Source organism: Bombyx mandarina, chromosome 20 (genome assembly GCF_030267445.1).
Source record: "Bombyx mandarina strain Sakado chromosome 20, ASM3026744v2".
NCBI classification, from domain to species: domain Eukaryota; kingdom Metazoa; phylum Arthropoda; class Insecta; order Lepidoptera; family Bombycidae; genus Bombyx; species Bombyx mandarina.
In genome coordinates this window covers 4,077,574-4,204,924 of record NC_143226.1, presented here as the reverse complement: position 1 = coordinate 4,204,924, position 127,351 = coordinate 4,077,574, and the positions used below count along the sequence as shown (strand labels likewise).

The following is a 127,351-nucleotide window of genomic DNA, read 5'->3' as shown; positions in this document are numbered from 1 at the left end:
AGAAAAAAAAAACATTACATAAATTATAAAAAGACGAGCGAAAAATAAAACCAAGAAAGATACAAGCTATGAGAGTATAATAATTGACTATGCCAAAAATTGACCAGTGCCAAATATTACAACAAATGATGTTTAAAAGACAGTTCTCAATTTACAGCTTTAGCATACATTCATTCAAGTGGACAACCAAAATTTTTTCACATCCTCAAACAATGTTGTTGTTTCCATGTTAAACTAATTTGTTTGAAACATTTTACCAGCAGAATGTGGACAATTTGCAATTTATTGTAACTCATATTTTATGCTGGCCAAAACAACAATTTCACAATGTTCCTGTACTTTTATGACCTTGTTCACTATAAGAGCAGATCTGATGAAGTGACCAACATTTCCGGAATGTTGGTCTAATAAACCATAACCATTTCTAAACTTCCAGGAGATTGAACATATGTTTCATGTGATTGGAGGCAAAACAGGACATATTCTGTAAGTGGACACCTTTTCTGGGCAATCTTTATAGAAAACAATGTCTTTTTGGTACAAGATCTATGTCTGAATTGCATGTTAGTAAAAATAACAACTGCAATACTGTAAATTCAGCAGTAATTTAATGGCCCATGGGAAAACCATGTGATTGTTCAATGTGGAAAGCAAAGGATACTCGAAAATGAAACTAAGCTGTCACACAGCAAGCTAACCCCACTCAAAACTATCATGTACAATGATTTACAACATTTGCAATACAATTTTGCTCCCAGTGAGCACAAAGTTATTATATTAACCCGGCGGACATGAGGCAGGGTATCTCATACCCTGGTAAAATTTTAAAGTTGTGTATTTTATAAAATTTTCGTCTGACAACACTAGCGCGCTCAGTAGCTGGAGGCAGAGGCGTGCGGGAGGGGATAGTGGCGTGATCGCAGTGTGGCACGGGACACCGGCGGGATATACCAGAATATGTTTGAGAGAATTAATTTGGTCTTTACTGATATATTTATTCCTAAAACTGTAACATTAAAAAACAAAACGGTGTTCAGCGAGTGGGCCACCACCGGAGTGTACAAAAGTAGAAAAAAGTTGTATGATCTGTACTCTGAAAAAGTTTATAATAATGATGAAACATTTCATCAATATGTCAGGAACTATTCCAAACTATTTAGAAAAGTTTGTTTAGCGGCAAAATCTTTACATTTAAGTTATTTAATCAAAAATGCCCCTGACAAGATAAAGATGACTTGGAACATCATTGGTAGAGAAAGTGGAAAAGTCAGAAATAGCCATCATGAATTCTCATTAAAAATAGACGATAAATTGGTAACTAGTCATGAAGATGTGGCTAACGCTTTTGAAAAGTTTTTCTCTGACATTCCAGTTTCAACTACCACTTCTCTAAATTCACCCCCCACAGCAGCTGAAATATTATTGCATAACCATGTCAACAAATGTAATAAAAAATTTAAATTTAAGAAAATTAATTCAAGCAATATAATAAAAAGTTTTAATAGCCTTAATGTAAAAAATACAGTTGACTTGTGGGGAATATCAGTAAAGGTTTTGAAGTCTGTAATAGACATTATTGCTTCTCATAATGATTTTATTAAGTGTGGTGTATTTCCTGACTTAATGAAACACAGTAAAGTGATTCCTCTTTTTAAATCTGGTAGTACTGATGACCCCTCTAACTATAGACCTATTTCAGTACTCCCTACGTTGAGTAAAATCTTTGAAAAAATTATTTTGACACAACTTTTAGAACATTTTAATTCAAATAACCTGCTTCATAATAAACAATTCGGGTTTAAAAGGGGTCGCTCGCTCTACAACTGATGCAGGTGCTTATCTAATCAAAAATATCTTTCAATCTTGGGAGGAATCGCATGATTGTCTTGGAATTTTCTGTGACTTATCCAAAGCATTTGACTGTGTTGAACATGAAACATTGGTGAGGAAACTACATCACTATGGTATTAGGGATGGTGCATTGGAACTTATTACTTCCTATTTATCAGGAAGGATACAAACAGTAGATGTGAAAGGAAATAGATCTTCAGGCACCACGTTGAAAATGGGTGTACCTCAGGGTTCCATTTTGGGTCCTTTTTTATTTCTAATATATATAAACGATTTGCCTAGTTTTATTGAGTCCCGACACGAGGTCGTATTATTCGCAGATGATACATCTTTATTATTTAAAATTAAATGACAATTATTACAAGTCTATGACGAAGTGAATGATGCGATTTCGTGTGTGGTTCATTGGTTCCGTATCAATAACCTATTATTGAATAGTAAGAAAACGAAGTGTATAATTTTTAAAATGTATTAAATCATCTTTAAATGTGAGACAAGTAGATAGTAATATAATTGTTTCTGAGGAATCATTGGAGCTTGTTGAGTCAACCGTATTTCTTGGTATAACAGTGGACTCCAAACTGCAGCGGGGACCTCATATTCATAAATTGGCGAATAAGCTTAGCTCTGCAGCATACGCAGTAAAAAAAATTAGAATGTTAACAAATGCGGACACGGCTCGTTTAGTTTACTTTAGTTACTTCCACAGTGTCATGTCCTATGGCATTTTGCTATGGGGCAATGCGGCCGATGTAGAAATGATATTTATTCTGCAGAAAAGAGCTATACGTGCTATTTATAACATGCACTCAAGGGAATCCCTGAGGGAAAAATTGAAAGAAATTAAAGTTCTCACTATGCCATCCCAGTACATCTTTGAAAATTTTATGTATGTTCGTAAACATATTGAGGAGTTTCCTAAAATGTCGGACATACATAATAGAAATACTAGAAACAAACACAAGCTTGTTGTGCCGATGAGTAGGTTACATAAGATAGGAAATTCATTCGGGTGTTTGTCTGTGCGCCTGTACAACAAAATCCCACAAGATGTTCAGAACCTACATATACATAGGTTTAAGAAAAGTATTAAAGAACATCTGTGCAATAAAGCTTACTATAAAGTCAATGATTATCTAGAAGATTGCACAAAGTGGGAATGAGTTGCTCGCTCCGGGCATTTCAATATTGTAATAATTGTTATGTTATAATTACTTATTGTAAAAATGAATATTTAAAAAAAACTAATATTTAAAATAAAAATAAAATCTAATATTTCAAAAAAAAAAAAGACATGCCCGCTGAGTTTCTTGCCAATTCTTCTCAGGACGAAGGCTAATTCTTGTGAATTGGCGGTAGTTCTTTTGACGTTCAACAAGTATGTACTTTCATTTATGTTGAATAAAACTTTTTTGATTTTGATTTTTGATTTTTATTCGTGTGCAAACCTGTTTCGGGTATGTTATACCCTTTGTTTTTTTCGGGTAGAGGGCCGAACCTCCTACGAGGTCCCCGCGCAAAAGGGGCGCGCGGGGTATGTGAGACTCAACGATCTGCATGGTGTTGTGAGCAGACCGCGGGCCCAAAATCCTTGGGTATGTTATACCCTTTTTTTTCTTTTTTTCGGGTAGATGGCCGAACCTCCTACGAGGTCCCCGCGCAAAAGGGGCGCGCGGGGTATGTGAGACTCAACGGTCTGCATGGTGTTGTGAGCAGACCGCGGGCCCAAGGATTTCAGGACCCACCCACTAAACGACTCCCCTGCACTCTTACACCCGACGTCCGATCCCCTCCGAGGTCAGAACCCGGATGAGGTAGGGGGGCTACCGCGGTCAACACTACAACCAGACGGCGCGGCTCACCCCAAGGACGCCCAGCCGACGGAGCCTTCGAGGCGAATCGAAGGCTCTGAAACGTCGGCCGTCTCGGTACGGCAGCCCGTCGGGCCGCCCGGACGGTGCCGCTGGTGTCCCGGAATACCCCGCTGGACCAGAACCAGCCTGCCGGGTCGGGACGCGATACACCGTCGACCGGTCGCTCTATTCACTCCACGGCAGCGCGCTAGAGTGCTGGTAACGCGCCGCGCGGCCTCACCCCCTCAGGTCGCCCCTTGACCTTCACCGGGGGGAGGCCGCTACCTACAGGGGGGTATGTTATACCCTTCCTCATTGTTGACGTATTTTTTTTATGTAATTTTTCCGATTATTAATTTCAACTGTTTTATTGGTATTTTTATGTTATCCATTGTTTTTTTTTTATGATTTACTGTATCGGTTGTCTTTCGTTCCTTTAGTTGAGTTTTTTTTATTATTTTCAGTTTTTGATCAAAATGGATATTGATATTGATTCGTAGACGGATTGGGATGGCAAAAGGTGCCATGTCTCAGCTGGACAAAATATGGAAGGACAAAAATATCTCTATGAACACCAAGAGCAACCTAGTCCGCACACTAGTGTTTTCAATATTCATATACGGAGCAGAGACATGGACTATAAAGAAAGCTGACCGCAATCGGATTGATGCCTTCGAAATGTGGTGCTGGAGGAGGATGTTGGATATTCCCTGGACCGCACGCCGCACCAATTTATCCATCCTAGCTCAGTTGAAGATCCGGACTAGACTCTCCACCATTTGCATGCGAAGGATTCTTGAATACTTTGGCCACATCGCAAGGAAAGACAGTGACAACTTAGAGAAATTGATGGTCACTGGAAAGGTCGAGGGCAAGCGACTTAGAGGCAGGAACCCGACCCGTTGGACGGACCAGATTCGTGCAGCCCTGGATACCACAGTGCACGATGCTCTGCACTCAGCTGCAGATAGGAACAGCTGGCGGTGCACTATAAAAAACAATCTGTTTCAAGGCCATGACCACGACCCTCAGTAATGAGGAAACCGACGCAAGGAGGAGGAGGAGGATATTGAAAGACAAGAAGAGCGAATCCGTGCCATATTAGAGGAGGAGCTAAGTGATTATTCTGATGAATCCAGTTCAGAAGATGAAACCGATCACTGTAGTGAGGACGAAGTGAATTATGACACAGAAGAAGAGCGGATAGATTCAGTTGATGTTCCATCCAACTCCAGGCAGGAAGAAGCAAATGCAATAATAGCAAATGAATCAGATAGTGGCCCCGATGACGATTTACCATTGTCTCTCGTCAGGCAGAGAGCTTCAGCTTCTCGACAAGTGGGTGGCCCTTTTTATACGTCAAAAGACGGTACCAAGTGGTATATTCCGAAAACATCGTAACAGAGCAAGCTCAAGTAAAAAATATTGCAAGGGATGCTTCTACAGAGTATGAATGCTGGAATACTTTTGTCACTTCAGATATGCTACAAGAAATTTTGACCCACACTAATTCGTAAATTCACCATAGACAAACCAAAACTGCTGCTGAAAATTCGAGTGCTAAGCTTTTTTCTACGTGCAAGAAACCACATTATATGAATTGAAAGCATTAATTGCATTATTGTACTTAGCTGGCCTTATCAAATCTAATCGACAGAGTTTGAAAGATCTTTGGCGAACCGATGGAACTGGCGTTGATATATTTCGCACCACAATGTCACTCCAGAGATTTCAGTTTCTGCAAAGTAATATTCGTTTTGATAACAAATCTACGAGAGATGAGCGTAAACAAACTGATAATATGGCTGCCTTCAGACGCATTTTTGACCAGTTTGTTCAATGCTGTCAGAATGCGTACTCCCCAAGTGAGTTTCTGACTATCGATGAGATGCTACTATCATTTAGAGGTCGATGCCTATTTCGTGTCTACATTCCAAATAAACCAGCCAAGTACGGTGTAAAAATTTTGGCTCTAGTCGATGCAAAAAACTTTTATGTTGTGAATTTGGAAGTGTACGCAGGAAAACAACCGTCGGGACCATATGCAGTCAGTAATAGACCCTTTGAAGTAGTGGAGAGACTCATTCAACCAGTTGCACGATCACATCGCAACGTGACATTCGATAATTGGTTCACAGGATATGAGCTAATGCTGCATCTACTAAATGAGTATAGACTCACGTCGGTTGAAACTGTACGAAAAAACAAGAGACAGATTCCCGAATCTTTCATTTGAACTGACAGACAACCTAACAGTTTAACAGTCTTTGGGTTTCAAAAAGATATTACACTCGTTTCCTATGCGCCAAAGAAGAACAAGGTGGTTGTTGTTATGTCCACCATGCATCATGATAATTCAATAGATGAATCTACAGGAGAGAAACAAAAACCTGAAATGATAACATTCTATAATTCGACCAAAGCTGGCGTTGACGTGGTTGATGAGTTGAGTGCCAATTACAACGTTTCTCGCAACAGTAAACGATGGCCTATGACTTTATTCTATGGTGTCTTGAACATGGCAGCTATAAATGCTTGCATTATTTAACGAGCAAATAAAAACGTTACGATCAAGAGAACAGAATTCATTCGTAGTTTGGGCTTATCAATGATTTACGAACATCTGCATTCAAGAAATAAATAAAAAAATATTCCCACCTACCTCCGCCAGCGAATCGAGAAACAGCTAGGTGAACCATCACCAAGACATGTGAATGTACCTGGGCGATATGTCAGATGCCAGGATTGTCCATACAAGAAGGATAGAAAAACCAAGCATTCCTGCAATGCTTGTGCCAAGCCCATATGAATGGAGCACGCAAAATTTACTGAACTCGACAGTAGTCTTTGATCATATTTTTAGTTTAAAAAAATAATTATATGTTTTATAATGAAAAGAATCTCATTATCTTTCAGTATTAGGTTGATTTATATTTCAAAGAATAATATTTTTGTTAAATTGTTGATTTTTGTAAACCTCTAAATATTTGTTGCTAAAATTACTGTGTTTAAGAAAAAGATTAATAAATAATAATAATTTCATAATTAAAAACTTCTTCCATTGAATGCCATTAAATAATTCATTATTTTACAAAATAAGATCAACATTATTGAGTAAATAATAATAAGAACAATATTATAGTACTACAAATTATGGGTATGTCATACCCTGCCACATTCTTGATGTAACTTTTTTCACCTCATGCTCGCCAGGTTAATCTGCCACTAATACAGTAAAAGATTTTGATCATTAAATCAATTTTAAATATGACCTTAATAATTATTTCAATTTATATTTGACAGTTAATTAACAAAATTATAGATATAATGATTATGACTTTAATGTTTTTCTTTTTATTTATATACCACTATATTATTATCACAAAACTATCAGTAGTTAAGTCAAATGAGAGAGAGATAGAGAAAAAACATACTGTATTGCACACTAAAACATAATTAACATTAGAAAGCAGTCAACAAACAGAAACATTTCTTAAATAGGCTGTCTTATCGCTAAAAGTGATTTCTTCCTGACAACCATTTAATTAACAAAGTAATTCTGGAAAAAAGGAAGATACAGCAGGTATGTTGCGGTGTACTATTAATAATACATTATTGAAGAAAATACATACATACAATAAATTTAAACATACTGTTATATATATATGCAATAGCTAGTTGATTCATATTCTAATATACTTACATACACATAATAAATCAACAGTATGGATTAACAATAAATGGTGTTTTGAAGTTTCAGTCATTGTACCTAGGTCGTATGTCCTGTGAAAGAGGTTGCACGCCACGAGAAAAGTTTAGCCTAAATCTAATACTATTAGATTTAGGCTAAACTTTTCTTTATGGTCCGTCGATTTGGAAGTTCACAATTTTTTTGTAAATAGTACTCATAAATATAGAAAGCTTTTTTAAAAATATCAAGTTGCGGAAACTCACGGTTTACGAGATATGTTACATATATGTACTATGTAACATATCTTTAATGCAGATATATGCTGCAGATATGTACGGTAATTTTTTAAACTTTCCTTGAAACAGTGATTAGGTAGTTGCTCAATCACTCTCTTGGGTTAATGGCTGGCGTTTCCATAAATTTCGCCAATGTCAAGTGTTGATAGTGTTGACACTCTGCTTTGTAAAGCGGGCATCGTTTTTTTTAAAGGGATTTTATGACCTGGTAACTGAGACCTTTAAGTCATGTCTTATTTTAATTTTTATTCATGTTTTTATGAAAAATGATATTATGGAGTGAAATGAAATGAAGATGATTAATTTGAGACATTAATCAACTGGGATGAAATTAAATGAAATGAAATGAGATGATATGGGATGAAATATAATCCCAGTGAAATGGTGGTCATTTACTAAGATTTTTCAGTGGACTTTGGAGGATCCCGAGAAGTTACGTCCAGCGGCTTTGTTTCATTTTCCCACATTTGTGCACTTTCACAGATATTGCACAGTTAATAAACCACCATTATTACACATTTAAACCAAGGGCGGATCCAGCTTTGGTGCCAGGAGGGGGTCACATAGTCATGGTCAAGTCAAGAACTTATAATTTAATTTTGATAACAATAGATACAAATAAATAGTAGGTATTTTATTAATGTACGTAAGTACTGTACTTAAAAGTATTTATTCTTTATTGTACACTTGAAAAACTTAACACATAATAACTTGTACATATACACGTACATATTGTCATCTTCTCTTGAAGACATTCAGAGAAGCACTATCACGCCTGGAATGAGGCAGCTTATTTATATTCCATAACCGTGGTGAATGGTTTGTCATAACAGCTAGAGGTATGTCGAGGGGTATGACGCAAAAGTGGTACGACAAGGGTTTCCAACAAACAAAATAGAAACAGACAAAATACATAGATTTAAATAACAAAATCAATTTTTCTTTTACGTCTTCTCCCGAAACGCGTTATTATGTCATTTACGTCAATGGGTATGTTTTTATGAACGTGTAGAAGTGCCAGTCCGGTTAGGCGATCTTCAACCATTGAAGATCTTTTTTTTATTTTTTTATTCTGCGCACGTTGAGAAAGAACTTTCTGCTGTCGCTACACTGACAGATAGTGTAGCCATAATACATAAAAAAAATCTTATAGGATACATATCGATGTCACAATTTAAAATAAGATCAGAAATCGACTGCGGTATGTCCTGGCTCCGCTGCCACTTCATCATCCAAACCCGATATTCATTTACAATGACAGAAACTGGAGTATTATCTAGTAACTAGCGACCCGCCCTCGCTTCGCTTCGGAAACATAAAAACACACATGAAATTAAAAAAAAAAAAAAAAAAAAAAAAAAAAAAAAAAAAAAAAAAAAAAAAAAAAAAAAAAAAAAAAAAAAAAAAAAAAAAAGTAGCCTATGTTCATTAGGGACAATGTCGGATTCTAATGGAAAAAGAATTTTTCAAATCGGTCCAGTAGTTTCGGAGCCTATTCGAAACAAACAAACTGAGGGAGTTCATATAGAGTCCCATCTTTCTTTCGCCGTAAAGTCGTGTTTTATGTAATTAACATCACAGTTGAAACAATATAAATTTTATTGATGTAGCGGCATAAACAATTCTAGCTAATTATATTATATTACTTATTTAACACATTATAAAATAATTTTATGTTTTAAATATTTGGCGGTAAAAAGGTCTCGTGTCACAGACTATATTCTTTTTTTACATCTCGTGCGTTCCGGCTTACGCATAATAAAACGCCACAAAACAAACAAATCTTTCCTCTTTATAATATTAGTATAGATATAGATAATGTATAGTCGGTAGCTAGTTGTTTCACAGTTTCAATGTCTTCATTACTATATTCGCTTTTTAGCATGAAAACGCATAGCTGAAACAAATTGAGTACATCAGGAGACAGGCGGTCCTGGAGATCACTTATTATTGAATCTAGAAGAGGGATGTAAATAGCTCTGCGGAAATACTCTTCAGTAGATTGAGCAGGTTGATTATTGACCCTATGTATTTGTTTTGATACTATTCTGGGGTATTTAATTTCTACATCTAGCTGCTCAGCTACTTCTTTAGCCTCTTCAAAAAGCTGATGAAAGATTACGTCCACATTTTCTCTTTTATTTTGTAACACACTTAAAGTATCATTAATAGCGTTCGTAGCTTTTTTTAAATCAATTGAGTTCGATTGCAATATTCTGCTTAAAGATACAGTAGTACCTGAGAAATAAAAAGTAAGTAGGTAGTTTTACAGTCCACTGCATTTTCCATAAAGACCTTACTTAAGTTTAGGCCCCTACACGACTTTTTATTACCTAGGTAAGTACTTACGTCAAATAGGTAATACCTACTTACTTTAGGTAAGTATAGTGTTAAACAAGCAAAACAATTTCAGGTTCTCTAATATTTTATAGTTTTTAAAAATCTGTAATATGTAAATGCATGCATGTTAATGAAGCGCAATGTTTTTGTGTCGCGCAATAGTTTGTATCGAAGTTTTCGCTAGGTGCTTTTAAAAACTTTAACAAAGACTATTTTTAAGTTTATGCATGCTATATTCATTCTGTAGGTTGCTCTCTTATTTTATTTTTAAAAGCATTAAAATCAATGTGGTCACGATGATACACTTGATTTTATTGTGTGAATTTATCTAAGATTTTAGGTTGATTCAGTAACCTTATGCTCTTCAATCTCTCTCGTCCAAAAAATATATATAAGTAGGTACATAAGTCACGCAGGACTCTTTCAGTAATTAGGTACCTACATATCTACCTATGAGGTACTTTATGAGCATTAACAACAATACCATTTAAGTTAAAACACACGCACTGGAATAATGAGAAACTGATTACTTGCCATTTCTTGTAATTAAAGAATTTGCAGTAATAATTTTTAAGAATACTTATAAAGGTACACTTATAAGCACATTAAAGGTACAAAGAAATTTTAGTTTTTTAACTTAGAAGTATGTTATGATAATAATATGTTGAAGTGTAGTCGTTCCGATTCCGATTGAGGTTAGGATTCAATTTGAGGTTAGGCTTAGCTAGACGTTACGTAGTCGACAAGCGCGAGCGAGTACGGCGCGGCAAAATTAAAATTTTCGATGCGTTCGTTCCCAAAAATTTGCCATAATACAAAGTTATTATATTAAATTACATTAATTAAGGAGCAATATAAGGAGCAACAATATATTGTGCCCTAAATTCGTTATGTTCAATATGTGGTCCACCTAGGTCCTGGAACCAGCTCGGGGGGGGGGGGGGGGGGGGGGGTCATGACCCCCATGACCTCCCCCCCCCTAGATCCACCCTTGATTTAAACCCGAAGAAACACTAAATAGACAAAATAAAACAAATCACACAACTCCACTCCTCGCGTTCCCGCCAAAAAGTCGCGGGCTTCGTGAACGAACAAGGTCACAGATTGCAACTAGAATTAAGTGAGTACCATAAAATGGAGTAAATAGGGACAAAATCCAACTTCAGATTGATTGTATTGTATTGATTGGATTGTATTCATCATTTCGGTCCATATAAATAATTGTATAGCACCTACCTACCTATATATCGCAGTACTGCGAGCTGACAGTCCTTACAAATATCCCAATTTAACCCTTACCTGTGTCAATTTACCCCGGACGCGGGGTAAATTGGGACGGCCATTATTTTACCGATTATTTCTTTAAAATGAATAATTAAAATAATGTAACGGTTTTTATCACCTAGGTACGTTTAAGACTCAACTTATTTCTTTGGTTGAGCAGTGACTATTTATTGGAACTATTTTAAAATTCAATCTGAAGTTCGATTTTGTCCCCATTTTACGGTATTTTGTCTATTTAGTGTTTCTTCAGATTTAAATGTGTAATAACGGTGGTTTATTGACTGTTTAATATCTGTGAAAGTGCACAAATGTGGTAAAATGAAACAAAGTCGCGGACGTAGCTTCTCGGGATCCTTCAAAAAGTCTACTGAAAAAATCTCACTAAATAACTGCCATTTTAATGAGATTTTATTTCATCCCATACATCTCATTTCATTACATTTAATTTCATGCCAGTTGATTCATGTCTCACATTAATCATCTTCATTTCATTTCATTTCACTCCATTTTATAATTTTTCATCAAAATAAGAATATACATTAAAATAAGATATGACCTAAATGTCTTAGTTACCAGGTCATAAAGTCCCTTAAAAATAAAAAATAAACAAAAATGGCGTCTATTTACGTTTGTAATTCGAAGTTAAAAGGGCACTGACAGTTAGTGGCTTGTTTTATTTTCGAAAATAGTGAAAGCTTCCGCGTAATCATAGTGAACATTTGTATTGGAAGCGGTTGTAAGAGGGAATTCTGTCCAGGTTGTGGAATATCCTTCCATAGGTAAAATTCATTGATTAATTTTTACTAGCGTATATTTTTATAATGTGAGATATTTTTTATCATTTTGATATTTAATACCTTTTGTCTTGTACATTGTACTTAATCTATGTCGTATACTAAATTTGAAAAATCAATCTTGAAAAACCATACTAATTTAGCAATGTTATTATAAGAGCCATCAAGTGGTATTTTTTTAACTTTATTTTTTTGCATTGAATAGCGTCGCAAGCATGCAATTTGCCTGACGTTAAGCGATGCGACCGCATACGGACAGTAGCAACATTTATGTGTTAAGAGTAGCAAAATCAACCGACACCATGAATTACCAAGCAATGCTTTGCATTCCACTGCGCTCAGACATATGTTAAGTCTCAATATGTCCAGTAGTTGCTCTGGCTACAGTGTCCTTCAAACTGGAACACAACAGTGCATATATACTGCTATTTGATGTGAGAAATCGTTTTTTTTTTTTTTCATACAGTGTAAACCTTACCTGTCCTGGTGAAGCCTCTGCGCCACCAGTAATACCTCAAACATAAAAAAGAACAAAAACAGTGTAAACAAAAAATATCAACTGGTTGTTATAGGATTGTCACAATTTCGTGTCCTGTTTTCAGGATCCCAGCTAATGAAGAATGGAGGGCTTTGTGGATTGCTTCCATGAATGACTTCCATGAATCTTGACAATAATGTGTCAAAATGAGCATGCGTTTGTAGTTTGAATTTTAAACAAGATGACTGTTTAATAGAAGCTAAGAAAAAGTTAAAACCACAAATGGTTCCTTCAGTATTCCCTAAGGTAATAAAATGTTAATGTGTTGCCTTTTTTAATATATTATATCTTACTACATAGTATTGCAATATGTTAGAGTTAGCTAAGTAACTGTTCTGTATATTAAACAATTAAGCTCAAGTAATGTATTATATTTCTATATAATACTAGCAGACCTGACAGACTTCATTCTGTTAAAAAGATTTGGAATTTGGCAGTTTTTTGTTCCTCCCAATTTTATAGTTGCAGCAAAAAATGCTACTGGATAAATTCTCCTCATCACCCTGGTGATAGGGCAGTGTGTGGGGTTCAGCTAAATAATATACAATTAAAAGTTAAGAAGTTTATTTAAAAAAAAATACTTCATATTAAAAATTATGTGTCGCCGTCGTCACTATCATTATCTAATAGTGCTACCCCTTGCATTAAATTTATAGTAGCACCTGAGCTGGTGGAAGGAGTCTGCTCCTCATCCTCGACATAACTCTCGTCGCTGGAAGAGTCACTGTCGCCACTGGCGTAAATAATGAAACGCTCAGTGACTAAATCGACTATATGGTCACTTTGGATGTAGTCAGCCTCAATTTTTTTTACCTTCCCGCATAATTGCGACCATTCATCGGCGCCCATCAATTAGACCTTCTCCTTTACTAAGCCCATCACACTGGTTGCATTCCATGTCATGTTCTTGCTGGCTACATATCCTTTGATTGAAGCCCATGCCATTTCTATAGGATTTAGGTCCGGATGGTAGGGTGGTAATCGCAAAATGCTATGGTTATGTTCTGCAAGTATCTGGTCAATACTATATTTCTTGTGTTGTTATTTATACAGTCTAATCAATTTGTGTAGCTGAGGTTTGAGCATACTCTCTTCGTATGGTATGTCCTTTTCCGCCAACCACCTCTGCATATCCGCTTTCTTGGCATTCGAGGTAGGTGCAGGATCGTACTGTTTGTTGTGGTATGATGCGTTATCGATTACTAATACAGCATTTGGCGGCAGGTTAGGTATAAGTTCGCTGCGAAGCCACTTGGTATAATTTTCATTATTCATGTTATCATGAAAGTCGCCAGATTTTGTTCCCGCTTTAAATAAGAGCAGCGCATTAGGAACAAAGCCAACTTCGGATCCAGCGTGCACTATCACAATCCTTTGTCCTTTCGAAATTGGTTTTTTAAGCCCCTTTGATGATCCATCTGACCATGCCTTAGAACCTGTAATAAGAGATATGATTAATATTCGTAAGTGTGTCTCTTTCAACGTCCAAACTATTTCACAGGACACAAATATGCGGGAACAAAGTATGGTAATTGTTACATACCTGAATGAGATGAATCAACATACGACTCATCTGTGTAAATAATAGATTTTCCTTCTTGCCTATATTTAAGAAGTGTTTTAAGGAACTTTTTTTTTTTTTTTAATTGCTTAGATGTGTGGACGAGCTCACAGCCCACCTGGTGTTAAGTGGTTACTGGAGCCCATAGATATCTATAACGTAAATGCGCCACACACCTTGAGATATAGTTCTAAGGTCTCAGTATTGTCACAACGGCTACCCCACCCTTCAAACCGAAACGCATTACTGCTTCACGGCAGAAATAGGCGGGGCGGTGGTACCTACCCGCGCGGACTCACAAGAGGTCCTACCACCAGTAATTACGCAAATTATAATTTTGCGGGTTTGATTTTTATTACACGATGTTATTCCTTCACCGTGGAAGTCAATCGTGAACATTTGTTTAGTACGTATTTCATTAGAAAAATTGGTACCCGCCTGCGGGATTCGAACACCGGTGCATCGCTCGATACGAATGCACCGGACGTCTTATCCTTTAGGCCACGACGAATTCGAACTCAATCCTTAGCAACCTAATGTTAATTTTTTCTATTGTTTTCGGCTTTTTTCCACCGGAAGCCTAAATTATTCAGAATTCTGCGCAGACTGCGTTCAGAGCCAATAAAATTGATGTCTTCTTTTAATTTTTTTCGTAGCTTTTCTACTGTAGGCAGCTCTTTATTTGTAATGTGGTAATTATGCACACAGGTTCTTATCACAGAATGGTCAAAACTATCGATCTCTGTGATCGGCTTTGCTTTGTTCTTTTTTTCCCTGGTGTTCTAAAGACAGTGAGGAATTCGGAATTTCTGCCTTCTTTGACTATACGTCTGACTGTCCTTTTTGACGTTTTGGTAGCTTCTGCAGTCCGTTTTACTGTCTCTTTCTCATTTTGAGCTTCTTTCTCCATGAAACAGTACACATCATAAACCATTTTTCTGGCTTGTCTGCGTAAAATGATGTTTGGTCTTGGCATTGCAAACAAATTTAAAACAATAACACGTAACAAAAACTAAATTTAAAACAAAAATAATAACTTGTAACAAAAACTCAATATATACCTAGTCAGGTCATAAATTCTGTCACATGTTTAATGTAAAATAATTGAAACAAGTTTATTCAGTATGTAACCATTCATATACCAAAATGAACTTAACAAAACATAGATTCTTATGAGACTAAAGTTTATTCAAAATGACCTCCGTGATTTTGAACAGGCCTTCAATCTGCGCGGCCAGTCGTCTATCGCAGCACGAACGAGGTCCATGTCAATATCGGCGGCTGCCTTAATCAAGGATGTCTTGAGTGACTCCAAATTGGGATGAGGCTTTGAGCACGCCTTTTCCTCCAAGTGTTGCCATATCTTGTAATCTAACGGATTCAAATCTGGACTGGAGGAGGGCCAGTCTTCGTGCCGGATGAAGTCGATTTCACGCGCCGCCAGCCAGTCTTGTGTGCTCTTCGCTCTATGAGCTGGCGCCGAATCTTGTTGGAATACCCAGTGCCTGTTATTGAACATGGTATGAGAAACAGGTTCCACAAGGTTCGTCAGGACTGTATTTTGATACACAACTGCATTCGTTTTTACACCTTTCTCACAAAAATGTACCTCTGTTAAGCCCCAATAAGAAACTCCCAACCATACCATGAGCGAGGATGGAAAATGACCTCGTTGGACACGCGGAATACGGTTGCTCGCTTCTTCACTACTGTGTGCGTACACCTTATCATTTTGTTTGTTGTAGCTCTCTTCTACGGTAAAAATTTTTTCATCCGAAAAAAGAATTTCCCGACTTTTTTTCCCGCGTACCGCTTCAACAAAGCGCGGCATCTCTTCAGTCTCAGGTCCATTAGACGAGCATTCAAACGATGTCCTGTTTTTCTTCGATATGCCCGAAGCCCTAAGTCTTCATTTAACACCCTTTTCACCGTGGTTCTGCTTAACCCCATCTGAAGGGCCAACAGTTTCTGCTTACGTTTGGGATTTCTTTGAATTCGCGCCTTCACAGCTTTTATCACTGCTGGAGTCCTAACAGACCGAGGGCGACCACTTCTTGACCTGTCATCTACACTAGAGTCTTCATTGTATCGTTTGATGGTACGATAAACGAATCTTTTGGTTATATTCAAATTTTTCAGTATGTTAAAAATTTTAATTGGCGGGTAACCGCAACGATGCAACGCAATAACTGCAACACGGTCTTCTTTAAGCGTCCACTCCATATTTAAAAATGAGTAAAATTCTAAAAGTATACATTTTTATTTTCATGAACAATTCGAAATTCGAATTCAATAAACTTTTTTGTGGCCAGCATTCTAAAAGAAAAGTTTTTACTGTGTGACAATACTTATGACCTGACTAGTTATTATATAAAATCTGCCTCTTTAGTAGGCGCAAGTGTAAGCAGGAGTGAACGGAACGTAGACACGGTGCGGAAGGCAAGGGTCGACTGGCGTACCAATCGCGCGCTCGGAACGGTGCTACGTCTTTCCCCGCGTCCCGCTTGACAACCAAAGAGACCTAAAAACGACTTCTGCGCATCTAACGACTCTTGCCAAGTTACGTGCCGGGGACTATAGGTAATAATAATAGGTACACAAAATAACTACATTATGATTTATGATAGTAAATATTTATGATTCTTCTTTCCATCACACTTTTCAGGTTTTGGATTGTCGTCATTGAATAATTTTGTTCTATGTGAAGCCAATATTGTGTAATTACTGATTAGTTAAAGTAAATTTGTAAATAAGAATTATTAAACTGCTGGTAAAAAAGCGTGATTTGATTATTTATTTATTTATCGTATGGCATTCGTTTACACTGCGTGGTTATAATTTAAATTTACAGTCTGTGAAATAATCTATAGCTGCTTCTGTTAAATTTTTGAGATCTTCCACTTGGCCTGCGAATCTCGTTAGTGGGCATTCCATGACAATGTGGCGTATAGTTTGCTCTGGGCATCCGCATTCACAGCTTTTGTTTTCCGTCCAGCCCCATCCCTGCCGCAGTTGGTTACAGTGACCAACTCCCGTTCTCAGGTGGTTAAGCATGCACCAGATTGGGCGTTTTTCTTTGAAACCAGGTGGGCGGGAGTGTGGACTCAGCTCGAACAGTTCAGGTGGGATACATCTGGCTGACCATTCTTTAACCCAGGCCTCGTTTGTGTTCCAATTGGAGTGTGGTTGGTGTGTCTGTAATGCCGGTGGGTTTCGTGACTTCAATCTCGTCGGTTTGAAGTTGGCTAGGTCCCTGTTGATAGGCAGCTCGGGTCGTCTAAGCGCCTTTTCTATCTCTGCGTATAGGTGGTGGGTGCGGCGAAGGTGGGGTGGGGCAATGCTGCTCAGAGCCGGAAGCCAGTGCAGAGGGGTTGGTTTTAAGCACCCCGTGATTAGGCGCATAGTGTGGTTTAGTTGCGTATCGACTACAGTAGTGTGGGAGCTGTTCAACAATGCAGGGGTGCAGTATTCTGCCGTCGTATATACCAGGGCCAGGGCGGATGTCCTCAGACAGTTGGCTGAGGCTCCCCACGTTGTCCCTGTCAGCTTTTGTAGGATATTGTTCCTGGTTCTCAGTTTCGCTGCGACGTTGTTTAGGTGGGCACTGTATTTACTGGTGGTAGGACCTGTTGTGAGTCCGCGCGGGTAGGTACCACCGCCCTGCCTATTTCTGCCGTGAAGCAGTAATGCGTTTCGGTTTGAAGGGTGGGGCAGCCGTTGTAACTATACTGAGACCTTACAACTTATATCTCAAGGTAGGTGGCGCATTTACGTTGTAGATGTCTATGGGCTCCAGTAACCACTTAACACCAGGTGGGCTGTGAGCTCGTCCAACCATCTAAGCAATAAAAAAAATAAAAAAAAAAAATGTGAGAGACCGGTCTAGAGTGACACCCAGATATTTGGGACAGGGGTTAAAGGGGAGAGTGGAGCCTCTAAAGGTGACGTTGGGTTTCTTGTTAGCCTGTCGGTTATTTAGGTGGAAACAGCAGACTTCCGTCTTGGAAGCATTTGGACACAAACGCCATCGAATGAAGTAGTTATCAAGCGTGGCCATGTCGTTTTCAGGGTGACATTCCGTTGTCTCTATACTGCGGCCTTGTGCGACTAGAGCTAGATCGTCGGCGTACGCAAATTTCCTGGAGAGCGTCTCTGGCACATCGTGGGTGTACACGTTGAAGAGTGTTGGTGCGAGGACTGAACCCTGCGGGAGGCCGTTGTTCAGGACCCTGGATAAGCTAGACTTGTCTCCCAGATGGACACGGAATGGTCTGTTGGTAAGGGCGTCCTCAATAACATTGTAGATCTTTATACAGGGGATCAGCTTGAGTAGTTTGTACAGCAGTCCCTGGCGCCACACTGTGTCGTAAGCAGCTGTTAGATCCACGAATACAGTTGACGACTTGAGGTTTTCGTTAAAGCCCCTCTCCAAGAGTGTGGTCAGTGCTAACACTTGATCGCTGCAGCTGCGTCCTGGACGGAATCCAGCTTGCTCTTGAGGAATATGTTTTTCTATAGTTGGTGAAATGCGGTTAAGTATGATTCGCTCAAGTAGCTTATTGTTTTATTTTAGATAATACTGCAATGTCACTTTTCACTTTTTCAAAGGCGGTTATTATCTTATTCTTTAGTTCTTCGGCACTTATTGTCTGTGTGTTATAAACTAGCGATTTTATTCGCCCCCACAAAAAAAAGTCGAGAGGCGTCAAATCAGCTGATCTAGGAGGCCACTGAACAGGCCCTCTGCGCCCGATCCAGCGTTCTCCGTACTCGGCATGAAGATGCTGGCGAAAACTCCAGGTGAAATGCGCGGAGGCACCATCGTGTTGGTAAAATACCTCTTGTAAATTAACAAGAGGTACGTCCTCTAATAGAGTAGGTAAAGTTTCTCGTAAAAACAGTAAATATGACTATCCTGTCAGACGTTGTAAAAATACTGGTCCCAGTATGTGTGTACCGATCATAACCGCCCAGACATTGATTGAAAATCGATGTTGGAAGGAGTCTACTCTGCATGCGTGTGGATTTTCATGCATCCATAAATGCGTGTTATGTTGATTGTACATTCCCACACGTGTGAATATACTTTCGTCAGTCCAACTAATGTTTCGCTGCCAATTTTGTAATAACCAGCGGCAGAACTCTAAGCGTGGTAAGTAGTCACTTGGCGTCAGCTCCTGGCATCGCCTGAGGTGGAATGGATGCTCGCCATCACCACTAAGCATGCGCCATATATGCATATGGCTACAGCCGAAGCGTGGTGCTACTTCCCGAGTGCTACTATGCGGATTTTTGTCGAAATAATCGAGAATTTCGTTTTGGAGACGAGTGTGTGTACGCATATTGTCTCCCCTGTCGATAGCCGTGTTTGGACGAAAAGTTCCGTGGTCTCGAAGCCGTTGTGTTGCTGATAACATAGTGCGGCGGTCTACACTAGTACCGTATGTCGTGTTAAATATTCTACACGCTAGTGTCACATTATCATCACACCGCACAGTGGGTCGATTCTATGATTTTAGTGACTTAGGGACCAACTTTGTTTTTTTATAATTTTTTTTATGCAGATAGATAGAGCTCGTTAATCTCAATAATAATTGTTTTGGGTAAAAATTACAAAAACTTTATAGTTTGGTCAGAAAAATGTGTTTTGTGATTTTTTTGTATGGAGCGGGTCACATTAAATTAAATTCCTGCTAAGTACCGCGAGGTCCCGCTTTGAAACTTTATTTTCCTTATACCTTGTCTAGTCTACTATCATTTGATGCTATGAACATGTGCATAAAGTTGCAACTCTGCCAAATAAATGGATCGAAAAAAATTAATAAATACATAGAATAAAAGCCTTTATATTTTTTTTCGTAAGTGCTTTTAAGTTAAATTTGATATGGATTAGTAAGTAAAAGCACGTAATGATACCCATAATTACATAATACCTAACAACAATACATTTAGTAGGTCTCTAATTATGCAATCTCTCTAAATATTATATATTTTGTTTCACCTTTCGATCTTTGGGTCAGAAGACGAAAGAAGATTGTGTAAAATATCCTCATTAGTCGACGTTCTACTTCTCATTCTTGAATAACATCTCTCTGTATATTTCCGAAAATCTTTATTGCGAGCTTCCGCTGCCTCTTCCGAGAGTTTACCTATACGAATGGCACCAAAGTTCTTCATTATTATATATCACTGCCATGTGCCAACAATTTATGGATACTCGAAGGCATATATAATACCAGGGATATACATTAACATACAATTCTGCAGTATATCTAAAAAATTCCGAAAAATTGGAAACGCGCTCTCCAGATGCAAAAGAGTGAAGAATCACGTGAAGCCTCTCTATTAAATCTTTACGTATTCCTGTTATGCGGGCTGTTTCTTCTGCATCCCTGAAAAATCTTCTGGCAGTATTGCCATCATTGGTTGTTCCTACTCCTTGCTTGACAACATCTATAAGTAAACCGCATTCCTTTTTAAACGCTTGCTGTATAGCGCTCTTTCTGATTGATATTTTTTCTTTGTCATCCCCCCTTGCAACCCCATTTCTTGAAGTCCAAACGATAAGACGCAAACAAAAAAGTGTCATATAAAAAATAATCTCACAGGAAACTACATACGATGAAAAAATTGTGAAGTAATAAAATTATATTTACCGATATGAAGTAAGCACTCCATGCATCGTATCCAGGCATGTAAAGATGGCATTCCATACTGGAATATTTCTTCATTATTTTCTCTTTGATAAGCAAGTCACTCCAAAAAACTTTGACGGTTTTGCTTTGCAAATATCACAGACAGCAGAAAATGTTTCTGAAAAATATGAGGTTATTTTGCCGTCTATCATCATCATGTGCAATTGATGCTTAACTTCAACTTGTTTGATTTTTGATGGCTGAAGTCTTTCTATTTCTTCTGTTATGCTAGCTTTTATAATTGTCACTGTTGACTGCGTTTCTTTTGTAAATTTAAACATTATTGGACGGCAATAAAAAGTTGATGAGGTCGTTTTCCCAAACAATTGTTCCATCAAATTTCTGAAGCCTTATAGGAACTAGACTGACCATGAAAATAGATGAATCATCAAACTCTGTTTCAGTTTTTTGTTTATAATTACTTTGACCTGGGGCTCTATCAAAGCCTATTTGCTTATAAGCAGTAGCTCTCTTGCAGAGTCCAAATCCGAAGTAATCACATCTAAAAGCCTATATAGCGCCAAGTTTAGTAATGCTTGCATTTTAATAGCAGCTCCTTCTTCTGTAATAATTACCTCGTCTTTCCCTGGATAACATTTGGTCTTTTCTTGCTTAATTTTATATTAAGAAGGGTATAAATCAGACCCATTTTCACTTGCTGCTTCTCTTAGGTTTATATACTGCCACTTAATTTAAGTGAAACTAATATTGCCTTATCAGGAGAATATGTACTACTTTTCACTTTACTTGTAATTAAATACTCATTAACTTTTTCTAGATCTTCGGGGTGATTTGACAAGTGGTTCATTATTTCTCCTACATCTTCATTTCTAGTGTTTCTCAAACTAGTAATTGTAGTAGCTTTCATTTCATCCGGGGATAACGAAAGCGATTGGTAAATTTGTTCAATGCGTCTTCGTTTTTGCCTGGATCCCAATTCTTCAAAAGGTTTTCGAGGTGCAAAAATAGATGTCGAGGCTTCTGTAGTACATTTGAGGGTGGTACATTTTCAACATCTTCAGTATTAGAAATCTCGAGCCTTTCATGTGCAGTGTTGATAGCTTCAGGTATCATTCCTTCGGGCTAGTTTATTGCACATTCTAACCAATCACATTTTTTTCTTATAAACTGTGCTAACATGCGACTACTTCGTTTCCATATTGCACTTATATTTGAACAAAATTGCGTACTGAATTTTTGGAGCTCAACATTTTTCTCTTCGGTCACGTTTATTTGATTTTGTAGGAATTGAAAGAGTTTTTTATTATCAGACAGCGACTGTAGTTGCTCTCTTAAAATCATAAATAATCCTAAATTGTTAACAAAATTATCAATTATTACGGAAACAGCAAGATCACAACGACAATCACGAGATGTTAGTAGTAGTACGAATAAACGAACACTAGTTAGTATATAATAAACATGGTCACTTTATACTTTCAGAGACAAACAAATGTTTACTATATTTTCTACTACCCAGTAATGGCTACTTAACTAATTATCCTCATTAAATAATGTTAACTATCTTAATAATTAGAGAGATTGCTTAATTAGAGACCTACTAAATGTATTGTTGTTAGGTATTATGTAATTATGGGTATCACTACGTGCTTTTACTTACTAATCCATATCAAATTTAACTTAAAAGCACTTACGAAAAAAAATATAAAGGTTTTTATTCTATGTATTTATTAATTTTTTTCGATCCATTTATTTGGCAGAGTTGCAACTTTATGCACATGTTCATAGCATCAAATGATAGTAGACTAGACAAGGTATAAGGAAAATAAAGTTTCAAAGCGGGACCTCGCGGTACTTAGCAGGAATTTAATTTAATGTGACCCGCTCCATACAAAAAAATCACAAAACACATTTTTCTGACCAAACTATAAAGTTTTTGTAATTTTTGCCCAAAACAATTATTATTGAGATTAACGAGCTCTATCTATCTACATAAAAAAATTTATAAAAAAACAAAGTTGGTCCCTAAGTCACTAAAATCACAGTATCGACCCACTGTGCACCGTGCCAAAGTTCTCACCATTTCTGTGTATTGAACGTTAGTATACCGAAAAGACATAGCGAAATACGGGAGATATTTTATTTGTACTATCACTTGACCTCTTATCGATAAGGTGGACGCGGCGTGACTGATTTGTCAAAAATATTTTGATGACTTCGTTGTTTAGATTTTTCTTTGATCACCGCCGACGCAACCGCGTTGCCGCGAACATCGGGAATAGCCTGCCGTCTCACTCTATTGTAAGAATATTAAGCCGACGAAAGAAAGGGATAGTAATTATTTTTGTATTACGTGGCTTTCTTTTATGTATTGTATGTAGTGTTGCTGTGTGCCGGCGGTCGCTGTTGGTATTGTGTGCGTAGGTATTTTATTTTGTAATAGACTATTAGCCTTGAAATAAGTATCAGATTTTTTAAATTAAATAATATTTTGTTTACTAATTAGATATTTCATTTTAAAAAGTCTTAATACCCTGACTTACGTTCCATTTTCGTTTCTATGAACTGTTTAGCTAGCTGTGTAGGGTGAAAAGAAAGTTAAACAAATATGAACTTTATTTCTTTCGAAGGAGAGTCTTCTTTCATGCATAGAAATTATAGAAATTAGAATAAAAGGGGCTTCCCCGAAACTGGGTAATGTTGCTGATATTCAATAGTACCTATATTATTCTGTCAAAGGAGTTTTATTTTGCGGCTCTGGATATTTGTCTTTTGTGACAAAGGATTTCTTACATTGTTGCCAGAACTATTTACATAAAATAATGTTACAATGGATTAAATATTTAAAAAAACCTACGTTTCCAGTACGATTTCGATGCTCGACCGTACTCGCGTAATGTTTGCAAAAAGTCGTACAAATACGATTTAAACCGCACAGACGGCAGTGTTTTATCAGATCTGATTACAATTTTGTGATTATCAGATGGCATCAGATCCAGTGCAGTGTGAAACGATATAAGCAATTGATTGTGTTCATGAAATAATGTTTGTAATTGTTCTACAATAGACCTCTTTACTGAATTGCTATTTAAACAACGCAGATCAATTTCTTGTATTGCAGGTATTTGTAGTTGCTACCTGACACTGGTAACAGTGAACCTGCTCTGTGATATATTTGGCCTTGTATCAGTAAATATAAAAAAAATATATGTTTATACCAAACGCTATAAAATAAAATAAAACCAATCATCACCAAATAATATGATGACAGTAATATATTTCTTGGGATTAGAGATTTGATGATTAGTGACACATCTTAACTTAGGTGACAGAAAATATTGTTCGCTAAAATAATTATGACTGGTATAATACATACCTTGAAAGTTGGCATGAAATTTTGCCCAACTGCATTTGTTGCCCCGAGAAGTCATTTGAAAGCAATTGTTATATTGTTGGATATTTGTCAAAAAGTGTATGGAATCTGTTCCTATTCCAGGACACTACAAGGAGCGTCAGGTGGAGTGCCGGTGATTAAGTCCGCAGGCAGCCTCAATTCTCTCCGAAAGTTTGCGAAAGCCGTCGTCACAGTCGTACTTTCGTGACTGCACTGCAGTGCGGTATTTCTAAGGGCTACTCCAAACCGACAGAACACTTCAGGCACTAATTTATCGGCGTTCGTCGAGGCTTCATGATCAGGAATGGTGAAGACTTCGGGCCACTTTCTGAAGTAATCCATCACCACCATGCAGTACTTGTTTCCACTATCGCTATCTAGAACCGGTCGGGCAAAGTCGAGTGCGAGTTCTTCCCACGGATCTCCAACGTTGTACAATTTCAGTGCACCTTTAAATTTTAAATTATTTATTGATTTCATTTTCCTGACAGTAATTATGGTCGAAAGGAACGATATGTTTATATCACTGTCACTTGCACAAACGTCGTCATCTGACGTATTCGAATCTGTCCTTTAAAGTAGAGACATGACATATTGTTTTATACGTACAATTGCTTATATAAATAGCATCAATTTTGAAGGCACACAAATTATGGTCGAAAGGAACGATATGTTTATATCACTGTCACTTGCACAAACGTCGTCATCTGACGTATTCGAATCTGTCCTTTAAAGTAGAGACACGACATATTATTTTATACGTACAATTGCTTATATAAATAGCATCAATTTTGAAGGCACACAAATTATGGTCGAAAGGAACGATATGTTTATATCACTGTCACTTGCGCAAACGTCGTCATCTGACGTATTCGAATCTGTCCTTTAAAGTAGAGACACGACATATTGTTCTATACGTACAATTGCTTATATAAATAGCATCAATTTTGAAGGCACACAAATTATGGTCGAAAGGAACGATATGTTTATATCACTGTCACTTGCGCAAACGTCGCCATCTGACGTATTCGAATCTGTCCTTTAAAGTAGAGACACGACATATTGTTCTATACGTACAATTGCTTATATAAATAGCATCAATTTTGAAGGCACACACATAAACATATATCTATTTCGTTTTTACTCAGCACTGTAACTCGCAGGAAAACAATATTACAGTATTTCAGTGCGTACATAAAATTAAACATGAATATACGTAAATACCTAATGAGGCCGAAAATCCGCCATGTTTAGCGCACCAAATGTCATTGTCAGTCAGTTCAGCCGTCTGTCTTGGGTTGTACATTATTTATTGACTTTGTATCGATTTAATAGGATTGCTTATATAAAATTTCGCTACCTCGCTTAAAACGTACAAAAATAATAATTAAAACATATTTTATAGGATCCCAAGAAAGTCAGTGCCCCAAAACTATTATCTATATATATTTATATTCATTATGGAGCACTCATCCGAAAACTCGGACACTATTTTTCGGTTGGAATCTATTGATCATGACACTAATCATAAATACCTCTTAATAAAATGTGTCATCAAAACATATTTAGACATTCTGTTTAGATATTTCGGGAAAAAGGTTACCGACAAAATCTCTTTTCAGAACTATTTCAATAAATTGTTTTTTTCCGTAGCGAGTAAAAAACTGTTGTAAATTCGTTAAATGACATCGGGCACCTTTGTATGGGACACTTACCTACAGCGAACAAAAATGAAATTAGGTCTGGTGGATAGGCAATTGAATCTAGTTTACAATGGTATAGGTCCCATATCTGTGAGCCGTGGGAATAAGGAGAAACTGGACATAAAAAAAATATATTTTTTTTTACTTTTTTGTGCAATAATTCAAGAGGAAAAAAGGAATAAAAAAAACATGTTTTTCTCTTTACTTTTATTCTGCCGCATCCAAATCTACAAGAGTTTCGTCTAAAAACGCCGCAGGTGCGTGAAATTCTTCTTGATATATAGCCCAAGATAAAAAGTATACCACACTGGCGATGTGCGCGCAACTCCCTACAGTGCGGCGGCCGTGTATACAGGAACAGTAATACCCTTCGAGGCTTTGTCTTCCTTGCAATGCCGGATTTATTAGTATATATGTATAATAGCGTTTTGCTCTTATGTGACGAGACTGTATTCTGCCTCGTATTAATATTTTATTTTCTACCAACTCTCTGCGATGGTATAATTCCATTATATACACTCCGTTTGGCCGCATGTGTTCATGGCAATAAGATTTGGCCAATTTCAAATGGTATATTCCCAAGGTAAATAAAAATAGCTCGTCGTAAGTTAATTGTGGAAAATCTCTTAATTCGGGATTGTTTGCCTCTATCGGCGTGAATGCAACTCTTTGCCTGTTTAAGTTGTTTCGAATCACGTAATCAGCCAATTCATTTTCTCTATTTATATTCTCATTTATTATATTTATAAACTCTGCGGCATGAGCGTTATCTCTATATGGCTGATAAGTGGCATTGATAAGTGCTGCAGTTATTTTAAAATCAGTCATCATATTTGTAAGCGCTACATTAAAATAAACATGGCGGAATATTTTGAAGTATTTTTTAAAGCGACCATTAATAGTCTCTACCACCCAACGACACATAGTGATTAGACGTGATTTATTTGCATCTACTGTGCTCAACTGCTCTCCTCTCGTCCTTGTTGGCGGCATATGTGCATCATATCCATGCTCTTCGATGGCAGGGATAGAGTCTCTAAAGCCGCGGTCCAATATGAAAATATCGTTGGCGTTCAGAAACCAATACCGAACTTCCTCCTCCATCATGTGACGCATTATTTCGGCATCCGTAGTAATAGCTGGATACGGGCCTAATACGTCTACAATATAGCCGTCTGTGCATACAATTAAAAAGGGTTTTATTAAGTTGCGGAATTTGTGCAGGCTATACGTTCTTCTCTGAAAAAGGAAGTTGGAGCTTTTTTGCACGTATATGTATGTTCCATCACACACAAGAATGGCCGCAGGTTCATTCTGGTTACCTCCAAAAATATGACTCGGGATGGTTAAGTTGCGAGCTACTACATCTTCTCTCGTCATGTGATCCAAACCCAGATGGCGGGGAACAAACTCTTCAGATAAACATTCTCGAGCTATTTTTAGTTTTCGTTCCAATGTTCTTCTCGACATATTAAACATAGAAGCTATACGCTCGTCTGGTTCACCTGTTCTTATTTTAACTAAATACAGTCCCAAAACAGTAGCAGAACTGTTGGTTCTATCACGTAGAGAAGATGTTTGATTCAAAATATTATTGAATTGAATTTTATCCATACCCGTATAAAAATGTAGTTCATTGTCATCTATCTCCTCAACATTTTCGAAGTCCAACTGAGTTCCTCGTTCCAATCTCCATTCATACAGCTCGATAATATCGAGAACATGAGCACTATTAAAGTTTTCATGAAGAGGTATTTGCTCATTAAGTAGATCTTCCCATTCATTGTTTATCATATGGGGTTGGCAAACTCGAGCAAGTTTTGGTATGAATAGCTTATTAATACGAAAAAAATGTAACCTGACATATTTTGGCACAGCATTTGCTGGTACGTTTCTGCAGTTTTGAAAAACACAGCGTCGAGCAGTATTAGATACACGCAAATATCCAGGAATAGTCATAAGACCTATGTCTTGTTGTTGTTGAACGTCAACTACTATTTCTTGGACTTCCTCTTCTTGTACTTGCTGGGGTAATGGTTCTTGAACTTGCTGAGGTAATGGATCGTCTACTGGCCGGACTTGCACTGCGCGATAAAATCTCAGCCAGCAAGGGTTGCATATTGATAGTGTTCCATCAAAAGCAATCTGTAACAAGTTTATTTTACGGTTATTAATTGATAATCATAATAATAAAGGTCACAACGAAATACACTATGACCAAGGAATGAACAGTTTCAATGGTTGAAAAGGACTGGTATGACGTCACAGCTGGCTGACGTGGCTGTGAGTACTTATTCATACAATGTAGTGTAGTAATATTTTAGGGGGCATTCTAACCGTCATAAACAACTTTTTCTATGGAACCAATATGGAAATCCCGAAAGAAAAAATAGCTGCCTAGCTTTTGTTACAGGATGTATATAACAGGAATGTTTAATATATATAATAAATATTGAGAAACTTACCTCCCGTGGCATTATTTCTTGTAATAATAGTACTGCATAGTCATGATATCTTTCTAAAAACATTTGTGTAAGACGATGTCTTCTACGACGTAGAACAGATCGCTCACACGACACACAACTATTTCGTCGTTCCATTTCACAGCCAAATCCAACACGAAGGCAAACAAAATCCAGTAAACAAGCAGTAGGTAATTAGTAGACTCAGAACACAATGGGAACACAGTAAAACACAGATCGCTACGACGGATGACGAAGGACTGCGTTGTAGTAAGATAAGCTAGCTACCTGCGCGAGCGCAACCAAACCTGTTTTACGACAATGGGCGAGAAAGAGAACGCAACATGCACACCCACTTATCGGATATCAGTCAGGTTGACTTTACGAAAATACCACGGAGTGATATTTTAACTTACTGAGCGGTCATATTTAGTAATTAGGACAAATAGTCAACTTAAAATATGAATTTCATTTTACTTTTATTTCCATTTTCCCATTGTTATGAATTAAAATAACCACATAATATTAAATATGATTGGAAGCACTATGATTTAAAAGTGTTTTGGTTTATGTTCGCGACTTTAAAAAAAGCGGGTAAAAAACGCCCAATGATCTTTGTAACAATTAAGTGATTTTAGAGAGGGAGTCACAAGGAATGACGTTTGTAATTAATAAACCTTCAGAACATGGTTTTTGAAGTTATACTTCTTTAGGCGCGTTATGAAAAATTGATGAGAGTGAAATTTTACGAACCATATGATATAACAAGAATCCTGGACAATGACCGTTATTTAGTAAAAAAGGTGGTTGGTTCAGGGCGTTCAAGAAAAGTAGCTCATCATCAACTCCGTCAGGCACCGCAACCTGGAGACCAGATAACCGTGTCGGCGGAAGAAGACGACTCTCCAGCATCAGCCGATGAACCTGTGCCATCCACTTCACGAATCAGCATATTCGAGCAACAAAACCAACAATCAACTGAATTATTAATACGAAGAGTAAAGTTTTTCATTTTAATCTCGATAACTAAAATTACACCCACTACATAAGTACCACAGTGTACGCCCACTACATAAGTACCACAGTGCACGCCACAATATAACCCTACACAAAAAGTTCCTTTCAAAGTAACATAAAAAGGTACACAGATACCAATCTCAGAAACAGACATTCCATTGTTTCAGATGGACTCCAAGAACTCTCTGGTGATTCACCATACATGGGCGGCTGGTGCAGAGCGCGCACCGCCTGTCAGTATGGCCGTGTCGGCGCAAATATGACTATTTACCTACTTATTATAAAAATAATAATGATTGAATGTGATAATCGGATCATCTGATCATCAACTAATTACTCTGTGATAAGAAATTGATGTTAAACAGTTCCTTTTATTGTAATTTCAATACTTTAAAAACGTATAAATACGCTCATGTGTTTAAAACACGTGTAAACACGCTAACGTGTTTAAAACACGTGTAAACACGCTAACGTGTTTAAAACACGTGTGAACACGCTCACGTGTTTAAAAAACGTGTAAACACGCTCACGTGTACGAAGCCCTATAAATACGGCCGTGCTGTCTAGCGCTCACTGAGTTTCTCGCCGGATCTTCTCAGTAGGTCGCGTTTCCGATCCGGTGGTAAATTCTGCGAAGCACTGCTCTTGCTAGGGTCAGTGTTAGCAACTCTCCGGTTTGAGCCCCGTGAGCTCACCTACAAACGAGCTGAAATAGCCTCTCAAGGGTACCAGCATAGGTAGGGGAAAAAAAAAGCGCTCATTCATTCGTGTCCGAGCCGTAGTACAGTACGGATCTCTCTGGAACGTTGTTATGCTTCTCGTGAAATATACGTAGCTCACCAAGTTCTTATGAAGTTTTGTTTCGAAAGCTCAAACATGAGTCATCGTCAAGAACTTAATAACTGTGACGTCGGCAATGCTGACGTCACACTTTTAAAAAACATTACGGAGATTTCTCCATTGTTGTTTCTCCTCCGTCATATATTTTGATCTGAATGTTAGATCGATGTGGTGTTAGTTCGATGCGCTACGATGATTAAAGTAGTGCGTACTTGTTTTAGCAGATGGCGTTGCCATGATCAGAGTATTTTTGGAAGACTTTGAAAGACGCGGTTTTCTTATTATAAAAGAGGTTATATTTTCACTACAATGTATTTATTAGCACTATTGTTCGTTCTTAATTACTCCTTAGCACCAAATAATGATCAAAGACCGTCCAAAATGTCATGCACTTGGTAATAAACACGAAAAGATTCATAAATCGCTAGTGATTTTTTGTCGTTTAACTTTCTTCGGATTCAAATTGTATATTTATTATGAATGGTTTGATTATTGGTTATTAATTTTTTCTAGCAACGTTAAACTTTCTTCGTCACCTGCCTGCGCCACCGGAGCCCAATTTTGTGGTTTTTGAACAACATTAACAACATTGACTGGATTCCTACTTAGATAGTCTACGTGTTGTGACATGAGACAGCCTTTACGGTATTCTAACGTGAAATCGAGATCTTGCATATATATTTACCATCTAGACACTCTGGGTTGGAGATCCCTTTTACGCTGGATCATTTTTAAAGCATTACAATCCGTGATAATTTTCAAAGGTTTACCAACTAAATATTGTCTAATATGTGGTAATGACTTTACTACCGCGAAGGTCTCTAGCTCATAGCGGTGGTACTTTGATTCCGCACCTGTAAACTTGCTTAAATAAGCGACTACGCGTCTACGTCCATCATTATGTACCTGCATGACGACCTGTTCCTCCATAACCTATCGAACTCGCATCAGTGCGCAATTCATTTCACGGCTCCGGATCGAATATTGCCAGAACTGGTTCGTTAGTTAAATGAGAAATTATTTCTGGGCGCGCTTTTTCATGTTCATTACTCCAATAAAATTTACACTCTTTTTGGTTAAAGCGGCAATGTGTGCAGTTTTAGTCGCATAGTAAGGAATGTTTGAAATCTTCGAAAATATCCTGCTAAGGCAAGAAATTGTCGAACCTGTTTCGATTCGGTCGTGGAGACTTAACTTTCTTCAAGTTAATAGAAAAACCCGCTTCTGTTAGTTTTTTTATGACAGATTCTAATAGGGCGAGATTCTCTTCCAGTCCGTCTGTCGTTAACAAAACATCATCAATATAAACTTAACGGCCGTCTGGTGTAGTGGTAAGTGACATGGTCACTACACAAGGGGGTCGCGGGTTCGAATCCCGCCAAGGGAAGATATTTGTATGATTTATATAATTGTCTTTCCAGGGTTATGGGTGTATATTAAATATATGTATGTGTATAATAAAAATATTATATTTATTTCCGTTATCTGGTACCTGTAACACAAGTTCTTTACGAACTTAGCACGGGAGCAGTTAACGTGGCGTGATTAAAAAAAAAAAACTAAGACCTGCCCAGCATCAATGAAGGATTTCAGTGTTTTTGTTATGGCTTTCCGATACACGATAGGGGCATTTGCTAGACCATAGGGGATTTGGAAATATTCGTATGTGGTTTTGTGAATGGACTCTTAAGGCCATTTTAAGTTGATGAAATCAAGAAACCATGTCCAGTGCAATGAACTAGCGCGTATTACCTAATCTATCTATGTAGTCATTAATCAAAGGGAGAGGGTGTCTAGTTTTGACGGTGATTCGATTCAAAGCGCTATAGTCCAGCACCATTCTATCAGAACCATCTTTCTTTTTTATTAGTAAGATCGTACTGGCATACTTAGAGTCGGACTCTTGAAAAACGCCTTTATCGAGCATCTTTCTTTATCTCTAACTAGGGAGCGAACTTTTAACTTTTCGTCGTGCGACAGCTTATAGGGTCTATAATACAAAGGAACTTTAGTTGTTAATTTTATATGCATCTCACTATTTTTCACTGTTGCGATCGCGGTACCACTTAAAAAATATTCGGAATACTGATCAAGAACGGCCAATAACTGTTCCCTATTATATCCAGTAACAGGTGTATTTACTCGATCAGATAACGAAATTGAATTTACTTGTATAACACTATTCGTGATCCCCTCAAATCGCACTACACGTTGGCAACTACTATTTCGAACGTAAGCAACACCATCCCTATTTGATACGTCAGCACCGATAATTACGGGTACGGCTAAATGATTACTGTCTACAATACAGAAATCAGTTTCCAAAGCTATGTCGCTGAACTCGACGGATAGTGTAACAAATATTGAGACTGAAATGGTAAGCAGCGGCTTGGCTCTGCCCCTGGTCACATTGCTGAAGTCCATGGGCGACGGTAACCACTCACCATCAAGTGGGCCGTATGCTCGTCTGCCTACAAGGGCAATAAAAAATAAAAACTTACCCTCCTTACCGCCTAGGCCGCATAACAACTGAGTAGTAGGCTTCATTTTACACGGAAAGTATTTTCACTAGGTTTTCTGACATTAAAGAGACACACGATCCGCTATCTATAAATACATCTAACGGTATCCCAGAAATTACGGCTGTTGTCACTTCGCGGTTCTTATATTTTAGCTACCCGCTTGTTTATTGCAAAATTATTTCGTGACCTAGAGCGTTCTTTTGCAAAACAATTGTTCTCGGAGTGACCTACTTTTTTACAAAATGCACACTATAACATATCGGCGCGAGATGTCGACGGTAGTGCAATTGCTTGTTCATCGCTGCTAGGACAATTGGGTGTTATATTATTAGGCCGTTTATAACAATTAGAAAATGTATGACCAAATTGATGACACCGATAGCATTTAATTCTAACAGTTTTTAGAATCGTGCTGATGCTTTAAGGACTATGATTAAAATATTTATTTAACCGATTCGGAGCATTTTAATATACCCTCTTGTTATAATTATATATGCGTAACAGTTATAGGGAATATATAACAGTCCTGTGCCGATGATGTCGATAACTAGGTTTCTCTTGTCTGGGCATTCAATGTAGAGTTTGCGCATGTCAGATTGTATATAGATCCATCGGTTGTTATTGAGGGTCTTCCATTTATCCAGGTGTTCTTGGACATAATCGGTTCTGCATTGTGGTGGTAACATTTTTACAATAGTCGTTAGTAGTTCGCTTTCGCAACTTGGGTTTGCGCTGGATGACGTCACTGTTGTTACATCTATCTATCTCTAAATGTATTCTTGATGGCTTATCACTCTGCATTTATCTATTGATTCAAGATTGCAGTACTCAGACTTGTCTTTGGTCACGGCTATATATGTAGAACTAGGAATAATAAAGCTAAAGGATGATGGGTTTACAAGATCATGTGGAGTAGGTAAGACTATACTATGATACAATCAAACTCTTTTGGAGAAACTAAAGGAATTCTTAAAATAAATACAATTTGATTACTAAGGCTATATATAACATATTACATTCGAGTGTTTAATAAAATGTGGATTTGACTTAATTCTAAGTTTATTGGTAGTTTGCGATTTACAGGTAAGTGTCTAAAGCTATCAACGATTTCTTGGTATAATTGTTTAGGCGATAAAATAGCCGGATGAAGAATGTTTTGGCTACTAAACAATACTGCGTTTGTTATGTCTTCTAGTTGGAACTTAATATTCATTATTTGGTTTTTGAAATGAATGTGTCTTTGAGTCAGTTTATTAGCCAAATGCAAACCGTGCTCTTCCTGCAAATTACACAAATCAATTAGAAATTGCCACATGATTATTTTTCCGTTAGCTGCATGAATTATTTTCTTTGACTCAAAAATATTGCGCATTAATTTAACCATATGACACGCATCCAAAAACCCAACGACATCATAATCGGCACTCGGGTGTTTGAAGTGTGTTTTAATGTTATTAATATCATTTATATCGCATCCTAAGCAATTCATTGTTGCAGTGTTAGTTTTACAGCCGTCAAATGTAATGGAGCGTATGTGTACACCAATTTTCTCGCATTTTCCAGAGCCATGTTAATTAAATTAGCTTTCATGTCCGCCTTTAAGCTATCAACAAAAAAATAAGCAAGTGGCAATTTCCACGGTTCATTAATAGCCACTAACATAAACTCATAAGCCTGACTCGCTATTTCATTTCTGTCGCCTATACCTATACCCATGTCTACCAGACTCTCATAGTGTTTACCGGTCCATGTTTTTTGCCTCCTAATCGTCTCGCTCGTTTTTTGCCTCGTCGGCAACTAAAGCACATAAAATATCCTTTCACTAGATTTTACTTTCGCTTCTAGCCTATTTAATGTTTCGGCGCAAAATCCTGGCTCCGCATCCACATTCTGATACCATTCGTACAAAGTGTGAGGGTGCGGTAAACATTTGTCTAACATTTTACGTGTATATTTGTACGCAGCTGGGGAATAAAAATGAAGAGTTAATGCGAACTTTCTGGCTCCTGGGGGATATTTTGCAAATGGCTTTTTAAGTTTATTTTTATTTTGGCGTACATACCATAAAATACTTCCGCTACTTCGACATTTTTGTCCAGATCTAAAAATACTGTTTCATAAATTTTTTGTTTTTTCTTAAGTACCTGAATTATATTTTTAATGAATTGTTCTTTTTAATTAATCTTTTGTTGACTTTTTGCAAGTCATGAATTTTTTTTTATTTATTTGAAATTATATGACGGCAAGATATGAGTTTTGACTTTAAAAACTTTTTTCTGGGTGTTTCACTTATAGATATCAAATCTGATACTGTAACGGTTGGAGAAGAGGGAAAACTGCTAATTCCAGAAGTTGCTGAAGGTACAACCTGAAATAAAACAAATATGTGTAGTGAAAAATAATAATATTTAAATAAAAATAAAAATCTAATATTTAAAAAAAAAAAAAAAAAAACATGCCCGCTGAGTTTCTTGCCAATTCTTCTCAGGACGGAGGCTAATTCTTGTGAATTGGCGGTAATTCTTTTGACGTTCAACAAGTATGTACTTTCATTTATGTTGAATAAAACTTTTTTGATTTGATTTGATTTGATTTGATTTGATTTGAACAATCAAAACAACTTAGCTGATCAGTTACTGATTTAAATATGTTTTTCTTTAATTACCTTTGAGTTTTTTTTGTTTGTTTGCGTTTCAGTTAATGGCACTTTTTCAATGATGTAATATTGTGCCGGCGGTTGAATCTGAAATTATCCAATTATAATTTTGTAGTTAAAATATTATATCAGCAGATGAAATCTCGCTTATGATGCATCACATAATATATTAAAATCAAACAAACATATTGTTACCTCTAAAATCGATATTGTTGGTTCATTTACTTTATTCGACACGTCCGGTGCTATTGTGGTTACGTTATCGTTAAGTGGTTAAATCTGGAAATTAATAATTTAATAAATAAATTTAATCTGTAAAGCAGTTGATTCATCTTAATAATTTAACTTACCTTACACATTATTGTATGCACCTGCAGTTTAGGGACAGCTGTTTTACTCAATCGACGTCTTTGCGAATTTCCCGTAATATCTAATTTATCGAAATGGATTGAACAAACAACAGAGTTTTTTCTGGGCATAAACACATGCTCTCCTCTTTCCCTTGCAACAATTGAGACCTATTCCGCACAGATAAATGGATCGGCCGGAAATGTATAAATTAAATTATACAGCTAAAATATATTTTTTCGAAGCATCCGAGTTTCGCGTACCAACCCATTATATGTTACATCATGTAAATAAGAAATCTTATTCTATAAAACATTCTAATGAACGTATTATTATTAGTGTACAAATTCTTGGTAAAAAAGAATAGTATGAAACTACTCCATTCATGAACTGTCTTAGAACATCGAACTTTTGATCAAACGTTGGACATGTTGGCGCGTGGGTTGGCTAAGAAACAAAACTCGGTTATTTTATTGAAAATACTGAGATTATTAACGATTGACATTTTAAAATGACATTTACTTACCGAAAATATGATATTCCAACAGATACATTTCTATTACGATAGTTATTTTTGCCGTTTTTAAATACGCCCTGAGGCATCGTAACACGTGTATGTTGGCGCCGTCACAAACGAACTAAATCAAAATAAGACCCCACTTTGAAGTGAGGCGTTATTTTTTCGGCCGTTTTTTGCACCCGTGTCTTTAGTCGTTCACACGAGCTTAACTCGACTCGACTCAACCTCCAACGCGCGTTTTGGTATGATTAGTCGTAAAAATAAACTCCACTCAAACGTCCTTGGAAAATTTTCCTAACCGGAGTGAAGTGAGCGAACTGTCAAGTCAAGGTACGTCGCGACGTACCTTGAACGTTCCTCAAAACAGCGTTTAATACAAGATGACCTCTGAGAGCAGTTTTGAAGAATTTATTAACTATATTTTTGATAGCAGAGTGTATAATTATCCGTCGCGAAGGTATTTGAGAGATGCAGATAACCCGTTGGAAGTTTACGATGACGACGAATTCCGAAAACGTTACCGGCTTAGCAAAGATTCGGTTGTGCATATTTTGCTGCCTTTGTTGACTAACAACATTAATGAAAACGATCGTGGACTACCTTTAACGCCGATATTACAAGTGCTAATTGCTTTGAGATTTTACGCAACAGGCAATTTTCAGGTTCGTGCATAATGTGCTTTTGTGTCTACATAATAGAATATTTATAATTTATAACTTTCATTTGGTTTCATGTGGTATGGTTATTTTTCAGATTGTTTGTGACGACTTGCACAAAATTTCTCAATCCGTAGTATCAAAAACGGTAGCAAACATTTCTAAGAGATTGGCTTTGAAATCCAGGCAATTTATTAAATTCCCTGCATTAAATGAAACTAAAAGAAAATTCTACCAATTGCAGGGTTTCCAGGTGTAATTGGATGTATTGATTGCACACACATTCCAATAAAAAATCCATCCAGAGCAAGTGGAGAAATCTTTCGTAATAGAAAAGGCTGGTTTTCTATCAATGTCCAAATAATATGTGGACCGCAAATGGAAATATACGACATTGTTGTGCGATGGCCTGGATCTGTGCATGATTCGCGCATATTTAACAACAGCAGATGCTGTTTGAGATTTGAAGAAGGCGATTTAGTTGGCATTCTTGTCGGAGACAGTGGTTATGCGCAGACTGGCTTTATGTACACTCCTGTACTCAATCCTCAAACAGACCCAGAACGCAGATACAATCGAGCACATCTATTAACGAGAAACATTATAGAACGTGTAAATGGTGTATTAAAGAGACGCTTTGCTTGTTTGTGTAGAAAATTACAAAACAGTACACCAAATACATGTAATATTATAGTCTCTTGTGCTGTCCTACACAACATTTGTTTAATGACCAATGAACCTGAGCTGAACCCTAAAATTGAGCTAGAAAATGTCCCAGTACCTAATACTCAGGACTCTTCCAGAGGGAGTATTATAAGATCGGCTTTTATTTCTAGGCATTTCAGTTAAAAATTCTCATATGGGTATCATCAACCTACAGCAGTCCACTGCTGGACATAGGCCTCTCCAATTGCTCGCCACTGAGCACAATCCTCGGCTTCCCTCATCCAGCTCTTGCCAGCCACCCTGCACAGATCATCACTCCACCACTTCACAGTTTCGACTCAAGAACATGTTTACCCTAACAGTTATCAGTTGTCCGGCTAATATGGGTATATAAGTTGGAACCGAGCAGTGAGCACCGTTATTGTAATGCAGATAGTATTATTTATTTTGAAGATGAATGATTAAATTTGATTTTGTTAATTTTGATATTTTTTTTACTAAAAAAGTAAATAGTACGAGGTTAGACTTTTGAAACTCCTTATTTTATTTATCTACATAAGAGTCATATTTAGCTTACTATCTAATAAATAAAGTCAATGTGATTATGAGTTATTTATTTAAATTATTTTCACTACAATCTCTTTTAGCCTGATTATATTTTTTAATATCCTCTGCAGCTTCCCTCTCAGCCTTCGCTTTTAGATATACTTCTTCTGCTGCCTTCATCATCCACTCTCTTTCCTTTTTTTAGAATTGAAAGAGTTCGTCTTCTCTTCTCTCTTTCTTTTCATAGGATTCTTTTCTAAAATTAAATTCCTCCTCAATTACCCTGGTGCGCACATTCCTTCCTGTAATTAAATAAAATGCTTTATAATCCTATTAAATAAATTGTTATACATCTATATTTGTAACATTTTAGTAATCTACATAATGTATATTTATGATTTTGAAGTGATGATAGCTTTAGTGGTAATTAAGGTATTAATGGGTGGTTTCAAATCCCACAATTGGATTGAGCTACTATAGTCCAATTATTAATTAGACTGAGTAAAATGTGATAGTCAATTCATCTGATTCAATACAATTAAAGTGAAGTTATAAAAAGATATTGATATATTTAGATTAGATTTACAAATTGCATTATTTGTGACACAACTTTTATGTATTTTTTTTATGTTTGTTCACTGATATCTTCTTTTTTCTTCCTACCTATGTTGATAGCCTTGAGAGGCTTCTCCTTGAAGTGTAGGTGAGCTCATGGTGCTCAAGCCGGGTGTGTTGCTAACACTGGCCCTAGCAAGATCTTCGCAGAATCTACAACCGGATCGGAAACGCGACTCACTGAGAAGATCCAGCGAGAAACTCAGTGGGCTGTCTATGGGTTAATTCGATCGTCGAGCCCTTCGTCGCAAGCGACGGGTTCAGCAAGGACAATGACCGGTGCTTGTGGTGCCTAAAAGAACCGTTAATGGGTCGGGAGGATTCGTAATGACGTGCTTAAGGCAACGTCGACTGTTTACCATTCAGTCCACAGGATCGGGTATGTGATATCTGCATCAAATGTAGGCCAACAACAAAATTTGTATTTTTGTTTTTATACACTCTTAAGGTTGTTCTGACATTTTCGAATTGATTTTTTTTTTACATTTTTAACTTACCTCCTAAGGAGGCTGCACCACAGCCAGTCTGCCGGACCCAGAACGACGCGGTGGAGTGTCACGACGTGGTGGAGTGTCACGACTTGGTGGAGTGTCACGACTTGGTGGAGTGTCACGACTTGGTGGAGTGTCACGACTTGGTGGAGTGTCACGACTTGGTGGAGTGTCACGACTTGGTGGAGTGTCACGACGTGGTTGAGTGTCACGACTTGGTGGAGTGTCACGATGTGGTGGAGTGTTACGACTTGGTGGAGTGTCATGACATGGTGGAGTGTCACGACGTGCTGGGGTGTAGCTACATGGTGGAGTGTCACGACTGGGTGGAGTGTCACGACGTGATTGGGTGTCGCGACATGGTGGAGTGTCACGACGTGGTGGAGTGTCACGACTTGGTGGAGTGTCACGACTTGGTGGAGTGTCACGACGTGGTTGAGTGTCACGACTTGGTGGAGTGTCACGATGTGGTGGAGTGTTACGACTTGGTGGAGTGTCATGACATGGTGGAGTGTCACGACGTGCTGGGGTGTCGCGACATGGTGGAGTGTCACGACGTTGTGGGGTGTCACGACATGATAGAGTGTAATGCATAGGCGTGGTGCCTGCAACATTTCCTGAAAAATACAAGATCAATAGTTCTACACATTACTTGCGTTTATTATTAAGTAATGAACTTGTGCTCTAGCCCAATCAATGATTTGTAAGGTATGCATACAACAAAGATCAATCAGAATTGTTTGAAAAACCTCACTGCATTCAAACATATGAAAGCAATTATATATCCACCATGTGCATGGATGTACTTTGTGCATTTCTTTTTTATCTACCCAGAGAAGCAAAAAAAAAGGTTACCATTTTGTAACAAAGAAGGCGTTTTATGTTCTAAGTATGCATAAAGAAACCCTAATTACTTTACCTACTTTTTGTTAAAAATTTGAATAGCTGTCAATTATAAAAAATTGTATCAAGGTTTTTTTATTAGCTCTTGCACATGTTGGGTTCATAAAGTATTTTGTCATCACATGGTTACTGTTTCATTATAATCAATAGAAATATTTATTTGTACAAATTTGTTTTAAGAAACCTGCACTCATTTAGATAATTTATATTATAAACTTTATTTAAAGAATATTTACCTTGTGATGAAGCTCCACCACAAACTGTAAGATGGGACCCCATAAGATGCATATGAGTGTTCACACTTTGGTCTGTAAAAAGATATGCATTTTAATTTTCCAACTGTCCCAATATTTTCATTTTCATCAAACTGCTTTACCCTAACTAATTAATATAGATAATTAAGAAAAACCGCCAAAAAGATGGGCTATAAATGTGAGAGAAAAGTAAGACTAAAAATATACATACATTCTTCAGCTGATGATCTTGCACAGCTTACACTCAGAACTTCATCATTCTGTTGTGGTTGCGCTGCTGCTGGAACTGATGATTCAAGCTCCATTGCATATCTAGAAATAAAACAATAAATCTTTAATTATGTATGGTAGAATAAAAGTGATAGTTGGAGTAGAGGAAAGAAGAATTTTAAAGTAATATTGTTCTTAATTAGAATGTGGTATATTCATTATGATTATTAAAATGGTTTCTTGAGTGAAAATCTTTATCAGGTATTGTCACGCATGTTATTTATCTAGTTTTTAGCACAGTAATACATGTAGTTCAACTCATATAGATATATAACATAATCAAAAGACCCTCCATGCCACCACGTTCTTACTGTTTTTTGTGAGAGAGCATGTGAGATTGAAGCGCTTATCTCAAATTTTTAAGATTCACTTACCTTCAGAACTGTAAATGGTATCACTGTCAATGACACCCCTGAGTTCCACATCAGTCTGATCCAGTAGAACCTCAGCAAAAATAAGGGTCTCATTGCTGCTACCAGGCTGTGGCTCATTTGGAATACACTGTCCGCCACCAGTCTTCATTCTCTGACGCTTTTCATTAGCTAAAAAGTGCTTCCTCCGTGTTTTTAAATTATCCCAGCACTTCTTGAGCTGGGCCTCACTTCGCTAAAACAAATGATAAATAAGAGTAGCATGGTATATATAGACAAGTAAAAATCAGATACAAGTAATATAAATAAATATCTACCTGGTTGCGCTGGTTTAAAACTGTTAGTTTTAAGTTTCGAAAAATAGTAACATTTTAATTTGGTTTTGCAAATCCTGTCCCATCCCTCTCCGGCACTTTACCTACGGACGCGTGCGAGCGAGATCGTGTGGTGACATCGAGACGAAAAAATATGGCTGAACAACCGCGCGCGCGCTTCATGTCTTTGTTATGTTAAATACGTAAATAAGTGAAATCGTTGGTGTTTCTCATCGCGGAGTGGTACGAGTCTGCAGCATGGACTACATAAAGGTATTGTGCATCCTTCCTTTAACGCAGGACTGCCGCTTCTTATCGTTTCTTCCCGCAGTCTGTGTCCTTCATTTGCAACGACCAAATTTCAAATATTTTCGTAGTTTGCTTATCTCGCGTCTACATTTTTTGGTCCAAACGAGCCGGATTCGTATTAAATCAGCGCCAACCATTGCCTAGGTTACCTAATTTACCTAATATAATTAGAACCGCGTACCAAGTAGGTACTTCGAAAAAATATCGCTTTTCCTGCTTTCGTCTTAAATATCGTTTTCGTTCACATTATTTCTTACAATTCACTTATTTACAATATTAAATTAGGTAGATAGAAAACCCGCGTTCTGGTTTCTTATATTATTCTTTGTTAGAGCACCGGTCGAGCGTACGCCTCGAGCCGGCCGCATACATTAGTTTAGGTATTCAGGGTAGGTTCCCCGTGTGGTGTCGGGTACCTTAAGTAGAATAACACCACTCCCGCCTCTTCCTGGGATATCGTAAAAGGCGATAGATAGGAAACGCCAGGCGACGGGTAGTAGCGTATTCCTGTGTGCTAATAACACCCGCCGCTTCGAATATTATCTTTAGTTTTTTACTATAAAATATTTATTAACATTTGTACTATTCGCATAAATTTGTACTCGTAGGTAGGTGTTTACCTTTCCCGCCGCTTCGAATATCGTTAGTTTGTTAATTTGAAATATTTATTTTACGTTTATCTTAAAATGGCACCTTTAGATACTAATTTAAAGATGTTATATGCCAAAGAGATAGGATATTCTCCCGCATGCAAAGCATTTCTAGCCAAGTTAGAGATATGGATTCAAAGTCATTCAACGCTGACGCTTTTTTGTGCGACTTTGAAACAGTAGATTCATTGCGTGAAGATTTTGAAGGTGTGCTCGATAAAATAATCTTGTTGGAGTTAAAGGCTAATCCCGATTATTTAGTTAATTATCAACCTCTTACGGCGTTTGAAGATCTCTTAGGCTGCGTGAAACGAGCTGCCAAAAGGTTACAATCGCAATCGCAAACGGGGATCACGTTACGCTGGCTGTTCAACATAGGATTCCGAAACTACCCCCAATAGAAATTCCCGAATTCAATGGCGATATAAAAAACTGGCCTTTGTTTATCTCTAGCTTTCGGAATGTCGTACATAATAATACATCGTTAACGGACTCTGAAAACTTTATTATTTGATAGGCAAATTAACCGGCAGGGCTCGTTCCATATGCGCGGGAATTACTCCAAGCGCCGAAAACTATTCGTTAATTTTTGATTTATTAAATAGCAAATACGAAGATAAACGTCTATCTGCTACTGCGTATTTAGATCAATTATTTGAATTCAAACCTATCTCTTCTGCAAGGCCTAGTAATTTAGAATTATTTTTGGACAAGTTCGCATCGTCGGTAGCCGCTTTAAAAAACTTGAAGGTCAATGACCTATTGGATTTTACATTTTTGCATGTAGCGCTTAAAAAATTTGACACAGACACTGCCCGTGCGTTTGAATCCTATCAGCGCTTAAATAATAAGGGATGCGAAATACCATTGTTTGTAGATCTAGTGTCTTTTGTTCGTGATCACATAAAAGTATTAGAGCGCACATCATCGGTTCCCAAGGCTGCCAACAAAAGGCAGTTTGACTCTAAGTTGTCATCTACACAGGCTTATACATCTAGTTCTGAGTCAACGGTATGTAGTCTGTGTCGTGACAAACATGAGCACATTTATAAATGTAGGGTTTTTAATAGTTATAAACCGAATGAGCGGTTTCAATTCGTCAAATCGAACAATTTATGTATAAATTGTTTAAGTAGCGGTCATCGTGTTTCCGCGTGTAGGTCGTCCTCTTTATGTAAAAAATTTAATTCTAAGCATCACACTTTATTGTTTCGGAAATGAACCCGTCGCGAGTAAAGCGCATTCGAATGCTAGACGCACACAGTCACCAGGTACACGAGCATCGGCTGTCGCACGGCCCTCCATGCCTTCTTCGGTAGGCTTAAATGATATGGGCATTGCTCCAGCTCGCGTCAGCACGGATGACGTAACGCTGTGCACTTTATCGAAAGGTTATAACCGCATCTTACGCAGTCCTACTACGGTACTAATTGCGACCGCACGTGTAGTTATTATTGATTCACGTGGTAGGGAGCATTGTGTACGCGCGTTGTTGGATGGCGCGTCTCAAAGCAATTTTGTCACTCGTGATTGTTGTCGACGATTGGGTTTGAACATAAATAATAGACCTGCTTGTTCCGTAGTAAAGGGAATAGGAGGTTCTAGCAAAACAATTGAAGGTTCTGTAGAAATAAAATTTTATTCTCGTTTCGATCGTAACGTAAATTATACTATGGAGTCGTTAGTAGTAGATAAAATTACTGAACGTTTACCGACTACCACAGTTGATGCCTCTCTTTTATCGAATTTCGAAGACATAGCATTGGCAGACGATACTTACTTAAACCCAGGCCCGGTCCAACTGTTGATTGGAGCTTCGATTTTCCCGCATCTGCTCTTATCGAACAAGGTTCAAGGACGGCCTTCGCATGCCTCGCCGATCGCGTTAGAGACTATCCTCGGTTATGTTATTGTTGGTGACCGGAGACCCGTTAGACTCCACAATTCGGAAGTTTTGGGAATTAGAGGAGGTAGACGTGCCGTCTGTACTCAGCCCCGAGGACAAAATGTCTGAGGAGTTTTATACCAGTACTACCACACGAGATAGTGACGGGCGATACGTGGTGGCTTTGCCCTTTAAAGGTGATGTTAACACTGTCGGTAATTCGCGTCAAGCAAGTGAAAGTCGATTTTACTGCTTAGAAAGAAAGAGGCAAGCTTCTCCGCAGCTAAAATTAGCGTACGACAACATCATTCTCGAATATTTAGAGAAGAACTGTCTCTCAGCTGTAGATTGTGACAGTTCAGATATTTCTTATTTTATTCCGCATCATGGTGTAATCAGACAAGATAAGGTCACAACCAAATTAAGAGTCGTACTCGATGGTAGTTGTAAGACTACTACTAATGTTTCGCTCAATGATCTGTTATATCGTGGACAAAATTTCCAAGGAAATTTATTTAATATTATTATTAATTTTCGTTTGTTTCCGGTTGCCCTTTCCGCTGACATTCGTCAGATGTTTCTGACTATTGGAGTCAGAGAATCTGACAGGCGTTTTCAACGCATTCTATATCGTTTTTCTCCTCAACAACCATTACAAGTTTATAGTGGCCCCCCTTGGGCACAATTGGATGTCGCGCAGTGGCCTGCTGTTCCTTTTAATCCTTCCGTAGAGCCTGAGGCGCCGGAAGAAAAGAAACAGACTTTTCTCGCCGCTACTTTAAATGAAAAATCTCCTATATTATCACTAGGAGATCGTATCTCATCTTGGTCTAAACTATTGCGCAGTGTAGTTTTCGTTTGTCGATTTGTAAAATTGTTACCTCACAGATATCGCATGTCAGCATCGGATTATGAGTTCGCTGAGTTATTAATTCTTCGTGAACTTCAACGGTTTTATTTTCGCGCTGAGATCGCGAAGCTCGAGGAAGGTCAAGTTTGTAGCCCTGCATTTCGACACTTAAAACCATTTCTTAAAGATGGAGTAATTAGAGTAGGGGGACGTTTAAGAAACTCTGACTTGAGCTACGACGAGAAATATCCCATTTTGCTTCCGAGAAAAGATCCGATCTTGAATTTACTTGTCGAATATCATCATAAATTAAATTGTCACGCCGGTCCTGACCTGCTGATGGCGCTCTTACGTCAGAAGTATTGGATACTTTCTGCTCGTAATTTAATTAGGAATAGGATACACAAATGCATGCCTTGCTTTCGACTTCGTCCTAAGCCAACATTCCCTGAAATGGCGGATCATCGTTCTTGTCGTGTCATTCAATCCGCTAAACCCTTCATTTACACGGGTACAGATTATGCTGGCCCTTTCAAGGTTACCATACATAACACGTGGGCGAGGTATTCGTTCTACCAAAGCTTACGTGTGTTTATTTGTTTGCATGACTACGCGCGCAGTACATATAGAACTGGCTGGTGATTTAAGCACAGCTAGTTTCATGGGAGCCTTCAAGCGGTTCCTATCTAGACGAGGCCCGGTGGGTAGAATTTATTCGGACAATGGAACGAATTATATAGGTGCTAAACGCAAGCTTTCAGAACTTCATGAATTTCTTTGTTCAAAGTATCATAATACAGAGTTTGGTCACGTCTTAGCTGAAAATCGCATTGAATGGTCCCTAAATGTACCGACAGCTAGCCATTTTGGCGGGAATTGGGAGGCTAATATCAAAAGCTTAAAGTCTCATCTATATCGCGTTATAGGTGATACAATTCTTTCATTTGAAGAGCTATGTACTGTTCTCACTCAGATCGAATCGGTAATGAATACACGACCTTTATGTAGAACACTCTCTACTGATCCTTCAGAACCGCTTGCCTTAACTCCTGCGCATTTTTTGAATCTCACGCCTTTGAAATGCTTGCCTGCGGAAGAAATCGATGAAAATTTAACTACTCTAGCTAGACACGATTTGCTAGACAAATTAGTTCAATCGTTTTGGAAGCGCTGGAGACGGGAATACCTTCATACGTTGCAATCACGCCGCAAATGGAACACGCCGGTCGATTAACGATAATTCGCCTCCTCTACACTGGCCTTTGGGTGTCGTGGAAGAAGTGTTTCCGGACTCTACGGGAGTTACACGCATAGCGCGGGTTAAGACAGCGATCGGATCGTATTTGCGTCCCGTGGTGCGACTCTGCCCACTACCCAACCAGTAGCTCATTTAGATTTTTCATATTATTTAGGTTAGTTGTATATAGATATAGTATAGATTCTTAATTCTTGTAGGAACATAGCGTAATAGTAGATAAACGTAGCGTACTTATTTGGATTTATTGTTATTCGTTTGTTAGATAATACAACTTTGAAGGCGTCCCTTCAAGCCCGGGGGAATGGTTGCGCTGGTTTAAAACTGTTAGTTTTAAGTTTCGAAATATAGCAACATTTTAATTTGGTTTTGCAAATCCTGTCCCATCCCTCTCCGGCACTTTACCTACGGACGCGTGCGAGCGAGATCGTGTGGTGACATCGAGACGAAAAAATATGGCTGAACAACCGCGCGCGCGCTTCGTGTCTTTGTTATGTTAAATACGTAAATAAGTGAAATCGTTGGTGTTTCTCATCGCGGAGTGGTACGAGTCTGCAGCAAGGACTACATAAAGGTATTGTGTATCCTTCCTTTAACGCAGAACTGCCGCTTCTTATCGTTTCTTCCCGCAGTCTGTGTCCTTCATTTGCAACGACCAAATTTCAAATATTTTCGTAGTTTGCTTATCTCGCGTCTACACTACCTTTGCATTTGATTCAATTGAATTGAATTCTTCTGTTAAATGTATCCACAAAAGTTTTTTTGTGTTTTGACTAGCTGTCATGGTAGCAGTTTTGTGCAGATTATATTTTAAAATTAATTCTTGTAGGCAAGTCTTCTCGCTTTCGCTAAATACTTGCCTGGACGTCATCATAGAAAAACTGAAACGACAAATAATTTACTGCATCGTAATTTCACGTAAAATCTATAAAAAACTTTGCTTAGGCAGTGAGTAATAAAGGACAAAAATATTTAAATATTTGAGTTAACTTAAAGTTAACTATTTGATAAATAAAACACCACAACCATAACTTACCTGAATAATAAACCGGTGGTTGTGGAAAAGCACTTCAAAAAGACGATGCAATCAAATTCAACAAAGAAACAGCGAATAAAAATACAAAGCCGGGTTCCTGGAGGAGCTATTATTCAAAAACCGAAATCTAAATTATTAATCATGGGTTAGAAAAACGAAAACCTTCTATTTCACCGCACGCGCACGTATTTATGAGTCTCAACTAAAACATCAAACAAGTTCGGTGCGTCTAGTGTCAAACAGACAGTGGTAGCTTGACTTTGACATTAAACAATGACCATAAACTACAGAACTCTATAGGTTTGATGCTAGCTTGATCAAATTTTCCTCAAACTGATGTTGTCGTGGTGACGCAATAGCACCTTTCTACCTCACTCGAGGACAGTTGAGGAATATTGTAATGGTCGACTAAAAATACCAAACTCGAGTAAGTTTGGGAGGAATATTCGACCATCATCGGATGAGTTTAGAGTGGAGGACTATTTTACGAAACGTCTAAAGATACGGGCATTAGTCTCTGACTTAGTTCCTGCCATACTTCAATATCTCTTTTGATTGTTTCCATCTGCAGTTTTCCATTGTTTTTCCTCAGTACATCATGAAGCTCCTCCAGAGTAGTAGTTAAAATATTAACAATCTGTGATATTGTCTTACCAGTATTACTCATTATGCGTTTCTTCTCAATATGTTCGAAGAATTGTGAGTCAAATCTATGTATTCTAGATCCACTGAAACAAGGCACTGTCACCACTTGATTGTACACACCTGACAACAGACCAGTTTGATTTGCGCATGACATCTTGGAGTAATATCTAACAACAGGCAAATTTATCTTTGTTACTACGTTAGTAGTTCCTTGTTTTCTAAAACATGTCCCCATCTCCTCTCTTGTAAACCACATGGAAACATTGGTAATCTGTGCTAAAACTGAAAGGTCCTCCTTATAAATCCCGAAAATGCTATGAAACACTACTTGTGATGCTTTTTCCTCTTCCATTTCTCCGCACACTGTGAATTTGATGTTAAGCTCCGTTGCTCTTTTATAGGCATACCATCCACCTGCTCCAGTGGTGCTGAAAAAGTCTGAGAATTTTTTATCATCTTCTTCATTTCTCCAAACTGCGGCAAATACAGTAAGAGGGAAGAACATTCTTGTTGCCTGTCGAGCAGTAGTGACCATCAATATTTCTGCAATCAAAGTTGTTACAGTTGAAAGTTCAGATGCTTGTTTTGTTGTTTTAATGAGTGAATTAAATCATCAATACATGGTACATGGGACATTGCCCTCTTCACTGCGGCTGCATATTTCTTTCTATAAATACCATCACTTCTTAGCATACATAGCCATGCTGTCATTGCTCCCAAACTCTGAACTATTGATGATCTCCTTTCAGGTGGGAATGAAGTGGCCTCTAGCAATACATGGTGAGCTCCAGAGAGACCGTATTTGGATACTGGAAAACTCTTGTGTACCCCGTCCTGCTTGGTAATGGGCATGTTATTATGGCCTAATCGTAGTTCGTTGGTCCTTAATGCATAAGCAGCAAACATGTCAACATATGGTCCCATTGTCCCATACCAATTTGTGTTATCAGTGGTAGAAAAATCTTTATACTCTAGACCGTTCCCTTTGAGGATTTCGTCCCATTTGTCCTTGATGAATTTGTTATCAACTAAATAGTCATTTCCTCTGAAATGGATGTTAAATGAAGTGGTGGCTGTCTTCTTGATCATGTTTGTGCTGGTGTTCTTCACTTCTTGTCTACAAACATTGTGGATGGTGAATATTATGCTCACTATATGATTGCCAACTGTTATATTTCTTTGAGCGTCTACATGCAACTGGTCTCTGTCATCATCAACATCCATTTGATGTTTGTCTCTTCCTTTTCCTTTAGTGGTGGGCCCAAATACTTTGCTCAGAATCGAATAATAGGCTTCAACTATAGACTTCATACATTTATATTTGCGTGCAGCATCCAGGTCTATACGTGGTTTCTTAGCATCTTCAATTCTCATTTGGGTGTCCGGGTCTACGATCACATCTTCATAAGCCCTCTTTATTCCTGAAGTAGTAGGGTTTGATGTCATTTTTTCGATATGTGGTTGAAGTTATTAATAAAAATTTTATATAAAGAAAGGATCTGTTCATACTTTTATTTCACTTTTAATATTTGTTTTGCACTTACTTTCGTTTTTCACTTCACTTTGATGATTTCTGGTTTGGAGGATACCGAGGACCTTTTGTTTTGACCCCTTTACGCTGCCACCAATTTGTTATACGGAATTGGAAAAATATCTTTTTAAAAAAGATTTTATTGACGAAATGAATATAAAATAAAGATTTCACGACGATTAATGACGGCAACCGTGCCGTGTGGAATTAGGAATAGGACTGACTGGATAGGGAGGGGATAAAGGATCATAACTGCTGATGCTATTCGGGAAAGGTGATGATGAAAGGAAAGCCAGGAACCAGGCCATGATGCCATAACAGTACGCGTATATCCAGGATTCGTCACCTGATACAATGTTTGTATACAGCATTTGAGGATCCTGCGTGGAATCTTTCGAGAGTTCTGACGCACCAAGTAACGCGAGCCGCTTTTTGCTCTTCACAAAGCGAATGCGGTATCCATCGGGAAAACAACTTTTTTACACCTAATTGTTCATGCAAGATTATTTGTATTTGATTCATGCCAATGTCTAAAGTTGCCTGAATTTCGCGGTATGTCACATGTCGATCTTCCTCAATCAGCTTACGCACAGCATCAACGTTTTCTTGGGTGACTGCAGTTTTTGGACGACCTTGACGGGGATCATCACTGAGCTTGACACGTCCACGTTGAAACTCAGCAAACCAGCGATAAATTGTGGTTTTGGATGGGGCTTCATCACCAAATGCAGAAATCATCCGGTCAACACACTGTTTTTGTGTTAAACCACTTCGAAAGTCATAATAAATCATCGCTCTTGAATTTTCTCGAGTCAATTCCATTTTCTCAACGACGAAACAAGTTTGACAAGACCGAGAATCTTTTTTTAAATAAATAAATGGTATTCGATTTTTAAAACCAAGGTGTTTTCAATTAAAAAGATTTTAATATGACGGGAACAGTGGAAATATTCCATTCCCGATACTTTTAGTGCAGCCCTGTTCAGACTTCGATGTCGGAGATTTTATGGGGTTAAAATACAATCAATTTCATCGACAAATCAGCCATTAAATATTTTTTTATCCAACTATTAAAAAATGGCAGCCCTTTAAAAACTTTTGTAAAAAAAAAAAAAAACAATGTGCTAACCTATCCGTTTTTTATTTATTTAGAATAATACAGGACATTTGCCAAAAATGCACATTAAAATCTTATCTCTAAACTAGATAGTTTAGGAGCTATGACTGTATAAACAGAGCCACTTCAAAAGCATGTTTTTCCTGAGAAATTAAATAAAAAATAATTTATAATTATTGATAGGATTGCATTTAATTTGGCAAAAAACTTACAGAAACTGTTCGAAGTGACCTCCTCGCCTCTGCAGACATGCTGTTGCTCTTATTGCGACATGTTGCATAGAGCGCTGGATCATCGCCCTGTCTTCTTTTAATTAATTCCCTGTTCGAATGATGTTTGCGATTAACTCTTCTCTTGTATTAGACACGTTTACGTGTACTTTTTGTTTCATTGTGCCCCACAGAAAAAAATCGAGGGGCTTTAAATCCGGCGAGCGTGGCGGCCATGCGATTGTTCCACCGCGCCCAACCCACGGCGAATACTGCGCGTTTAAATGATTTCGCACAAGTAGTGCAAAATGTGCGAGAGCACCATCCAGTTGCAGAATCATTCTGTTTCTGTAGGCCAATGGTAACTCTAATAGAGCATCAAAAAAGTCCGTTTCCAGGAAATTCAGGAACCTTGGACCATTCATTGTTTCTGGTAAAATGATTGGTCCAACAAGGACATCGTTAATCAGTCCTGTCCAAACATTGACCGAAAATTGGTGCTGAAAAGAACTTGGTCGGATTGCATGTGGATTTTCTTGAAGCCACAGATGTTCATTGCGGTGGTTCGTATACCCGATCTTGTGAAAGTGGCCTCATCGGTCTACATAATTCTTTTTAAAAAATTTGGATTAGATCGCGTTTTTCTTAAAATCCACGAACAAAAAACTTCTCTTTTTGTATAGTCAGGTTCCAGTATTTCTTGTACCCTACGAAAATGGTAAGGATGCAGTCCTTCTCTTTTGAAAACTCTCCACATCGTCCATTTAGTTAAATTTAGCCGGCTGGCTATGAGCCTGATGCTCAGGCTAGGGTCTTGTGTAATTAGTCGCAATATTTTTTTGCTCATCTTGCGGCGACAAAACACGAGTACGTTCGTTAGCGCGTCTTATTCCATTTTCGGCAAGTCGCAAATGAATTCTAATGAAAGTGCGAGCATTCGCCTAGTGGGATATCTGCGTGCATATTCTGTAACAGCTTTATTTGCATTTCCGTTACACAATCCATACACAAAATGGATGTCAGCGATGTGCTGGTTTGAGTACTCGTTCATTGTAATGCACGACAATCAATAGTTAGTCCAAAAACAAAATGGACAGATTGGTCCGGCGTGCTGTCCATGGAATTCGCAACATCCGTCCCCAACACTACATTTCAAAAGCGTCGATCTTTGCTCTCTCACTTCGTCTTATCGTTCAGGATTCGGCGACATAAAGAAAAATTGAGAAGACCAATGTACGTACCAGCCTCACTTTGGTTTTGCGGGATATATTGCGGTCTTTCCATATCCTAGTGAGCTTAGTTATAGCTCCTTTCGACATTTGGGTTCTTCTAGCTATCTCCTTTTCGCTGCCACCCTCGCCACAAAGAAGAGAGCCAAGATAAACGAACTGGTCTACAAATTCCAAGTCATGCAGTTCATTAGAGCGAATAAGCATACCGGGTCTGTCCACCATCAATACCTTGGTCTTCACCTTATTAATGGTTAGGCCAACTTATTCACTTTCCTGCGCCACTCTAGTAAAGAGTTGGGCTAGTTCTTGCTCGGATGATGCGAACAGTGTGGTGTCATCTGCATAACGGAGGTTGCTGATTTTCCTGCCGCCAATGGATACGCCACCCTCCCAGCCATCCAGACTCGTCTCATAATGTATTCCCCGTTTATGTTGTATATTACATTCTAGAGATTTTCAAATACCAAAGCATTCTCCAGAAAACACCGTTGTTTCGGGGGGTAGTTTTATTTTTTAGTGAATATTATATTGCTGATGATAAACAGCTACTCCAACTGTGCCAAAGAATGCGTGTTTAGACGCATCAGAGTAGATATTAGTGCCAGTCTGCCCAATCTCTATCCATTACAAATTTTATATCAGTGTTACGTTTTGGTTGTTCTTCAAGATTTCAAAATTAAAATTAATTTTAGGAACATTGACAAGTGCTTCGTAGCTGACGGAAAAAATAGGGAGAAACTGTGAGCGATGAGTAGGAGCTTGTAATGAAATAAATAACTAAGCACGATGGAGCTTTATGGGACCAATACGAAGAACATTCAACTTTTACTGACATTTTTTGTAGTTTGTGATAGAGATAGATTTATCACATAAAAACTCGAAAATCAAATAATACAATACAAGCTACTTGGTTATTAGAGACAGCTAATAGTTTACATTCTAATTTTAACTTGCGAGAAATTTCTTTTTCTGTTTGGTGTTTGGTTAAGTTTACTTTTAATTCATCTGTTGAGATAGAGGTGTTTTTGTACTGATGACAGAGGTCACATTGATCTTTTTTTGGTATAGAAATCCTATTTTCAAATTAGTGTTAACAATATCACTGTTAACACTAATTTGAAAATTGGATAGGACTGTCTTATTGTTTGTACTCTAACATTATAATTATTAGGCACTTCATTCAACACACAGCTTAAACATTTTTGCAAAAGATAAAGAACGATCTAAATAATTTTACGCGTACGTTTTCTTACGTAATGAGACTCGACAGGTGTAAGGCTACGTGCGCACAGACAGGTGGCTTGCTTAGCGCCTAGAGCTTAGTGACTTATAATCTAGTTACTGCTAGGATACAAGGTGGCCGCACTGAGATGTGGTCTGCGTGGTGGGTTGCTAGGTGCCTTGGTCATTTGCTTGTAGGCATGTTGATAAGATGTCGCTTTCAGAAATAGCTCTTCATCTTTATCTTTTATCCGTCATGTTGGGTTAACGGCATAAATAAGTCACGTTCAAGTCATGGTGAGTTTAATGTTCTGTATAAACAATTGCGTAAATTTGATGAAAAATTTTACGAATATCTGCGTATGACCAGAGAAACATTAGATTTACTTCTCTATAAGGTTCAAGGAAAATTAACTCATTTAGATACCCATTTTAGAAAAAGCATATCAGCCGAAGAACGACTAGTCGTTACATTGAGGTAAGTGGATCTTTAAAGACTTACATAATATTATATTTATTTATTTAAAAAACAATTCTTCCTTGAATTATTTGTAATTGTTTGTCCCCGCGCCTAGGGGGCGCGCGGGGTATGTGGGACTTGACGATCTGCAAGGTGTTGGGAGTAAAACGCGGGCCCAAGGATGTTTTCAGGGCCCTACCCACTAAACGACTCCCCTGCACTCTTCGCCCGAGCGTCCGATACCTTCCGAGGTCAGAACCCGAATGAGAGAAGGAGGCTACCGCGGTCAGCACTACAACCAGACGGCAGCTCACCCCAAGGACGCCCGGCCGATGGAGCCTTCGAGGCGAATTGAAAGCTCTGAAAGGTCGGCCGTCTCGGTACGGCAGCCCGTCAGGCCGCCCAGACGGTACTGCTAGTGTCTCGGAATACCCTGCTGGACCAGAACCAGCCTGCCGGGTCGGGACGCGATACACCGCCAACCAGTTGCTCTATTAACCGGGGGAAGCCGCCACCTACAGGGACCGGGATTTGCAGGCGTAATCCCTCCGGCCCTCGGCTCGACGGCGACGGATCGGCGCGGAAAGGAAAGAGCACTAACTTTTTTGATTCTTTTGCCCTTATGTATGTGATTTGTTGACCATTTTTATTTCCAATCAAGACACTTCTGCAAATTTTTTAATTTTTTACAACATATTTCAAACATTCGGTAAGAACCCAGTCACACACATATGTCCTTTGCCCAGCGTCCTGACTTTCATTAATATCTTCAGATAAATTTTCTCTTAAGTGATGATCTCTGGTTCTTTAGATGCGGTCAGATTATGTTTTTCTGTAAAAAAAAAATCTAAAGTTTGTAAACAATCATTTTTATCCGCTTCGCAATTGGCATGGGTTGAGTGGGTAGAGTTATAGCTATTTAATAACAAGGTCTTAAAAGCACCTTCAAAAGCTACACAATTTGGGGCACCATCACATTTCTTGCTCCGAAACTTCTAACATTACCAAAAAAGTTTTCGACTGGGTCCTGATTAAAGTGTCTAGTTAACATACAGTCAAAAGAATATTTTTGGGATATAATTTTCCAGAGAGATTGCATACCCTCGATTGTCTTTACAATTTTTTTACAATTATAACGTTATAACAAACTTAATAGACTTTAAGGTTTTTATGGATTTTTGCCAAAGCTGATGATGGGGTGAAAATCTTTTAACAGGCCCTTTATGTACTTTTCCATTGGGTACATGAAAAGTGTTAGTTAACATTTAAGCTGTCAAATAATTTATCAATTAATAAAACAATTGGAATTACATCCCTGCATTCCTGTGGCAAATTTCCTCTGGTTGTTAAATGCTCAGTGGCTACGGCCACACTAACTGAACAGTTGCATTGCTGCCTTCATGCACATCGTTTTTTATTTTATCATGATTAACATGCTCCTCTGTTAATATTTCTGAAGACATCTTAACCCTCCATAGGATTTGTCAGCCTCATACAGCATTTGGAAATATTCCCACCTCACTTTTTTAATTTTGCCTTCATGTTCATTGTCTTTATAATACATATAAAATAGTATTTATGGTGTTCCATAAAGAAAAGACGAAATTGCGTTTCTCGGAAAAAAAGACAAGTTTTTTAGTTACAAATTTTCACTGTATCTTGTACAAAAACGTTTATAGCAAACAATACTCACCTGAAAAAACAACAAGAAACAACATTTAATGCCCTTTAATTATTTAATTATTATTTCAATAATTCCTTATCAAACACAAAACTTTCTTTCACAACGTTCATTTAACCGAAAAATATTTAAAGGCTAACCTCTAAACAATTGTCAATTGCCATATGACAGAGTGACAGCTGAGGGTTTATATCTAGTCTTGCCATAAATACTGAGATAAAGGAAAAAAAATTCTATTGCAAATAACATTTATTACTTTTACAGTGTGTTAGTTTAATACATCAATATAAAACAATTTAAAGTATAAAAAGCTTATTCGAAGTGGCCTCCATTGGCTGCAATACAGTCCTTTAAACGTTGAGGCCAGTTATCAATAGAAGCACGCACTCTTTCCATGGGAAAAATTTTCACTGCCAATCGTACGGATTGCTTTAGGGACTCCAAATTATCATGGTGTTTAGAGCAAGCCGTACTCTCTAAAACTGACCATAAATCATAGTCCAGCGGATTAAGATCGGGACTAGACGACGGCCAGTCTTCAGCTCTGATGAAGTCCGAAACGTTCGTTTCCAATCAAGACTGCGTAGACCGAGCTTTATGACCTGGCGCCGAGTCGTCATTTTTGAGTTTTGAAGTCATCATGGCCTAAAGGATAAGACGTCCGGTGCATTCGTATGACGCGATGCACCGGTGTTCGAATCCGGCAGGCGGGTACCATTTTTTGTAATGAAATATGTACTCAACAAATGTTCACGACTGACTTCCACGGTGAAGGAATAACATCGTGTAATAAAAACCAAACCCGCAAAATTATAATTTGCGTAATCACTGGTGGTAGAACCTCTTGGGAGTCCGCACGGGTAGGTACCACCGCCCGGCCTATTTCTGCCGTGAAGCAGTAATGCGTTTCGGTTCGAAGGGTGGGGTAGCCGTTGTAACTATAGTGAGACCTTAGAAATTATATCTCGAGGTGGGGGGCGCATTTACGTTGTAGATGTCTATGGGCTCCAGTAACCACTTAACATCAGGTGGGCTGTGAGCTCGTCCATCCATCTAAGCAATAAAAAAAAAAAGTCTTGCTGGAAGGACCATTCTTGATTCGACGCAATTCTGCGCGTGCGGGCCCTCTCCGATGAAGCCGTATCCCGGGGCGGGGTGGCGATGGCGTTATCCTTAGATGTAAGGAACGCCTTCAACACCCTGCCCTGGTCGGTGATCGCGGGGGCGCTGGAGTATCACGGCGTCCCCGCATACCTCCGCCGACTGATCGGCTCCTACCTCGAGGGCAGGTCGATCCAGTGCATCGGACACGGTGGGGCGATATACCGCTTCCCCGTCGAGCGCGGTGTTCCGCAGGGGTCCGTCCTGGGCCCCCTGCTGTGGAACATCGGCTACGACTGGGTCCTGCGGGGCGTCATTCGGGGACCCCTCCCCGGGCTCAGCGTAATTTGTTACGCTGACGACACGTTGGTCGTAGCTCCGGGGAGGGACTACCGGGAGTCTGCCCGTCTGGCGTGCGCAGGCGTGGCACACGTCGTCACCAGGATCCGACGGTTGGGGCTCGAGGTGGCGCTCGACAAAACCCAGGCCCTGCTTTTTCACGGGCCGGGACGAGCGCCGCCTCTGGGTGCCCACCTCGTGATCGGAGGCGTCCGCGTCGGGGTCGGGGTGACCGGTCTTCGGTACCTCGGCCTCGAACTGGACGGTCGGTGGAGCTTCCGCGCTCACTTCGAAAAATTGGGCCCTCGGCTGATGGCAACGGCCGGCTCTTTGAGCCGGCTCCTTCCAAACGTCGGGGGTCCCGATCAGGTGGCGCGCCGCCTCTACATGGGGGTGGTGCGGTCGATGGCACTATACGGCGCGCCCGTATGGTGCCACGCCCTGACCCGCCAGAACGTCGCCGCGCTGCGACGTCCGCAGCGCGCGATCGCGGTCAGGGCGATCCGAGGATACCGCACCGTCTCCTTCGAGGCGGCGTGCTTGCTCGCCGGGGCGCCACCCTGGGACCTGAAGGCGGAGGCGCTCGCTGCCGATTACCGGTGGCGTAGCGACCTTCGCTCTAGGGGGGAAGGGCGCCCCGGCGAAGGAGTAGTTCGAGCGCGGAGGCTCCAATCTCGGCGGTCCGTGCTGGAGGCGTGGTCTCGCCGCTTGGCGGACCCGTCGGCCGGCCTCCGTACCGTCGAGGCGGTCCGTCCGGTCCTCGCGGACTGGGTGGGCCGCGACCGCGGATGCCTCACCTTCCGGCTGACGCAGATGTTGACCGGCCATGGGTGTTTTGGCCGGTACCTCTTTAAGATAGCCGGAAGGGAACCGACGGCGCAGTGCCACCACTGCGCGGACCGCGACGAGGAAGACACAGCGGAACACACGCTGGCGCGTTGCTCTGGATTCGACGAGCAACGCGCCGCCCTCGTCGCGGTCATTGGAGAGGACCTCTCGCTGCCGCGCGTCGTGGCTACGATGCTCGGCAGCGACGCGTCCTGGAAGGCGATGCTCGACTTCTGCGAGTCCACCATCTCGCAGAAGGAGGCGGCGGAGCGAGAGAGGGAGAGCTCTTCCCTTTCCGCACCGATCCGTCGCCGTCGAGCCGGGGGCCGGAGGCGGGAATACGCCCGTACGTCCCGGCCCCTGTAGGTGGCGGCCTCCCCCCGGTGAAGGTCAAGGGGCGACCTGAGGGGGTGAGGCCGCGCGGCGCGCTACCAGCACTCTAGCGCGCTGCCGTGGAGTGAATAGAGCGACCGGTCGACGGTGTATCGCGTCCCGACCCGGCAGGCTGGTTCTGGTCCAGCGGGGTATTCCGGGACACCAGCGGCACCGTCTGGGCGGCCCGACGGGCTGCCGTACCGAGACGGCCGACGTTTCAGAGCCTTCGATTCGCCTCGAAGGCTCCGTCGGCTGGGCGTCCTTGGGGTGAGCCGCGCCGTCTGGTTGTAGTGTTGACCGCGGTAGCCCCCCTACCTCATCCGGGTTCTGACCTCGGAGGGGATCGGACGTCGGGTGTAAGAGTGCAGGGGAGTCGTTTAGTGGGTGGGTCCTAAAATCCTTGGGCCCGCGGTCTGCTCACAACACCATGCAGATCGTTGAGTCTCACATACCCCGCGCGCCCCTTTTGCGCGGGGACCTCGTAGGAGGTTCGGCCCTCTACCCGAAAAAAAAAAAAAAAAAAAAAAAAAAAAAGGACCATTCTTGATTATTGAACATGATGTTGTTAAGGGGCTTCACTACCTTCTCAAGAATGGTATCTTGATACACTTGTGCCGATGTTTTGATATCTTTTTCACAAAAGTATGGCTCTGTCACTCCTTCATAGCTAATACCCCACCAAACCATCACTGAAGTCGGATAGTGCCCACGTTGCACTCTGTCGACTAATAATTGGGAAGCTTCCTTAGAGCTTTGAGCATAAATACGGTCATTTTGTTTGTTTGTTAAAATGTTGCTTAATTGTAAAAAAAATCTTATCCGTAAATAATTTTTTTCTATGTAGATAGCACTTTTTCTTCTAATAGAAATCTCCTGCCAGACGTTTTTTTGACATCGTGCGAAACTGCATATTAGTAAAAATCTTTGCAGGCAGAGTCATATTTTTGACAATTCTTTTAAATGCAAATTCGTCAGTCATCTTTTTCTGAATTTATCTTCTCTTTTTCGAAGAGTTTTCACTCTTTTCCTTAATTGTTTGATTAGCCTTTGGTACATATTATATTTTCGCAAGGATAAACGATTGTTCTGTTTCATTGTATCTTGAAGTAAAAAAAAAAAAGATATTAATACTGAGAATGTATAATAACTCTATATACCTAAGAATACCTAAGGAGAATGTGTAATAACTTTAAAATTTGTGATTAAAATTTGTTTCTTCATGGACCCCAGCTTACAGTTGTAAAACCTACATCAATTATGCCTGTCTCATGGTCCGTGAAATCCCAGGATATATTTCTGGATCTGGCAGTATTGTTGAGCTTTTCTGTTTAAATATTCTCTGTGGCAGCACAGAATCTGGCAATGTGCCAGGTAAATGACGACAGGCTCGCCGCCTATTACTTGGAGCAAAAACATACTTGGCGGGATCACATGAAAGGAACTAAAAATAATGGTTATCTTGAGTACTTTGAGCTCTTTTCAGCTGAAGGTTTGTACCTTTCTGTGAAGCCCAATAAAATGAAATTGTAAATTTGTCTTCAATTCAAAGGAAATATTGCGCAAAGTAGCAGTTCTTGGATTTTATGTTGTCATTATAAATTATTTTTGTAAATATTGTTGATGTAAGTATTAATTTGCAGTTCGTTTATGCAGAATTGGCTCTTTGTGCAATACTTGTTCGCATAAAGCTTTTCCTGGATTTTTTTTCATTTTTATAAATTGTTTTAGATGTCGCATTGTTGCTTCAACCTCATCGCTACTCCATTTGTTATGAGTTTTCTTTCGTCTTATTGGTTTTGGTACAGTCATCAAATTCATCGGTAAGTAATTCTGTTTTCTTTTTTGAATACTTTGTGCGTTTGAGTGCAATGCCAAAGTAACAATGGTCAAATGACTTCGGTAATTTTATTAGTCGGACAGCGCTTCTTGCGAGGTGTTGTAAGCCTGGGTACAAGAGTCGTGTGATGGACAAGAGGTCGCTGATGTTGACGCTTCTGGGATCTGTATTTCCAACGCAGAACTTCCTTTAATTTTTTTTAATTCATTTTGATACTCCTGTTTTTTTCACAAATTCTTTTAAGAACATTGTCGATCAGAATAATGTAAGATTTGTTCTTCTTTTCCCCACAACTGTAACGTTTCCGCAGTGTGTAGCAACAATGTCTCTACGTTGCATTTGACGTTCATTTTAATTTTTAATGTTGGACTGGGTATCGATCCTGCGGCGATTAAGTGTTCCTACGACGTTTGTCCGTCTACTCTTTCAAAAACTTGCCAAGTCTACGGAGTTATAAAAATTGTCCATGTATAAAAAATGGCCTTTATCTAGGTAACCTTCTGACAACTTCAGTACAACTTTGGAAATTACAGTTTGTTCTGCATTTAGACTTTTTCCCCCATGTATTACAAAATTTAATAGGTTACCTGTTTCTGCTTCACACAGCACATATGTTTTAATACCAAATCTTGGTGCTTTTGTCCCTATACACTGTATCCAAGATATATGCCCTTTCCATAACAAAAGAGACTCATCTATGCTAATGGCTTTGCGGGGGAGATATATTTCAGTGAAATTTTTATTACAGTGCTCGACGATTGGAACTATGTTATATATTTTTCGCTCCCACCCGTGAATAGAGTCTATGAGATATTCATTGTCAGTGAAGTGTAAAAAACCTAGTTGTAAAAGAAATTTATTTTTACTCATAATTTTTCTAAAGCATGGCATACCTACTTCTCCTGTCGTCCAATATTTATCGAGCCTCTCTCTGTTACATACTGACATGTAAATTAATATAGAGAAAAATTTATATAACTCTTCTAACATAGTCTCATCGCAATCGTAAAGACGCGATCCACTAGTGATGCTTTCTTCATTTGCACCAGCTACAATTTGCCAAGCATATTTATTAGTTTCATCTACTATCATTTTAATTATTTGTCGATCCACAAATAGCTTTAAATATATTTACGAGGGAAGTTTCCTGAATGGTGGGGCCAGATTGCTCTTTATAAGACTTCAACACCAGTGAACTCGTCAAAATGTTCGTATCAAGTTCATGGCACCCTTTCAGTAATTTAACATCAGGCACTATTTCTTCTTCCCTAGACTTCCTCCCCCTCTAAAATCCGACGTAGATCGATATCATCATAGTCTTCCCATTCATCAATTTCGCTACCCGAATATACCGCTCAGGCTTCAGCTAATGAAGACGGTAAAATATCCATCATCACGCATCTAGATTAAAAGGAAAAATTTATGGGTTATTTTAATATTTAAAAACTGTTAACAATTGACTAACCGAAGTGAAAGGTGAATCCTCTTTTTCATTAATGTCTAGCCTTCTGGGCTCTAACTCCTCATTTACTGAATTTCGCAGAACCAAAAACAAGATTGATTCGGAATGGAATTCTATTTCGGCAAAATATAATACAATAATAACATAAAAATATTGAATTGTTTACAAATTTGTGTTTAAAACAAATAAATAAGTAGAATTTAGCGTTGGGTTTTATATAAAAAAACATATTTAATAAGTTCAAGCCACTGACTATACGGCGTACAATTGGCATGCATCACTCGGGTAATGGTCGTAAATAGCAAACATACAGCTTGGACACCAAAATAGTTTCGTATTAAACAGTGCTATTTACGAGGGCGGCACTGAAAATTTCGGGAATTAACGAAGTGACACAACATTACTATTTAAACATGTATTTATTGCTTTTCGAAGTATTCTCCGAGAAATTTGACACATTTTTCCATACGATGGAACCAATCATTGAAGCAACGATTCCATTCGGATGTTGGGGTCTCCAAAATGGCCGTTTTGTAGGCGTCCACAGCTTCTTCAGGTGATGAAAATCTCTGTCCACGCAATTTATTCTTTATTTTAGGGAAAGTATAGAAATCATTAGGGCTTAGGTCGGGGCTGTACGGCGGCTGGTCTAATAATTCTATGTTTTCTTGCTCTAAAAACTCTTTTGTTCTGTGCGCGGTGTGAGAACTCGCATTGTCGTGATGGAGGATGATGCGGCGGTTGCAGTTCTTTTTACGGAGTTCAGAAACGACCTGTAGCAAACAAATGCTAGCATACCATTCTGCATTAACCGTTCTTTGTCCCTCAAGAGGAATAGTCGTAACATGGCCGGTTTTGGAGACAAACGTGGCCACCATTTTTTTTGCAACACTCCGTGAACGAACAATTTTTGTTGGCTTTAACTCATTTTCGAACACCCAAACTCGTGACTGGTTTTTTGTTTCGGGTTCGTACGCGTATATCCAGGATTCGTCACCTGATACAATGTTGTATACAGCATTTGAGGATCCTGCGTGGAATCTTTCGAGAGTTCTGACGCACCAAGTAACGCGAGCCGCTTTTTGCTCTTCACAGAGCGAATGCGGTATCCATCGGGAAAACAACTTTTTTACACCTAATTGTTCATGCAAGATTATTTGTATTTGACTCATGCCAATGTCTAAAGTTGCCTGAATTTCGCGTTATGTCACATGTCGATCTTCCTCAATCATCACAGCATCAACGTTTTCTTGGGTGACTGCAGTTTTTGGAAGACCTTGACGGGGATCATCACTGAGCTTGACACGTCCAGGTTGAAACTCAGCAAACCAGCGATAAATTGTGATTTTGGATGGGGCTTCATCACCAAATGCAGAAATCATCCGGTCAACACACTGTTTTTGTGTTAAACCACTTCGAAAGTCATAATAAATCATCGCTCTTGAATTTTCTCGAGGTAATTCCATTTTCTCAACGACTAAACTAGTTTGACAAAACCTCGTGACAAGACCGAGAATCTTTTTTTAAATAAATAAATGGTATTCGATTTTTAAAAACAAGGAGTTTTCAATTAAAACGATTTTAATATGACAGGAACAGTGGAAATATTCCATTCCCGATACTTTTAGTGCAGCCTAGTACGACCATTCATTTTCACGAAGTGCGTTTCCTTCCATGGTCATTTTAAATCGTAAATGCACAAACGGTAGTCTTCTTTGTATATATAGTTATATCAACATCTAAGAAAGCAACCATTGCTTATAACCTATAAAAAATCGATAAAATACTAACAATATACTCATAGACTGCTTAGAAATAGCGGTACAAATGCCTTCAAAGGCCTTGCATCAGTCACTGACATGGTCAGAATATAAAAAGGCGAATACTATTAAGTATCTTGTATCCTGCACTCCCAACGGTTTAGTAAATTATATTTCACCTGGTTTTGGAAGTAGAATCACAGACACATGTTTAGTGGAATCTTGTGACTTAATAAAGTGTTTGCAATCGGGCATGTGTGTGATGGCTGACAGGGGTTTTAAGCATGTAGAGCAATAGTTACGCAGAGAGAGAGAGTGCAACTAGTAAGACCTCCAAGTGTTACAACGGGGGCAAAACTTTCTAAAGTTGAAGCTAGGGAAACCAAACAAATTGCTAGTTTGAGGATCCATGTAGAGGGAGTGATTCGGCGATTGAGAGAATTAAACATGTTAAGGCCACACGCATGTCTAAATCACAATCTTATCAAAGTACTTGATGATGTTATTACCATTGCTTGTGATTAAATAATTTGCATGACTCTTTGATTTAATAAAACTATAGATTAATTTAAAACACACAGTTGCAAGTTGCACTTTGATATAGTATAGGGTACACATTGTCTTTCCATCAAGAAATTAGCACTTTGACAAAATCAGATACATATTGTGTATCAAATTTAACTTCTATTATATTAACATTTTTATTTTCACTATATTTGTAATCAGCTACACAGTAATAGCTAAAAGCGACTGTAAAGCCGCGTATCGACTACGCGCTCCTGGCGCGCCTGCCATGAATAACCGCGCCGAGAGTACGTTCCGCGTAACGCGTGCCAAACTTTTGAGGTATATCAACAATAGCGCGCCTGGCGCGCGTGGCAACCATTCCAGTGCTTGTGTGTGCAGAGATATGCAGTTCGAAATGGTAGAAGACACAATAAAAAACTTCACAAGAATGTCGACAGAAGATTTCTATTACTTGAAAAAATTGACACCCGGTTTCGCGAAGCTATTACAGTGACTGAAAGGCTGACTATAACTTTGAGATTTCTTGCCACTGGAGACTCGTATACAAGCTGCAGTACTATATCTAGTATAGTCCCAGAGGTTTGTGATGCTATCAGTGAGGTTTTAAAAGATTGGGTAAAGGTAAGTGAAACACGCAATATTATTATTATTAAATTAATTAGTATTATATTTCTTTAACTTTTTTAAATTAAATTATTTTGAGTTGACGTACTGGCCAAAGAATCATTGTTTGAATTTGAGAGATTTTGAGGTTCTTGTGTTGTGTTATACACATAATGTGGACTGTATCTGCCTAAATCGGCTTCAAAAATAATATTATTTATTGCCTGTTTGACATATACTAGAGTATGGCTGTCATATTTTCTTAATTCATTTCCTATGTGCTGGCCATAACTGAAATATGAATCAGTGGCTTGAGACGTTTCAGTTAAAATTTTAAACGCTTCTGTCAACATTTTATCGTCCTCATCTTCCAGCTTCCTTTTCTTCGGGGTCATTTTTTGTTGTTTTTTCGGTGCTTTTTAACAGAATCTTTTTTTAATTTTTTTATTGCTTAGATGTGTGGACGAACTCACAGCCCACCTGGTGTTAAGTGGTTACTGGAGCCCATAGACATCTACAACGTAAATACGCCACCCACCTTGAGATATAAATTCTAAGGTCTCTGTATAGTTACAACGGCTGCCCCACCCTTCAAACCGAAACGCATTACTGCTTCACGGCAGAAATAGGCCGGGCGGTGGTATCTACCCGCGCCGACTCACAAGAGGTCCTACCACCAGTAATTACGCAAATTATAATTTTGCGGGTTTCACTTTTATTACACGATGTTATTTATTCCTTCACCGTGGAAGTCAATCATGAACATTTGTTGAGTACGTATTTCATTAGAAAAATTGGTACCCGCCCGCGGGATTCGAACACCGCTGCATCGCTTCAACACGAATGCACCGGACGTCTTATCGTTTAGGCAACGACGACTTCAAAAGAATCATTAAATTGTTCTTGTGTATTACACTCTTCTGAAGTTTTTTGGGAAGAGTCGCCTTCATTTTGTAATGTAGAGTCCTGAAATATGAACATGCATTTATTTTACATTGTATTTTATAATTATTTGTAATTTTACAGATCCCCACATCCGAGAAAGAATGGTTGGAAATTGCTGAAGAATTTCAAGAAAAATGGGTTTTTCCTTATGCTATAGCTGCCATGGATGGAAAATACGTAATGATACAAGCACCTGGTAACAGCGGTACGGAATATCATAACTACAAACACTTTTCTAGTATCGTACTGTTTGCTCTCGTAGATGCGGGCTACTGTTTTAGATACGTTAACATTGGTTCCCAGGGGAAACTTTCGGACTGGGGGATCTTTAAACACAGTTCATTATACAAAAGACTCGAAGAAAAGTCCATGAAAATACCTCAGCCATCGATACTTCAAATACCATATACCCTCAAATTTCCATACGTTATTCTGGCAGACAAAGCATTTGCACTAAACGAATACACAATGAATTTATGACCTGGCACCGAGTCTTGCTGGAAGGACCATTCTTGATTATTGAACATAATGTTGTTAAGGGCCTTCACTACCTTCTCAAGAATTGTATCTTGATACACTTGTGCCAATGTTTTGATACCTTTTTCACAAAAGTATGGCTCAGTCACTCCTTCATAGCTAATACCCCACCAAACCATCACTGAAGTCGGATAGTGCCTACGTTGCACTCTGTCGACTAACTGGGAAGCTTCCTTAGAGCTTTGAGCATAAATACGGTCATTTTGTTTGTTCAAATGTTGCTCAAATGTAAAAAAATTCTCATCCGTAAACAATTTTTTTTTATGACCTCCCTTTGCGTGCCGCTTCAGTAGTTATCGACGCTAGTAAAAAAATAACCAGGACAACATTGAATATTATTTGGATCTTCTTTTGTAGAGTGTTAATGATAGCACTTTTTTTTCTAATAGAAATCTCCTGCCAGACGTTTTTTTGACATCGTGCGAAACTGCATATTAGTAAAAATCTTTGCAGGCAGAGTCATATTTTTGACAATTCTTTTAAATGCAAATTCGTCAGTCATCTTTTCAGCATTTGCTAATCTTTTTCTGAATTTATCTTCTCTTTTTCAAAGAGTTTTCACTCTTTTCCTTAATTGTTTGATTAGCCTTTGGTACATATTATATTTTCGCAAGGATAAACGATTGTTCTGTTTCATTGTATCTTGAAGTAAAAAAAAAAAGATATTAATACTGAGAATGTATAATAACTCTATATACCTAAGAATACCTAAGAAGAATGTGTAATAACTTTAAAATTTGTGATTAAAATTTGTTTCTTCATGGACCCCAGCTTACAGTTGTAAAACCTACATCAATTATGCCTGTCTCATGGTCCGTGAAATCCCAGGATATATTTCTGGATCTGGCAGTATTGTTGAGCTTTTCTGTTTAAATATTCTCTGTGGCAGCACAGAATCTGGCAATGTGCCAGGTAAATGACGACAGGCTCGCCGCCTATTACTTGGAGCAAAAACATACTTGGCGGGATCACATGAAAGGAACTAAAAATAATGGTTATCTTGAGTACTTCGAGCTCTTTTCAGCTGAAGGTTTGTACCTTTCTGTGAAGCCCAATAAAATGAAATTGTAAATTTGTCTTCAATTCAAAGGAAATATTGCGCAAAGTAGCAGTTCTTGGATTTTATGTTGTCATTATAAATTATTTTTGTAAATATTGTTGATGTAAGTATTAATTTGCAGTTCGTTTATGCAGAATTGGCTCTTTGTGCAATACTTGTTCGCATAAAGCTTTTCCTGGATTTTTTTTCATTTTTATAAATTGTTTTAGATGTCGCATTGTTGCTTCAACCTCATCGCTACTCCATTTGTTATGAGTTTTCTTTCGTCTTATTGGTTTTGGTACAGTCATCAAATTCATCGGTAAGTAATTCTGTTTTCTTTTTTGAATACTTTGTGCGTTTGAGTGCAATGCCAAAGTAACAATGGTTAAATGACTTCGGTAATTTTATTACTCGGACGGCGCTTCTTGCGAGGTGTTGTAAGCCTAGGTACAAGAGTCGTGTGATGGACAAGAGGTCGCTGATGTTGACGCTTCTGGGATCTGTATTTCCAACGCAGAACTTCCTTTAATTTTTTTTAATTCATTTTGATACTCCTGTTTTTTTTCACAAATTCTTTTAAGAACATTGTCGATCAGAATAATGTAAGATTTGTTCTTCTTTTCCCCACAACTGTAACGTTTCCGCAGTGTGTAGCAACAATGTCTCTACGTTGCATTTGACGTTCATTTTAATTTTTAATGTTGGACTGGGTATCGATCCTGCGGCGATTAAGTGTTCCTACGACGTTTGTCCGTCTACTCTTTCAAAAACTTGCCAAGTCTACGGAGTTATAAAAATTGTCCATGTATAAAAAATGGCCTTTATCTAGGTAACCTTCTGACAACTTCAGTACAACTTTGGAAATTACAGTTTGTTCTGCATTTAGACTTTTTCCCCCATGTATTACAAAATTTAATAGGTTACCTGTTTCTGCTTCACACAGCACATATGTTTTAATACCAAATCTTGGTGCTTTTGTCCCTATACACTGTATCCAAGATATATGCCCTTTCCATAACAAAAGAGACTCATCTATGCTAATGGCTTTGCGGGGGAGATATATTTCAGTGAAATTTTTATTACAGTGCTCGACGATTGGAACTATGTTATATATTTTTCGCTCCCACCCGTGAATAGAGTCTATGAGATATTCATTGTCAGTGAAGTGTAAAAAACCTAGTTGTAAAAGAAATTTATTTTTACTCATAATTTTTCTAAAGCATGGCATACCTACTTCTCCTGTCGTCCAATATTTATCGAGCCTCTCTCTGTTACATACTGACATGTAAATTAATATAGAGAAAAATTTATATAACTCTTCTAACATAGTCTCATCGCAATCGTAAAGACGCGATCCACTAGTGATGCTTTCTTCATTTGCACCAGCTACAATTTGCCAAGCATATTTATTAGTTTCATCTACTATCATTTTAATTATTTGTCGATCCACAAATAGCTTTAAATATATTTACGAGGGAAGTTTCCTGAATGGTGGGGCCAGATTGCTCTTTATAAGACTTCAACACCAGTGAACTCGTCAAAATGTTCGTATCAAGTTCATGGCACCCTTTCAGTAATTTAACATCAGGCACTATTTCTTCTTCCCTAGACTTCCTCCCCCTCTAAAATCCGACGTAGATCGATATCATCATAGTCTTCCCATTCATCAATTTCGCTACCCGAATATACCGCTCAGGCTTCAGCTAATGAAGACGGTAAAATATCCATCATCACGCATCTAGATTAAAAGGAAAAATTTATGGGTTATTTTAATATTTAAAAACTGTTAACAATTGACTAACCGAAGTGAAAGGTGAATCCTCTTTTTCATTAATGTCTAGCCTTCTGGGCTCTAACTCCTCATTTACTGAATTTCGCAGAACCAAAAACAAGATTGATTCGGAATGGAATTCTATTTCGGCAAAATATAATACAATAATAACATAAAAATATTGAATTGTTTACAAATTTGTGTTTAAAACAAATAAATAAGTAGAATTTAGCGTTGGGTTTTATATAAAAAAACATATTTAATAAGTTCAAGCCACTGACTATACGGCGTACAATTGGCATGCATCACTCGGGTAATGGTCGTAAATAGCAAACATACAGCTTGGACACCAAAATAGTTTCGTATTAAACAGTGCTATTTACGAGGGCGGCACTGAAAATTTCGGGAATTAACGAAGTGACACAACATTACTATTTAAACATGTATTTATTGCTTTTCGAAGTATTCTCCGCGAAATTTGACACATTTTTCCATACGATGGAACCAATCATTGAAGCAACGATTCCATTCGGAAGTTGGGGTCTCCAAAATGGCCGTTTTGTAGGCGTCCACAGCTTCTTCAGGTGATGAAAATCTCTGTCCACGCAATCTATTCTTTATTTTAGGGAAAGTATAGAAATCATTAGGGCTTAGGTCGGGGCTGTACGGCGGCTGGTCTAATAATTCTATGTTTTCTTGCTCTAAAAACTCTTTTGTTCTGTGCGCGGTGTGAGAACTCGCATTGTCGTGATGGAGGATGATGCGGCGGTTGCAGTTCTCTTTACGGAGTTCAGAAACGACCTGTGGCAAACAAATGCTAGCATACCATTCTGCATTAACCGTTCTTTGTCCCTCAAGAGGAATAGTCGTAACAAAGGCTTGTATCTTGTATCCTGTGTGCTTAGTGCGAGTTTTGTAACGTTCTCACTAGCGAGCCAGTTTGCTCAAATTTGTATGCAATTGGAACAGCGCCCCTAGCGGCAAACGTACTCGGTGTTATTTTGTGAGTGCGAGTTCATATTAACGTTGTGATCTCGTAACCGAGTAATTTTACCGAAATGAGTACTACGAATGACATTTGTGCGAGTGCGTGTTACAAATTAGTGGATTTTAACGTTTCGATCGAGTATTTCTTTAGTAGTTTTATTTTTCCAACTAGAGAGGCAAAAATATCATGCCATAGAGCCTAATCTTTTTTTATGAAAAATGATAATATGGAGTGAAATGGATTTGATTAATTTGAAGCATTAATCAATTGGCATGGAATGAAATGAAATGAGATCAGATAATATGGGATAAAATATAATCTCTGCAAAATGCTGATTATATACTGAGATTTTTTTCAGTGGACCTTTTCGAAGACTTCGAGAAGCTACGTCCAGCGGTTTTGTTTAATTTTTTTAAATTTTCGCACTTTCACAGATACTAAACAGTTAATTTTTTTTTTTTTTTTTTTTTTTTATTGCTTAGGTTGGTGGACGAGCTCACAGCCCACCTGGTGTTAAGTGGTTACTGGAGCCTTACTCAGTATAGTTACAACGGCTACCCCACCCTTCAAACCGAAACGCATTACTGCTTCACGGCAGAAATAGGCAGGGCGGTGGTACCTACCCGTGCGGACTCACAATAGGTCCTACCACCAGTGATTACGCAAATTATAATTTTGCGGGTTTGTTTTTTAATCACACGATGTTATTCCTTCACCGTGGAAGTCAATCGTGAACATTTGTTAAGTACGTATTTCATTCGAAAAATTGGTACCCGCCTGCGAGATTCGAACACCGGTGCATCGCAACAACGAATGCACCGGACGTCTTATCCTTTAGGCCACGACGACAAAACCCACGTTACTTTGTTATTGCACAGATGGGTGGACGAGCTTCCGGCCCACCTAATCTTAAGTGGTTACCGGAGCCCATAGACATCTACAACGCAAATGCCGCCTCCCACCTTGAGATATTAGTTCTAAGGTCTCAGTATAGTTACAACGGTTGTCCCACCCTTCAAACCGAAACGCATTACTGCTTCACGGCAAAAATAGGCAGGGTGGTGATACCTACCCGTGCGGACTCACAAGACGTCCTACCACCAGTAATTACAAAAATTAATTTTGCGGGTTTGATTTTTATTACATGATGCTATTCCTTTACAGTGAAAGTCAATCGTAAACATTTGATAAGTACGTATTTCATTAGAAAAATTGATACCCGCCGGCGGGATTAGAACACCGGTGCATTGCAAGATACGAATACACCGGACGCCTTAACCTTTAGGCCAGGACGGTCTCAAAATTACACTTATACACGAAGAAATATTAAATACGCATTAACTAAGAAACATTAAATAGACAAAATAAAACAATTCACACAATTTAGCTCCTCGCGGTCCCTCCAAAATGTCTTTTCATCTTTTTTTCCTAGTTGTTCAATTGTAAATGAATAAATCAAAATCAAATCGAGTTAACGTTCTATACGGTGAAAAATGAAGAATTGTGAGTGTGAGTTGAGATATGCTACTCGCTTCGCAGGGCGTTTATTCACCGAGAGCAGCAATAATATTATTTCTCGTATATTGGTAGCACGTGATGTTTTGGCATTAGACCGTCTAAATGAAATACAACGCATTTTAACAGCATTTTAATGGGAACCAACTACTTTCAAAATTATTCGGGTAATGTCACGTGTTCAATACTATTTTGTACCTTTAGAATTAAAGTGGCTCAACCCAAAATTCTTAGTTTCTGCTAAACTTCAATATTGTAATACAATAATTGTATTTTTTTAGTTTTTCGGTTTAAACACTTTAAGGCATGCCATTTTATTTGAAAAAGACAGAAAGAGTACTTTGTCCTTTTCTAGACTAAAAGAGACTGTTTAATTTTATAAGCTGATAGAATAATATAGAAAAGAATAATAGGATACCCTCTAATCGTCACATTGGAAAAAGGTATGGCTTTATCATTTTATCATTTAAATTATTTTTTATTGCACTTATAAAACTAATTTAATTTACAATATGTAACTACATATATCTATAACTAATCCGTACTTGTCAAATTCCTCATAAATTGTCAATATTCTTAATAAAATTCCTATTAATAATATACAAGTGCAAATGTTGAGCTGCTTGCCAGAAATGATATAATAGTGTTTTGTTTTTTTGTTGTTTCCTTGTAGGCTGCCTGTAATAATCTAAATCTGTGTGAAAGGCAATAAATGATTTTATTATTATCTACTAATGGTAGTCCAGTGGTCGAAATTTTACCATAATTTATTTAAATTTTAAGTTTGAACATTATTATAGTTCTATTGTCACCTTTCTATTATCATCATTTCTATAATAATCATTGCTCTATGTCGCCAAGGCTACATTATAGAAAATTTATATTAAAGACAAAAAATATTAATCTATTCTCAATTTGACCACAGATTGATAAATCAATAAACAAAAAAAGTATAAATGCATGTGTGTGTGCGTGTGTGTGTGTCAAATACATGGTAATGTGTGTAAGGTTTTTTTATTCATTTAGTTTATTTTTATATTGTTTATGCACAATTAAAAAAAAAATAGCAATCTGCACTACTTCTCTATATTCTCTATGAGTGTGGGAAATTTCATACTTCTCCGTCCGCGCAATTTTCGTGAAAAGGAGTCCAACATTTTTGCTGCACGTATTACCTACTTAAAATGTAGGTTCTTAATAATAATACATAAGTGTTTTGAAATATAAAACTAATCTTAAATTTTTTAGTTATACCACTTCCATTCTAAGGGTGCAATTTCGTAAACAAACTTTGCCGTAATGGCGTAACCTTTAAAATACACGAAAACTGCCCAGCATAAACATATTTTTTTAGTAACTTTAATAGAAGTATTAGAATTAGAAGTTTATTATAGAATTTATTTAATTGTAATTACATATTTAGACATACTTAACATAATTAATCTTGGAATAGGTAATTATTTCAGCTTTTTTTAATTAAAGAAATTATGTTTTACATAGGTTTAATCTTTTACCCGTTGAACGTTTATAAAATTATTGTATTTACGGTAATAGTGTTGATGATCTTCATTAGGTGGCCCAAATATACTAAAATTATTACGAGCATCCATCCTTATTTATAAATGTGTAAAGAAGCAAAATTATTATTACATTGTTCAAATTTCTATATAATTTATAAATATAAATCTGTACGTATGTACCTGTAAATATGTATATTGCGCGCGTGTGTGTGTGTGTGTGTGTGTACGCGTGTGTATGTGCGTGTGTGTATATATTTCTATAATAGATAGATATACAGTGTGCAATTCATTTCGAAATTATTCTTGCCCATCTAATGGTTGTCTGGAAGAGATCACTCTTAGCGATAAGACCAAGAAAAAATGTTTCACAATATTTATTCATTTTGTGTACAATAAAGAATACTCTTTCACTGGTGGTAGGACCTCTTGGGAGTCCACACGGGTAGGTACCACCACCCCGCCTATTTCCGCCGTGAAGCAATAATGCGTTTCGGTTCGAAGGGTGGGGTAGCCGTTGTAACTATACTGAGACCTTAGAACTTATATCTCGAGGTGGGTGACGCATTTACGTTGTAGATGTCTATGGGATCCAGTAACCACTTAACATCAGGTGGGCTGTGAGCTCGTCCATCCATCTAAGCAATAAAAAAAAAACAACTCTATCTCGCTCTCTCTCTCTCATCAAACAACTCTTTAAAAAAAAGCAATGATTTAATAAGAATTAAATGAAAAAGCAAAGAATTAATATGTATTTACAACTAGCTAGACGTCTATAAAATTTTCTAACCGAAAAAATATATGTGTATAAACCATTAGAATAGATAAAACCTTAAAAAACAACATTATTATTAAAAACGAAAGAAAAAATCTTGATATTGTATTGGTTTCACGGCAAAATTTTTAGTGACTACTTAACTTGCTTGAAAGTGAAGAAATACTCTCAAAATCCATTAATTTGTAACTCGCACTCGCACATACAATAATCGAGAGGCTCACTTCGGTAAAGCTATTCGATACATGAGACAGCAACATAAACAAACCTTCTCTCTCCCACAAAATGAGATTCATAAGCTTACCACTAGGTGGCACTGATACAAACTCACACAAATTAAACATAACATTAACATCGACTGAGTAATTAAAAAAACTCGCACTAAGCACAGGTACATTACCCATTACCCGACTAATTATAAATATCGTTAGAAAGCTTGGCATTTCAATTAAACGCCTTAAAAAAAAACTTGCATGCTACCAACATAAAAGAAAAAATTATTGCTTCTAAAGATGAATAAACGTCCTGCAAATCGAGTAACTCGCACTCAGAGCTCCGCACGTTTCACCGTGAAGAGCCTACACTCGATGCGAGTCATTCGATTCGATTTTTGAAACTCGCACTAAGCCTACTGCACTCCCAACGGTTTAGTAAATTATATTTCACCTGGTTTTGGAAGTAGAATCACAGACACATGTTTAGTGGAATCTTGTGACTTAATAAAGTGTTTGCAATCGGGCATGTGTGTGATGGCTGACAGGGGTTTTAAGCATGTAGAGCAATAGTTACGCAGAGAGAGAGAGTGCAACTAGTAAGACCTCCAAGTGTTACAACGGGGGCAAAACTTTCTAAAGTTGAAGCTAGGGAAACCAAACAAATTGCTAGTTTGAGGATCCATGTAGAGGGAGTGATTCGGCGATTGAGAGAATTAAACATGTTAAGGCCACACGCATGTCTAAATCACAATCTTATCAAAGTACTTGATGATGTTATTACCATTGCTTGTGATTAAATAATTTGCATGACTCTTTGATTTAATAAAACTATAGATTAATTTAAAACACACAGTTGCAAGTTGCACTTTGATATAGTATAGGGTACACATTGTCTTTCCATCAAGAAATTAGCACTTTGACAAAATCAGATACATATTGTGTATCAAATTTAACTTCTATTATATTAACATTTTTATTTTCACTATATTTGTAATCAGCTACACAGTAATAGCTAAAAGCGACTGTAAAGCTGCGTATCGACTACGCGCTCCTGGCACGCGTGCCATGAATAACCGCGCCGAGAGTGCGTTCCGCGTAACGCGTGCCAAACTTTTGAAGTATATCAACAATCGCGCGTCTGGCGCGCGTGGCAACCGTTCCAGTGCTTGTGTGTGCAGAGATATGCAGTTCGAATTGGTAGAAGACACAATAAAAAACTTCACAAGAATGTCGACAGAAGATTTCTATTACTTGAAAAAATTGACACCCGGTTTCGCGAAGCTATTACAGTGACTGAAAGGCTGACTATAACTTTGAGATTTCTTGCCACTGGAGACTCGTATACAAGCTGCAGTACTATATCTAGGATAGTCCCAGAGGTTTGTGATGCTATCAGTGAGGTTTTAAAAGATTGGGTAAAGGTAAGTGAAACACGCAATATTATTATTAAATTAATTAGTATTATATTTCTTTAACTTTTTTAAATTAAATTATTTTGAGTTGACGTACTGGCCAAAGAATCATTGTTTGAATTTGAGAGATTTTGAGGTTCTTGTGTTGTGTTATACACATAATGTGGACTGTATCTGCCTAAATCGGCTTCAAAAATAATATTATTTATTACCTGTTTGACATATACTAGAGTATGGCTGTCATATTTTCTTAATTCATTTCCTATGTGCTGGCCATAACTGAAATATGAATCAGTGGCTTGAGACGTTTCAGTTAAAATTTTAAACGCTTCTGTCAACATTTTATCGTCCTCATCTTCCAGCTTCCTTTTCTTCGGGGTCATTTTTTGTTGTTTTTTCGGTGCTTTTTAACAGAATCTTTTTTTAATTTTTTTATTGCTTAGATGTGTGGACGAGCTCACAGCCCACCTGGTGTTAAGTGGTTACTGGAGCCCATAGACATCTACAACGTAAATACGCCACCCACCTTGAGATATAAGTTCTAAGGTCTCAGTATAGTTACAACGGCTGCCCCACCCTTCAAACCGAAACGCATTACTGCTTCACGGCAGAAATAGGCCGGGCGGTGGTACCTACCCGCGCCGACTCACAAGAGGTCCTACCACCAGTAATTACGCAAATTATAATTTTGCGGGTTTCACTTTTATTACACGATGTTATTTATTCCTTCACCGTGGAAGTCAATCATGAACATTTGTTGAGTACGTATTTCATTAGAAAAATTGGTACCCGCCCGCAGGATTCGAACACCGGTGCATCGCTTCAACACGAATGCACCGGACGTCTTATCGTTTAGGCAACGACGACTTCAAAAGAATCATTAAATTGTTCTTGTGTATTACACTCTTCTGAAGTTTTTTGGGAACAGTCGCCTTCATTTTGTAATATAGAGTCCTGAAATATGAACATGCATTTATTTTACATTGTATTTTATAATTATTTGTAATTTTACAGATCCCCACATCCGAGAAAGAATGGTTGGAAATTGCTGAAGAATTTCAAGAAAAATGGGTTTTTCCTTATGCTATAGCTGCCATGGATGGAAAATACGTAATGATACAAGCACCTGGTAACAGCGGTACGGAATATCATAACTACAAACACTTTTCTAGTATCGTACTGTTTGCTCTCGTAGATGCGGACTACTGTTTTAGATACGTTAACATTGGTTCCCAGGGGAAACTTTCGGACCTGGGGATCTTTAAACACACTTCATTATACAAAAGACTCGAAGAAAAGTCCATGAAAATACCTCAGCCATCGATACTTCAAATATCATATACCCTCAAATTTCCATACGTTATTCTGGCAGACAAAGCATTTGCACTAAACGAATACACAATGAATTTATGACCTGGCACCGAGTCTTGCTGGAAGGACCATTCTTGATTATTGAACATAATGTTGTTAAGGGGCTTCACTACCTTCTCAAGAATTGTATCTTGATACACTTGTGCCAATGTTTTGATACCTTTTTCACAAAAGTATGGCTCAGTCACTCCTTCATAGCTAATACCCCACCAAACCATCACTGAAGTCGGATAGTGCCTACGTTGAACTCTGTCGACTAACTGGGAAGCTTCCTTAGAGCTTTGAGCATAAATACGGTCATTTTGTTTGTTAAAATGTTGCTCAAATGTAAAAAAATTCTCATCCGTAAACAATTTTTTTTTATGACCTCCCTTTGCGTACCGCTTCAGTAGTTGTTTCGATTTTACCACCCTATTCTCTTTTAAATTATCAGTTAAGAAATGACCAGTACGTCTCTTATAGGCTGCAAGTCCTAAGTCATCTTTTAAAATACGCGACATGGTTCTAGATGCTATCTTCATGTCCCGAGATAAAATCTTTTCCTTTCGGACAGGATTTCTTCGAATTCTTTCCCTTACTGCTTTGACCACCTTTTTCGTACGAACACTACGTGGACGGCCAGATCTTTTCTGTCACAAACGGAGGAGGTCTCATTACACCTATTAATAGCCTGGTACACAAACATTTTACTAATACCAAGCGTATGGAGAGTTTTAAAAATTGCATTTGGCTCCATACCTACTTTGTGTAATGCAATCACAGCGATTCGGTTCACTTTATCACCCCACTCCATTTTAATATCGCAAAATATTGTACAATGTGTTGGCGCCAAAATGAGAAAACTCAATGAGCAATCACATAAAAATGACATTCCAAATTCAAATGTAATATTTTGTTTATTTTTAATTGTAACAGTATTTATGGCCAGACTAAGTATAGTGTGCAAATGAAATCAGCAACTTTACAATAATTACAATAATATTTACTGTCTGGGCTTGGTTCTTTAGTTTTTAGATTTAGAGCACAATCAATATGATACTTGGTAATTTGTTAGGAACTCACCGTAGGTCTGTGTCTTTGTAGTTATAATAATATTTTTTAGCACTATCTTCCAGGAGTGGAAAACTACACACACTACATACCATGTATTTGACGCACACACGCATGCATACTATTTATTGTCAAACTTTTGTTCTTGACGTCTGTGGTCAAAGACAAACAATATTTAGAGTAGCCATAGCGAAATTTGTGGTTATAGAAGTATAAAATACAATCATAATAGTGTATAAACTTACAATTCCAATTAATTATAGTCGAAATTCAACTACTGCGGGTCCTCTAGTATTCATAAATTAGCGAGTAAGCTCAGCTCTACAGCATACGCAGTAAAAATTAGAAGGTTAACAAACGCGGACACGCTTTGTTTAGTTTATTTTAGTTACTTCCACAGTGTTATGCCCTATGGCATTTTACTATGAGGCAATGTGGTAGATGTAGAAATGATATTTATTCTGCAGAAAAGAGCTATACGTGCTATTTATAACATGCACCCAAAGGAATCCCTGAGGGAAAAATTTAAAGAAATTAAAGTTCTCACAATGCCATCCCAATACATTTTTGAAAATTTGATGTATGTTCGTAAACATATTGAGGGATTTCCTAAAAAGTTTGACATACATAATAGAAATACTAGGAACAAACACAAGCTTGATGTGCCGATGAGTAGGTTACATAAGATACGAAATTAATTCGGGTGTTTGTTTCGGCGTGACTTTAATTTAATTCGATCATGGGTGTGGGAGTTCAAAATTAAACGGCGGCGTGGTAATGAACAGTGTTGTAATAAAAAAATTAATAAATCCTAATACAATAAAAACTAAATGTTGCCACTTTATGAACAATGATTGAATGATTGTTAAATAAGACCGGTGCCAGACACGACATGCCCCCATGCGTTGAAGGGACTGTTTCAACCAACAGTGTCAGGATCGGCAGCGGGCAGTTCTTGCTGAATGAGCGTCGCACCATTCCAACAGCGGTTTTAATGTTGGCCACTCTGGTAACGCCATCAGTGCCAGGATGCACTTCGACGATACGACCCATTCTCCATTTAAGTGGTGGCAAATTCTCCTCCTTTATCAGCACAAGGGAGTCAAGTTTAAGTGATCCCTTGCTTGCACGCTATTTCGTTCTAATCTGAAGCTCGCATATGTATTCCTTGCTCCAACGTGAACAAAAATGCTGGCGGAGCTGCTCAACACAATGAAATCTCGTTAATGTGTTCATGGAGCGATCTCGGAGCTCAGGCGACGGTAGGGAAACGAGTGGTCGCCCAATCAGGAAATGTCCAGGGGTGAGCGGCGTCAGATCCTCTGGACTCGAAGACAGTGGAGTGAGTGGTCTGGAATTCAGCAGAGCTTCAATCTGGACCAGTGTGGTCGTTATTTCTTCGTACGTTAAATTACATTGTCCCAATACTCTAACTAAATTATGTTTAGTGGACTTGACACCAGCTTCCACAAGGTCAGCAAAGTGTGGCGAACAAGCCGGAATAAAATGAAAAAACACGCCATCACTAGCCATGGTATCAGTTAAACCGTCACAACTCGCCTTGATAAATTTTGAAATTTCGTTATACGGGCCAACAACGAGGTACCATTGTCAGAATAAATATTTGTCGGTTTTTCTCGACCCGAAATAAATCTCCGTAAAGCCAGAATAAAAGTATTGCTCGTTAAATCACCCACTAATTCTAAAGATATCGCTTTGGTGACGCAATATACAAAAACGGCAATGTAAACCTTTGTTACCTTACATCCACGACCTTGCCGTGTAACGGCCTGTATAGGACCTGCATAATCGAGTGCAACGTTCTCAAACGGCAACCCCCCAGGTGATACTCTGTGTTGCGGCATATTCCCCGTGATCTGCCCCGGCGCCGGGATCACACATCGTGGTAAGTGGGACCCGGGTAGCTGTCGAGTCCACCATGAAGTATTTGAGATTGGTGCTCGACAGCCGATGGGAATTCGGGCCCCACTTCCGGCGGCTGGTGCCCAAGCTGATGGGTGCAGCGGGCGCGCTTTCAACGTTGCTTCCCAATTTGGGGGGCCCGAGCGCCGCCTGTAGGCGGTTGTACAATACGACCGACGTAACTTGGCGAGCCTGAATATAGCCGCAGGTGAACTTTCGCGCATGTACACTCGTAAAAAAAGTGTTACTGGCATTCATTTTTTTAAATTAAAATACGAGTTAAAATTTCCTTATACAGGGACCAAGTACAAATAAAATGAATATCATAACGCTATGAGACACAAATCTATAAAAATAACGTAATAAATTAAGGATTCACTCACCTTTCGATAGTAGTAGATTTTCATCACAATCACACGGAATAGTATTTACAGTCAAACGTTTTGCTATTCACTATCACTATCACTTAATAACTATCGCTGAAGGTGGAAATGCCTAACATAAAGTCATCTGCCTCTTGCGTCCTTTGTGAGGTACTAGGCATAGGTTCGTCATCGTAATTGTCGTCGCTCTCACTTTCAGATTCATTTTCTGAGTCTGAACTTGTATTAATGATGAATAATATGATCGCTCTGCGTATATTCATCTTCGACCTTTTGCACTTTTCTGCATAGAGCACTCCATTGTTCCTGACCCATTAAATTTACTTTTTCTTGGATGAGCTCCATTGTCCGGGTTACGTTCCAGCCGACGTTTTTAGCCGCTACGTGCCCTTTAATAGCAGCCCACGCCATCTCGATGGGGTTTAAATCTGGATGATAAGGCGGTAATCGAAGGACATCATGGTAGTATTTTTTAAACATTTCGTCTATCACGAATTGTTTATGCCCGTCTTTGTTTTTTTTTATTAAATCATAAAGTTGCGGTTTACGCATGTCTTTTTCATATACCCTTTTCTGCTAACCACGATTCCATTTTTGCTTTCTTGTCATTGGATGTAGGGGCAGGATTCAAAATTTTGTTGTGGTATGGAGCGTTATCGATAACCAACACCGAGTTAGGGCTCAAATTTGGAATCAATTTAGTCCGTGACCATTTCTCATAGTTTGAAAAATTCATGTCATCATGATAGTCTCCAGTTTTGTTCCCAGGTTTGAACATCAGCAGGGTATTCGGAACAAATCCTGCTTCTGATCCAGCGTGCACCATAACTATCCTCTGACCTTTTGATATAGGACACTTTAGTCCTTTAGCGGAATCATCTGACCATGCCTTACTTTTTGTATGAGATGAGTGGGCATAAGACTCGTCAGTGTATACGATTGGTCGCCCTTCATGCCTGTATTTTTTTATTGCTTTTAAGTACAATATCCTCTTTAGGCGAATGCCGGTCTTCTCTATAAGGATCTTTCTATTGGTTTCGGTCTTTCGCCACTTGAAACCCAAGTTTTTAACAATGGCCTGTAATCTCGTTTTAGCTCCTTGAAAATTCACGTCATGCTTGAGTTTCGCTAATAATTTATTTATTGTTGGCATTTCTTTTTTGGTGGAAGTTGTGTATGCATCTTTTAATTACTTCTTCTTCTTTGTCGTTTCCTCATTACTGAGGGTCGTGACCACCTTGGTCCAGTTTTTGCACCAGCTTCCTCCAATGCTGCCTGCATTCGGCCTGCTTAATGGCGCCCGGGACGCTGGTGTTTGTGGCCTCCTTGATAATGTCCGTCCACCTGGTTGGCAATCTTCCTCGACTTCTCTTTCCTTCCACGTGACCTACAACTATTAATTTTTCCAAGTTCTTAGGATTTTGTCGGGCCACGTGTCCGAAGTACTTGAGGAGACGCTGCATACAGATTGTAGATAGACGGGTCTTGACGTTTAATTAATTTCTTTTTAATTACACCTTGGTCAAAATTGTCAATATCAGTAATAGGCTTTGATCTAGACCTTTTCTTGCCAGGCGTGCGGAATACCGAAAGTAAGCCCAAAATATTGCCTTCAGTTGCGATCCGCTGTACTGTGCGTTGCGACAAACCAGTTGCGTTAGCAACTCTTAAAAAAACTTTGTCAACGTCTTTTACGCCTTCTTCTTTTTCTTTTTTAAAATACTGAGTTAAATCAAAAATGATTTTTCTCGCCTGACGATTTAAAACACTATTATGCTTTGGTGGCATCTTTGTTGCGAAATAATATAAATACCAAGGGACACTTGATACTAAAACAAACTTAAAACTAAACAAAAAACTGAACACTAAACAAAACTTAACAGTAAAATAATAACAAATAACAACGATTAATGAAACCTTTTGTAACCGCCCGTACTCAAGACAGCGATAGCGACACGAACACGACACCAATGCTAACGAGTAACTGAGATGCATTACCGCATGCCGAGAATTACCGAATATGCACGAATATAAACGATGTCAAGAAAAAGGGATGTACAATATGCGTGTCTGAGGATATTGTTTAATCGATTAATTTTCAAAATGGTTGAAATTGAAATAAAAAAATATATTTATGTTCCATTTTTTAAGAGGTTTAAAATATTCACAAACAGTCCCTATTGTAGTAGTCGTATATAACTAACTAATATTTAACTAAATCATGTCTTTCAACCAAGAAAATAAAATGTTATTCGTTTTTTTTATATAAAGTCGAAATCTCGTTTACTAACGACAACATTTAATATGTTTGTAAATCTATTTGATTCAGTATATCATATAAACAAAAATCAATAAATTCCAAATCGATAAAAATCGATTGCGATATTTGATTGAATAAAGGGACGATTGTGTTTACATAGAGTCAATCCCTAGCCTAGACCTCCGCCCCGCGCACGTTGCTCATACCAACATTTGGTTCCTAAAAACGTTTGTGCGCAGCCTTCTGCGCGAAGTTCGGACTCGCCAAGTTACGTCGGTCGTATTGTACGTGGGAATCGTGCGGTCCATGGCCCTGTATGGGGCCCCTGTGTGGGCGATGGACATGACGGCCAGCATGCTCGCCATGTTGCGTAAGCCGCAGAGGGTGATGGCCGTCAGAGTCATCCGCGGGTAACGCACGATTTCCTACGAGGCGGCTTGCGTCCTGGCCGGATCCCCGCCCTGGGACCTTTCGGGTAGAGGGCCGAACCTCCTACGAGGTCCCCGCGCAAAAGGGGCGCGCGGGGTATGTGAGACTCAACGATCTGCATGGTGTTGTGAGCAGACCGCGGGCCCAAGGATTTTAGGACCCACCCACTAAACGAGTCCCCTGCACTCTTACACCCGACGTCCGATCCCCTCCGAGGTCAGAACCCGGATGAGGTAGGGGGGCTATCGCGGTCAACACTACAACCAGACGGCGCGGCTCACCCCAAGGACGCCCAGCCGACGGAGCCTTCGAGGCGAATCGAAGGCTCTGAAACGTCGGCCGTCTCGGTACGGCAGCCCTTCGGGCCGCCCTGGGACCTAGAGGCGAAAGTACTCGCGTCATTATATCGATGGCGCGAGGAAGAGCGGGCATGGGGTTCGAGGCTGGTGCAGTGGCAGATCGCGCTGCGCCGAGAGGAGCTCCGTCTGGCCTTGGTGGCGGAATGGCGGCAAAGGCTTCTGCGCCCTACCGCCGGCCTCGCAACCGTCGAGGCGATCCGGCCAGTACTCGACGACTGGCTCGAGAGAAGGCACGGATCCCTGTCGTTTAGGGTGACACAGATGCTGTCGGGGCACGGTTGCTTCGGTAAGTACCTGTGCCGCATAGACAGGGAGCCGGACGCTCGGTGCCACCACTGCGTCCACTGCGGGGAGGACACGGCGCAACACACGCTCGCCGAGTGCGTAGCTTGGGAGGAGCAGCGCCGTGTCCTCACAAATGAAGTAGGAAGCGATCTGTCGCTGCCGGCCGTAGTGCGGAGGATGGTCGGCAGCGCAGAGTCGTGGGAAGCGGTGGTGTCTTTCTGCGAGGACGTGATGTCGCAGAAGGAAACTGCAGAACGGGAGAGGGAGATCTCGACTCCCTTCCCCGGCCGCAGAAGGCGCACCGGGCGTAGGACAAGGGCGGACAACGCCCTTTTCCGCCCCCCATGAATGGGTCCAGAGGCGAGGGACTTGGGAAAGTCCTCGCCCCCTGTTCGATGGACCGAGACGGAGGCGCGTGCGGGTGTCGGCGCGTGCCTCTGAGGCGATGCACGGAGTCGCTGAACGCCTCACTACCCCGTGCAGGAGACGAGGCCTGGACAGACCGGGCCAGCACTGGTGTGGGGCTGCGGAAGAATTTGGATTCCCGCGGCCCTGCGCGCACGTGTGGGTGGACACCGGGGTGGTTTTAGCCGGTAGGAGTCCGGCACGCCCCTCCGCTTTTCCCCAGGCGGAGGTAGTCCATGAGGATTTCCCCCCGAAAAAAACAAAAAAAAAAAAAAGATTCCCCGTGATCGTGTCATGTCCGCCTGACGGTGGGTAGAAAAGAAAGAATTCAACGACAGAGATTGCAACTGTTTTATTGTTAATATACTAATATACTGTTTTATTGGTAATTAATTATATAAAAAATAATAATAACAATAATTTAATTAAAAAATATATATTTTTTTTAATTTTTTTTTATTGCTTAGATGGGTGGACGAGCTCACAGCCCACCTGGTGTTAAGTGGTTACTGGAGCCCATAGACATCCACAACGTAAATGCGCCACCCACCTTGAGATACAAGTTCTAAGGTCTCAAGTATAGTTACAACGGCTGCCCCACCCTTCAAACCGAAACGCATTACTGCTTCACGGCCGAAATAGGCAGGGTGGTGGTACCCACCCGCGCGGACTCACAAGAGGTCCTACCACCAGTAATTACGCAAATTATAATTTTGCGGGTTTCATTTTTATTACACGATGTTATTCCTTCACCGTGGAAGTCAATCGTGAACATTTGTTGAGTACGTATTTCATTAGAAAAATTGGTACCCGCCTGCGGGATTCGAACACCGGTGCATCGCTTCAACACGAATGCACCGGACGTCTTATCCGTTAGGCCACGAAGACCACTACTCAACGTACAACGACTCCAGGTGTCGTATCTCTTCATCCGCAACCCTCCGAGTCTCAGAGTCGAGGCCCCCCAGACGGTCTATCACCTCTATAACAAACCACTTGGGCACAGTCTGGTCGAATTTCTCCCCGTCGATACAGCCGTACCATTTCGGGTCCAGCCTCTCAAAAGGGGCGACCCAGGTTTTGCTGGATATAGGGCTAGGTACTTTAGGCTTTCCCCACCTGTATAACAAATAATTTTGTCTCATGTAGCTCGGCATAGGAGTGGCGATGATCTCTCTGGTCTTTGGCGCCTCCTCCTTCAGCGCTATTAAAGCGCGGTCCCGAGTCGACAAGCTGTCCTGATACAGCCTCGGTTCTTCCCAGGCGAACCATCTCTGGTTGTGTAGTTGGCAAAGCCCCATGCCCACTTGGTCCTGTAACTCTCCTCCTTTATCACGCTCTTCGGCCCACCGCCCGACGTTCCCCACCTCATGAAGTCGTTGGCGTAGTCGAGGAAATTCATGAAGCCGTCGGGCTCGGAGGGCCTCCACCCGGTGAACACTCTGTCTAGGGTCGCCCTGGTTTACGTCACATCAAAACCCTTCTCTGTACCAGTGTCGGCGCGGCCCGATGAAACCCACGCCCCAATATCCTCCAGTATCTGCTCATGCGTGTACGGACACTTCCCGGTCAGGGCATGTAGGTGTGTGAACAGTTGGAAGACCGGCCCGCAGGAAAAAATCCTCGGAAAGCAGAAGCCGCTAATCGCCTTGAGATTGAGTCTGATAAAGTCGTCCATGTGGTCGGGCGAACACCTGTTGGTCCTGCGGTTCCACCGCGAGCGTATCACCCCCAGCATGTACCTAAGGTCCCTGGCGCTATTCGGCTGCCCGATGCGCTTCAGGCACGTATAATAGAAGTATAGTGGCCAAGAACAAGACACCTCAGCGGGTATCGGCCAATCGCGAGGAACACCCCCCCGCAACCTCTTAAGCTGGTCCAATCCACTTGGACGTACCCGCAGGTCTTTTGGTTCGTCTATGACGTCCAGGATCCCACTGTCCAAGATGGATGAGTACACAGATTGGAAAGGAGCAGGCAACAGCCCCTCGCGGATGGATGAACAATACTTCTTTCTCTTCCTGTCCCCGGTCACAGGCCCCCAGCGACCCCACCCTCCGACATTGCTGTCTTCGTCTTGTCCAGCACCTCCTTGACTACGTCCAGGTGCTGTGACGGAACCAGGTCTTTTACGGCCTGCGAGACCAAGTGGCTCGCCCCAGCAACCACCGCCCCGGTGGGACCCCCCGAGAGGAATCCCACCACGGCGGATAGAGCCGGGTATAGCAGATAGTTTTTTTGCTGCCGTAATGATGGAATCCAAGGACATTGGGTCGGGGAGCTGGATGTCGGTGACCCTAATTGAGGTCATGTCGGGGCTGCTCGTATCAAGGCGAGAATATAGCACGTATAGGCGCCTAGGCTCGATGATCTCGGTGGACAAGGACTGAGTAGTCAGAGCCGGCGTTGCGCTTAGTAGCACCGTATTTGGCTGGGCGGCGTGCGCGCCCGTCATGTGATTGGTTATGTACGGGTCGCATTCGACCCACATACCAAGCGGTCTAAGTACCTCGTTGTCGTTGTCCGGATAGATGACAACCGGCGCATACCTCTCGAAATCAATCGTCCCGATGGCCTCTAGTTTCGTCGAGGAGCTATCGTGGGCTATCAATATGCCCCTCCGGTTGGCGCCGTCGTATCTGAAAACGCTGCTGGTCGGCATTCTGGTCTCGGGCAGCGCCATCTTCCTGGACCACTGAGTCGTCATCACAACCGGGACGGGGTGGTAGGACAGCCAATTCGAATCACTTAGCAAGTCCATACCATAATATTCTGCCGTACAGTCCTCGTCCCACGCCATCCAAGGGGCGATCATCATCTGTATGTCCACGTACTCACACAAACCATTGGTCGCCATACGTATGTATTGCGTGTAGGTGTTTCGGGTCACAAGGTCCGCTGACTCCGCTTCATATCCCACCCACGCCCGTAGAGACAGGTCCGATCGAGCGAATAAGACCGAGGTGTCCGGGCTCCACCACGGACGGGACCGCCTGTGTAGCCGTCTCCCCGGTGTACGGCCGCGCCAGTGGGCTGATCCCCCCAAAGTTGTATCCCACCATGAGGCGCCTTGACCGCGTGGTGTCCGCATCAACTGACATCCCAGATGCCAGGTATTTGGAGTTCGGGTACAGGCGGGGTCGGGGACCGCCCCCCAGAACCCACCCTCCGCTGACAACCTCCTCAGCGTCATAGCTCGTGTGCCTTGAGTGCACCATAATGGACGGGTACTGTACTCCGTGGACCTCGGCCGCAACCGCGCACGCTTGCCTCGCAACCCCGTCAATTGCGAGCTTGCTCTCTATCTCATTTACAGCAGTGATAATGTCCGACCCACCCGCAGCCGCGTCAAACGTCACCCACCACACATCGACCAGGCTGTCAACAGGCGTCGGGGTCGGTAGTGGGACCCCCTCCGATGCCCGGCGGAACGCGCTCGCCACAGGTATATCGTATCCCGCGCCCCTGATGGAATCGGGCGCCGAGCTGCTGGTACAGTCTGTCAGCACAATGAGCGCATTTATCGCTCCGGGTATTTAGGCCAGGTTCGATCTCGGGAATAGGCGGTAGGATGCCGTCTGCATGCGCTGCCCTTCGTGCTCGGGGTCATTGAACCGCCCGTCCACAATGTGGTTGGTAGTACCGTTTGTGTACCCGCTACTGAGAAACGACAGAACGTAAGGTATCAGAGCCTTTGTCCGCAGCAGGTCGTTACTAACCGGAATGGCGATCCACGTCTCATCCATGCTGTCCAGAGAAAAAACATTTACCCCCTTCCCAATCCCGGGGAAAGGTGTGTTGAAGTTGAGGAACACGTATTCCACAAACATGTCGTGTGGCACTGCAATAACCGTGCCACCCAGGCGCCTGCCGGCGAAGTTTTCGAGCCATACACCCGGGTTCGGGACAAAATTACGCATCCATTTATAGGTGATGGTATATATTATATACTATTGATGACAACTCGCGGGGAGTGGGTTCGCGGCACAGGGAAGTTCTCTGGTCTTTAAAACCTGTGTGCTCCGGGTACTTAACTCGGGACCGTTCGATCCGTGACGCGTAGGGGTCTTCTCTGAGGAAGGTTCCACTACCTGGCGGTGAACTCGGAGACGGTGCGTGATGGTCCACGATCCGTGCTAGGATATGCAACCCGTACTTTGTAACCGTACTGTGGATTAATTACTTATTATGCAACTCGTTCAACTCCCCCGGGCTCAGTGACGACGCGTCCAAGTTGTTTACGTAGTTCGAGAAGGCGGTCAACCTCCCTTTATAGCTCGCTCTTTTTCTAATGAGATCCTTATCTATTATGGAATGCTGGTGTCAGTTCCTGGAATCGTCGATGGTAACAATATTAGGTTACGTAACAGCGTGGTTGCTTTTTGCAATACGTAAGAATTTAATGTTAACGTAAATAACAACACAATAACAACACTTAAAATCTAGCGATTACTAAGTTAATAGCATTTGAAATAAGGATCTAAACTTAGAACAATTTTTTTATATTTTCAATTTAGACGACTGACCGCCATTTTTTTACATTATATTCTTTGTGAACAAATCGTAACAGGCAATACATACAATGCTTGTAATCTGATAATGTATATTGGAAACAAAATAAGTATTTACTAGGTTTAATATAAATAAGTATACAATATAAACTGACCTTGTTCGACGAATGCCTTTAAAATTTATACTTAATAATAATAAATACTAAACATGAGTGTTGGGTGCACTTTCGTCTAAATACCACGTTTGAGGTCGGATACTCCACTTTTCCACTTGATCACTTGCTGGTTCCTTGTTTTCCTTTAATTGCCCGCTGAGTTCTTGCCAGTTCTTCTCAGAATCGAGGCTAGTTTTTGTGAATTGGCGGTAGTCCTTTTTGACGCTCAACAGTTATAAACTTTCATTTATGTTGAATAAAAAAAATTAATTGATTGATTGATTGAATAGTGTTTAAGTCATTTTGATCAATGTAGTCTCGTTTCTTATAGCACAGCAAAAGTTCCTGATATGTTGCTCTCATTTTTCTGTTTAGTTGTGTTATGGCAACACCACTTTTTTGAAAGTATTCATTCATGTTAACGAGCTTGGGTAACACTCATTGCAAAAATAGAAAAAAAACAGTTTAATGAATCGATCATTGAAATTATTAAATATAAGCTCTGTCGACACAATACGCTCATTTAGCCACTTTTTTGCAAAGAAAAGATTTAAAGAACCCCACTGTTCCAATAGTCAATGAACAAAGGTTAAGAAAGATAGCCATCGTATGTGGGAAGGGTGCAATATTTTGTGTACTTTGATGTTAGTAAAAGCTCTCGACAAATTCAGATTGACGTTTTGAGCTGTGTTAAAGAATCCAAATACATTCCGCGCTAAGTCCTCGCAACGCCTTGGCAATTTCTTGCAAGCTTCTCTTGCACACAGGTGTAATCAGTGACAGGTGCATTTCAGAATAATTATTTCGGGTTTATTCGCTGTAAAACGACCAGCTATTAAATTGTGCCGGCCCATGACACTAGCGCTGTCAGAAGCAAACCCAATTATATTATCTAAAGGAATATTTCGTCTTCCAAGCTTTTGGTTATAGAGTTATAAATGGCTGCTCCAGTTGCGCCTTGTGTTGCAGCATCAAAATCGTCTTTGTCAAATAAAGGTCGCAGTTCCCATAAAACGCTTGAATTTTTTTTCATTTCCATGTCATAAAGTCTCACGACAGTGCACATTGTTTTACTGATGAATTTTCAGTTGACTCATCGACCAATATGCTGAATTTAGTCGATTTTAACAGGGTTTCTAAATCACATTTGTGGCTGTCCTCAATAACGTTTTTTATTACTCCTGAATATTTTTTTCTTCTCAATTTATTATCGGCAGCAATTTTTGAATCAGGTATACTTTTTATTATTTCACCTAAGTGATCCATGGTTGAAACAAAATGTTATGCTCAGCCATAAATAAACATAGTTTTAATTCAAGTTCAGCAACTGTATTTTTATGGGTCTTCCCTTTTTATGGGCATCAGATTTTAGAAAAAATTAGTATAGTATATATCTCGAGGCTATATGCGCTTGGTCTGGTATGTTTGGTTTGACAGTCAATCCAACCAAATGTCAGGCGATTATTATTGGTAGTCCCCGTTTGTTGGGACGATTAGATTTTAGCTCACTCCCACCCGTAACTTATAATGGAGCAATTATACCTCTGAGCCCGTCAGTCAAAGTGGATTCGGTGGATTTGGTGGATTCAGTGGACTCAGTGGATTTAGTAGATTTAGTGGATTCAGTGGGTTTAAAAGATTTAGTAGAATTAGTAGATTCGGTGAATTTAGTAGAAACAGCGGAAACAGTGAATGTGTTGGTGTCCTTTGTATAAGGGTGGATCGGGTTTAGGCCTTTGGGGCTCACGAGACACCGCTGTGGGCCCGTTACTCGTTTAAATGTTCGTTTGTGGGTGTTGTTTGATTGGGGTTACTATAACCGGCATTGTTGTCGTTTACAAAATGAACGCGATTCGGATATCGAGGAGTTCCGAATAATTAGGATTCGGAGTATATTGCATTCGTCTATCGTTGTTGAATTGTCGCTTGCGGCAGTTTTCTATGGTATTTTTTTTTTTTGTCAGGAGGAAATCGCCGGACTTCCGCCCTCCACTGGGGATGAAGGGCGGGGCATGTCGGAGTTGAACCGACTAAAACCTCCTGTCGCTCAACAACCAGCATCCAAACCTCGCATGAGACAGAACTCATGAAAAGGCAAAGGGGGGAAAGTGAAGCGTTTAGTGCGGAGCACATCTCTCCCATCACCCTCCCCCTCGGGACGCCGGACTGGCGGTCGTCGGCGCCACGACCACCAGTCCTCTCGGTCGGCAGGCTATCCGAAGCCCGCCCAGATGGCACCGGTTAGAATGGTCTATCCTACGGAATACCCCGCTGGGTCAGAACCAGCGTGGGTCGAGGATGGCCGGCCTTCCATCACCCGGATGCTCTTGCATAAAACGCGTCTTGCATAAAACGCGTGCAGAGCAGCTTGCACGTCGTCTTCTTAGGCCCCCTTCGCCGGTCCCCAGGCCGACATGTGAGGGAGACCCGAAACACTTAGAGGGCCAGGGCTTGGGCGAAATCCGCCTCTCTGGCCCCCGCTCGACGGCGGCGGGCCTATGCGTCTCTCACGCGCTCCGCCGCCTCCTTCTGCGAGATGGTCCACTCGCAGAAGTCAAGCATCGCCTTCCACGACTCGTGGTCACCGAGCATCGATGCCACAACACTCGGCAACGACAAGTCGTTTCCTATTTTTGCGACGAGGACACGGCGCCACCCCTCCCATGCGGGGCAGGCGAAGTTTTCTATGGTATGGCATTTTTGCAGTATCTGCAGACAGCGGTGTTTGTTCTGAAATTGGACTGAGGTTGAAACTGAGGCCTCGGAAAAGGTTGATTATTGGTTGGTCTACACTCAGCATGAGTGCTAGTAGACGGGCCAAACTGTCTTTTAACTGTCATCCCTATAAATTTTTCTTCCGCCGTCGCAAAATTAATCGCTTCATTTATAGTGCTACATCTGACTACTGTAGCTAAGGGGGGTTGTAATCCTATTATGAAAACGTTCAGAGCTAGGTCTTGCATAGCAGCCAGCCAGCCGTCCGGCTAACTCGTCCTTTTTCTTGGTCGGTATTGAAATATTTATCTCCATTAATAATTTAGCGAGACAAGATTCAACCCTTAATGAATATTGGCTTACGGATTCGTTTCGGCCTTGTTTGCATTCTTGAAGGTCTGATAATAAGTATGCATAATGTTTAACGTCTCCAAATTGAGTTTTTAAGAATTCTTCTAACTGTGACCATTTAGTTAATTCTTTGACGGCACATGCCGTTTCCGCTTTGCCCTCTAGGCGGCTGAGTATATATTTTAAGAGAACCTCTGCTTGAGAAGCGAATGCTAGATTTATGGCGTTGCGACAATTATTTAAGAACGGTGTTAGTTTATCTCGTGAATCATCGAAAGTACCGATGAATTCGATAAGGACGTTTAGAGCAATTTCCGACATTGTAACAGATTCTTCTTCTTTAACCTCTCTTTGTTTCGTCATTCAATATATGATTTATGTATATGTTATTTAAATATTTATTTGTATTTATGTGACTTAAAATGATTAAAACAAACAAACAGGAAGAAAAAAAAAAGAAAAAATAATTATAATAATATTCTACATAAAATATGAAATTGAAAAAGCACGATGTATAGCTTATAGTGGTGAGCTTAAAACTTACGACTGTTATAATTATCTAAAAGGTGCACAATGACTCGCTTGCGGGCGGTCCTTATCGCTTCTAAGAAATTGCAGATTGCATTGAATGTTAGACGCGTGGTTTGAATATTTGTAATATGATATTTTATTTTAAATCGCAGGATAATTAATTGTTAATAAATTTATAAAACGAATTAGTAATTATACAATTAAGTCGGTGAATTATCAAGTTCCTTATCTTAGGACTTACAGTACGAGGAGCATCTCGAAGTTGGAGCATGAAGAACTGGGAGACGGGATGATGATGATTTGATTCTTGAGTAGGACTTCCTTCACACGATGAGTTTGAATATGTGATAAAAGGGGAATGCCCATTTCAGGCCCAAAGCGGACAATAGATTAAAGGAAAAATACTTAGTGCATTAATTTTGTCATAAATAAATATGCATTTACTTTCTTCCAAATAAGCGCCGCTACAGTTTACAATAAGTAGTTTAAAAAAAGTAACTCTATTGAAAAAACAAGATTTTTATTTTTGCGGGAAAAATGTTGCCAGCATCAAAACCTTTTACGTATTAAGTAAACATTTTAAGTATATAAATAAAACATATAAATAAATCATTTTAAGTATTATCATTAATAAATCGATTTTAATCGATTATAAGCACATAAAATAACATCAAAGACATACCCATTGGACTTTAACTTGTTAGTATACTTGAGACCTTAGAACTTATATCTCAAGGTGGGTGGCGCATTTACGTTGTAGATGTCTGTGGGCTCCAGTAACCACTTAACACCAGAGTGGCTGTCAGATCGTCCACCCATCTAAGTAATTCATGTAATTATTTTTCTTTATACTGACAACACTGATTTTAATCTGACTGCCACTTCGCTTGCTGCTTGTGCTTGCGTTCAAAATGGATGTGTTTTGATTTTTTTTCGATTTATTTTGCTTTTATCAATAACGTTTCATACTACGACTGAAAAATATTGTGTGAATTGTGGTTTTAACCTGACCGAGATTTAAAACCGTGTATATATATGCTCTTCTGTGCTATTTTTAGATGATTTACTAATTGTGTATGAAGATGAAGAAAATATAGATATTTAAAGAAGTATGTGTTTTTTATACCCTAATAACTACAATTGGATAAAAATATATTAGGAACATCTTAGACATTAAAAAAAGAAAAGTTCTTGAAGTATTTATATAGAAAATTAACCTCAAAATGAGTTTTTATTTTTATTATATTTTTTATAACAGGGGCGTCAATTTCAATATATTTTTTAGATATCCAATACATTTAAGAATTTGAATCAGTCCATTTTTATAGTAATATTTGATGTCCACTTTGGGCCCAGCACACTATGGAGAGTGGGCATTCCCCTTTGCGCCTTACTTTTCTTCTCACAGGAAACAGCGGAATTTGATATGTAGTTTTCTCACAGGAAACAGTGGAGTTTGATGTGTAGTTTTCTCATAGGAAACAGTAGAATTTGAAGAGTTGTTTTTCACAGGAGACTGTGGAATTTGAAGAGTCGTTTTTCACAGGAGACAGTGGAATTTGATGTTGTTTTTCACAGGAGACGGTGGAATCTGATGTGTTGTTTTTTCACAGGAGACGGTGGAATTCGCAGTGTCTTGACAATTTTCTCCTCTATTCTTTCCAGGATACAGTGCTTATTTTCTTCTTTTTCTTCTTTCAAAGCCCACCTTCTAGGTATGGCTGTTTTCCAGAATCGCGGTGATGACTTCAGGTACGGAGACGAACCGAGGACCAGGTTTTTTGATCCTTTTCACGCTGCCAGCAATGTTATGCGGGGTTCGGGAGTTCACGTTTTAAAAATAATTATATTTGAATTGTTGAACACTATATTAAACTGATTTAGTATAAGATTTGGTAATTGTTAAAGAAAAATTTAATGTGACGAAAGCAACGAGTACCTCAAATGAGGGTTGAGATTGAACTGTCGTTTTATTATTAAAGTTATACGAGCTTCTCGCATGAAATGCTGAGTGCATGACTTAATGTGTCTATAGTTCAATATAGTCATACAAAGGGGAAGATATAACAGCTCCGCGCCTGACGTGACAAGTGTGAGATCGCCGAGACCTGCCGGCGCTGCCGCTGCGCTAGTGCGCTCCTCCGTTGCTGTTGCACCGTCGTCGCTATCTCAACCATCCCCGTCCCCGCGTAGTGTGAATAGCGAAAAATTAGTTAAAAAGCTATTTTGTGTGTATTGCAAATCGCGCGGACATGTCTGTGATTCTTGTAACAAATTAGTGATAACAAATCTGTATCTTGTTATGGTTGTGGTGAAAAAGGTTTTATTAAAAGTAGCTGTCCAAAATGTAACAATATTTCTAGCAATATTCAGAGTAATGTTAATAATAGAAACTCACACGTTAAGGACAATGTATTCTATTCTGTAAATGTAAACACTTTCTCAGATTCACATTGTAATGATAAACATCCTGTAAGTCGACCTATATTGCATATAGGTATACAGGGTTATAATGAGACTGCTTTGTTAGATACCGCCGCACGGCGTAGTATCGCGGATTACGCACTCTACGTGCTTTTTCAACGTTTAGGTATGAAGTTTCGCACTGAGAATATGTCAGTGTGACTCGCGGATGGTACCACTCGGAACACTAAGATATTATTAACACATGTAGACGTTGAATTAAGTTCAGTATTATTATATTCCCCGATTCTCAGAATAATGAAACCTTGTTAGGAATAGATTTTATTTTGAAGGCACGATTAATAATTATTGATTTCTCTTCTATGACTTGGCACTCGGCTGATCAGCCCCGGGAGATTCACCCTTTGTCATGTGAAAATTCACGTGACCCCATAAGTTGCGTGTCTATAAACTTGTTGCGCGAAGATGAAGGCAAATTCTTATCGGAGTCGGAAAAGGTGCGTCTGGTGGATTTACTAGGTGAATATACCGATGTTTTCGAGGAAATCGGTGAGCTGACTCCCTTTTCAGAGCGTCGGATCGACACCGGCGACCACCCTCCTATCGCTGTACCTCCGTATAGTGTCACGCCGGCGAGGAAAGAGGTCATTCGTGCCGAGCTCGACAAGTTATTCGTCGTGTATAGAGTGCCAGCGGTACCAGCCGTCTAACTTTAAGCGAGCGGGACTACTCCAGACTCCAGTTCCAGCTCAGCGGTTTAAAGTTATTGCAGTGGATCTTTTCGGGCCTTTACCCAAAGGACCCTGCGGTGAGAGGTGGATCCTGATAGTCGAAGACACCGCCAGTAAGTGGGTTGAGCTGTTCGCTCTCATTGATGCACTGCCGAGGTATGTGCGAAAACCCTCGTTAATGAAGTCTTTATGAGATTCGGAGTGCCTCGCCGGATGATTTCCGACAGCGGAGTTCAATTTGTGGCCGACGTCATGCAAAAGGCTATGTTTGTTTTAGGGGTAAAACAAAATCTCATTCCTCTTTATCATCCCGAAGCCGATCCGGTTGAGCGGAAGAACCGGGACTTAAAGGCTCATCTTGCCATATTGCTTGAAGGCCATCACCAGCAGTGGCCTAAGGTACTGTCTTTCGTCCGATTCGCTTTTAATAGTCGTAAGCTCCGATCTCCAATATCCGCTCGTGCCGCCGTAGAGTCCAAGAACTTTGTCCCCCAGATATGCCCATACTTGTCCAAGCTTGCCGAGACCATCTCGACCGCTAAGGAGAATATAGAACATCATCAAGATATTCAAAAGACGTGCGCGTGATATAAGGCGCTCTGAACCTTACCAGTTTGCAGAAGGGGATCTCGTATTGATGAAGACCCACCTACTCAGTATTGCTGGGTATTACGTCGAAGTTTAATCCTAAGCGGGATGGGCCATATGTGATTTCAAAAAAGGTGAGTCCTACTTCCTACCTTCTAGCATATGAGTCGTCGGGCGAAGTTTTTGGTAAGTATCATGTCTCGGATTTGCGCCCTTATCATGCGAGGGAGGATGTATGTCCCGAGCCTGTGATTCCCAAGCGCCGCCGGGGTCGACCGCGTAGGGTGGTGGAGTAGACTGGGTTTCATTCCGCGTTGTTTGTTTGACCAGTCAAGGGTTTCTAGCCAGGTCAAAAGGGGGAGTGTGTATTGTGCGGAACCGAAGTAAAATAATTAATCCTCGCATGCTAAGCGGAACCCTAAAGTGTTGAACAACCGACGCCTACGCAGGATTCGTAAAAAGACAGAGGGTCGATAAAGAAAAATTGAATAACGCGCACGCGCCGATCGCTGCACAAAATTATTAATTTATTTAATTTAAATCATCTTACCTTTGTTGTACCTATAAGAGTTGTAACGATAAAATAAATGATTAACATTAAAAATTCAAATTTAAGCTGGATCTAATCCAGGCTCGCAGGACAATCTTTGGGCTGCGGCGGAAGCGTATAAAACGGGGGTATAAAGGCGCGTAAATAGCCGTCCTAAGCGGTATGTGACGAAGCTCACTTATCTTTTACGTAGGTACATGCACTACAGTACATGTGCCGCCATCTAGGCAGCTAGCGGTAAAGCGTGATCGATCGGGAGTTAGAACCACGCTTTGGAAACACGCGGTAATTATAGGTTTACCAGAATCTGATGGCAAAAAAAAGTTTAAAAAAGCGATTTTCATATGGCAACAAAAATCACCTGTCAACTGAAACAATTCCTCGAATTGTTTTTGGTTTGGCTTCAAATTTCGTTTAAAAAGTGGTGAAAATGTCGAAGAAACCTCTTCGATCGCAAGCAAGAAATATTGTTTTCAATGTTTATCAAAGAATACTTGATGAACAAGGTGCAGAACAAACACAATCATCGATATTGAGCCATGTGCAAGCGTTGACTGGCTAGTAGGAATGACAAGTCTTAATACTTTGGTTTATTGCACTTTTCGTGTGTATTATTATCAATATTGTCGTCCATAATTATTATAAAATATTTTTTTTTGTGTATCTCAGGAATGTGGACAAGATAGGACTATCATAACAAATTACATTATTATTTTAGCAACGTTTCGGTCTTTTATTAGACCTTCATCAGGCATCTGAAAATTACACATAATTGATAACCAACAATACAAAAAACAACAATTGTCGACACTACCATATTTACCATAATATGAATTTAAATAATCACTATCCTACACTGCACAATTGCCTTAGACATCAGAAACTAATACAAATCTACAAAGCCGCTAAATTAGTTAATTAGTATTTTTGTTGTTGGAAACAAAGCCAACACGACACATAAAAATTGCTATTGCGTGACAAAGGTTAGCCCACTATCGAAACTTCAGTCCATGGACTATACTTTACAATATTTTATACTAGCGCCAACCACGCTGAGTATCAAATTAAAATATATATGTAATAAAGGTTATTTTTTTCAATTAGATTTATACTCTTTTAATATATCATTATATAAAATACTTAAATTGTTAGTGTCTGTTCGTTTATTCACAGTATCATTAGTTTTTATAAAGATCATTTCGCTAACATTACGTTTCCAGCAATTCATTTCTTTATCTAGGATTTCTATTTTGTCAAACTCAAAATTATGATGTTGGTCAAAGTGGTGAGTTGCTAATGCTGTTTTATTCTCTTTTAATATATTAATATTTTTGCAATCATAAATGTGTTGTTTTACTCTATTACTCAAATATTGCCTAGTTTGTCCAATATAGCATAAGTCACATGAACAAGGTATTTTATACACTATTCCAGTTTGTTGTTGTTTATTTACTGGATCTTTTAACTTAGAATAGATGGAATTAACTCTTAAGATGTTATAAAATGCTAATCTTACATGAGTTCCTATAAAAACTCTATTTAATTTATGTGATAATTCTGCCATATAAGGAAACCGACAATATCTATAGAATGTTTTTATTATTTGAGTTAACTAAACTCCTTGTTTTATTATTTAAGTTCTCTTTAAATTTATTTATAACACTATCTACTAATGGCATTTCATAATTATTATTCAACAATATGTTACGAATCTTCTTAAAATTAACTTCATAAAAATCCTTACTACTTAACTTTGTCATTCTGTCGAGTAAACCTTTTATCATACCTATTTTTTGAGACCGAGGATGATTTGAATTCCAATTTAATAGCCGACCTGAACTAATGGGTTTAACAAACAAATCAGTTATCAATTTATCATTTGATCTTTTGACTAACACAACTAGAAAAGATAAACTATCATCTTTTTCTACTTCCATGGTAAATTGTATCTTATTGTCAAAGCTATTAAATAACTCTAAGATATTATTTAATTCTGATACCGGTATGGCTGCGATGGTATCATCCACGTACAACTTTAAGAAGTGAATTTTAAACGGTAGAATCTTCAATATCTGATCGATGACATAGTTCATAACGATGTTAGCTATAACTGGACTTGCAGGGTTTCCCATACTGCTGCCCTCCATCTGTGCATAGAACTCTCCTTGATATACAAAGTAACTTGAATCATAACAAAAAGTAATGAGGTCAACTAACACACTCTTAGGAATTTTTACTAGATGCTTCATGTTATCCCAAGTTTCCTCAATTACTTTAAGAATCAAGTCACGACGTACATTAGTGAACAATGACACTACATCCAATGAAATCAGTACATACATCTTCGGTAGCTTACCGTTTCACTAAATGTCACGAAGTCAAATGAATTTTTTACATTATATTGAAACGTTTCGATCACTGGAGTCAGTATTTCATGTAGGAACCGTGCCAGGTTGTAACTCGGGGAATTAACACAACTGACCACTGGACGCAAACAACAAGTGTGCAACAGTATACTTTGGTTTCAGATGTTTACCTTGTTGTTCCTCAACAATTTTTGCTACTACTAACTTGTTCACTAAACTGTTTGCAACTTTTTGCCATTTATTTGTAGGATCCTTTTTAAATAATTTATATGTCACCTTGTCATTCAACATCTTTCTCATTTCCGTTTCATACTCAGTTTTTAACAATATCACTGTTGTGTTCCCTTTATCCGCTCTTGCAACTATTAAGTCAGGTCTCTCTTTTAGAAATTTTCGAGTAATATATAAATTTTTGATTATTACTTTATGATTTAGTCTATCATTCTTATTGTAATAGTTAGAAATTACATTAATCGCTTTTGATCTCAAATTATTTTTAACAATATCTTTTTCTACATTGTTACAATCATCCAACTTTACAGCTTCAATTCCAAATTCTAAATCCTTAATCACAGTTGGTATCACATTTCACTTTTCTTTTATTTCTATACCAAACTTAGGTTCTAAGTTCAATATCATTTCTACTTCAGTTGGTAGCTGTATATCTGTATAATTGTAAATATGTTTACTCTTGCTTGATAATGTATGACGGTTTATTTTTTGTTTAATTAATATATTAAACTTTTTAATGTTGGTATTTTATATCTTATTAAAAATATATTCATATCTTCTGTTGTTCATTACCACACATCTTCTAAATAACTGTTCTGAGACCAAACCTTTAACCTTATCCTCCATTTCTACTATCCGTTTATTTTGTTGCTCCAATTTCCATAGTGTCACCTTTATCTCCAGACTCAATATCGAACCTTGAAAACCCGTAATCAATCTATCCGACATCTTCTTAAAAGGATGGTCCTCAATATTTAATGATAAAATACATTTCATATTATTACTGATATGTTTAGGAATAATATTATTTGTACGGCATTTTAGTAAGAAAATTCTTCTGTTATTTAATGATGCCAACTTTATTATGCTATTCGACCATTATTTTACTGATAGTTTCATCTCCATGTGCAATTCTCATTACTTGGAAAAAACCACTCAGTAAATTACTATTATCAATATTGTCGTCCATAATTATTATAAAATATTTTTTTTGTGTATCTCAGGAATGTGGACAAGATAGGACTATCATAACAAATTACATTATTATTTTAGCAACGTTTCGGTCTTTTATTAGACCTTCATCAGGCATCTGAAATTACACATAATTGATAACCAACAATACAAAAAACAAGAATTGTCGACACTACCATATTTACCATATGATTTATGATTTACAATATGATAATATTTCGTGTGTATTATATTATGGATACTAAACTTTGGTTTATTTCAGGGGTTTCTAATACCACCATAAGACGAATTGTTGCTGAAGGCAGATCTAACAGAGGCGTATTTAGTACGCCTGGTAAAAAGAGAAAAGGTGGCAATGAAAAAAAAAACTTGGATAGTTTTGATTTAGAATTGATCAGAAACAAGATAAATGAGTTTTACACTGTATGAAAAAAAATACCCACTGTCATGAAATTGTTACAAATTCTTCGGGAGAAAATCAATTTCAATGGAGGAAGAGAATCATTAAGGTAAAAAAAATGAACTTCATTTTCTTTCAGTTTGAATATAATCTAAAAACATAGTAATCTAAAAATAACAATCTTATTTTGTCTTCAGATTTATTTTGAAAGATATCTGATTCGAATTCGTGAAGTGCCAATCAAAAAAGACTATTTTAATGGAGCGACATGACATAAAGATACACAGATTCAAGTATTTGGAGCGTATGCAAAAGAATCGAAAAGCCGATGATAAGCTAGATGTGGTTTATTTAGATGAAACCTATAAACACGGTTCATATTCAGTGAACAAATGCTGGCAAAATAAAAATATTGCGGGCCTAGATGGATCATTGTACATGCTGGTATAGAGAATATGGTTTTGTGCCAAACTTTTGTTTGGTGTATAGGTCGAAGAGTACATCTGCTGACTACCACCATGATATGAATCCTTAATCATTGAATAAATTTTTATATTTGCATGTATCACACACAGAATCAGCCGATATAAAGTAACTGGTGGTAGGACCTCTTGTAAGTCCGCGCGGGTAGGTACCTTGCCTATTTCTGCCGTGAAGCAGTAATGCATTTCAGTTTGAACTTATATCTCAAGGCCGGTGGCGCATTTACGCTGTACGTGTCTATGGGCTGCAGTAACTTAACACCAGGAGGGCTGTGAGCTCGTCCACCCATCTAAGAAATAAAAAAAATAAAAAAAGTATCAAAACGTTTTATTCCAATTTCCCCAGTACTGCTAGCGTCAATTTCTTTTTTCCCCTTTAGCCATCAGATCCTGATAGACCTATAGTAACTATAGACCTATAGGAACTAACAAACTCCAAAGGTGGCGCCATCCCAATGATTCACTACGCATACTATTACTACTCCCGCGCGCAACCAAAAGTCCCGGGTACTTTTCAAAGAATTATCGATATTGTGCTGCGTGGACTACAAGGAATACACTGCTTAGTCTACTTAGATGATAGTATCGTCTATTCGTCTATCCTTCAGGAACATGTAGACAAATTAAGGGCTATTTTTGACAGACTTATGTTAGACAAGTCAGAATTTTTGAGAAAAGAATTTCTGTATTTAGGACACACAATCACGAGCAATGGCCTTAAGCCTAATAATGATAAGATCAAAGAAGTTTTAAACTACCCCCTACCCCGTACCGTAACAAAAAGTTTCTTAGGATTAATTGGATATCGGCGTTTCATAAGAGATTTTGCAAAAATTACACTACATATGACCGCAAGATTAATAAAGCAACGTTCAATGCCAATCGATGATGAGAAATACATAACCGCTTTCCAAAAATGTAAAGAATTATTAGTAAATGCGCCTATTTTACAACATGGAAAACCGTATATATTAACAACAGACGCTTCAAAATTCAAAACAAGGCACAGTAGGAAATGAAAAACCTGTGCCGCACGCCAGCCGAACTTTAAATGATGCTGAAAAACGGTATAGTGCAACGGAAAAAGAATTGCTTGCAATCGTTTGGGCTGTCAAACATTTTCGACCCTCTCTCTATGGTAGATTTACAATTGTAACTGATCATAAGCCCTTCACTTGGCTTAATACCCTTAAAGAGACAAATAGTAGACTGACTCGTTGGATCAGAGTATCAGAATACGACTTTAAACAACAACTAATAAAACAACACGCAGAAAGAACTAAATTTTTGTACAAACGTATTTCGGGACAAACGATAAAAATGAAGGAAAAACGAAATGAAAAAAAGAGCAGGAGAAACAGAATTAAAAATTTAACAAGGAGACTCAATATTTTCCAAAAATACAAATAAAAGAGTTAGCAAATATAGCCGATATAAGCCGCGTTTTACCAAAAAGTTATAGTTACAGATGATATAGTCAGAAATACAGTTCCCGTTCAAATAACAGAACGCAGTACAAAAATTCCACTAAAAACATTAAACGCTCTTCACAGGCACCCTCGCGTCCTTCTCTGATCTGATGACTATCATGACGATGCAAGTCCACAACCTTCAACTTCAGGTACTGAATAACAATCCCGGAGCTTTACCCGTCAAGGAAGGCACTGCCGTTTTGAGCAAAGATGCTGATGGTGGATTAGGAGTAGATAATAGCAAGAGTATTGGACTTTAAACATATTAGGGAAGACTTAGATCTTAACATTCAATATTTCAGAGAACATATGCAATATTCTATATGCAAAATTCATATAGAATATAATATTATTATTAAGTAAGCAAATTCGAATAAATCACTCCTACCTTTAAAATTAAACGCGGACGGATCAACCCAATCAGATCATTAATTAAAACCATTACAGGAAATCTGGATCACGATGATGCCATTTTATTAGTGAAATAAAATCAGATCAAGACGCTAATGATAAAAAATTAACGTTAATCTCTGAAATGGTGCAAATTGTATCTAATTCAACCATTACCTTAAATAAAAATTCATTCGATTGAATAAAGAAATTGCAACATTGTGGCAAAATTATACTGAAAATTTACGAATCGAACACTTTGAAGTTCAAATCATATCCGCATACAATAGAATATATTATAACCATCCGATGGTCCATGCTAAACTAAGTGAAATCAAAACCATTTTTGCACTTAGTAGATTAGGAATATTACATCAATTCATTATTGATTCAAACAAATTACAAAGTCTACTTGAAAATATTCATAAGAAATAAAATTTAGTCTAGACGCCTAGCTTAAGAGACTTAGTTAAGATAGAGCAAACGATTACACTTAAGGCTTATTTTAAGAAAAGCCAAGTTACCTACGTCTGAGTATTTAAACTTAATTTCATTACTGTCCTTGAACTTCGTTTTGTAGGCCGTGCAATGTATGGAAAGTGGCCCATGTCCATTATTTCAAAGTCCCATTTTAAAATGAGAGACTACCGATCAGCTTCTAAATTAATACCAAAATATAGATATTTAGCTACGATCGACTTAAACGAAGCATACCTACTTCAGAATACCATGATTCAGTTATCTATTTAGACGACACTCTTTGCATAGGTTGTCAAGTTGCGGGCAACGCGGAGGACGTTTAAAAAAATAGAAATTTTATTTTAAGAACGTTTATTCCGCACCAAATTTGACTTAAGACTAACTTATTACTAATCTTAATCTAACGGGAAGGGCATCGGACCACCGGTCCGGCGGATGGCGTCGTCTGCAAATTCTACAATTCAGCAGTTGAGTTCGCCGAAAATCTGCCTTTGCATACTCGCGTCAGCAGAGGTGCCCGCCGTAACTCCTCCCACCTTAAGAACGGAGTTCTCTGTTTCAGGAGAACTTACTGAAATTTTACAAAATTTCAGACGGTACTTATATACTAATGCACATAAAAGAATAATGCGCATAAAGATAAGAGTCCATAAAAATATTTTTGTAACAAAACAAGCGGCGTGTGCGTGTACAACGCGTGCGGTACGGTCGGCGATAGTCTTCTTTTTTTTAACTTTTGTTTTATGTTTTCCTTTTTATAGTTGGCCATGCGATAGGTTTTATGTCTACTCTCATTAAAAAAGAACCACCCCCCCGGCCTTTAGGAGATGTAGCTCCTGAACAATAAGAGAGAAGTACATAAATGTAGCGATTATAGGTGAACTAGAGCGGGTGGAATCAGGGTAGTGCGGTGGTACATAATAAGTATAAATGGTACTTAATACGTGCAGGATATGGAGTATTAAGTAACAAGAATGAGATAAAAATAAATTAAAATAAGAATGAGAAATTAGCTTACTGGGAAGGTAAAACACAAAGTTTTACTACGGGTCGAAGATAGGTGCCGTTTTGTGTGCGCACTCTGACTACTCTAACGACACCGTCCGAGGCAGGCATTACTTCTTCAATTATGCCTATTGGCCATTGTAAAGGCGGTGAGTTTTCTGTTTTAAGAAGGACAACAGTGCCTTTAGTCACCGGATTAGATTTGGTGTTCCATTTAGAGCGCGTTTGAAGCGTGTTTAGGTACTCACGCCTCCAGTGATTCCAGAATCTCTGAACAATGTCATCGACAAGTCTTTTATTGCGAACTAAATCTACCGAATCTTAACGCGGATCAGAATGAAAGGAGTCTAGCGGTCTGAGAGTTAAAAAATGCGAAGGCGTTAAAGGTTCCGGTTCTCCGTGATGTGAATTTGATTGTGCAATTAACGGACGACTATTTAAAATCATTTTGACCTGAGTAACGACGGTGAGTAAGTACTCATAGGTGAGAAGATCGTCTCCGATAGTGCGGCGTAGATGCATTTTGAATACATGAATCATACTCTCCCAGCTACCACCCACGTGACTAGCTGTAGGTACGTTCAGCGACCGATTGACGCCCTGATAGAGAGTTTCCTGCTCAAAGGCTTTACAGAAGGCTTTAGACCTGAGGAACTCACCCAGTTCATCAAGCTTGGCTTTGGCGCCTATGAAATTTGTTCCGTTATCGGAAAATAGCGAATTAAGTGTAGTCAACGCCACTCCAAAAAAATGGGTTTGACGGTTTCGTTGACTCGACAAATGGGCAGATCAGCCATATAAGGCGTCTCTGTGCGGGGAGCGGCTTTGAAACATCTTTTACAAAGGCGAAAGCGTTGTTTTACGGTACTACGACCGGAAATGATCCAAAATTTTTGTCTCAGAAGTGATAACAGTAAGTTCGGACCAGCGTGTAGGTATTTGCGGTGATGATAGTCAATTATCAGATTGACAATGTGTTTTTTTTTTGGGAAGCAAGATCGGATGCTTGCTGTCGTTTTCAAGCGAGGAGTTTTTTAAGCGGCCTCCGACGCGGAGAATGTCGTTTTCCAAAAACGGAGAAAGTGGAAGCAAAGACTTCAAAACTAGATGACCATTGGAGAGCGCGTCGATGTCGTTTCGAAAGTACTGCTGTTGAAGCGCTTTTACGACAGCAGTCTCAGCAAACTAGGTGTGCAAGTTACATTCGGTCCGAGCGAGGGAGCTTACCCAAAAAACGATATACATACACCACAATGCGGAGTAGCTTAGACTAAGAAGAGACGCGGTTGGCTAGCGCACAGAGAAAGGATTCGGTCTCATCTGTAATGATGAAGACATTCGATTGTTTTTTGAGCTCTAATATATTTTCATCTTGTGCAGAATCAAACGTGAAGCGGTTGATGAGCCATGTAAACATTTTAAAATTTCTCGCACGGCTCAGCCGATAGTTAAACACTTTTTTCTCTTCGTTTCGTTGGGCATCGTCGCGAGAGTATGGCCGCATTAAATACGAGCACAAAACGCCAGTGACCTAAAAGAATTCCCAGTGGCTAAGTACCTGAAATAAAAAAAAAAAAACTTTTATTGTTACAGGCAATGCATGTAAAGAGCGATGGACTAGATTCAGAGACAACCATAGGAAGGCTTTGAATTTGCGTAAGACCAAAAGCGGCCAAGCAGCATCGACACTAAAACCTCCTAAATTCTCCCAAGAACTTTCTTTCATAGTACCATACCTCAACGACGAGGAAGAACGCCGGTCATCTCTATCGCCTAGAAGTGTCAACAATAACGACGAATCACAGCTTGAAGCACTGTCTGATTCAAGTAATCTACATAATAATGAATTACTGAAACACCAAGTCCACTATCCATCGAATCCGCGACATCAACACGCACTGTCGGTAGGAAATCAAGCTTCGCAGCGTCACAAGGTTCAACTGCAGCCGAGGTTCTACAAGAATACTTAACAAGAATGGGACAAAACAGAAACCAGAGTGATCCTCTACTTGATTTTTTCATCAATATGGCAAAAACAGTAAAGACGTTTCCTTTACAATTCACATTAAAGCACAATTTTTTCAAATGGTTAACAGCGTGGAGATGAAGCTTGCGACCACTCCAATCAATCCTGATTTTAATCCTATGGCATCTGGTTCAAATGAAAGAGAGAGACTGAGAATTGATTCAAATGTAATGCTTAATCCGGCACCTACTTGTTCAAATACAAAGATGTTTACTTCGCCTGCCAATATACAGATTACACCTTCTACGAGTACTCTTTATGTGATGTCTCCATCGTCTACAATGATTCCTCAACCGTCTCCACCTGCCATGAACCAAACTCTGCACAATCTGTCTCAAGCAACTTCGACAATCTTTTCTCGTTCATCCACACCTAATGAAATGCCGCCGGATCATTTACATGCAGTGGATCAAAATACACAGACTCTCGGTCAATATTAACGTTTTAATCAGAACTACACGTCTGATGTATAATTCAATAAACAATAAATATCAACCTTAAATACACAGCAAGCCTTTCTTCTGGTCCTATAGCTTCCCAGTATGTTGTATTCTTTCTTAGTAAATGTGGTTTCAGGATGTCATCATTTAACAGATCAGGAAATAGTGCGTGGTATTCTCCATTTTCCGATTTCTTCTTGAATATATCGTGTATTCAGATATTATGTTTTCTTTTTTTAGATGTTCCTGCATTTTCTTCTTCTTCAGCTAACAAACAAGCAATAATGACAAATTGTTCTTCTTCGCTTTCCTCCATTCTCACAAACACAGCTACGATCACTAAGAAAATCCGAATGAAACTGGCATCGGCAATTCGATTGCTGGTACTTGCGTCAGCAATCCGATCCCTGCCGATACAGTGGACACAGTATGAAAAAATAATTCGGTTGATGCGATGCGTCCGATGCGTACGATACCGACCTTTGGACGCTTAGCTTTAAAGGAACAAAACAAACAACAAATATGCCTTATTTGTACGCTCTAAATGGCTTTTGGATCATCAGAATATTAAAATAATCGAATTTTTTTTATTGCCGTATGGGCAGACGAGCGTACAGCCCACCTGATGGTGAGCGGTTACCGTCGCTCATGGAAGTCAGCAATGCCAGGGGCAGAGCCAAGCCGCTGCCTACCGTTTAATACTCTCCACAAGCCTCGTTTGAAGGACATATCATAGCGCTCGGGAAACACCGTGGAGGGGAGCTCATTCCATAGCCGGATGGTACGCGGCAAAAAAGATCTCTAGAAACGCACTATGGATGAACGTAGTGGCTCCAGTAGTATGGATGAACTCTACACCGGTGGCGGGCGGTGCGATGGTAAAAACGAGACGTTGGTATCATCTCGAACAATTCCTCAGAGCACTAAGAGCGAATTGGTGTTTTTAGTAATAGGACACTTGTTTACGCCAGCTGACCAGCAATTTAGCATTGCTGAGATAAAATGCGGAAAATGGATGTAATATTGCATCCTGGCGCAATAAAAGACATTTTAGGTGAAACATCAACATTGATGAAGCTTGGAAGTGATTGGCCAGTTTTCAACTGGCGAGATAACGTAAAGTCGGTTTTAAAACTAACTACGTAATGAGATATCTCATTCAAATAATGCAAACGATTTATTCTGAGGCGGCTTAAAGTATCCGGCAATGTTCTGGTAAGGGGAGAACTTTACTATGAAAATGATTGGAAAATCACAAAATATTTGTCAACGTAATAAAACTATTAGTAACATTATGAGTCATAGCATTAAAACCTATTAAAGGCTTTTTTTCCATACGGTATCGTGATCTTCGTTTACATGATAAAAAGGTTTTTGGTTATTCTTCTACGTATCGTTGACCCAGTTTTCCCATGTCAAAACTCAGGAAGACGGTGATTCGATTGAAATGCGGTTGCGAAACCGAAGTAAGTACCAACTCCACTGTGGAAAAGAAAACTCGGACTCCGAAATTCACCGAGTTTGGCCCAGCTCATCATCCTTCAAACAAGAAAGCCATTGCTGCGGGCTGCTAATGCTGCAGCCGGTTCACTTCAGAAGCAACCACACCTACTGTCACACAGCGCTAAGTGCTGTGACCGGAGTTGGTCATCCGACGAGTGAGCCACCCTCCGGCAAGAGTTTCGACGAGAAACGCTTATCTACACTCCAATCCGTCGCGAGACTCCAAGTAATGCTAAGCTACGCTATAACTCTGCCAGTTATCAAGTAAGTGATTCTTGGTCATTGCGGTTCTCAAACTTTAATTATATTTTAATTCTATAAAATTTCTTTGTCAATTATATTTTCGATATTTCGTATTTTCATTGTGGTATAATCCGTATAGTATCCATTAATTCATTACTAATATTCTTTGTTAATATAAAATATAATATCAACTTAAAATGTCTCACAACAAATCTCAAAGTCCTAAATTCGAAAACCAGAGATAGTTATAACAGACACAGAGGACGACGCTCTTTATACTGCTTGTTTTGGGGCTAATAACCAGAGCCCAAGCGAAAAAGAAAACTAACACTGTACCTAAAATAGAACTTGGTATCTTCGATGGTAGTAGACAATCGTTAAATCCTTTTGTCGTAAACTGTAATAATGCCTACTGATTAGCCACACAGATCAAAAGGATATCCTTTTTAAATACATACTATGTCAACTGCAAGGCAAAGCACAAACAGCTTGCTCCGTAAAAGAATTCTTTCACTGGACCGAACTGAAATAATTCCTAAAGACCCAACTTAGCGAGAGAAAGCACCACTCCCATTTATTAACCAACCTGCAACAATGCAAAAACAAAATAATTAATGAAACCGTTAGCCGCTTACGTTAATGCGCTTTAAGAATAGAGACTAATTTATCACAATTACTAACCGAAATAGCAATTTCTCATGGTCACAAAACAGATGAAATGTTAGGAAGAACAGCCACAATGGAGGAATTAACCCTCCACCAATTCCAAATAGGGCTCTTACTCCGAGTGTCCAATGTTGTTAGGTGAAAACCACCGAAGACTCTTAATGAAGCCATAAAGACAATATCGGAAGAAAAAATACAACACTATCTATTCAAACAAAACCCTTCAGTCTTCCGACAAGATTGATCGACATTAATGCCCGTTTTCACCGACAAGTTCCCAAAGTGGTCCTACGTAGGAAACACTTTAGACAGGAGATTACCTAAATCAACCACCTACCTAAATTCATTTTCACCATGCTTTGTGCTAAGTTTTAAGGAGTTTCTTAGTTAGGTAACGTTTTAATGTTTTGATTTGAGTGCTTGAAATATCGACGTTTTATCGATAAAAATATGTGATCCGCGATTACCTTTAAAATATCCATCAAATAAAAGAATAATAAATATTAATGACAATAAATCATAATTATACGTCTCTGGTATATAATTTATTAAAAAAAACCCAATCTGTTATATAAATATGAAATTGAATAACGCACTTTAGTCCTGAATGTCAATAATTCAATTTTCAGTTTAAATTAAAAGGTTAATGTCAAACTCAAAACTTCAAACAAAAGTGACCAAAATTGTGGATTTATTTCATTGAAATTGCTGAAAGTATCGGCAGATTGTCATTAATCTGGAAAATAATAATAATAAATTCGTTATTCTTCATTATAATTTTGAAACAAAATTATGACGGAAAAAAGAAAATGTGGCCAAAACTTTACGGCCGAAGAAAAAGATAAACTTGTGAAGTTATTGGCTTCCAACAAATAAATTATATTAAATAAAAAAAACAGATGGCTGTACCAATGAGGCCAAAAATAGAGCCTGGTTAAATGTAACAACACATCGGTCTACGACTGTTTACAGGTAAATAAATAAAAATTTTCAACAAAGTTTTTGTATTTAATGATATAACGCTATAATCAGAATACTAAAAAAACCGTATCGTATTAATAACTACGAATATAAAAGTTGAAATAATAAAAATAATTTCAGGACGAAGGACTCATTGATGAAAGTGTGAGATAAACTAAAAACTGAGAGCAAATTATACTATCAATCCGCTAAGCTGAGCGTGCCTAAAACTGGTGGTGGTCTTAGAGAAGTGAAAATTGATCCTATTCTGGAGCAAGTCTACAGTACACTTCTCGACCGAGTTTGCACAGGCATAATAGGCGTGCAAGACTGTGATGCTAATGTTTTGAATGTGGTGGAAAATGAATCACCAATAAAAGAGAGATGTGCACAGAAAATACTCCGACAGTAGAGGAGTTTGTTGCAGAAAAGAAAATCAATTCCAGTTGAAGTATGAATCATTAATCATTTTTTTGTGCCTTCATCACCAAATGTTCTGTGAAATTCTAATAATAGTAAGACCTACTATTATTGTTCCAGAATTATAGTACAAATAATACACCACTATGGTCAAGGAGACGACCACGATTATCACTCAATAATGAGAGGACAGGGGCTATGTCCTCGCTTTGTATAAGTTTTCAAAATGTGAACAAAAAGAAAGAGGATATAGAAGACATAAAAAGACAACTTCTTCAGGAAGAATTAGAATATAAAAGAAAGTTTTACAAGTACTCATTAGAGGCAGCAGCAAAGGTAGTCGAAATTAAGAATGAAGTCTTACATCAAAAATTAAAATGTAATTTAAAATAATAATTTATTTCTACTTAACTAATGATTACAGGTAAATGAGTAATAAAAAAAACCTGACTGCAAATATTAACTTTCTTTTCTTTCAGTTGGTATTAAAATAGTAGCAAGAGCTATAATGAACATTAATTTGGAATTGGCTATTTATTAGTTTTTATTTGATACCCAAAGAGCTATGATTAAAATTTACTCAAATACTCGTTCACTCCAAAAACCTTACTTTTCATCTATAAGGTAAAAAAAGATTTTTTCTAATTAAAATAGCAGTTTCTTTTGATAGCCTATACCTAAAGACAAAGTCTTTGTCATCGTATTTACTGAAATCTTCAGTTCTCTGACGATACAAGCGTGGCCTTTTAAGTACAGAATGACTAGAAACTAACTGTAAAGACTCAAAACTGCTTCCAAACTTTCTAAAAATAGAGTTAAATCATCGTCCATTGTAAAAATGGTTTTCAAACCTTTTGAATGTTATGTATTGACAGCAGACATAAAACTGTCCTCTAGTGTTAGGAGACAGTTGAGGAACGAAAAATCGGGTTCCTAAATTTAGGGAGCCTTTTAGGAACTTAGGAGATACCTAAAGGTTGGTGAAAACGAATTTTTAATTAGGTGCTCCTTATATGCAGTTAAGGGATCCCTAAATGTCGGTGAAAATGGCCATAAGACCCCAAAAAAACCAACAACCTTTTCATAGAGATCCAACCCCACCACAACTATTCCCAACGAACTCTTCGTACTCGGACCCATGACCCAATATGCCTTCTAAAAACTATCAATCCAACACAACTTATGGCCGGTACTGCAAATCACCCTGACACTCTTTAGAGCAGTGCCGCAAGCGTGAATTTAACAATAATAATAATTTAATAATTTAACAATATCCCACAAAAAGTGAATTATGTAACCGAATTATATGTGGCATCAACCCTTAAATATGGTTTAATATTCTGGGGAAACGCCACTAATACATACAGAGTGCGTATTTAAAGCACAAAAGAAGTGTGTGCGTGCTATAGCAAATATTCATGTACCAGACTCATGTAAGCCTTTCTTTCAGAAGTTAAAAATTACAACTTTTACATGTTTATATGTGTATGAGGTAGCGATTTTTGTAAAAACGAACTAACATCTGTTTTCAAAACCGCGATCTATTAGGAATGCTTTAAAGATTTCTTCGCTGCCTCATAGAAATGCCCTTTTTGACAAGAGTTTTTTTAGTATGTCAACAAGAATATATATAAACTACCTATGAAAATTTTGAAGACAGTAGATTTACAAGATTTCAAGAAGAAAAATTGCAAGTATTTTTATTAGATAAGTCTTACTATAATAGTTAGACAATAACATTAGATAATTTAGATGATAAAGTAGAATAGAGTTAAATAATTATAATTTAAGTTTAATGTTTTTATGTAGATTATACTTAAACCTTAATATTTAGACGCTTCACTAGTAGAACATTACATTTATTAATATTAAGCACCATCTTTGTTAGCCTATGACCACAAATAATAATAAATAAACAAACAATAAACGAAAGTCCACTTAACGGTGAATACAGAACAGATATCGACCAAGGCTACAATACTGTAGACAACACCGAGATTTCAAAAAACGAATAGTCGGCTCGTTCCGATGTCGTGCGAGACACACAGACCACAACCATACGAAACCGGCATCTCTAAGTACTATCCAAAATCCAAGGCAGCTTCGCTACATGGAAGTAAGCCTCAATATTACAAAAGAATTTAAAACTAAAAGATAGTCCAGAATCCACTGTATCCACGCAACCACTTAACAAAGTAGGTTTGCCAAAATCGACTGTATCCTTTAATCCCATTATTGAAACAAAATACAAACTATCGAAGAACTCACACTCAGTTGCAGAAAGCGTTCTTTAAATATCTCATTAGATAAAGAGTCATTACCACTAATTATTTCATTAAATTAAAGACGTTGCACAAAACATAAATGGTTCCATTATGAAGCCCTTTAGCTAAGGAATATTTAATGGAACCCTTAAAAAGTATTGCCAGCATTTAAATAAAAATTGAATGAAATGAGTGAATGTTTTACGTTTTGTTCACACAAATTTCATCAAAGTCGTTTTGTTCCTGTAAAATTAATGAGAATAAAACGCAAACGTCAAGTGCTGTCTATCATGTCAAATGATTTGATTGATCGCATCGCTTGCATTAAGTTCGTGGTGATTTCTTTCGCTGGATATTTTGATTTAATATTTTAATAATTTAAACAAAATGTCGCAAAAACAAGTTAGAAAACGTGGAGCAAATTACACTCAAGAGGAAAAAACATTGCTGCTGGATCTCATCATGCAGTAAGTACCTACCTATGGTTTACACTTAGCTTGTTGTGCTGGTAAATAATTAATCTGTCTAGAAGATGATAAATTTTCGGAGATACAAGTAGGTATTTAAATCTAGCCAGTTATAATAAATTGTAGGGCAAACATGGTGAAGTCCCTTGACTGTAACATCAAATTAAGATTTTACCAAAATTACAACATGGCAATTCTGTAATTTTAAACATTATGTATTGTAAAGTTTAGCTGTATAACTTGTTATTTTTGAAGATATAAAGATACTGTGGAAAGTAAACGAACAGGTGGCATTATTATCCAAAAGAAAAAGGAGGTTTGGAGAACTATAACCTCAAAATATAATAGCAGCTGCAGTGGTGGTCCCAGGGATGTTGACCAGCTGAAAGCTTTATATGACAATATGAAGCAAAAATCTCGCAAAGAAATTGGTGAACAAAATGTAAATTTAATTCTTAATTCCGTAGGGCACAGTATAAGATCATAGCTATATTTTAATTGTAAGTGTGTACTATATTTTAATTGTACTTGCGAGAACTTACCAAGTATTTTTTGTGTTGGATGAAAGGGATGTTCTCATTAACAATCTTCATTATTGTACCAATTTAATGAGAATTTATTTATGAGTATTAATTTATTAATATTTATTATGTGCAGTAATGTCATAAATTATAATATATTCACACAAAGAAGCATATATTCAGGCAATGGAAATGGAAGTTGTGACTGAGGCAGACGTTACACGAGCTTTAATAAACATTAAAGAAGACAAGGTAAAGATCATTTATTAATGACATTTTACAAACATTAAAAGTGTTGATGTTTTCTATTTACTAATATAAATATTTTTAGATCGAAATGAAAAAGACTGGTGGTGGCTTCTGGAAACCAAAATCTACGGAAACAGATGCAAAAGTTCTTTGAATAATAAAAGAACAGACGGAACCACTTCACAATCCATATGATAGTGCAGCAGATTTTTTTAATGGTTTGTAATTTTTATTTTACATTTAATAATTTTCGTATTGCTGACTTATACAGAGAAACCTTAATTTCAGATGTAGTTGAAATAACTTGTACTGACGAAGGCAACAAGTTAATTGACAACGATTTAATAAATTCATCTCCGTACACACCTTGTGTAGCACTAAAAGAAATAAGTATGACTACAGGTAAGTTTTAAATTTATATATGTGTATGGCATGTGTACATATTGTCAGATCACAACAATAATTTATGTATACTTATATTTCTTATTTCTCTTTTTTCAGGTCTCGAAGAAGTAACCCCCAAAAGAGTAGCATCGGAAAGTGAGGGAAAAGTTGTAAAGAAAAGAGGTAGAGAATTGAATTACACAGATCTATATTTTTATACTTAACCATTAACTTGTGATTGTTTCAGGCTATAATCATAAACTGTTTTTTTTTATTCTAGAATTTTCAATGGGATCTGGCAGTATGAAGAAAATAAATGAACCAGCACATATCAAAATGCTACAAAAAAAGAAAGGTTGGTACACAGCCAAGCTTTATCTTGTTATACATTTGTTAAATTACATATTGTTGAAAAAATTATACTGTCATTTTTGTTTCAGTGACTCCAAGAAAATTAATAAAAAAATCATCTGCAGAGCAGTTAAAGAACACATATTTCAAAAAAAAAAGTCAGAATGCTGATTTGGAAAGAAAAAAGCTGATGATTGAGATATTAAACATCAAAAAAGAGCATGAACTTCGGATGCAGATTCTAAAAGCAAAACAGTGGAGACTAGAATAACATTAGTCTCCACTGATTTGCTTTTTTTAAATATTCATGTTCATATGAATTCATTTTTAACATTTTTCATACTATTGTTAGCCACAGGAATAAAAATATATTTCGCACATATGTATTTCATTTATTTCTTAAGTTATTATCTTTACACAAACAAGTATTAATTAATTACAGTTTAACAAAACACACTATTTACTAGTGCAGCACGAACAGCACTGTTTGTGGACTGAGAACTTATAGAAAATATTCCAATATTAGGACTGTCTACTGAAATTTCAATGTTGTACAGTAAGGAACGAAATAAGTCTGAAGACTTACCGATTCACCTTCCTTCCACTGCCTCGCGCTCCCTGGGCTCAGCGTCGTTTCCGGAGGTGGGACCGTCTGTCCCTTGACTGGTACACGATGAACAATTGTCGCTGGTTCTAATGGTTACGCGTGACTTGCGTTGGATTTTGGAATTTGGAATGGAAACCATTTATTGCGTTGTTGGATTTCATGTAAATACTCGCGACTCCAACGTTTCCAAAAGTGTTGAAGACACTGTTGTACCCAACGCCATCTGATCAGTTTATTTGAAGTAGTCTCCGTCAATGAGACATCTGGCAGAGCCGTTAAAGGACCTCCAATTAAAAAATGAGAAGGTGTTAAGGGTAAAGGGTCCGTAGGATCGCTACTTAGCACACTGAGCGGTCGTGAATTGAGTACGGCCTCAATTTGACAAAGAAGCGTATGCATCTCATCATACGTCTGTGTTTGTGTGCCCAACACACGGTAAAAGTGATGCTTAAAGCTTTTTACACCGGCTTCGAATAAGCCGCCGAAATGAGAAGCGTAGGGTGGCTGAAAATGCCAAGTTATACCTTGTTCTAAAGTTTTACTGTTTAACGTCGATTGTACATTATTATCACGTAAAATTTTATATAACTCTTGTAAATAGTTATTACAGCCAACAAAGTTTCTCCCGCAATCGGAATAAATATCGGTACTCATACCTCTACGTGATATAAATCGTCTTAGAGTCGCCAAAAACGCATCAGTAGATAATTCCGAAACCAACTCGAGATGCATCGCCTTAACCGACATACAAACGAAAACAGCAACATAACATTTGATTACCTTCGCCTTTCGAACTTTGTTTGCACGAACGTAAAACGGTCCCGCGAAATCAACTGCAGTCTTTAAGAATGGACGTTCAGGACGCACTCTTGAGGCGGGTAGCGGAGCCATGGCTGGCTGTAACGGAGCAGGACGTGCTCGAAAACAACGAACACAACTATGAATACGCATACGAATAATATCACGACTGGATAAGATCCAGAATCTTTGGAATAAAATGTGTTGAACAGACTGGGCTCCGGCATGTAAATTTGTGATATGAGCGTTATCGACTATTAAAAAGGTTAAATGATGTTTTTTAGGTAGAATTAACTGGTGCTTAGAATCAAAATTCAAAATCGACTTGTGAAGTCGTCCTCCTACTCGTAAATTATTGTCTTTGTCAAGAAAGGGATTTAAACGTCTGAGTTTATTTGAAGGATATTTTCCCTGTGAAATATTTTTTATGTCCTCATAAAAACAAAATAACTGAACTCTGTGAATTAATTTCATTAAAGAAAACTCATACTCGGACACTGTAATAAAATCAGGATAGGATTTTTTTATTCGCTTACAATTATTGTAAAAACGACATATTCGAGCTGTAATTCTAACGAGTTTACCTAACGTGGAAAAGCGTGATATGAATTCCACGTCTTCCGGTTGTGTTATTACTGAATTCAGCATTAATGTTAAACTACGTCTTTCCTCCGTAGTGTTAGGAATGTTTTTGTTCGTGGGCCAGCAAGACGGCTCTCGGGCAAGCCACGGTGGGCCATTAAACCACATTTCATTATTTAGAAATGCTTGAGGAAGCATCCCACGAGATGGAGCATCTGCTGGGTTATCCTCAGATGGAACGTGACGCCAGCACCTTACTGGAAGTCGTGAGAGTATCTCGCTCGTTCGATTAGACACGAAGGTTTTCCATTCGTGAGGTGGTGATCGAAGCCACGCTAACACAATAGAAGAATCTGACCATGCGTATATATCTTCGCAGTTCACACGATCTTTATAAATACATAGCACCCTCTCACACAGCTGAGACAATAATACCGCCGCACATAACTCTAAGCGTGGTATCATCAAAACCGGTTTGATAGGCGCCACGCGAGTTTTTGCAATTAAAAGAAAGCATCTAACATTATGTTGTAAGTCCGTAAGACGTAGATAAATGCTAGCAGCATATGCTTTCTCGGATGCGTCCAAAAACCCATGAATTTGGACAGCGTATGTATTTGGCAAAACATAACGTGGAATTTCTAATTGCGATAAGAGTGGTAACTCATTGATAAAAGTTGACCACGCGTTTGCTATATTCACGGGCGGTGGGTCGTCCCAGCCAACTTTTGATAACCATAATAATTGTATTAAATGTTTGGCATATAAAGTGACAGGAGCGAGCCAACCCATGGGATCATAAATTTTCGCTTTATGAGAGAGAATCGCACGTTTTGTTATTTTATCGGTTCCTACTTGAACAGAAAATGAAAAGACGTCAACCTTTGGGTTCCACTGCAGACCGAGGACTTTTATTTGCATATCATTCTCCATGGAAGCGAAGGATATGTTGTCCTGCCGCTCACCGTGAAGACTTGGCGTCTGAACTGCCGCGAGTATCGCGGGCGATTTGCTGCAACACTTTCGCAGTTCGAATCCCGCTGATTGACAAATACCAATTAATTGTTGTTGTAAAACTAAAGCACGTGACTCGTCACTTTCTCCCGTGACTACGTCATCAACAAACACTTGGTCCCTTAGGACCTCGGAGGCTAACAGGAACCGCGTCTGCTCATCGACAGCTAGTTGTCGTATCGTGCGTAATGCTAAATGCGGTGAAGAACTAATGCCGAAAGTAACTGTTCGGAGTCGATAGTTGCGTACGGGTTCATTTAATGATGACCGCCATAAGATTCGTTGAAAATCGCGATCCGACTCGCGTATTAAAATGTTTCGGTACATTTGTTTTATATCTGCCGTGAAAGCAATAGAATTTAATCTAAATTTTAGTAAAACATCGACTATGTCTTGATGCAATTTAGGACCGACTAACAAGATGTCATTCAAAGACTTTCCATTCGAAGTTTTGCAACCTGCATCAAAAACAACGCGCGTTCGAGTAGTAGTACTCGAATCTTTGACCACGCAGTGGTGCGGTATGTAATACGAATTATCCGGGACCAGGGATGGAGTGTTAACCAACTCCATGTGGTCAAGATCCTCGTATTCTTTTAAACACGTGTGATAGTCCATTTTTAACAAAGGATTACGTTCTAAACGATATTCTAATTTATTTAATCTAGCTAAAGCTATACTCCGGGATTCACCTAAGGACGGGGAATCCGGTCTAAGCGGAAGGGGGACTATGTGTCGTCCGGTTTTGTCACGAGTATGTGAGCTAACAAATAACGATTCGCACAAAGTTTCATCTGGAGTGAACTCTTTCCTTTCAGGCAACGACTCCAATTCCCAAAATTTTGTTAGTTCCATGTCATCGTAGGATGAGCTAAAACTTGAATGATAAACTTGTATTCCTGTAGTAACGCTGGAGTCATGGTCCAGACGGCTGGCCGATCCTTCGGCTGGTCGTAGGACCGTCGAGGCGATTCGCCCGGTTCTTGTGAATTGGGTGAATCGTGACAGAGGACGCCTCACTTTCCGGCTCACGCAGGTGCTCACTGGGCATGGTTGCTTCGGTGAGTTCCTGCACCGGATCGGAGCCGAGCCGACGGCAGAGTGCCACCATTGTGGTTGCGACTTGGACACGGTGGAGCACACGCTCGTCGCCTGCCCCGCATGGGAGGGGTGGCGCCGTGTCCTCGTCGCAAAAATAGGAAACGACTTGTCGTTGCCGAGTGTTGTGGCATCGATGCTCGGTGACGACGAGTCGTGGAAGGCGATGCTCGACTTCTGCGAGTGCACCATCTCGCAGAAGGAGGCGGCGGGGCGCGTGAGAGACGCACAGGCCCGCCGCCGTCGAGCGGGGGCCAGGGAGGCGGATGTCGCCCAAGCCCTGGCCCTCTAAGTGTTTCGGGTCCCCCTCATATGTCGGTCTGGGGACCGGCGAGGGGGACCTAAAAAGACGTCGTGCAAGCTGCTCTGCACGCGTTTTACGCATGAGCATCCGGGTGATGGAAGGCCGGCTATCCTCGACTCACGCTGGTTCTGGTCCAGCGGGGTATTCCGTAGGATAGCTCACTCTAACCGGCGCCATCTAGGCGGGCTTCGGATAGCCTGCCGACCGAGAGGACTGGTGGTCGTGGCGCCGACGACCACCAGTCCGGCGTCCCGAGGGGGAGGGTGATGGGAGAGATGTGCTCCGCACTAAACGCTTCACTTTCCCCCCTTTGCCTTTTCATGAGTTTTGTCTCATGCGAGGTTTGGACGTTGGTTGTTGAGAGACAGGAGGTTTTAGTCGATTCGACTCCGACATGCCCCGCCCTCCATCCCCAGGGAAGGGCGGAAGTCCGGCGATTTCCTCCTGACAAAAAAAAAAAAAAAAATCCTGTAGTAACAGGGGAAGAATTGTGATTGAAAGAAAGACTACCTAACAATAGATAACCGATACTATTTATAGCTATCGGCGAACCAGGCGGTCCCGTAATCACATTGCCTAATAATATTTGGGACAGTATGTCCGCACCTAAAAGCATTTCCACTGGTTGTGGAGTATGAAAATTGGGATCAGCTAATGTAATATTCTGTATATGAGGCCATTCCGTGAAAGGTAAAGAAACGCTTGGCATATTTTGTAAAACAATCTTTGGTAAAATAAATGCTTCAACCGGAATCGAAGGCTGATCCCCATTACGAGGGGTAACGCAGAACGTTACGAAGCCATTCGGGTATACAGGCTTACTATCACCCACACCGAACACCGGAACGTTAGTATATTTACGCGCCAAATTTAAACGCTGCGTGCAAGCCTCTGTGATAAATGTCGCCTGACTACCACTATCTACAATACATCGAACGATGTGTTTAATACGCGGAGTCACACATACATGGATGAGCGCTGTGGCTAACAAAACTGTACCCCCAACACACGATGCAGTAGACTGTGTGTGATTCACCGCGGTCATGACGTGTTGAGCGGCTACGTCAGATTGAGATGAATCGTTGCGCGAAAGAGATGCAGAACTACTTTCTGTCATACCACTATTTAATGTAACCGAAAAACGATGAGAATCAAAATGAAGCAAAGTGTGATGTCTTTTTTGACACGAGCGACACACAAAATTGGACTTGCATTGTTTCACATCATGACCGACATTTAAACAATTAAAACAAACGTTTTTATTTTGAATGAAAGAATATCTATCACGCGGAGATAAATTTAGAAATGTGCTGCATTTATTTAACGTATGCTGAGCCTCACAACATAAACATATATTGTTCTTCGCGTTTTTATTTATTAAGGGAACGTCATGAATGACGCTAGCGGCCAATGAACGTCGCGTATCAAGGTGGCTTCGCTTGACCTAGAAACAACACGCGATGCATTTTGCGGTAATGTTCGTGAACTACCCCCGTGTGCGACCATTTTATCATTTGTATTTAAACTAACCGAATTTGAGTTTGAAAACTGGCATGCAGATAACTCACGTTCTAAGAAGTTTATTAACGAGTCAATGTCTGGAATATCGCATGGTTTTATTAGAGATAACTCGAACCTCTTACGTATTGAGGATGGTATTTTACGCAGTAGGATGTTCAATAATAAAAAACTCCATTGTTTCGTAGGTAATGGCATAACTTCCAACGCTTTTATATTTGTTTGATATACGTTCAGTAAATTACGCAAAGTAAGAATGTTTCTTTCGGAACAAGGTTCGATATCGAGTATTTTATCGATATGTTTCACTGCGATCACCCGTTTATTATCATACCGTGAAATTAAAATGTTCAAAGCCACAAAGTAATTGTCCTCAGTTATCGGTAGTGACTTTATTAAATTATACGGCTCATTATTTAAAGTTAATAGTAAGTAACGGAATTTCTCCGTGTTGGTGAAGGCATCACTGTCGTGCACTAACGAACGAAATAAATCATAAAACGGGGACCACTCGGTAGGTTCCCCGTTGAAACACGGCATAGGCAAAGTGGGTAGTTTGGTTGCGCAACTACCGCTATGAGCATTGAACGAAGAATTTAAAATTGAAGGTCGACTCATTCGTCTACTCTCTTCATCCGATTTTTTCAAACTATTCATATGAGCAATTATGGCGTAGTAACAATCATTAAGATCACCACGAATTTTAAGCTGTTCATCTTTATCGAAACATTTTGTTTTTATAAGAACTTTTTCAATTTTTGATTGTAATTTTGAGAATTTTCTGTGTTGAGAAGTTAGGTCTACAACACGAGATCTAAATTGTTGTTCATTAATTTAAGCAACTTGTAGTGTACGTTTGATATCATCAAGAATTATTTCGCGTTCAAACAAATCTTGTTCGATATCCGCCATGATGGCTACGGAGCAGCGCGAGTTAATGGCGGTTATCGTGAATTTTATTTTATTACAAATTAAAAATGAATACCAACTCAAGACAACACAAGGTCACGCTAAGCAATTCGGTTCGAATGGACCAAAAAAAATATGTACAGTAAGGAACGAAATAAGTCTGAAGACTTACCGATTCACCTTCCTTCCACTGCCTCGCGCTCCCTGGGCTCAGCGTCGTTTCCGGAGGTGGGACCGTCTGTCCCTTGACTGGTACACGATGAACAATTGTCGCTGGTTCTAATGGTTACGCGTGACTTGCGTTGGACAATTTTTGTTGTTTGTAATAAAGAATGTCTGCCGCAGAACGCGTGTGCTAAGTTACTATACAACGGCGACCTCTGCCCGTAGGCTTGGAGGGGTTGCTCAGCAAGCTTCTGGTTGGCTAGCCGGCCGTCTACAGGCAAGATCGAACCTTACTGCACCTAGGCTAAGATTTGTGTTGTCTTGAAGATGTATTGCCTAATACTCGATATTAATAAAAATATAGAAACACGAAAATCTGTTTCAGTACGAAACAATGTCTTCTGGAGGATCAACTTCATTTAGCTCTATGCATATGTTATGTAGCACTACACATGCCACAATCACCTGAAGAATGGTTGAAGTTTTTTTTAAAGTTATTCCTTTTTCCAAGCATGGGCAGCGACGTTTAAGTACCCCTAAGCACCTCTCCACAGTATTTCTAGTAGAAATGTGGCTTTTATTATAAGCTTCCTCTGCAGAATTTTGAGGATTCAAAAAAGGGGTCAGCAAATAGTTCTTATTGAAGTAGCCACTATCTCCTAATAAATGGTATGGGCTATATTTTCCTCTTTCAAAATCTGCACTCAAATGGGAGTTGTTGAATATTGTTGAATCATGTACAGATCCTGGCCACCTTACAATTAAATCTCTTATTTTTAAAGAGGCATCACATACCGCTTGAACATTAATTGAAAAATATCCTTTTCTGCAACGATACAGTTCGGCTAAGGACCCTCCTCGGCTAACTATTTTGATATGGGTGCAATCTAGGGCTCCTGCAACCCGTGGGAATCCAGCAATCTCATAAAAGTCTTCTGCAACCCTTCTCAACTCCTGCCTATCAGGCATCTTAATATAAGCTGAGCTCAGATCTGCGAGCTTGCGTGTCACTTTCTGTACTATACGACATACTGTTGATTTATGAATATTAACTAAATCACCAAGCACCTGCTGAAATGATCCAGTGGCAAAAAACCTCAAACAAATTAGTAATTGTGTTATGCCGTCTATGGCTTTATTTCGTTGTGTTACTGGTTCTAAATCCAAAAGTTCAGAAATTTGCAGAGCCGTAACTTTAGATAGACGATATCTAATGCGGAAATCTTCACCATCATGTTCATCAAATATATTTACTCTATCTGGTATTCTACGTCCAGTTGAAACGACTTCTTCCGGGTCAGACAACGACGATAGGCTTGAGAGCGACATTTTAATTACCAAGAATAGGTTTTATCACTGAAACACTATTAATGACGATTTTAACGAGAGCGTTTGCAGTCATTAAAAATTATAACCTCAAACTGTCAAAATAATGGTCCTTTAGCGCCAATTTGACGTTAATGACGTTTTGTGCAACGTAAATTATAGCTAATGTGCAAGATTGACACTTCATTAGTTAAATTTAAAGAGGCATTAAAATCTTTGCTAATGTTTGTTTGTGCAACAAGTTAATGATTCAATTGCATTTAAAGAAGGCATTAAAATTTAAAGTCTGTTTCTGCAACTGAGTGTCAGACTCTAAGAACGCTAAACCCCAATACTTCGTAATCCAACATATTCGAAATAACTAACAACCCCGTCAAGTCCCTTGTATCATCATTTATCACATATCATTTTGTACATAGGCGGCACTGAAAATTTCGGGAATTAACGAAGTGACACAACATTACTATTTAAAAATGTATTTAATGCTTTTCGAAGTATTCTCCGCGAAATTTGACCCATTTTTCCATACGATGGAACCAATCATTGAAGCAACCATTCCATTCGGAAGTTGGGGTCTCCAAAATGGCCGTTTTGTAGGCGTCCACAGCTTCTTCAGGTGATGAAAATCTCTGTCCACGCAATTTATTCTTTATTTTAGAGAAAGTATAGAAATAATTAGGGCTTAGGTCGGGGCTGTATGGCGGATGGTCTAATAATTCTATGTTTTCTTGCTCTAAAAACTCTTTTGTTCTGTGCGCGGTGTGAGAACTCGCATTGTCGTGATGGAGGATGATGCGGCGGTTGCAGTTCTCTTTACGGAGTTCAGAAACGACCTGTGGCAAACAAATGCTAGCATACCATTCTGCATTAACCGTTCTTTGTCCCTCAAGAGGAATAGTCGTAACATGGCCGGTTTTGGAGACAAACGTGGCCACCATTTTTTTTGCAACACTCCGTGAACGTACAATTTTTGTTGGCTTTAACTCATTTTCGAACACCCAAACTCGTGACTGGTTTTTTGTTTCGGGTTCGTACGCGTATATCCAGGATTCGTCACCTGATACAATGTTGTATACAGCATTTGAGGATCCTGCGTGGAATCTTTCGAGAGTTCTGACGCACCAAGTAACGCGAGCTGCTTTTTGCTCTTCACAGAGCGAATGCGGTATCCATCGGGAAAACAACTTTTTTACACCTAATTGTTCATGCAAGATTATTTGTATTTGACTCATGCCAATATCTAAAGTTGCCTGAATTTCGCAATATGTCACATGTCGATCTTTCTCAATCAGCTTACGCACAGCATCAACGTTTTCTTGGGTGACTGCAGTTTTTGGACGACCTTGACGGGGATCATCACTGAGCTTGACACGTCCACGTTGAAACTCAGCAAACCAGCGATAAATTGTGGTTTTGGATGGGGCTTCATCACCAAATGCAGAAATCATCCGGTCAACACACTGTTTTGGTGTTAAACCACTTCGAAAATCATAATAAATCATCGCTCTTGAATTTTCTCGATTCAATTCCATTTTCTCAACGACTAAACAAGTTTGACAAAACCTCGTGACAAGACCGAGAATCTTTTTTTAAATAAATAAATGGTATTCGATTTTTAAAACCAAGGAGTTTTCAATTAAAAAGATTTTAATATGACAGGAACAGTGGAAATATTCCATTCCCGATACTTTTAGTGCAGCCCTCGTATACAACGAGCGCCTCCACCACCGCGAACGTCATGCAAGTCGACAGTGAATACCGCGGACGTACGTCAGAGTGGTCTTGCGTCGTGCGTGCTTGATCGTGTATAGACTTGCTGTACAACAGATTTAACAGAGTTTTTTTCGAGAGGAGACTGCACGTCAAAATGGATTGTGAAACACTTTCAAGATTTATTGAAAGATATAAGTTCCACACGTGTTTGTGGAATGTCTCAAGCGCAGACTTTTTTCACTGGTGGTAGGACCTCTTGTGAGTCCGCGCGGGTAGGTACCACCGCCCTATTTCTGCCGTGAAGCAGTAATGCGTTTCGGTTTGAAGGGTGGGGCAGCCGTTGTAACTATACTTGAGACCTTCGAACTTATATCTCAAGGTGGGTGGTGCATTTACGTTGTAGATGTCTATGGGCATGTAACCATATATGGTAACCATTTAACACCAGGTGGGCTGTGAGCCAGTCCACCCATCTAAGCAATAAAAAAAAAGATAGAAATCTCGATCCGTGGATTGATTATTGGGGCACAGTTTTAACGAAAAAAGGATCACGTTTCCTTTCTTAGCTAAAAAGGGATTGAGATAGCTTATTCATTTCAGGCGTATGAGAACCTTAAGTTTCAATACTTTTTTTATGTAGAAGAATACTGAATCGGTGTGGTACTTTGAGGAGGCGGTCAAGTAATTGTTATTGTAGATGAAGTGTGAGCGTGTGGGGGTGGGTAAACACACATCTTCAGTGTATGGCAAAGTGATATATTGAATAGATGATGAAGAGTGGTGCAGAGTTTTGAGAGATCAGTCGTTTGGAGAATGTCATTGGAGCTGAAATGTAGGTGTTTGGGGGTGAATCCACGTCTTCAGTGTATGGCGAAGTGATATATTGAGTAGATGATGAAGAGTGTATTTTTTGCTACTCAATGCGATGCAGGTCAGTTTGGTAACCATTAGTTACTTGGAGATAGTGCCTTTTTTTTCGGGCCGAGGCTGAACCTCCTACGAGGTATCGCCTAGGGGGCGCGCGAGGTATGTGGCACTGATCCGCGACTGCAAGACCGCGGGCCCAAGGATGCTTTCAGGGCGCTACCCACTAAATGACTCCCCTGCACTCTTCACCCAAGCGACCGATCCCCTCCGAGGTCAGAACCCGGATGAGGTAAGGGGGTTACCTCGGTCAACACTACAACCAGACGGCGCCGCTCACACCCCAAGGACGCCCGGCCGACAGAGCCTTCGAGGCGAATCGAATAAAATAAAAGGTTTTTACACATGTGGCCTCAAATTGTTAATTTTCAATTTGTTTTATAATGAGTATTAGTGAATGCACATATTTACATATAACACTTAAATACATACATACTTTACAACATAATTTTTTTTTAAATAAACAATATTTTTACCTCTTTTAGGTGTAGTAAATGTGACATGGTAAGGTTTGTCTGGAGCCACCACAACCTCACTATTATCATTCAACTCTTAATCCAACACAATAAATTTGGCCAAAGACACTGGTGGTGTTGAGTTATTTTTAGCATCCACAGTTAAAACCCTGGCATTTTCACAAGAGGAGTCAATATTAGCACAGTTACAGTCACTACAACCATCAATTAACATTTCTGGTTCCCTATCACCCCCAAATGGCACTACAAATCCACTCACTGTGCTTCCTAATAATGAACCCACTCTGTCCAAATATTTCGTCTGGAGGTATTATTCAGCAATACTAACACCTGTCTAGAAAACAAATTGACTATTGTTTAATCACGATACCTATAAATGTCATGTTCTAATATAGAATCAAAGAAACAGCAGTAAGTGATATAACGATTCAAACTAACCTTAATGCGATTCATTCTTATCTTAGATTTATATTTGCGACAGTTCTGCTTTAAATTTTCCCATTTTAACAGTAGTTGCTGCGGTGTTCGACGACTAGCAGTGTTTGCGTTAAATCGCTCTGCTATACAATGCCACTCTTATTTTTAAGCTATTGTTGGTGGCGTTGGTCATTTATGGTTCTTATTTTGCTATTCTCTATCAACTCTATTAACGTGGTTTTCACTGGTGGTAGGACCTCTTGGGAGTCCGCACGGGTAGGTACCACCACCCCGCCTATTTCCGCCGTGAAGCAGTAATGCGTTTCGGTTCGAAGGGTGGGGTAGCCGTTGTAACTATACTGAGACCTTAAAACTTATATCTCGAGGTGGGTGGCGCATTTACGTTGTAGATGTCTATGGGCTCCAGTAACCACTTAACATCAGGTGGGCTGTAAGCTCGTCCATCCATCTAAGCAATAAAAAAAAAACGCTTTCGTTTTATTTTTAGACAGAGGTTTGCCCTCTTACCTAAAATTAAAAGGTTATTGTATTTTTTAACTACATTAAAAAATGCGCGGGAAAGGGCAATGCATCACTAGATTGTACTTTAAATAAGTAAGTTATGACACAATATTATTTACCACTTCCGAATCCATTGCAAAATTAAAATTAAAGACAAGAAACACAGTAACTTTTTGTATTTTTATTTATATGCCAAGGGTAACCTATCCGAGATGCGGATATGTTATTGGTTTCGGGCGATAAACCATCTTCTCAGACGCTTCTTTCAACAAATTATTTAATTCAGTATTAAGATACACTACAGGAATTGCCAAGCACGCAATTTTCTTCAACTCCAATAACTTTTGATGGTGAAACTGAAAATTCTGCTCCAGTACACATAGAAGGTGTAAAAAAAAGCATCCTGAACCAATTGCTGATTTTAAAAATAAATAAGTATATTACATTATTTTTTTGTAACCATAAGTAATTTCTATTGCCAAATATAATAATGTAAGTTGTTTTCTCTTTAATAAATAAATGTCTAAAAATTTTGTTTCATTCACTTTCTTTGAGAAACTCATCCTTTAGAGATTTGTAAATTATTAAACAAGTTTCAGGAATAATTATACTCATTAGCTGT

At 39.1% G+C, this 127,351-nt stretch overlaps 8 protein-coding genes, 2 long non-coding RNA genes and 3 pseudogenes across 16 annotated transcripts; 6 read left to right on the top strand and 7 right to left on the bottom strand.

Annotated features, from left to right (window-relative positions):
- Window positions 1–13,241: 13,241 nt before the first annotated feature.
- On the bottom strand, window positions 13,242–25,527 carry LOC149500671 (uncharacterized; annotated as a pseudogene).
- A 626-nt stretch (window positions 25,528–26,153) lies between these two features.
- LOC149500670 (uncharacterized) lies at window positions 26,154–28,561 on the bottom strand. The gene is made up of 2 exons (XM_089735920.1): window positions 28,427–28,561; window positions 26,154–28,106 (listed from the first exon to the last, which is right to left on the bottom strand). The coding sequence occupies exons 1-2, from the start codon at window positions 28,559–28,561 to the stop codon at window positions 26,169–26,171; spliced, it is 2,073 nt and encodes a 690-aa protein (XP_089592046.1). The 3' UTR covers window positions 26,154–26,168.
- A 4,682-nt stretch (window positions 28,562–33,243) lies between these two features.
- On the bottom strand, window positions 33,244–36,950 carry LOC114251479 (uncharacterized). The gene is made up of 3 exons (XR_016324822.1): window positions 35,654–36,950; window positions 35,468–35,545; window positions 33,244–35,170 (listed from the first exon to the last, which is right to left on the bottom strand). It is a non-coding gene; the product is annotated as an uncharacterized LOC114251479 (long non-coding RNA).
- On the top strand, window positions 36,707–38,256 carry LOC114244873 (uncharacterized). Its single transcript, XM_089735938.1, has 3 exons — window positions 36,707–36,988; window positions 37,080–37,130; window positions 37,227–38,256. Exons 1-3 carry the CDS (start codon window positions 36,707–36,709, stop codon window positions 37,239–37,241), a joined length of 348 nt encoding a protein of 115 aa, XP_089592064.1. The 3' UTR covers window positions 37,242–38,256.
- Window positions 37,806–41,190, bottom strand: LOC114242897 (uncharacterized). Of its 2 annotated transcripts, XM_089735925.1 has the most exons (5): window positions 41,102–41,190; window positions 40,669–40,769; window positions 40,440–40,511; window positions 39,307–39,917; window positions 37,806–38,496 (listed from the first exon to the last, which is right to left on the bottom strand). In XM_089735925.1, exons 2-4 carry the CDS (start codon window positions 40,760–40,762, stop codon window positions 39,310–39,312), a joined length of 774 nt encoding a protein of 257 aa, XP_089592051.1. In that variant the 5' UTR covers window positions 40,763–40,769; window positions 41,102–41,190; the 3' UTR covers window positions 37,806–38,496; window positions 39,307–39,309. The 2 variants fall into 2 exon arrangements, with proteins under 2 accessions (XP_089592051.1, XP_089592052.1); XM_089735926.1 differs by lacking the exons at window positions 40,440–40,511; window positions 41,102–41,190 and having other exon boundaries at window positions 40,669–40,766.
- On the bottom strand, window positions 41,079–49,490 carry LOC149500669 (myb/SANT-like DNA-binding domain-containing protein 3). Its single transcript, XM_089735936.1, has 2 exons — window positions 47,065–49,490; window positions 41,079–41,333 (listed from the first exon to the last, which is right to left on the bottom strand). The coding sequence occupies exons 1-2, from the start codon at window positions 47,233–47,235 to the stop codon at window positions 41,094–41,096; spliced, it is 411 nt and encodes a 136-aa protein (XP_089592062.1). The 5' UTR covers window positions 47,236–49,490; the 3' UTR covers window positions 41,079–41,093.
- Window positions 49,491–63,217: 13,727 nt separating this feature from the next.
- On the top strand, window positions 63,218–64,211 carry LOC149500668 (uncharacterized; annotated as a pseudogene).
- On the top strand, window positions 63,989–68,858 carry LOC149500667 (uncharacterized). The gene is made up of 3 exons (XM_089735738.1): window positions 63,989–64,007; window positions 64,205–64,344; window positions 65,353–68,858. The coding sequence occupies exons 1-3, from the start codon at window positions 63,989–63,991 to the stop codon at window positions 65,749–65,751; spliced, it is 558 nt and encodes a 185-aa protein (XP_089591864.1). The 3' UTR covers window positions 65,752–68,858.
- Window positions 66,712–82,326, top strand: LOC149500666 (uncharacterized). The gene is made up of 3 exons (XM_089735737.1): window positions 66,712–66,838; window positions 74,913–75,052; window positions 76,058–82,326. The coding sequence occupies exons 1-3, from the start codon at window positions 66,712–66,714 to the stop codon at window positions 76,454–76,456; spliced, it is 666 nt and encodes a 221-aa protein (XP_089591863.1). The 3' UTR covers window positions 76,457–82,326.
- On the bottom strand, window positions 71,243–82,395 carry LOC149500665 (uncharacterized; annotated as a pseudogene). The gene is made up of 2 exons (XR_016324775.1): window positions 82,241–82,395; window positions 71,243–80,952 (listed from the first exon to the last, which is right to left on the bottom strand). The product of XR_016324775.1 is annotated as an uncharacterized LOC149500665 (transcript).
- A 14,994-nt stretch (window positions 82,396–97,389) lies between these two features.
- On the top strand, window positions 97,390–104,210 carry LOC114243466 (uncharacterized). Its single transcript, XR_016324821.1, has 2 exons — window positions 97,390–100,142; window positions 100,231–104,210. It is a non-coding gene; the product is annotated as an uncharacterized LOC114243466 (long non-coding RNA).
- Window positions 104,211–106,343: 2,133 nt separating this feature from the next.
- On the top strand, window positions 106,344–114,734 carry LOC114248304 (uncharacterized). Of its 5 annotated transcripts, none has more exons than XM_089735932.1 (8): window positions 106,344–109,712; window positions 109,842–112,851; window positions 113,107–113,624; window positions 113,704–113,819; window positions 113,910–114,023; window positions 114,123–114,188; window positions 114,286–114,360; window positions 114,446–114,734. In XM_089735932.1, the coding sequence occupies exons 4-8, from the start codon at window positions 113,813–113,815 to the stop codon at window positions 114,625–114,627; spliced, it is 444 nt and encodes a 147-aa protein (XP_089592058.1). In that variant the 5' UTR covers window positions 106,344–109,712; window positions 109,842–112,851; window positions 113,107–113,624; window positions 113,704–113,812; the 3' UTR covers window positions 114,628–114,734. The 5 variants fall into 5 exon arrangements, with proteins under 5 accessions (XP_089592058.1, XP_089592059.1, XP_089592057.1 ...); XM_089735933.1 differs by having other exon boundaries at window positions 106,344–110,151; window positions 110,241–112,851; XM_089735931.1 differs by having other exon boundaries at window positions 106,344–112,851.
- Window positions 114,735–121,717: 6,983 nt separating this feature from the next.
- Window positions 121,718–122,995, bottom strand: LOC114248302 (putative nuclease HARBI1). The gene has a single exon (XM_028181511.2). It carries the CDS (start codon window positions 122,678–122,680, stop codon window positions 121,733–121,735), a length of 948 nt encoding a protein of 315 aa, XP_028037312.2. The 5' UTR covers window positions 122,681–122,995; the 3' UTR covers window positions 121,718–121,732.
- Window positions 122,996–127,351: the final 4,356 nt, after the last annotated feature.

Coding starts and splice junctions, on each gene's coding strand:
- LOC149500670 (XM_089735920.1), bottom strand. CDS start 28,561: ATGGAACGACGAAATAGTTGTGTGTCGTGTGAGCGATCTGTTCTACGT. Junction 28,107..28,426: donor AAGAAATAATGCCACGGGAG/GTAAGTTTCTCA, acceptor AACTTGTTACAG/ATTGCTTTTGATGGAACACT.
- LOC114244873 (XM_089735938.1), top strand. CDS start 36,707: ATGACCTCTGAGAGCAGTTTTGAAGAATTTATTAACTATATTTTTGAT. Junction 36,989..37,079: donor ACGCAACAGGCAATTTTCAG/GTTCGTGCATAA, acceptor GTTATTTTTCAG/ATTGTTTGTGACGACTTGCA.
- LOC114242897 (XM_089735925.1), bottom strand. CDS start 40,762: ATGGAGCTTGAATCATCAGTTCCAGCAGCAGCGCAACCACAACAGAAT. Junction 40,512..40,668: donor AAGATCATCAGCTGAAGAAT/GTATGTATATTT, acceptor ATCTTTTTACAG/ACCAAAGTGTGAACACTCAT. Junction 39,918..40,439: donor TGGTGGAGCTTCATCACAAG/GTAAATATTCTT, acceptor TGTATTTTTCAG/GAAATGTTGCAGGCACCACG.
- LOC149500669 (XM_089735936.1), bottom strand. CDS start 47,235: ATGATGACGTCCAGGCAAGTATTTAGCGAAAGCGAGAAGACTTGCCTA. Junction 41,334..47,064: donor CAATTGAATCAAATGCAAAG/GTAGTGTAGACG, acceptor CATTTGTTTTAG/CGAAGTGAGGCCCAGCTCAA.
- LOC149500667 (XM_089735738.1), top strand. Junction 64,345..65,352: donor TTTTAAAAGATTGGGTAAAG/GTAAGTGAAACA, acceptor GTAATTTTACAG/ATCCCCACATCCGAGAAAGA.
- LOC149500666 (XM_089735737.1), top strand. CDS start 66,712: ATGTGCCAGGTAAATGACGACAGGCTCGCCGCCTATTACTTGGAGCAA. Junction 66,839..74,912: donor CGAGCTCTTTTCAGCTGAAG/GTTTGTACCTTT, acceptor GGTTTCGCGAAG/CTATTACAGTGACTGAAAGG. Junction 75,053..76,057: donor TTTTAAAAGATTGGGTAAAG/GTAAGTGAAACA, acceptor GTAATTTTACAG/ATCCCCACATCCGAGAAAGA.
- LOC114248304 (XM_089735932.1), top strand. Junction 114,189..114,285: donor AAAAGTTGTAAAGAAAAGAG/GTAGAGAATTGA, acceptor TTTTTATTCTAG/AATTTTCAATGGGATCTGGC. Junction 114,361..114,445: donor AATGCTACAAAAAAAGAAAG/GTTGGTACACAG, acceptor TTTTTGTTTCAG/TGACTCCAAGAAAATTAATA.
- LOC114248302 (XM_028181511.2), bottom strand. CDS start 122,680: ATGTCGCTCTCAAGCCTATCGTCGTTGTCTGACCCGGAAGAAGTCGTT.